Genomic DNA, 123,254 nt, shown 5'->3' with positions numbered 1-123,254 from the left:
TTTATTGAAATTTCAAACAAATCTTTCAAACCAGCGCCTTTGCTAGCTAAAAAACTTATCCCGCCAGTGCTATCACCAGTTTCGCTAAAGTGTTGATAAAGGAGTTTTGCCTTTTCACGAATGACGAGTGAACTTAACGGAATTTTATTTTGAGTTCGGTCTTCTATCCACAGATTTAAAGCCTTTTCCATTTTTTCTAATTTATCATGAGTTACAGAGCAAATTAGCGCGTTTTCACGGACACTACGGCGGATTTTTTCTTCTGATTTTTTGATGGATCATACCGTTGACTCATTGATTTTACGTTTTGCCACTTTCACCATTAGAAAGTTTGTCTAATAACTCAATTTTATTCCCTAATGTCATTACCTTCTTTTATATTTTCACATTTCCCTCGGTATTCATAGCCATATTTTTGTACGGGTTAGGAAGAACTTGTCCACAATAAAGTCACTTTCTTCCGTTAACACACTCGAAAAAGTCTGTTTTACACTGCGAAATGGTAGATTTATCACTTTTGTAAGCATATCAATTTATAAATTGATAAATTTATTCAATTTATAAGCACATAAATTAGAAGCAAACGACGAAACCTTCCATGACAAGTGCATAACACATACTGATTAGAAAGAAACATCCACGCCGCGATTTTGCCACAACTTTCCCCCCACCAAAGAGCACTGTTTTGACCGGGAAAGATAATTTTAGCCACGTCCATGTTTTTTATGGCGGAAAATGTTCACGGCTCTTTAGGTTTCATATTTATTAAATCAGCGACCACGAATATGTGAAACCGCGAATAGCGGAAGTTTACTGTACTGACAAAAAAATGTAACAAACATCCAATTAGGTACAAATTAATGTGACTTTTGCTGCTGAACTTCTTGAGCGAGTCTCTCAAAATCAGGTGAGTATGCTGTAATTTTCATTTGTAAAAATGCTGAGAGACTTGCATTGCTCAGACGGTTTCTTGATTTATTTTTAATATAGTTTGTGTTTGAAAATATTTGCCCGCAGAAATTCTTCAAACCAAAAACTGAGAGAAGTCGAAACGCAAATATTTTTGAATTTATATTCGTGTCTGGTAAGTTACTCCACGCATCGAACACAATTTGGTCTTGCTTTTTCAACTCATCTATCACCATCCATTTGCGTAAAATTGCAAGGGCAGCCTTTTGCCTCTCAAAATCCTCAATTTCAGTTTTATGGCATTTTAGTCTTGCACTCCACATGATTTGATTTTTAAGTCCTCTAACTCCATTTCAAATTGAGCTTTGTGTGGGCTAAAAGTTAGAGCCGCAGTTACATGCTCAAAGAGCCACATTCAGCTCACAAGCCGCAGGTTGCCGACCCCTGATGTACACCATAGTGTTCTGCTAGAAGAAGCAAAAGCAACCATCAGAGAATCCATAGACCACTGGCTGTATGGAAATATATAAGATTTCCATACAGCCATGATGAGTCCTACTTCCAGTTTGAAGACTCTGTCTACAAATAAAAATCAGGTCTTAGCATGGAAAACTCCCTGTCAACTCTGCTTGTCGAAATAGCCAACATCAAAACAAATTTTTTGAAATAATCAGACAAAGCCAAACCTTTGGATCCAATTATGTCAAAGACATTCTTGTAATATAGAGCTATGGAAAAGACACCATCCAAACCATCTTCAATAGCCTCTCAACTACTTCCACAGCAAATGTAACATCAAGATGGAAACTAAACAACCAGAAACTTTCTTTCTTGGACGTATTAAAACCTAGAAAAATCCATTTACAGAAAGCCAACAGACACTGGAGTTTTCTTTCCTATTTAGATGCTGTCACCTTCATTCAACAAAGGCAGGTGTCCTAGGACCTACATCTTAAAAGCCCTAAACACATCTGCCAAGGCCAAGCTCTTCAGAAAGAACTTGCTTACATCAAGAATTCAGCTATCAAGGATAATTATCCATTAAAAGATGTAATAAAATCACAAAAGAAACCACTAGAAAGTTCAACTAACAAAATCTACCAAATCTGAAACCTATATCATTATTCCATTCATTCCAGGAATCAGACAGAGCAAGACAACTAAGGAAATCAACATATTTTTCAAGAACTATTGTTCATTAAAAATATGGTTAGACACTAAGCCAAAACCTTTAACCTCAGAAGTCCAGTCTACCACACAGAATGTGGCTGTGGAAGCACCTACATCAGGGAGTCTCACAGAATTTGTAACAATTTGTAAGACTGAATAGATCAGAGCTGACCTTCCAATCTCTCTCTCTCTCTCTCTCTCTCTCTCTCTCTCCCCAATGCAATCTTCTGGAATTTTACCAGGTTTTTTTGTTCTTCACAAAAAAAAAACCTGGGTTTTTAAAATTCTACAAAGATGTCTCCATCAGAGGTATGCAATTCAACCAACAGTTCTTCAACTTCAAGGACAAAATTAAACCAAACATCAACAGGAGCCACATCCAAACCTAACAACTCACAAAAGAAAAAGAGCACAGTCTCAAAATATTATACAGAGCAGGACCTCTAAACCAAAGAAACACCAGAAGAAAAAGAGAACACAGAGACTCAAAAAATATTATACAGAGCAAAACCTCCAATCAGAAAAAAACACAGAACAGCAAGTTCAGAATCACAACTATAATCTCAGAACTGAGAAAATTTTTTTTTTTAACCAGTTAATCATTTTTTAAAACTGCTATATTTTTATTTATAAAAATAAAAAAGTAGATAGTTGTAAGTCAGTGTGGCACCACAGGTTCTCTCCAGTGTCATAGCTTGGAAACTCCTGCAGTACAGGTTGGTCAAGTTATAAAATTATCCTAAACCAAAGATCCAAACAATCCAAAACATAGCCAATTTATTTAGTTGATGGAACTATTTGGGTCTGTTGTCTATTGTAATAATTGTCCTCTAGTTCCAATAAACTAATTAAATAGTTTAAGTGGTAAAGTGTCTTAATTAAACCAACTCAGTAGTCATTTTACATATCCTTCAAGTTTAATTAGAAACTTTTTTATCATTATTTTTATAATTTATTGTGTTAAGGTCCCAACAGACCTTATTTTCATTACTTTATTTTGTATGGGATTTTGTTCCCCACTTTAAATGAATTCACTTTAAGTATTTTTTTTCTTGGTCTTAATTATCCTTGGATAATGAGGACTCCCTGTGGGTATGTGTATGCCACACACACACACACACACACACACACACACACACACACACACACACACACACACACACACACACACACACACACACACACACACACACACAGTAAATAATGCAATATATATATATATAAAACACTTACACATACAAAAAGCCAAAAATTATTAATTAATGCTCTTTACAATCACAGAAACTATTTGAAAACTGAAATACCAGAGTATCTGAATAACAACCAAATTCATCTCCACGTGAGAAAAATAACGTTTTTTTTTTTTTTTTATTGTTTTCTTAACAATGTTGAACACATTTTATACACTTAATATGATGAGAAATCAAATTTTTTCTGCAATGCATTATATTAATATCACATCAGCACAAAATGAAAAACATAATTCCTTTTTTTCTGACTTTAAAATACAGGGGACCATAAGCAATATGTGAATCCATAAACACCTAATGATAATGATTCTTAATTTTGTTATCCAACTGTTTGTTAGAAGTAAATAAGGCAATAACAACTTAATCTCACTATTCACAAGGACCAAAACACAAAATCATTGAAACTTTTATGCCCATAAATACATGTCAATCACAACTTCATTTTTCAGTAGGTTTCTATCAATGTGAAGCGCAGCACTGCAATGATATGAAAAACACACAGCAGACACATGAAAATTCAAAATATCAAATATCATATAAAGACAACCTTTTATACATATTCTATGAATAAATCATAAAAACTGGCAGGTATACCAAACAACTTTGATTAACAAAACTTATAAAAAAATTAAAAATCAGAGAATGAAAGATGAACTCATTTTGCAAAGAGGGCACAGCTCTGAAAAGCATTTAGAAAATGCTCTTAACTATAAATATGCAACAATGCCTATAAACTTTGAGTGAATTTTTTTAAAATCTAATCTACATATAACTCCTTTAAAATTTCAGGGCAGGAATTCTACATAAAATTTGAAAATTTTCTGAAATGAATATTATATTTAGAAAATACATACCTCACTTTTTGTTTATTTCAAATATATATTTAACGGTTTATAACATTCTTTTATAATTTTCTTCCCAAACATTTGCTTTAAAACTTACTAGTATACATAAATAGGTATACGCAACTGTCTAACAATTATAAAGGACTGGTTTTTCTTTCTTTGTCAATGGGTTTCTTTCCCAAAAAATATTAACAGTGGCATTATAGACTACACATTACAATGGGTCTGGTTTAGAAGCAGAGGATGGATCACACTCAATTCCTAGAATTTTCATTATTCATTTTATCATCAGGAAATTCTGAACAATTTGTCCTTTTGCCACTTCTCCTTTGAGCAGGGTAGGAGGCAAAAGGTGCTATTAACTCTTTCTGCAATAAAAACATTACATTACATAGCATCATTAAAGCTACATAACATTTACAATATCTAGTTATCACAAAAACTTTTATACATGTGGAAAAAAAAATCCCTTCTTCTAATGTAAATTATTATAAATAATGGCATTCAAATTAACTTATCTGTTGAGGCCAGAATCAGCTTGTGAAACATACTGAAATGTATACAATTCAAATGTATATATTCACAAATGACACACTTGTTTGATATGTTTGTTCATGAGTAATATTACACACATTTAAAACTCTAACAAATACAATAAAATATTTATGATGTATATATACAGAAGATGAACATGCACAGAAAAACAATTCTTGTAATAACACAGCAAATATTAGCTTACCTTTGAATTTACAGAAAAACAATTCTTGTAATAACACAGCAAATATTAGCTTACCTTTGAATTTACAGCCAGATAATTACACCAACTTAACACAATTATGGAATGCAATTTTTTTTTTTTATTTGTTCTGTAGAGTATACCTCCAATGTTTCTTCCCACTTTTACACTTCATAAAAAAAAAAAAAACTTTCTGTCACAAACGATTTAAATGTATATGACTCTGCTCACAACTTGGATGATGTAATTCCTGTACTACAAAGTAAGGGAATTATATCATGCTTCTTCTTCAGCAAGATTCACATAATATTTGGCCCTGAAATTTAGCACAAAAGTCCACTGTAAACAAAAATGTGAAGAACTTTAATCAAACTTCATAAGAAGCAAGATTCTCCAGGTTTCTTGGTGCATTCTGGCAAGGTAACATCCACAGCATGGGTGGTCCTAGAAAATAATAGAGAGGATAATAATACATTGTAAAAAACTATGAAAACATTTAATGATAAGCAAAAAAGCTTTATTTCATTACAGATCTATGTTATCCTGAAAATTATAATTCATTCAAGGTGAGATCAGTAAAAGATGTCATGGTATCATTGATTCATTCGAGGTGTTAAAGAACAAAATACTAAACTAGGAATTGCAGATAACATACATTAAGTGGTTATCCATTCTTTCTTTTAATGCATAACTTAGATTATTACATTAAATGGAAGATGGGAAACTAATTTAACAAGATTAAATTCGTTAAAATTTTATAGCAAAAGCTTATCTCTCAGTACTCACCTCTTAAAATCCATTTTATCGTTTATATTCCATAGGAAATAAAAGTGAATTGAAAAAATTAACTAAATGAGAAAAATTAAGATCATGCCCTGGAAAAAGAAGTGCACTGCTTTTCCTGGTTGTCATTTATTAAAAAAGAAGAAGAACCATTATTGCAATGCTTAGAATGATAATTTAAATAACAGTAGTTACAACAGCCCATAACAGTACAGTGGCCAGTAACATTATTATGACCACCTGCCTAGTATCCATAATTTTTTTTTTTTTTTTTTTATGTGAACCCCAAACACGAGAGATATTAGAACCTATAGTATTTAGTACCGTGCTTGGATTGGAGGTTGAGAAGACGAAAGAAGATATTTGTTGACATTGGACTTGAACATCTGTAGACTGTAATTTTCAGGAAATACGTATGAAGGAAAACTGCTAGCTTGGGGGGAGACAAAGACCAATAGATTGACAGTAGCCACTGGCAGAGGTGAAAGAGATTCTTGCACTGCTTCTATTAGAATGAGCAGAAGCCTGAAAAACAAGATGCATGGTATTTCAGAGACTGCTGGGAGCCATTGCGTACAAGTAAACACGTGGGTTGTGTTAGGGTAGCTAAGAATAGAAACAGGTGCAGGAATACTTGCGTGTACACCAATGCTAGGAGTTTAGTAAATAAATTTGATGAATTTGAGGTATTGCTCAAAACATCAAAGGCAGATATTGTTTGGGATATCAGAGACGTGGTGTCACACAGATATAAGGGATGCAGAACTGCAATTTGGGGAGTGCAACATCTACAGAAAGGATAGACAGGATAGGAAGGGGGGAGGGGTTATGCTATTAGTTAAGAAACACATAAAAACCAAGGAAGTGAAGCCAGTCGACATCGCTGGACAGTGCAGTGTTCAGTCAGTTTGGTGTGACAAGCATTGGGAGATCAAAATTGAGAGTAGGAGTGTGCTATAGGCCTAATGACTCTGATGAGTATAATAAGGAACTGTACAGGGAAATAGAGTGGGCCAGTAAATCAGAGAGTCTTATAATGGGAGATTTTAATTTCCCAGATATTGACTGGAATTTGGGGGCTGGTTACTCAAACACTAGCAGGGCTTTTGTGGATTTATTGGATGATTGTTTTCTACATCAGCATGTTCGGGAGGCAACTAGAGGGAGTAATACTCTTGATTTGATTATCAGCAGTGATTCTTCATGCATTAAGAATCTGCAGATAAATGAACCACTAGGTGGCAGTGATCACAGTGTGCTGAAGTGGGATTTACTCAAAGAGGTAACTACCATTAGGGGTAAAGGGAAGGGTTATTGCTTCCGTAAAGGCAACTACGATGGACTGAGACAGTATTTAAATTCTATACAGTGGGACCAACTGATGATGTTACCAACAGCAAATTCAAAATGAGAAACATTCAAAGAACTTATCTTGGAAGCTACTAGGCTTTACATACCAACTAAGAAATATTGTTCAAGGTTTAGGCCAAAATGGATGTCAGATGAACTAATGAGGCATATGGCAGAGAAGAAAAATGCATGGGATACTTACAAATTAACACATTATTTTGATATGATAGATACAAGATATGATAGATAGATAATTACGATAGATACAAGTTGATATGCAACCAAGTTACAAAGGAGGTTAGGCAGGCGAAGGCAGATTACGAGAAATCCTTGGCAAGGGATGCAAAGAAAAACAGCAAAGAGGTCTTTACTTATGTAAACTCTAGAAGGAAGGGGATGAATCAGATTGGTCCACTTGATATTGATGGGTCAACTGTTGATGATCCTGCTCAGGATCATCAACAGTTGACCCATTCAAACTAAATGAATATTTTGCATCGACATTCACACATGAGGAGTTATTCAGCAAGGGGAATGCCAGAGGTGTATTCAACTCTAGCAGTAAGCTACAGAATCTTGAAATAACTGGGAGTAAAGTGGAGGAGAAACTGTTGAAGATAAACACAAGAAAGGTACCCGGGGTGGATGGGATCTATCCAGTTATATTAAAGGAGGCAGCAAAGGAAGTAAGCAAACCCTTAGCCATAATTATGAGAGCTTCCTTGCACTCAGGGGAGGTACCCATAGACTGGAAATGTGCAAATGTGACCCCAATTCACAAAGGAGGATCAAAGGCTGACACAAGTAATTATAGACCTGTGAGCTTAACTTCTGTTCCAGGAAAATTAATGGAGGCACTGGTTAAAGAAGCACTGCAGGATCATTTAGACAAGACTTCAGTTATAGCTCAGAACACAGCATGGTTTTGTTAAGGGGAAGTCTTGCCTGACCAACTTGATTGGATACTATGATGCAGTCATAAAAGAACTGGATGCAGGGAATAACTTTGATATTATATATTTGGATCTCAGAAAGGCTTTTGATACCGTTGCACATGGAAGACTGCTACACAAATTGGAGCAGTGTGACATTGGAGGCAAATTGCTGCTATGGATAAAGGGGTGGTTGAGGGGGAGAAGACAGAGAGTGGTAATCAATGGACACTGCTCATCGTGGACTAATGTTATTAGTGGAGTCCCTCAGGGCTCAGTGTTGGGTCCATTATTGTTTTCTGTATTTATAAATGATATTGATGATGGTATATCAAGCTTAATGTCCAAGTTTGCAGACGATACAAAGGTTGGCAGGGTTGTCAAGGACACTACTGACACTATGCTGCTGCAACAGGATCTGGAAAGGTTGAGCAGATGGGCTGAGAGGTGGCAAATGAAGTTTAACATTGACAAATGTAAAGTACTACACATGGGAAACAGCAACCCCAGAGCAACGTATCAACTCTGTGGTACTACACTGACAGTGGTAGAGAATGAAAGGGACTTGGGGGTGGTTGTGCAGGCAGATATGAAGTTCTCTGAGCAGTGCAGACGGGCTGCAAGAGTAGCTCATGGAGTACTGTCAATGATATACAGGAATTTTTCCAGCAGGGATAAGGAGGTGATTATTCCATTGTATAAGGCAATGGTCAGGCCACACCTAGAGTACTGTATACAGGTCTGGAGGTCTCATTTCAAGAAGGATGTAGAGCTGCTGGAACGAGTACAGAGAAGGGCAACAAGATTAGTGAATGGAACAAAGGGGTGCTCTTACGAAGAAAGGCTTAAGTTTTGCAAATTACAGTGTCTGGAGACTAGGCACCAGCGAGGTGATCTGATAGAGGTGTATAAAGCCTTGAATGGTTTAAGCATGCTCAATGCTGATGGGATTCTTCCTCTAGCTCAGAAAAATCACCTGAGAGGGCATAAATTCAAATTGAGGAAAGACAGATGTAGGATAGACGTGCGGAAATTTGCCTTTAGCCAACGGGTGGTTGGTTGGTGGAACAGACTTCCATCCCTTGTGGTGGAGGTTGATAGCCTAAGTAAGTTTAAGGCTCAGCTGGACAGGTATTTTGAACGAACAGAGGGGTGAAGTGGAAGTGAGTTTTTTTTTTTTTTTTTTTTTTTTGGCTGATGCTGCATAAGCTTGCTTTCTTGCATCAAATGCCTCTACTAATGCTAATGGTAAAAAGGAAGGTTGTTCAAGAAAACGGCAGTTGAATGAATAAATGAGGAAGATGAAATGTTGGTTCTTGGGTTTGAAGTTGGACAGTAAATGGATGTTGGCTGGTGGCGGCACGTGTTCGAACTGTTTTGAAAGAGAGGCCAAGAATTATAGAAGCCAATTCAGAAGAACAGTGCCCATGGAAGTATCTGTAGAAGAGGCATGCAGCAGAAACAGCACGTCTATGAGAAAGTGAGTGGAGAGACTCTGTTAGAGATGAATCATTAATTAACCTAACTGCCCTCTTCTGAATGGAATCAAGAAGCCTGAGAGGGGTTTTGGGGGCACCACCCCAGATGTGGGAACAATATTCCATGGCAGGGTGGATTTGCGATTTATACAGAGTGAGCAGCTGTTTTGGAAGAAAAGTAATGCCGAGAGCGAAAGAGAAAACCAAGTTTTTTAGATACAGAGGAAGCAATATTTGTAATGTGCTTGTGCCAAGAGAGATTAGAAGTCAGGGTAATCCCCAAAAGAGATATATCATTTTGCCTAGAAATCGGAGTGTCACTAAAGATAAGCATAGGAGCAGAAAAATCCTTTTTGCGAGATATAAGACAAGACTGAGTTTTAGAAGGGTTGAAATCAATTAAGTTGTCTTTACCCCACTGGAGAATTACCTGAAGATCGACATTTAAGGAATTGGTAGCAGATTTTCGAGAAGTTGAAGCTGATTGAGCAGGACAAGGTTTCTCAAAATGGAAAGTGGAATGCAATGTGCTGTCATCGCAAAACTATGGATAGGATTTCCAGTCAATGGAAGAAGGTCATTAATATACAAGAGGAAAAGAGTGGGGGAAAGAACTGAACCTTGGGGGACACCGGCATTAGTGGAGAAATTAGAAGGCAGAGAGCCATCTACCATCACCCTCAGTGAGCGATCAGAGAGAAAACTGGATAACCAATTACTAAAAACAGTTGGCAAACCATAAGATGGAAGCTTGTTTAGAAGACCTTTATGCCAAACACGATCAAAAGCCTTTGAGATGTTAAGAGCAACTACTTGTGTTTCACCGAACCTTTCCATTGAATTAGTCCATAAATGGGTAACATAAGCCAGAATATCACCAGTGGATCGACACTGATGGAATCCATACTGGCGATCGTTGATCAGACTGAAGGTTTCTAGGTAGTTTAAGAGTTGGTGGTTAATTGATTTCTCCATTACTTTAGAAAGAGTAGAAGTAATTGCAATGGGACGATAATTGGATGGGAGGGATTTGTCACCCTTTTTAGGAACTGGCTGGATATGACAAATTTCCAAGCAGAAGGAAAAACACCTTTGGAATAAGAAAGTGAAAAAGGCGGCAAAGAATAGGGGTAAGTTCAGGAGCACAGGTTTTGAGAACAAGTGGAGAAATACCATCAGGACCTGGAGCTTTCTTAGCATCAAGATTCATCAAAATCCATCTCATATATCCTTTTGATGGCAGACCACAGGAGGCACTGAATGGAGCATGTTGGGAATGGTGGGAGGTGTTTTACCAAGATCATTAATACATCAGCTGGAAGAAAAATGGGATGCTAGCAGGTCAGCTTTATCCTTGGCTGAAGTGACAACAGAACCATCAGGTGTGGACAGAGGTGGGAGCAGAGATGGGAAAAAGTTGTGGCCAATAGCTTTGGCAAGAGACCAGAATGCTCGACTACCATTAGGGCAAGAAGCAAGTTTTATACTCTTAGCCTGTTCAAACTCTAGTTTGGACCGATTAATAACTCTTTACAATTGTTGCAAGCTTTGGTGTAGGCAGAAAATGAAACTGAAGAATTAGAAACAAGCAAATTATGATATGCAACATTCTTTTCCTGAACAGCCTTAGACATTTATTGGAAAACCAAGGTTTAGATAAAGAACGAGATTTTAAAGTGGAGTGTGGGATAAAGGATTCCATTCCTGCAAGAATAATTTCACTGACACGATCTGAGCAAACATTAACATCAGAAGTTTTTAAACAGTAATCCGACCAAGGAAAACAAGAAAAGAAGTCTCGCAGGTCATCCCATTTTGCATTCTTGTAATGCTGAACAACACGTGGTTAGGAATAGCCATGAGATAAAGGTTCCATCGGAGAAGACACAATCACCAAGTTGTGATCTGAAGTGCCTAAAGGACCTCTCACTTCGACCGTGTACTTAGAAGGGTTGTTTGTGAGAAAAAGATCAAGCGTATTGGCTGTGTGATTAGGATTGTCCGTTATTCTTGTAGGTAAATGAACAATCTGTGCTAGGTCATTAGTAATTGCAAAAGCCTCAGCATCTCGACCTGTGGGTCGGTGTGACTAGAAAACGGAAGCCAGCTGGAGTTGTGAACATCAAAATCGCCAAGGAAAATTATCTCACTGTTAGGAAAGTTGGACTGGAGAAAGCAAGTTGCAACGAGAGGAAGTCAAAGAGCTCCAAGTGATTAGTCGAGTTGGGAGAACGGTAGAGACAACAGATGAATTTGACACAATGAGGTAGAGAGATTTTAAGCCAGAGAAGATCAAAGCGAGGAGATTCGCAAATTGCCAAGTCTCTGACGGGGAATATCAGAACGGACATATGCACAAGTACCACCTTTGAGGCGAAAGGAATCACACAGCGAATAATTTGAGCATCTGAGATGAGCAGTAGTTGAATCAACTGATAATTGAGATTCTGTCAGAAAAAGTAGATGGGGTTTGGCAGACTGCAAATGGAAATGGACATCGTTGAGATTAGAATTGAGACCTCGTATATTTGTGAAATGAATTAGGAAGTGCTTGGGAGGTTTAGATCTTTTCGCAGATAAGCTTGCTCTATTAGTTCGACAATTCATGGTATATTCAATAGTAAAAAAAAGTGAGTGGGACATGCTGGATGAAGTAATGAAATTTTTGGATATGGTGTACACGTGATAAGAATATACCCAGATCCTTGACATAACGTGGCCTTGACAATGCTCCCCGCATACACACTACTCGGACTCCCTCCAGTCACGATCTGGCAGAGCAGAGGTAGCAAGATTATACACTAGCTGATCCGGAAGCCTCCAAGAGAGTTACTAATAGGTTCGGTCCGGTGTACTAACTAGTGGCCGGCCTGCAAACACCGTTTTAGAGCCGTACCCTCGAAATGTAAGGAATATTGGATCTCGTCACAACGTTCATCATAACCTCAAAAGTCAATCAATCATACTGCATGATGGAAGAGATTGGGAAGGGTTGGCCGGAACTTAGCTCTAGAGACTAAATATGGGTTCCACCACTTTAAGCCTCCAATAAGCAAAGTGGTGGTATTTCACCGGTTGATGAGAGTCATCTACCACCTAGTACTGCCTGGTAATATAGAGGGGTGGCGTTCCTCCATGTGGTGTGGGCACCACACCTCAACCCTTGCTGACGTTGGTTCACACCTGAGTGGTCACCCACCATGTACTTGTGTATGGAGGTTATACCCAGGATTACCAACAGTCCCACCATCGTGAAGGTGCAAGCAGAGGCTTTGGCTGTCACAGACCGTCCGGACTTCGCCGAAATTGGGTCCACTTGACTTGAATGTCACGCGAATATCAGTTCCATCAGCGTTTTAGACTCCCAGGTAGCTAGTACAGCTTGTCTGGCATATCTGAGAGAATGTCTGTGACAACCTTAAGGAGCAAAATATGCGCCTTTTGCAGCATGCACCACACCAGCCACTGTGAGAGGGACTCAATAAGTCCGCGGAAGGTTGCTACGGGTATCTGTGACCATTCAGACTGCAGTGCACTCTGGAGTTCCTGTAGGTTCCTTGGTGGAGGATCCATCCATCTGATGTGTCAATCGAGGTGGTCCCATAGATTTTCAACTGGGTTAAGATCCGGAGAATTCTGTGGCCAAGAGAGTAAGTTGAAGACTTCGTCATGCTCTTCAAACCACTCACGGACAATTCTGGTGACATGGCATGGGGCACTGTCTTGCTGATAGATACCATCACTCCCAGGGAACACAGTCAACATGTACAGGTGTACCTGACCAGCCACAACTGATAGGTAACCATTTGCATTCAGGGTGCCCTCCAGAAGTATCAGCAGACCCCAGCCATGCCATGAAAACATTCCCCAGACCATAACGGCGCTCCCACCAGCCTGCCTTCTGCCAATAATTGTGTCTGGGTGTCTGTTCTCTGAGGTTTCACGCCTAATACATCCCCATCCATCCACTTGGTGGAGCAGAAACCGTGACTCATCAGAAGGCCACCCATTGCCACTCGGCTGGGGTCCAGTGTTGGTATTGCTGTGCAAACTGATGGCATTGTTTGTGATGAACGGCCATCAGCATGGGTGCTGTCACCAAGCGTCTGCTCCGGAGCCCAATGTGCAACAGGATTTGCTGCACTGTCGTGTTTCTGGTGGCCCCACAGTTCATGCGAACAGCCAGTTGAGCAATAGCAGCGTGCCTATAGGTCCTGACCAACCATTTCAGCCGACGTTCACCTCTGGGACCAAAGGTGTGTGGGGCTCCACAACTGGCATGTCAGGTCATCAAAACTGTCCCATTTGTCCGGTCTTGATACACTTTCACCTCTGCAGCATGTGAGCATTTCAAGAAGTCCACTGTTTTGGAAATGCTGGCGCCCCTGGCCTGATAGTCAATGATCATGCCTTTTTCCAGGTCTGATAGATCGCATCCTTTGCCCATGACAGAGGCTGTTACTCTGTTCACAGATACCGAACATCAAGCCTTATATGCTGGTGGGGTGTGAACTTGACACGTGCACTGTATGATTCGTTAGGCATGTGTGATGTCTGCATTGGGGTGGTCATAATAATGTGACTGGACCCTGTATTATTGCCTGAATAAGCCAAAAATACATAAATAAATAGTAAAATAAGAAATAAGTAAAATAAATTACAGGAAAATGGAGAAGTGACTTGAGTATACTACATATATAGAACATTAAATGAGTGTACAAACCATTTGTTTCAAAATACATACTATACGGATATTCATTGAAGAGCATAATTATATACACAGATGATTGGATTAAGCATATACAGTTCTCAAGTTATAAGAGTAGCAGCCTTGGCCATCCCACTGAGTATTCTTTTCCTATATTGTCAAGCTTGACAGAACTCCTTGAAGTTGACATCTAAGTCCTGGACTCAATTGATTGATTTTTTATTTTTTATGGCGCATTGGCAGCTAAGGCCATAATGCGCCAAGTCAACCTGGACTCAAGATAGCATCTGCTGAGGAAGAAACCAGTCTGACAGGTGAAGGTGTCTTTGTAGAGGGCATAGCTGGGGAGTTGCGCGTAGAACCATGATGCATTGTGTTACACACGTAGAAATCTTAGGTGTGTTAGGCACCTCATTGATGAAAGATTGGTGGGTAATTTCGCATTTAGGATTCTGTGTAATGAGTTTTGTCAGAGCCATTCTATTGCGAAAGCTTCATACCAAAGTATTGTGATTAGAACTTAACTTAGAGTGGACATGTGTTTTTGTAATGGGCGGCACCTAGAACGTCAGTTCATCTCCACCTCATATCTCTGTGAAGAACAGTACCACTGTAGAAGGGCCAGAAATAAGTAGTGTATGTTTGTGTGTATTCTGTGTGTGTTCTGTTGTTGTGTCTGACCGCTTGGCTACCCAGAATCATCAGTCACCTGGACAGATGATTCTGGGTACTCGTCCACACCACGGGAAGGTGGGCCAGTCTCAATGGAGCTCGCACTGTCTCAATTCGAGACTCTGACCCACCTGATGTTGGCAAAAGATGGGCCAGATTCCTCTGGGGGCCCACTCCAGAGAAGAGGAAAGAAAAAAAAAAGAAAAAGAATTTCCCCGTGGTGTTAAAAAAAAAAAAAATATATATATATATATATATATATAAATAATAATAATAAATAAATAAATAAATAATAAATAAATAATAATAAATAAAATAATATAAAATAATAATAAAAAAATAAATAAATAAAAAATAAAAATAAAAATAAAATAAATAAAAAATAAAAATAAAAATTAAAAAAAAACAAATTTAGGCAATGTTGCTCCCTATTGAGCAGCTCTACCACACAAAGGAGTAGAATTATTCGTAGCCGTATAACTAATTCTTCTTGTGAAAACATCAGATGCAAACTGCTGAAGAGCAACATAAGAATTCTTGTCTCCCACTAGCAAAGTTTCATGCCCATGAGAGAGTGTAGAAACTGATGAACGAAGAACATCTCTAAAGTCATTATACAGCGGACATTCAAATAAAATGTGGCTCCAATTTTCATTTTCCCCGCATTGACAAGCTTCCGTTCTAGAAAGACCAAAACGATATAGTTTTTCGTTAAGAGATCCATGTCCCGTTAAGAGGAACGATGTATATAAGTCTAAAGAGAACCAAGCAGGTTTCTGCTTTACAGAAAAGGTCACCTCAGGGAAAAAAGTCCTAGTAACAGATCCGACAGATGACGTATCCCAGCGGGTCTGCCACAGATTTATCATTTCATTCCACAAACGATTACGTTCTTGCTTAATATCTGAATTAATATTCAGAACCAAACCCATAAATTCAGTTGATAGTTGGTTTTTTAACCTATAACAAAGACCTCTGTAAGCTACGTGAAGGTCCAATGGCAATACACCTGCAAGAACGTGCAGTGCAGAAGTTGAAACAGTTCGACAAGCTCTTAACATACATAATAATATTGTGCGTTGCACGGTAGCCAACTTCAATCGAAATAAGTAGCCATAGGAAGGAATACGGCGTTATAATAGATTCTCATGGTACGTCTAGAAAGTCCCCAGTCTGAACGAGAAATTTTTACAATAGCACCAGTGAATCTTCTGATCTTTGTTGTTACAGTATTTAAATGAGAGACAAAATTAAGCTTTGAGTCGATTGTAATCCCAAGTAATTTAGTTTCAGAGACAAGTGGAATCCTGTTATTATTAATCTTCACTAAAGGGGGTCGTTGAGGGTTTAAATGTGATCCAAAGATCATCATTTTAGTCTTGGACGAACTTATTGTCAATTTATTATCCACTGTCCTTTGGAATAAATTTTGTAAGACATCATTGGCATTACTTTCGATAGCAGATCTAGATGAACCATGAATTAAGATAGTAAGATCGTCGGCATAAGCGATGATTTTGGTACCACTGAAACTACGGGAAATCCAATCCTGCAATACCATATTCCATATAAGAGGCCCTAGGATAGACCCCTGGGGACACCCTCGTGAAACTTCTCTAGACACCTCCTGAAATTTAGATTTCACTAAAATGTGACGATTACTGAAATAGCTTGTAAATAGGTGGTATAGTTGCTGAGAGCATCCACTGATCGTAACCGTTCGAGAGCACTCTGCCACCATAGAGAGTCAAAAGCACCCTCGAAATCAACAAAGGTAGCTAACGTGTACTTTGATGTTGAACTCTCAATGCTGCCAGCAAATTCAACAAGTGCATCTTCACAGGACTTTCCTACACAGAACCCGTATTGATTAGAGGACACCATATTTTTTGCCTGAAGAAGATCAGTAACATGCAGAGTCATTAGACGTTCTAGAAACTTCCCAAGATTTGGCAAAAGTGCAATAGGCCTATAAGATCTGGGATTTAATGCTGGTTTATCTGGTTTTTTAACCAGTTTTAAAAGCGCAATTTTCCACATATCAGGAAAGAGACCTTCTTGGAGACATTTGTTAAAAAGTAAAAGCAGTACTTGTGGACGCAATTTGAAAAATCGCAAAATAAATGTATTTTCAACCAGGTCTATCCCTGGACATTTCTTAATATTAATCTTTTTAGCAACAGCGGTTAACTCATCGATGGTAAATTCTTCTGTCTGAATATTGGTGGTATAAAGCGAATTTGCAACTCGAATATTTGAATGTACAACAGAATTAGTAATTATTTCATCCACTGGGAATAGTCTGTCAAGAATAACATTAACTGTATTCATCCAATCAGTGGTCTCCAGAAAATCTTCTTTCACAGTGCCGTATACATCTAAAGAGTGAATCTTATTACGAGCTATCTTATAAATAAGACCCGAGCTATCTTATAAATAATTTATAAGATATCTTATAAATAAGGATTATCATTACCAGCAGTGTGAACAAACTCCTTCCATGTTTCCTGCTTACGTGTGGCAATAGCCTTTACATAACGTTGTTTGAGTGAAATATATTGAGAGTAAAAATAAGCTACTTCATCAGAGTGCCAATCCCTACGTCGACGCTGATATTTTCGACGGGCTTGATGTACCTTTTTCCTTAAAGAAGACAATTCTGAGGTCCACCAGGAACAGATCTTTAATCTAATCTTTTTCTTGCTGCCCGATTTGTATGAGGCCTTAAGTAATGACTAGCGTAATAAGGAAGCAATTCCAGCAGCCGTAAAAGAGTGAAGAGACAAAAAGTCTTGTTCAGGGAAATCTGCAGAAATGGAGGAGTCAAATAATTCCCAGTTTATATGATTTATGGAAAATCTAACTAAAGCTGGCTGTAGTAGAAATTGATCTCCAGGTTTAGAAAAATCAGTAACAACAAAAAATAGAACCCGATGATCACTTCTTGTCCAATCAGTAATCACCACCCAATCACGAACAACTGCTTTAAAATGAAAATTAGTTAATGTCACATCAATATTTGATTCTCCAACAGAGCTGGAAAAAGTTGTTACTACTTGAGGTAGGTTTATTACATTTAAGCTGTTATTAATAATAAATTCCTCCAACATTGTTGTTGTTTGGTTTTTTAAGGAGAATTAGCAACTAAGGCCATATTGCTCCGGGTTATGTGGTGGTCATTCCCTGACCTTTCTGCATCCTCCGTATTTGGTGGTGACGGGCTCAAACCCCGGTTTAATCAAGAAGCGTGTGCTACTCCTTCCCACCTGGCTACGGAGGCGCCTCCTCCAACATATGACCACGACGATCGCTTCCATTACTGAACCAGATTGGAGATTTAGCATTTACGTCAGAAGTTATTATGACATTCTGTGGACCCAAGAAATTTAAAGTTGTTTCTAGATAATTCAAGGATAAATTAAAATCTTCTGAGGGAGGACAATATAGAGAAATTAAATAAAAATTCAAATTCAAATATGTAACCAAAATACAAGTAGCTGTTCTATTGCATAAACCATTGATTATAGTGATATCGAGCTGATTATTTAACACCACAATACATGTTTTAAGTTCCTCAGAGACCGGTTGAATTATACGGGCAGTGAGTGGAAATCCCGTTACCTTTGGAGTATATCCAGGTTGCACTTTAACAGTATAAGGCTCTTGAATTGCAATAATATCAATAGCATTTTGCTCAGCAGACACTCGAATTTCGTCCAATACTGCTCTAGAATGCTGACCGTTAATCTGCATAATCCTAATACCAGTAAGCACTAATACACTTAACTTAGAGTGACTGCAGAGTCTATTAGTGGATTATGATTAAAGGATTGTGCATGCTGTGTGAGTTCAGTGCCAGATTGGTTCGATTTTAATCTGGCACTGAACTCAGACAGCATGCACAATCCTTTAATCATAATCCACTAATAGACTCTGCAATCACTCTAAGTTTTCTAATCACTGAATACTTCAGTATGAAGCTTTAGCAATAGAATGGTTCCAACAAAAATCGCATCACACAGAATCCTAAACATGAAATTACCCACCAATCTTTCGTCAATATGGTGCCTAACACACCTAAGATTTCCACGTGTGTAATGCAATGCATCATGGGGGTTAGAACTACTATAAAAGAATCCCCTTCACATGTACCTTATAACCAACTGATGATGAATGCATCGAAAAGTCCTAAGTTAGACTCTTGGTTATTGATTTTACATCATATTTCCTTTTATGCAGTTTTATAAATGACAACCAGGGAAAAAACAGTGCACTTCTTCCCCATGATCTTAATTTTACTTATTTAGTTAATTTTTTCACTTTCATTTCCTATGGAATTTAAATGATAAGGATTTTAAGAGGTGAGTACTGAGAGATAAGCTTTTGCTATAGAATTTTAATGAATTAAAAGACAGTACTTTAAGCCTTCAGCTATAAAATTATACAACAAGGTTAAATTATAAGTAACCATTCCTTAGTTGATGAATTCTCAAGAAAATAACCTTCACTAGATCAGTAGTAAGCAGCTTATGATCCTCTAGGCCAGTGGTTCCCAATCTTAAGTCACACTTGAAGTTAAACAATGAATATTCACAGCACATGTAAATAGTGACTGCCATTGAACTCAATGAAGTTTTTCCTACTCCCACAGCACATCAATGTGTTAGATCATGCTGAATGGAAACCACTGTCCTAGACTATTTGGAATACCTAAACACCTGGAGTACTGTAACATTAGCATGTTGCCTTTCAGGACTACGAACTTATGCAACAATTATGGTCATTGGGTACTTTCTGCATACAGCAGTGTCTCAGGTCCATAAACCATTATTATTATTAATAATATCTTAAAACATTAGTTCCTTTAAAACATGTTAACTACAAGTCATGTCTAGGTTTTGCTCACGCTACCTCGAATGACTTTCTATAAAATCCTTATACTTTCCATATGACAGGCAACAGAACTACACGTTGTAATTACGGTTTACATCTTTTTTCACACTTCTTTATATCGGTACCTTTGCCTTATTAGCCAATATTTCTTGCTTTATATTGGTATATTCGTCTTATTAGCTTATATTTCTCCTTCTTGAAACCTAATTTTTTACATTTCTTTCTTCATATCGGTAACTTTGCTTTATAAGCTTTTATTTCCTGAAGTGAAACTTAATTTTGAATTAATACTATGCTCAGGAATTTTATTTCCTCGTCCTTGTCTGAATTTATTTTCACCACGTTTATTGAACTTTTTGATTTATTAATTTATTATTATGTTCACTTCATCTACTGATTTATTATTTGCACTATGTATATTGAACTTGTATATGGATAGACAACATTTACCAAACATGCTACAAGTATAGCAACGGGGTATACCTCATCACTTGCCGTACTTGCAATGTAAAGTATGTTGGCCAAACCAGTAACAAACTGCATCTAAGACTTAACCTTCATAGATCCGACATCAGCAACTACAATAACGGTAAAAACCATGGCAAACAGGAAAATGAAATAGAATACACAAACATTTCCAGAAGCATTGCTTCTCTAATATTTACATCTCCATCTTAGCCCATACACTTGACCCTGCTTTAAGAAACAGACAGGAAGAAATGTTTATGCTGAAACTTAAGACACTGTATCCTTATGGCCTAAACAACAAATTTAGCCATAGTATCATTACCAGCTCTATAGAAAACCTCTGTATTTATTAGAAATTTCAAATGGGTAAGCAAACCAAGACGCCACAAAAAATGCTAACCAAGAAATAATAATTCAAATTATTACAAACTAGGTAGCTTTGCCCAGACTATAATCAATTGGGACAACAAGGACATAGAGGCGTAGCATAAACATAACCTGCCCTTCAGTATGAAACATAGTGTTCTAAAAGCACTATTTAAATTTGTCAACAGTTATGAATTCGAAACTAGGCACCTATTCCACCTGCTATTTGACATTTGTAAATTTAAACTAAACCCTATAAATAATAATATTAATAAGGAGTATTTTACCATTATATTAAAATTTCAGAACACCACTATAGATCGCATCAATATAAACCATTGCATTAACTTGCACGCCGACCTCCTTCCAGCCAACTGCCAAAACATCAGATATGATAAACCATTCAGCCTTCTTGCCTGCAATTACAAATCCCTTGCTACCAATATGGACAAAGTAGAATTAGACACCAACACATGCATTTGCCACAAGGCAGAACTACAGCCGTACATTAATCCCCATCAAGGGCATATTATAACCGGTAACCTGGAGATTACACCATACCAGGAACTGAGGAACATTCTTTCTTATGGATACAAATTCAGGTTGTTTAAAAAAACCAGACTAACCACATTCAAAAAGCAGTTACATCATGACCTCCTTAACTACTGCTTCATGCTTGCCGATAAATACAACACACCTATTGAAGTTTTCCGCATGTGGATAAATACTGTGTCATCAAATCTAATAAATAATTACAAAGCCTTAATGCCTCACGGGATCTCCACTAACCACTATCAACTGCAATATATCCATAAGTAAAAAACAATTATCAGAGCTACATGACCAATTTATTATTACCCCCGTGGACAAAGTCGCTAGTAATTATGCTTTCATATGTAAAGCTTTGTACTTTCATACATTAAATACTGAACTCAATTCTAGTGATACATATAAGCCAGTGACAAACAATAGCAATATCATAACAAAAAAGCTAATAGCCATCTACAAAAAACTAAAACTTAGTATTAATAATTATAGTTTTCCATAACAAAGTTCCATAAGAATCCAATAGGTTTCAGATTCACTGCTTCATGCAAGAGCAGTTATGCATACAAACCTGGCAAAACCTTAGAGCAACTACTGAAACCTATCATTAACACCTTGCCAGACAGCAAGATTATCAACAACACTATCCCTATTATAAATGCCTTACATAGGCACAATATATCCCATATACAAACCTTTGACTTCAATAGCCTATTTACAAGCATAGATCAAGCCAATTTGAAGCTTGTCCTAAACTGTATAATAAATACAAACGTATAATAGACTGCAAACCTATATATTGGAATAATCTGCTCAATTTGTGCATTTCCAACAACTACATTTTCGACAGTAAAACAGTTTACCAACAAACCATAGATACCCCTATGGGCAGCCCAGTGAGCTGTATCATCACCAATCTATACTTATATACAGAATCTTTATATACATCTCCAATCTATACAGAATATCTTTCAGTTGCACTATATACACTGATTTGTTTAACATTTGAAATGCAGTTCCACAGCCAATGTTGCCCTCTGACAAGAGGACTGTAACGAGGCTCAATAATTAGTATTTTACAATTTAAATTATTTTTGCTTCAGAGTATAGTCACACTGCTGTGGCAGTTTCTCATTTCCTTTCTGGAGCAGTGATATTCCACTTCAGAAAGTGGCCATATTTCAGTTGTTGACTTCTGTCCAAAAGTCAACAGAACTCCTTATATGATCCAAATACAGAATGAAAAAAGTATATAACAAACTAAATTCAAAAACATAATATATGCCTTGGCCACCACTCTATGGTTTAAACAAGAATGCCAGCCGTTTGAATTGCTTTTAGAGTTAACAAGATCTGATGTTCCTCTGAAGAAGTTGTGCTTGTGTGTTCCCTATCTTTATTTAATTTCATTTATTGTGGAAGTGGCACTTTTCCGGTGGTGGACATGACTAAAGGAAAGGACTTTTGCTTTCGTAAAGGTGACTACAGGGGGTCTCAGACAGTTTTTAAATTCTGTACAGTGGGATCAACTGATGATGTTACCAACGTTAAATTCTAAATGGTAAGCCATCAGGGACTTAATCTTGGAGGCTACTAGGCTTTTCATTACAACTAAGAAATACTGTTCAAGGTTTAGGCCTAAATGGATGTCAGATGAATTAATGAGGCTCGTGGCAGAAAATAAAAATGTATGGGATGCATATAAATTATGAGGTGACACAGAAGATTACAGCAGATATAAGCTAGTCTGTCTGTAATCAAGTCACAAAGGAGGTTAGGCAGGTGAAGGCAGATTACGAGAAATCTTTGGCAAAGGATCCAAAGAAAAACAGCGAAGAGTTCTTTACTTATATAAACTCTACAAGGAGAGGGATGAATCAGATTGGACCGCTTAACATAGATGGGATGACTATTGATGATCATGCTCAGTTAGCTGATAAACTGAATGAGTATTTTGCACGCACATGAGAAATTATTCAATGAGTGGGATGCCAGAAGTTTATCAAACTCTAACAGAGAGCTAAGTGATTTTGTAATAACTGAGGGTAAAGTGGAGGAGAAATTGTTGAATTTAAACATAAGAAAGGCAACTGGGGTGGACAGGATCTTTCCAGTTATATTAAAGGAAGCAGCAAAGGAAGTAAGCAAACTCTTAGCCATAATTATGAGAGCTTCCTTGGACTCAAGGGAGGTACCATGGACTGGAGGCATGCAAATATATCACCAATTCACAAAGGGGTTCAAAAGGTGACACAATAACTATACACCTGTTAGTTTAACTTGAGTTCCGGGGAAAATAATAGTGTCACTGGTTAAAGAAGCATTGTAGGATCATCTAGACAAAACTGCAGTAATAGTTAAGACACAGCATGGGTTTGTTAAAGGGAGGTCTTGTCTGACCAATCGATTGGATACTATGATGTGGTCACAAAGGAATTGGATGCCAAAAATAATTTTGATATCATATGCAGTGGATTCTGGTTATTTGAGCTACTGGTTAATCAGAGCAGCCGTTTATGTGGGGCAAATCTTAAAAAACAGAAACCAATCGAGAAAATAGTCAGGGTTTACTTCGCTTAATTGGGACAGAATGACGTTTAATCAGGGCAGGAGACCGCAGCACTGGAGATTACCCTACGATTGTCTCCAGCGGTACCACATGGTTCGGTTGAAATTCTGGAGGTCACAACCATAAAACAATTAGCAGTCACCTGTTTATTGGGCTTTTATAATAGTGAAATCTATCATAAATGGACAGTAAACTCGATCTTATTGAATTTGCGATAATACCAACAGCTGGAATTCTGTGGGTTATTATGGTGAAATGTGTTTACACTTCCATGAAATCTTCAATCATATAAAAAAATTAATTTTCAGATCTTCTCTTCATTCCTATTTTTAAAGCTTTGTAACTTGTTACTCCATTCTCACTTGCGCATATTGTGTTACTGGCAATTTGTGTGTGCCGTGTTCTTTGTTATTGATTGCTTATCTTTTTACTGTTTTAAATTTTAACCCCAACCCACAAATGTAGGTGAACAGAAATGTCAACTAGCTCGTATGTACATATTACAATACGTATTAATTATTCCGATTATCACGTATCATTTAATTAGTAGTAGTAGTAGTACTAGTGGCATGTGATGCAAGAAAGCAAGTGTATGAGCTTATGCAGCATCATCAAAAAAAAAAAAAAAAAAATCACACCATTCCCTCCAAATGCCTGTCCAGTTCCTCCTTAAATTTATTCAACCTATCAACTTCCACAACGACAGATGGAAGTTTGTTCCAGCAATTAACCACCCGCTGGCTAAAGGCAAATTTCCGCACATCTATTCTACATCTGTCCTTTCTTAATTTGAATTTATGGTCCCCTTAGGTTTGTAATCTGAACAAGTGGAAGGATCCCATCAGAATTCAGCGTGCTCAACCCATTCAAGGCCTTATACACCTCAATCAGATCACGGCGCAGGTGCCTAGTCTCCAGCCACTGCAATTTGCAGAACTTAAGCCTCTCTTAGTAAGCGGATCCCTTCATTCCCCTCACCAATCTTGTTGCCCTTCTCTGTACATGCTCAAGTAAATCTACATCCTTCCTAAAATGAGGCCTCCAGACCTGTATGCAGTACTCAAGGCGTGGCCGGACCATTGCCTTATACAGAGGGACAATCACCTCCTTCTCCCTGCTAAATTCCTATATATCATTGACAAAACTCCATGCCCTGGCAGCCTGTCTGCATTGCTCAGAAAACTTCATATCTGACTGCACAATTACTCCCAGGTCTTTTTCATTTTCTACCACCTTAAGTGTAGTACCGCACAGTTGGAACGTTTCTCTGGGGTTACTTCTATCCATATGTAGTACTTTGCATTTGTCAAGGTTAAACTTCAGTTGCCACTTCTTAGCCCATCTGCCCAAATTATCTAGATCCTGTTGCAGTAGCACACTGCCATTACTGTCATTAACAACCCTGCCAACCTTTGTATCATTTGCAAACTTCGACATTAAGCCTGATATACCTTCATCAATATCATTGATAAATATACAAAACAACAGAGGATCCAACACCGAACCCTGTGGGACTCCACTAATAACATTAGTCCACGAAGAGCAGCACCCATTGATTACCACCCTCTGTCTTCTCCCACTTAACCATCCTTTTATCCATTGTAGCAACTTACCCTTAATACCATTCTGCTCCAATTTGTACAATAGTCTTCCATGCGCAACAGTGTCAAAAGCTTTCCTGAAATCCAAATATATGATATCAAAATTATTTTTTGCATCCAGTTCCTTTGTAACCACATCATAATATCCTATCAAATTTGCCAGACTAGACTTTCCCTTAACAAACCCATGCTGTGTCTGAATTATTGCTGCAGTCTTGTCTAGATGATCCTGCAATGCATCTTTAACCAGTGACTCCATTATTTTACTCGGAACAGAAGTTAAACTAACTGGTCTGTAATTACTCGTGTCACCCTTCGATCCCCCTTTGTGAATTGGGGATACATTTTCACATCCCCAGTCCGTAGTCCAATGATGCTCTCATAATTATGGCTAAGGGTTTGCTTAGTTGCTTTGCCGTCTCCTTTAATATAACTGGATAGATCTCATCCACCCCAGGTGCTTTTCTTATGTTTAACTTCAATAATTTCTCTTCCACTTTGCTCTCAGTTATTACAAAATCATTAAATATCCTGCTAGTAACGAATGGGCTTGGTGTACTGGGGTCTATGGTTTTTTAATAACATACACGTATAAGTTATAATTCCAGTTTAATGTAAGAATACAAATATAAGAGCGCTGACTACAACAAGTCCAGACTGTTACAACATCTACAAGGTAAGGTCTCGCCTATCATATTTACGAACCTTATACATACCATCTGTCATCGGGCTAATCAGATCTCTGATACCTACCGTTTACGCAAACAACGCAAATTCATAAACTTAAGCATAGAAGCTAACTCCTTAAAGGCGAGCACACGTTCACGTGATACAACTTCCTTCGTCTTGAACTTAAGCAGCAAACAACTATCCATCGAACAGCTGAATGTCTTATCCAACGGCATGAAATTTGCCGTCATACCATCCAAACCTCCATTTACACAGCTCGCTATGGGTATAGAAGCCAGTATTACCAACCTTCCCGAAGAAACTGCCAACGAGATCAGTTTCAGGACTGCCGCAATCCTCCGCAGCACTCGGAAAACTTACTCAAACCTTAACCATCGTCAACATGCCACCCTATCATCTATAAGAAAAGACAACTCCATCGTTGTACTTCCTGCGGATAAAGGGCGCCGGACCGTTGTGTTAGACCGATCAACTTATCGAGAGAAAGCCCTGGCCCTACTACTAGACCCAAACGTATATGAACCTCTATCTGATCCACCCATTAAGGTCTTGAAACGTCTAGAGACACATGTCAATAAACTCGTCCACACATGGTTTAAAGATAAGATCTCAACTACAACTCAGCGTCTTCTACGTGCTACTGGCTGCCAACTACCGCAATTCTATGGATTACCAAAGATCCACAAACCGGGTATTCCCCTCAGACCAATAGTGTCATGCTGCAGTGCCCCAACGTATGAACTGTCCAAGCATATCGCGTGCCTCCTCTCACCTCTTATAGGTAATACCTCGCACACCGTTAAAAATAGCAGTGAATTCATCCACCTCATTAAGGACCTTTCAATCCCTGACAACACTGTCATGGCATCATTTGATGTGATTTCTTTATTCACTTCAATCCCATCCAACAGGCCATGCACTGCACCAGAAGGCTCCTCGAGAACGACTTAAGCCTCCAATCCAGGACATCACTATCCATTGATGACATCTGTACCGCTCTCAACCTATGCTTATCAAGCAGCATCTTCACTTTTGAGGATTCAGTCTACCAGCAGGTACATGGCACTGCTATGGATGTCCCTGTTAGTTCTGTAGTAGCCAACATCGCCATGGAAGATCTAGAGGAGCAGATACACCGGAACCCACCTACACCTATTACAACATGGTGTAGATATGTTGATGATATTTTTACTGTAATACCACGTGGCTCTGAAACAGCACTACTGGAATACCTCAACTCCCTATCTAATTTCATCAAGTTTACTATAGAGTCAGAGGTGAACGGTACGTTCCTGTTCCTGGATGTCCTAGTGCATTGCGTAGGCCCACATCTAGAAACTTCAGTATACCGCAAACCTATGTGGTGCGGTCAATTCACTAACTACAGATCCGGCTACGCACCAAGCCATCTCAATAGCACTGCCCGCACACTATTCTCCGGGGCTTGGAGCCATTCCAGCACTGATACAATTAGGCATAACGAGATCTCCCATGTGAAGATCTCGTTACCGTGTGAAGAACCTAACCAAATGTGGTTATCCATCCCATGTGCTAAGCAGATGCCTATTACTGGCAGAAGAACTCACATCCAACCCAAGACCACCGAACCAAGTCGGTATATCGTCCGCCTACATTCCCTATTAACCAGGCGTGTCAGGAAGGATCTCAAAGGTCCTTAGAAATTACAACATCAAATGCGTGTAGTTACCCTGCAGGAACCTACGTTCACTTGTCTCCAGTGTGAAGACCCCTGTCACACCTGTCTTACGCAGCAATGTAGTATATCACATCACTTGTAGAGACTGTAACAGTTGCTACATAGGAGAAACATCAAGGCGTCTCCAAGATCGCCTTACGGAACACGACAGAACAATCCGGCTTGCCGAAACTGACCAGTCCGCGGTCGCGGAACATTTTTGGGCCACCAACCACGATCTTGACCCCAAACGTGACTTTGAAATAGTAGACCACTCACGACACTTTCGCTACCGCCTATGGCTAGTCACTCAACATAGTAAACAATCCAAAGGCATACAGCAACAACAATGACGCATGATTAACGTGCCTCACTCAGCTCATTGCACTTATCCGTTGTATTTTGTATTTGAATGTCAGTTGATGAAGAGACACGCCAGTCTCGAAAGCTACTGTTAGTATATATATTTGTATTCTTACATTAAACTGGATTTATAACTTATACGTGTATGTTATTAAAAAAGTATCCTGCTACAATTTGATAACCTTCTGCCATTTTCAAACCTTAATAATTCCTCATGTGTGAATGTAGATGCAAAATACTCATTCAGTTTGTTTGCTATCTGAGCAGGATCATCAACAGTCGATCCATCGATGTCAAGTGAACCAATCAGATTCATCCCCTTCCTTTTAGAGTTTATATAAGTAAAGAAATCCTTGCTGTTTTTCTTAGCATCTTTTGCCAAGGATTTCTCGTAATCTGCCTTCGCCTGCCTAACCTCTTTTATGACCTGATTACAGACTAGCTTATATCTGCCATAGGCTTCTGAGTTGCTTGATAATTTATATGCATCCCATGCATTTTCTTCTCTGTAACAAGTCTCATTAGTTCCATTGGTAAGGTAATAAAGGGTAAATTTGTGCTTAATATATCTTTGCTTTTATAGCCTGTGGATAATATTCCTCCTATTTTCGGTAATTAGAATTGCTGTTTAATAGAATTAAAATTCAATTCACTAATGTGATCACAATGACCAGTGCTTACTGCACATCATATAGTGAACGGTACTTTACTATGTTGAGTTCATCGTAACATGATTTGATTGTACAGTGAACCAATTGTAAAGGATAGTGAACGGTACTTTACTATGTTGAGTTCATCGTAACATGATTTGATTGTACAGTGAACCAATTGTAAAGGGAGGGGGTACGTTGTATTTTTAACTATTTACGTGAAACTTCGAATAATTGGGGCAACTGCTTAATCGGGCCAAAATGCACTAGTCCCGATGTGTCCCAAATAACCGGAATGAACTGTACTTGGATTTCAGGAAAGCTTTTGATATCATTGCACATAGAAGACTGCTGTACAAACTGGAGAGGTATGGCATTAAGGGTAAGTTGCTACAATGGATAAAGGGATGGTTGAGTGAGAGACGACAGAGTGGCAATCAACGGACACTGCTCTTCGTGGACAAATGTTATTAGTGGAGTTCCCCAGGGTTTGGTGCTGGGCCAATTGTTGTTTTGTGTATTCATCAATGATATTGATGAAGGTATATCAGGATTAATGTCCAAGTTTGCAGTGATACAAAGGTTGGCAGGGTTGTTAACGACAGTATGCTACTCCAACTTTATCTAGATAAGTTGAGCAAATGGGCTGAGAAATGGCAATTGAAGTTTAACATTGATAAATGCAAAGTATTGCACATGGGTAGCAATAACCCAAGAGAAACATACCAACTGTGTGGTTCTACACTCAGGGAAGTGGAAAGTGAAAAATACTTAGGGGTAACTGTGCAGTCAAATATGAAATTCACTGAGCAGTGCAGATGGGCTGCCAGTGCAGGTCATGGAGTCTTGTCAATGATATATATAGGAGTTTTGCTAGTAGGGACAGGGAGGTGATTATCCCATTGTACAAGGCAAAGGTCAGGCCTTACCTAGAATACTGTGTGCAGGTCTGGAGGCCTCATTTTAGGAAGGATGTAGAGCTGCTAGAACAAGCACAAAGAAGGGCAACAAGATTGGTGAGGGGGAACAAAAGAGTGCTCTTACCAAGAAAGGTTTAAGTTCTGCAAATTGCAGGACCTGGAGGAGTAGACACCTGTGAGGTGATCTGACTGAGGTGTATAAGGCCTTGAATGGATTGAGCAAGCTGAATGCTGATGGGATTCTTCCTCATGCTCAGATTAAGAACCTGAAGGGAGTATAGATTCAGATTGAGGAAAGACAGTTGTAGAACAGATGTGCAGAAATTTGCCTTTAGCCAGCAGGCAGCTGGCTGATTGGTGGAACAGACTTCCATCTTTTGTTGTGGAAGTTGATAGCCTAAATAAATTTAAGGCTGAGCTGGACATTTGGAACGAATGAAGGGGTGAAGTGTGAGGGGTTTTTTTTGGGTGATGCTTTATAAGCTTGCTTTCTTGCATCGTATATCTCTATTAATGCTAATGAGGGTGCATCTTGGGCAGGGAATCGTGCATTTGAAATGCTGAGGGAGAGCGCTGCTTTTGTTTTTCTTATTTTATTTTTATTGTTAGGGTAACTTGGTATTCAGGTAACAGAAATAAAACTTGAAAGAAATTGTAGCATTAATTTTCCACATTACTTTCATGGAATAATCAGTGTTCCTTCTTCTAGAATAGCCACCATATCAATTTTCATATACATAAAACTCACCAGAAAGAAACAGAATTAGGATAAAATAACATATTTATGAAAGTCTGAAAACTATAAATAAGTTGTTTGTCAAAGAAGTATGTTGTCCTATATAAAAATGCTCGTACTAAATAAAAAGCAAAATTAAAAAATGGCATATTATTTCAACAGATCAACAGTATAAAGTTATCTAATGAGTAAATTACCTGTAGTATGCAGATTAAAACAGAGATGTATCAGTTTCTATAGGCATCTATTGCTAAAGCAGTATTAACAACTTTTATGTAGAGGTTTAGATATCAGTAAATACATACTTTATATATAACTTTTTCCTTCTTTTTCCCCCTCTTTCTTTCTTTTTTTTAAAAAATCTCAAATATTAAAGGTATATGCAGAGATGGGGGAAACCCCTGGTGCCATCAGACAACTAACACACATGAAAGGTATAAGAACCTATAGTATTCAGTACCATGAGTGTATTGAATGTTGAGAAGATGAAACAGGGAATAGTTGACATTATGCTTAAATTTCTGTAGATTGAAATTTTCAGGAAATACATGTGAAGGGAAGTTGTTATAGAAAATGGAAGTTGAACAGTAAAAGGATGCTGACTTGTTGCAGCTGTTCAAGAAATGGTTCAGGTTTGGAAGAGAAGGGGGTGGGGTGTTATAGAAGCCGATTCAGAAGAACAGTGCACAGGAAGTATCTATAGAAAAGGCATGCAGCAGAAACAGAAAGTCTACGGGACAGAGAGTGGAGAGACTTTGCAAAGAGGATCAAAAAGACCTAACGGTGAACATGTAATTATAATTACATATTCACCCAGTAGGAATATGTCATAAAAGCAATTATATTATGGATTCAACTCATTAATATGACAGGTGGGTGTAATAGACCGGGGTGGCAAACAGGTCGATCGCTGCTTAAATTTCGGTCGATCACGTTGAATTTAAATATATATAAAAATAGATTAGTCAAAATCTAAACATTGTTATTATTATGTGCCCCACTGCATATGCTTATTACATATCCATTGAACAACGTGACTACTCTTGTTGCCGCACAGCCAGCTAGGGGCTCTTGTGTAAATTCACGAAGTTACATCGTGAAGAGCATAGTTTGTGTCAAATTCATATTTAGCTTACTTAATATTAATAACTGGGCAGTACTTATACATTAATTTAATACCCTTTGATTTAAAATGAATACTACGAAAAAGAGTAAAACGTATAATTTTCATCAAGAGTGGGAACCAGAATACTTTTTTGTAATGATAAAAGAAAAATGTTATTGTTTGATTTGCAATGCTCCCGTGGCTATACCCAAAATAGGAAATTTAGAAAGGCACCTCAACACTCCATGGTAAATACCAATCGGATTTTCCATCTAATAGTGACCATAGAAAAAATAAATTAAAAGAACTTAAATCCAGATTCACACACAAAATTCCTTCACGACACCTAATTTACAATCTAAAGCAGTAACTGTAGCATCATTTAAAGTGAGTCATCTTCTTGCAAAAAAATGCATTTTTAGGAATAGCAGGTTCTCTTTTCGAAAATGTTAAGAACAAAAATGAAATTAAAAGTGCTCTTCAAGATCTGCAATTATCTTGAAATACTGTGATGGGACACATCGAAAAAAATTAGTAAAAATGTGGGCAAACAATTGCATGCTCATATTGCTAATTGTGTTATCCTTTTCTTTACAACTGGATGAATGTACAGACGTCAGTGATACACCTCAATTGCTCATTTTTCTTTCTACGGTTTCGATGATTCTGCCACTAGAGAAAAACTGCTGGGTATGGTATCATCAAAAGAAAGAACTAGAGGTTTTGATATATTTAACGCATTTAAAAATTTTATTGAAATTAAATTACTACTATTTACGCTTGTATCAATAACAACAGGTGGAGTTAAAGCAATAATGGGGCATCTTAATGTATTCATTGCATTGTGCCAAAAGGATGATAAATTCCCAGATTTTTTCAGTTACCACTGTATCATCCACCAACAAGTGTTAGCCAGCAAAAGATTAAATACTAAAAGTGTTATGGACATAGCTTTCAAAATTGTGAATTCCATCAGAGTACAATCAAAAAATAGGGGCCGGCGCTGATATTTCAACCGTTATCGCGCTTAAATTCCTCTCTTCAAAGGAGACTTTTCAAAATGCAAATCGATATAAATGAACCAGATCTGATATTACACACAGATGTGAGGTGGCTGAGTCAGAGTAAGTTTCTACAGAGATTTCAAAATTTGCTGAATGAAATTTAAAAAGTTGTTCGTCAAAGGGGAGCTGATTATCAGCAGCTACAAGGTATGGAGTGGTTGTATGATCTGGCTTTTTTGGCAAATTTTAGCGATGAAGTGAATTTGGAATTACAAGGAAAAAATAAAAATGTAGTGACATGATTAGTAGTATTTTTGAAAATAAATATCGATTTTTGGCAATGGCTAAGGATCTCAAAGGAAAAAAATTCAATCATTTTGCAAATAATCAAGATAAGCTACATTGTTCAATATATTTTTTATCCATTTAATGTTGACTTGGATACGAAACAAATTGCAGAAAAAAAAAATCATTGAGATTTTTTATATGGAGAAAATATTACTTGAAAATGAAATTATTACATTGCAAAATGATTTCCTAGAAGCCAGATCATCAGAAAAAGACTTGGAAATACACCGATGATCCAAAACATTATGACCAGCAAGTCGTTATGCAAATCGAAGCAACTGCAGGTGAACTACGGCGGGTGCGCAGGTAGGGACACAGTATAAAAAACACCTGATACCGAGCTCCGATAATTAGTGTTACTCTTGTTCTTCAGATGGGAAAGGCAGCAGACTTAAGATAGTTTGACAAAGGCCAAATTGTAATGGCCGACAACTGGGTCAGAGCATATCCAAAACAGCATGGCTGGTGGGGGTGCTCACGGTCAGTCATGGTTAGTACCTACTGAAAGTGGTTCGAGGAAGGGGAACCCATGAACCACCGGAGAGGTGTTGGATGACCATGGCTCATCAATGCTCAAGGCGAGCGGAAGTTCTCCCAGATGGCACATGACAACAGAAGGTGACTGTGGCACAACACGCCATGGTAATTGGAATGCTGGAGACAGGAGTAATGTGTCACAACACACAGTACATCGAACCTTGCTGAAAATGGGGCGGCATAGCTGTAGGCCACTCCAAGTGTCCATGTTAATCACGGTTCACCGGCAACAGCGCCTACAAGGGGCACGCGAGCATTGAAACTGGACCTTAAGTGATTGGAAGGTCATCTGGTCCGATGAATCACATTTCTTGTTGCACAACATAGACAGCCAGGTATGCGTGCATCATTTACCTGGGGAAGTTATGGAGCCCGGATGCACCGTGGGATGAAAACAAGCCGGTGGCAGTGGTGTCATGCTTCGGGTGATATTCTGCTGGGATACCCTGGGTCCAGTCATCCATGTGCCGAGCACTCTGACATCTACCACCTACCTAAACATCACTGCTTACCAGGTACATCCTTTCATGGCAATGGTCTTCCTCTCTGGTGGCGCCATCTTTCAGCAGGATAATGCAGCATGCCACACCACCCAGATTGTTCAAGACTGGTTCGTGGAACACAAGGAAGACTTCCAGGTATTGCGCTGGTCTCCAAATTCCTCAGACATCAATCCCATTGAGCATCTGTGGTTTGTGCTGGAACAGCAACTCCGACCAGCAGTGTCTCAAAAACAGCCCTTACAGGAGTTAAGGATCTGCTGATTATGTGTTGGTACCAAATACCGCAAGATGTTCGTAGCCGAGTTGGTCAGAAGCAGGAGTGCAGCAGCACACGCTCTTTGAGTAGACCGGGGTTCAAGCCCCTGACTGCTGAATACAGTCAATCTGCCAATCCGCACTGGACCAGCGTGGCAGATTATGGTCCATTTTCTCTCAGCATGAATTGTTGAGGAGACTTCCATCCTGCAGTGGGTTGATAATGGCTGCACTTTACCTTTTACCACAAGACACATTTACAAATCTCATAGCATCCACGCCTCGCCAGGTACAAGCTGTTTTGGCTGCACGTGGCAGACCAATATCATATTAGGTAGGTGGTCATAATGTTTTGGCTGATCGGTGTATGTTTGCCGAGAAAAGTATCCAAATGTAAAAAAAATGCAGACAACTTTTAAATTTCTGTTTTGGTTCCACATGTTGTTGTTATTTGGTTTTTAGGAGCATTAGCAACTAAGGCCATATTGCTCTGGGATATGCGGTGGTCATTCCCTGACCTTTCCGCACCCTCCGTATTTGGTGGTGACGGGCTCGAACCCCGGTCTAATCAAGAAGCGTGTGCTACGCACTGCTGCTCCTTCCCACCTGGCTACGGAGGCGCCGTTCCACATGTCTATGTGAACCTGCCTTTTCGTATTTTAAACAAACAACGACGAAGAATCGCTCTACTCTTACTGGACTTGCATACAGAAGATTCTTTATGGTTGGCCTTATCAAATTATATCCCCAATTTTGAAAGCATGGCAATGACATGAAGACACAAACTTCACATAAGTTAAAAATTTAAATATGTATGAATTTAAAATAAGAATTCTGAATTGTATTTAATTTTAAAATTTATAAACATTTTTCAATATGTGTTGATTAACTTTTTTAACCATGTGCAATGAAATTCTTGAGATGGTAGACCATGGCACATTTTGGAGAAAAAAAGTAGATCGCATCACAAATTCAGTTGGTCACCCATGTCATCATCAGCCATTTTCAATCCACTGCAGGATGAAGGCCTCTCCAGCAACTTTCCAGTTCCTTCTGTTTTGAGCACTGGCCATCCATTTACTACCCACAAACTCATAAATTTCATCTATCCATCTCCGCCTTTGTCTTCCAGGTTTTCTTCTAGCTCCTCTTGGATCATTCTGTTATTGTCATCGAAGACATGATGACAGATGGACATCTGTCATCATGTCTTCGAGCTATGTGTCCTGCCAGAGACCATTTTAGTTCTTTAGTTTTGGTAAGAATGTCCTTTACTTGAGTTTGTTGCCTAATCCATGTGTTTCTCTTCTTATCTAACAGTCTGATTCCCAATATGATTCGTTCCATTCTTCGCTGTGTAGTTCTCAGCTTCTCTTCCATTCTTTTGGTGAGTGCCCAAGTTTCACTTCCATAAGTCATGGTGGGGAGTATACATTGGTTCATTATTTTACGTTTCAGACAAACTGGGACATTGCTCTTCAGTATGTGACTATATTTCCTGAATGCTATCCATCCAAAATTTATTCTTCTCTTGACTTCCAGCCATTTATCATTATTACAGCTAATGACTTGTCCCAGATAAGTATATGACTCCACCTTTTCAATTACTGCTCCTTCAATCATTATTTCCCTTTCTGTGGCATACTTATTCATCATTACTTTTGTTTTAGCCATATTCATCTTTAGTCCAAAATCCTTACTAGCTGTGCATAACTGATTAAGATTTTCCTCTAATTCGTTGGGATCTGCACAATGTCATCTGCAAATCGTAAATGGTTTAGGTACTCTCCGTTCACATTGACTCCTTTCTGCGACCAGTCTAATCTTCTGAAAGCTTCCTCAAGGGCAGCAGTAAACAGCTTCAGAGATATTGTGTCTCCTTGTTGAACTCCTTTCTCAATTTTAAATTTCCTACTGTCTTTGTCTAGTCTAATAAAGGAGGTAGCACTCTCATATATTTTCTTCAAAATCATAATATATGGGGTATCAATGCCTTGTCTTTCCAGTGTCCGAAACATTGCCTTATGCTGTATGGAGTCAAATGCCTTTTCATAATCCACAAATGCCAGGCATAATGGTGTTTTATATTCATTTCCTTTCTCCATTAGCTGTGATATTACATGAAGGTGAATCATAGTTGAGAATCCTGTCCTAAAGCCAGCTTGCTCTTTCGGTTGATTCTCATCAAGTATTCTTTCTAATCTGTTAGTAATGACCCTTGTGAACAACTTGTAGATGTGGAATAACAAGCTAATTGGTCTATAATTTCCAATTTCTGATTTATCTCCTTTCTTATGCAGCAAAACTATGATTGCATTATTCCACTGCTTAGGTGTCACACCTTTTCTAATGCACTTTGTGAAGAGCCCTGCCAGTTTTTGTGTTATGTCTCTTCCTCCCAATTTTAACAACTCTACAGTAACTTCATCTTCCCCCGGAGCTTTCTGATTCTTCATTTTCTTCAATGCATGTTCTACCTCATCAGGAAGAATATTGGGGTATGTTGTATGTGTTGCTTCTTTGCAATCCATCTTCCCCACTGCTGGCATCATTCCCCTGCTCCTTATATAATTCTCTATAGTAGTCTTCTGCTATTTGAATTATGCCTTCTCTGCTGTTTATAAGTACACCATCGCTATTCTTCAGTTTCGGTATCATTTGTCTTTCTGTATTACTGCTCATGGCTGCTGATTTAATTCCTTTGTTTTCCCTTAATGCTTGTTCTACTTTTCTTGTGTTAAATCTTCTTATGTCCTCTCTGAGTCTCTTTCTAATGGCTTTGTGTCACCCATGTAATAGACTATAAAACCATATGTTAAACTGATTAACAGAGTGATTCAGACCAATGAGTACGTCGTGGGAAAGCAGGCTACCAACAGAATTTTCACCCTTATTTTCAAATATGCATTTTCTTATTGAACAAAGAAATTATGCTTCTTGGACTGGACAGTAATTCACATACAGTAAACCCTCACTAATTCAGGTTAATTTGGGGGAGAGGTCATCCAGATTAAGCAATATCCGAATTAGTGAAGCAAAAGATATCCTTAAAAGGCAAAAAAAAAAACTAACACATAAATAGAAAATTTAATGATAGAGGTAGTGCTGATAGTTATTTAAAAACTATAAAAAGACAATACATTTAACCATCGATAGAAGACTCAGAAGTTGTAACAGCAGACTCTCGATTTACTGGGACTGGATTAACCGGGACACTTCAAGACTCCAAAGTAAAAAAATATATATATCCACTGGAAATCATAAAATTCAAGTAATAAACAGATGTTTTGCAAGTGGTAAATAAGTGATAAGAAGTGGCGTTATAAAGTCCTGATTTGCAGATAAATGTACCTATTATCCCGCAACCCCTGCTGTCTTCACACCCACCGCTCAAAAAAAATACAATGGATAGGGAACAAATGTTTAGTTTATTTCCTTATGTCAGGAGTATTGAAATTTTTTTTTTTTAGTAAATTTTTTTTGTTTATAAATCATGAAAATGATGGGTAAATGCAAAAGAGTTGTGCTTTCAATTGAACAAAAACTTGAAATTATTCAAAAGTTTGAAAACTGTGCATCGATTAAATCTTTAATGAACCAGTATAATGTTAGTAACCAAACCATACGCGACATCATAAAAAAAAAAAAAAAGAAACTATTACATTTTGCAGGAACATCTGATAGCGTTAAAGGCATGACTATCAGAAAAACAATGAAACAGTCTACACACAAGGACCATGACAAGGCAATGGTGTTGTGGTTTAGCCAACAATTATATAAACCCATAACATACAAAATATGTTAACTTATGTACACATATACGTATAAAGAAGCAAGCAAATGAAACAATATAAGCAATAACTTGTCTGACTTGGAGTCAACAACAAGACTGAACAACATACAAGACAATGTAATGTATTTTCCATCTCACTCTGCAGTCAGAGTGACTCATCTGTCTTCCATTCAGTGTGTCTTTCAAAGTATAGACCCACCTGTGAACAGAATTTTTCGTATTTCGATTCGGATTAGCCAACATCCAGATTAACTGTAACCAGATTAGCAAGTGTCTACTGTACTTATCTGCTGCAATAAGAAAATCCTGAACAAAGCTCACAGCCAAAATTTTGTTACAGGGAGATATTGTTTCAATATACAAAGTTTATCAGAAGATTTTTACAGGAAACCTTATAATGAACTATTAACCATCAAACTTGTATAGCATACTAATGCAAAATAAACTGGTGCATTAGTATATTATATTAGCTTGTGGGTTAAGTGTTTTTTTTTATTTTTTTTTATTATTATTTGTATTCCTGTTTATTTGTTTTCCTAATAATGGCCTTAACTGTAATTAAGTCATTATAGGAACATACATTATAGACAGTTCAGACTATATTTTAGTATTTTTCAAAAACGTCAGACTGTCAAATTATATTAACTGAATTTTATTTCGGTAAAAATTATTTCAATGAAGTGAGATATGTCTTTAAAATATTACCTCGTCCACACACTTCACTCAAAAGTGCTATTTTTGGTTTCCTAGGTCTGTGAGGACCTTTTTTCTGTAGCTGTTCTATGGCTGTTTCATCTGTTAAAATTGCCTGAATCTGCAAAAGAAATAAAATTATCAGTTGTTTTAAAATGCTGCATCAATAGATCGGATGATATTACCATCAACATCTTTATTGTCATAATTAATAAAGGTCTTGTTATTAATGCCATATTGGTGTGCCATCTTTTAGTAATGTGACTAATGCTATGCTTATACAGTTAAAAAACATAATATGCAAAATATAATATCACATATTACTATATTTTTATATAACATTTGTAAAGAATACCTGTATGCTGTATAATACATTGTAAGGTATTCTATGCTGATTTGTTGATATTTTGGTTTACTTTTTATTCCTCAGTTTAAAATGTTCTTCAACTGGGTTTGTCTATTTGTAGAGAACGCAGAAAGTTGATATTCACTATTATTATTTAACATGGTGGGGTAAAAAAAAAAAAAAAAAAAAAAAAAAGATTGTATTTCTAATATTTCTATTTTTTTCTTATATTTTAATTTAAATAAAAAAAATTATATTCTGATACAGTCCAAAAGGTGGCCAGAGGCATTTACAGCTTCACTAATTGTTTTTGGCAGCCAATATACTAATCTCTGTAGTTATCAATGGTCTGTGCACTTTTTGAAGAAAGTGCAAAGGTACTTAATCTCTTTTAAATACTTTTTGCTTGTAAAATTAATTTTATAGAAATGGAAAGCACTTACTCTGCATTAAAGAAAACAATTTAATCTGATAAAAGTTATAAAAAAATGCTACTCGCATTAATGAATTTTTTATGTTTGTAATGTGAGCAATTTTTGTAAACTTTAATTGCATTAAATTGTTTTGGACTATATAACAATCTACAAAACTTATATTGCTAAAATTATTTTTAATATACAAACAGAAAAATATTGCATTAAAAACTGATAGGGTAAGAAAGTTAAATTAATAACTGTTCATGAATAAGTTGTGTGCAATATGTAAATATAAATAAAATAGTGGTAGATATTTTTAACTTCAATGTGAAATTGTTCCACAAAGTAAAAATTCCGAGGTCACAAGCTACTCCAGCACACTGGACGTTTTATAAACAACTGCCTATAGCTTATCACCTTGTTTTGTATTCTCAAAAGGACTGCTCTATTCAGTAACAATGACACTCTATTAGTGAGAAAAATTTCATTTTTACCTATGAAATTGGCTCCTAGCATTATGTAGAAATGCAAGTGAGGATGATCCTTTAACTGTTCAAAACTGTTTGAGGTAGTAATACATCCTAGAATGAATCAGAGGACCTTGACCTGCTGCTGCTGCTACAAGAAAATGTGGATAGAATGTGCTAGTAATCTTCAAAGATTTCTCAACTCAATTTCCAAACAGAGAGATCTGCTGAGCTGATTAGAAATTTTGTAGAATTCAAAAATGTACAAGAAGAATGAAGAGCAGTTGGCCACAAAACTGGATGGAGCAGACAGTGAAGTTCCAATCAAATTTTGTAAACAAGAAGGTCGACCATTATCCTTTCAATAGCTCTTCTTTGATGTCAAAGGAAATATTTTGGCAAATATCTATACTATTATACAATAACAGACAGAAGCAATAAATGAAATGTTATGTCAAATGCATTCAAATATGTTTAGAGATCTTTACTGCAGTAACAAGATGCTGCTATAACATGGCAATCCTGACCAAATGTTATGTCATAAAACATTTGAACACTGAATACTAGATCAGGAAATGGCTGAAATGAGGCAGTGGTTCTGAATAATCCACAGTGATTTTCCAATCCAGCATTGAAACCATCTCATAGATTCAACTTCTTGTAGAGAATAATCTAACTATTCTTTTGAAACACACAAAAAAAAACTTGATATTCTTGACCTAACAGCAATATTGTTGTTGTTGTAGGGTTTTAGATGCATCAGCAACTAAGACAACAATGTCTTAGTTGCTGATGCACCTAATGACTTTTTATAGACATTATATATAATGTCTATAAAAAGTGTGTGTTCTGTGGTCAATATGCTTAACAACAATATGTGACAATCTAGAAATTGTTAGGAAAATGAAATAATCCTCAACTTCAATTCGTGGGACTTTTCATTTTGAATACTCCTTTTTTAAATAGTCAGCATCTCAAACATTAAAGATTAACCTAGACAAATTATGCAGAAAGGGATATGGCAAAGAAAATTCAAGAATTACATCTACATGTTCAAGTGTAAAGCTTTGCGTGATATTGTCATTGAGGATATCTACTAAATGAGGATACCAGATAGATGTTCTCAAACACTGATGATAATCTATTAATCACTGATCTGGTCCTTAGTCTTCTTTTTAGCCAGTTAAAAAAATGCAAAAAAAAAGTGACCTTGGGTTATTCACTTCATAATTCCAAATGAATAGATCAGCATTTTGCATGAAAATCAGACACCAATTAGGAATTACTTAGCATGCTAAATGCCATGTAGCATAATGCATATCTGCTGCTTTTTTTTTATAGCACACTATTAAAAAGCATGCCACACAACAGGACTTATTATGTAGATTACAGGACTTGAAAAGTTTTGAGGAAACTATTGTTACATGATGATTCATCAGAATTCCTGAAACTGTTTATAAAAAATTATTGCAATTTTCATTACATTTCATTCAATAAATTGTAAATAAAGAAAGTGAAGTTTTTAAATTTGAGGATACCAGCTACCTAGCTGTCACACGATTGGGAGTTGAATTATTTTATAATAACTGAAAAGTTACCAGAAGTGAAATTATTACAAGTTAAAGTGAACAAGGCACAGGAGCTGATAGCATCTATCCAATTACATTGGAGGTTATCAAACCTTCAGATATTACAATGATGGCATTGTTGGATTCAAGCAAAGCCATTACAGATTGGAGATGTATTAATATCTCTCCTCTTCAACAAAGATAGCTGAAATGAGTGAAATAACTACAGACCTACAAGTTTGAATAAATCCCACATAACAGACTACAACTGACCTCTGTGCTAATTAAGTTATGGAGTTTTTTAGTTAAGGTTGCAATACAGGATTGTTGTTATTTGGTTTTTAGGAGCATTAGCAACTAAGGCCATATTGCTCTGGGATATGCAGTGGTCATTCTCTGACCTTTCCGCATCCTCTGTATTTGGTGGTCACGGGCTCAAACCCTGGTATAATCAAGAAGCGTGTGCTACGCACTGCCGCTCCTAACCAAGGAGGCGCCCTACAGGATTGTCTGGACAAGAACAAAATCTTGCTTTATTAAGGGATGAACATATCTAACTAATGTAATCAGTTATTATAAGGTGGTCACCAAAGAACTGAATAGCATAAATAATTCTGACATATTTAACACATGGACAAACGGTTATGTCTCCAAGCCTATTTTTGAAAAAAAAATAATAATAACATGATTATGTCATAAAACTGATGCAGCATATTAATGCAACAATTAGAGTCATAGCTGGCAAGGTACAGTTCTGTTACCTGAGTGCCAAGATACCCTAACTATCAAATTAAAATAAAAATATAAACAAAAGTAACAGTCACCTCTAGCAGTGCATATAGGTGACTACCCACCCAAGAAGATACAGCTTCACACCCACCAAAGAAAGAGTGCCACAACCACAATAAATGAAACAAATACCTGGAACACACAAGAACCACTTCATCAGGGAACATCGGCCCTTGAAAATTCCAAAAGGATTGTATTTCAGTCTGCTACCCATTGACTGCTGCCCAAAAAATGTCCCTATACAATCAGTTACAGAATGGAAAGTAACAAATGAACTAAACTCAAGAATATAACATAAAAGCTGTGGCATATGTAATGTTTACCTTGACTATTGGTGGTGACACCCACCAACTGACAGTTTTAACCAAATGCCAATATGCAAATTAACCTTGAAAGTCAAATTGTAATAAAGAATTAACATAAATTAATGAATTTTATTATAACTGATTAGCATAAACCAAATGACAAAAAAAAGTTAAAACAATGAATAGAACAAGGAGTGGTCATGAGCATACAAAATAAAAATATACAAATCATTGGGGAAAAGGTCAAAAGAAAATGCAACACATTAAATCAGTAATCAACTATAAATGTGGTTAAGTCTCCAAAATTATTGTTTAAAAAAAAAAAAAAAGAATACTACAATATCTAGGAAATTAATGCAACGATCAGGTGCAAATCAGCTACTTGAATAAAAGACATTCCGGTGATCTCCTAACAAAATTTCTCTGCCACAAATTAAACTTGTTGTGATGGCACCCCAAACTGTAACAAAAACGGTGGGACTAGACCCGACAGGTGTATTGTATATAATTTTTTAATAAAAAAATTACAATTTTTAAAGGGTGGTTTTAACTCCTTTTATTAATTTACATGTAAAACAAACAAAACTAAGCATCTCCCATTTTCCAGTTTAAAAAAAAAAAAAAACTGTTAAGTATGCAAAATTCCAAACTTCTGAAAGCATACATATTTTAAGTATTTTTTAAATATTATAACAGAGAGAGAAGTTCAAATGAAAACTGTAAAAATTAAGTAAAATGTATTTCACAAACAAAGAAACTACATCAAACTTAAACACAGTTCACATTATGTTCACACACTTCTTCTATTGCTGCATTACTACAGCCTGAATTCTTGAGAAGTTTTGTGGTATATGTTTAAGCTATTCATGCCCTATCATCTGGATGTGAAGTGGCATCCTCTTAGTGCCTTTTAGTGGTCAGAAAAGGTGAAGATCACATGGGGCTGAATCTGAATAATATGCAGGATGGGGTAATACCTCAAACTTCACATTCTGTGGTATCTGATTCTCTGTACAACAGGTGGTGTGGAAACAGGTGCTACACGTACATATCTGCGGACAGCAAACCACAATGTTTCTTTTGAATTGTTCTAATATTAATTAGTTCAGAAGCACATAACAGTATTTTTTACTCATCACTGTTTCTTTTCTCTCCAGACAATGTTCTGGAATCACTCCTTTATGATCCCAGAATACAATGAATAACACTATCCTGGTTGATTTTTGGGTACAAACTTTCTGCGGCAGAGGAGAGCCTATAGTGCAAATCTGAACTTGCATTTTTTCCCCCCTTTTTGTTAAGTTAATACACATTAGAAGGCAAACATGCAGTGCATCCAGGATTTATCTCCAGTCACTACATGTTCTAAGAAGGTCTCTCCTACAGAAGCACAGAACATAAGTCATCATTCTTTCAGCTCTCGTTTAAACATTGAGGAATCCATCAAGCACACACTTTTTGAACTCCCTGGTAACCAGAAATTGGAGGGGGAGAATCAGAATTCATCTTTGTAGTTTCACTACTGTTAACAAATAGCATGCACTGCATTGTATCAATGCTTATCATGCACACCATAACAGACTTAAATAGTTTCCTTGTATTTCCTCATATTCCACTGCCAACTTCTAGTATGACATCATGTGCTTGCCCCAGTCAAAGAATCTCAATGCTTTCAATGCTGTTCTTAAACTTATTCACCCATTTGTAGACTTGCTGCTGACCCATGCAAGCTTCAGAATATTGTGTTAACATTCTAAAATAAATTTCAGCAGTTTTCATTCCTTTATGCATTCAGAAATCAGATTACAGATCGTATCTCTACCTTAGTGCATGACTGAAAGAGTGCCATGATCTTGAAAATTAACTGTTTCCAAATAATAGCAGCAGATGGTGACAAGATGGTGACAGATGGTGCTCTGTGTTGCTAAAAGAATAATCTTCTTTTCATTTCAGTCAATCAGTAAACTATTGATCAATGACACAAGATTAGCACTTTTTTCACATAATATGCATTTTATGTTGGTTTTGTGATTTTCATTTGAATGACTGTGTTGTGTATCAGATACTATTACTCACTTCCATTTCCAAATTTATTTCAAAATTGTAAATTTGGCATGCCATGAAATGTGTAAAATTTTAAAATTATACATGTTGCTACCTGTTGTTTAAGAGTGAATATTATATTTCCTCTTTTCATTATTATGTGAAAATAACAAATCCTTCAAAAAAAAAAAAAAAACTCATGTAAGACTAACTGTTTACAGAACTAATGGGAGAGTAAAGGCAAGTAACCTTGAACTAGAAACAAACACAAAATTTGAAATATCATAGAACTGGCACACATCGTCTCATGCCACTCTATCAGAAAAATAGTTTCAAGAACAGTGATGCAACACCTAACAGGTTCTTATACACAATTACTCTATGTAAATCATAAATAATCCCTTGAAGTAAAACTATCTATATTTAGGAAGGTAGAAAATTTTCATATTTTAATCTTCTACCAACAGTTAAAGCAGGATTGTTATTTTCAAAAGAAATCTCACAGGTCCAGTGGCAGTATGCACTGACACAGCAGAACAATTTAAAGATTTAGAAGAAAACACTAGTGCCAAAATGTTCTACTGTCTCTAAAAGAATAATTGAAGCAAATCAGTTGTTAAAAAAACTGGGGGTAACACTATGATTATATCAATGAAAATATACCTTACTAAGCAACTATATTTTAAATTAGTGTTTTAACTTCAAAGTAGCTAGAGTACCATAAAAACTTTTATGAACTGTAATTTTTAGGTGACTTGCCAAATTATCCCATTTTCCAAAAAACAGAAGGTAAATGAATTGCCAGAGTTCACTGCTTCAACAGTAGTAAATGCTCAAATTGTGCAGGACTGACCTACACAATTTGAGCACACCTGAGTTATGGGCAGTCATGCAGTTGCAATTATGATTTGCAGAAACAGAGGGATACTTCTTTTGAAACTCAATATAATTGCATCTTATAATATTCTTCCATAAAAGATTTGATGCAATTCAGTCAAATGCATATTTTTCTTGATATCTCAGATTTTATTGTTGTAACTTTGGACACCAATGTAAAAGAGTCAGTTATTATAATTTCTATACATTATAATTATTAATTTTTATAACATACCTGATCACACATTATTGCTATCACAAAAATTCCAAATAAGATACTTTCAATCAGAAGAATTACAGAATGAATCCTGCATAAAAAAAAAGGTATTCATTATTAACTATTCGCTAGAAATATTACAGAAGCATCAAATGATTAAACTGGCCTAATTATATGTAATTCAACAGAACCAAAAAATTAAAAATAAAACAAAGACCATTAAAATAATTGCATTTCATGACAACATTTATAATTTATCTACAATTAGTATAAAACAGAGCTACGATGCTCAATACATTCTACTTTGTATTTCAATATTTAAAGAAGAATAAGAGAAATCCTGCATAAATCCTGCATAAAAAAAAAAAAAAAAGTTTTTTTTTTTTTAAAAAAGGGGGCTTAGAGGGGTACAGGCATTCTGTGTGTTATCAGACACAGTCTAAAACACTGATCGATCCAATATCTTTCTATTTCAGAAGATTTAGGAGAGAAATCCAGTTGGCCTGCCTCCATAAAATCCACTCGTGCACACCTCGGCGGTAAGCCCTGTTACATCAGTTAGGTGGCAATGAACATGTAGAGTGGTTCTCTTCAAGACACCCTGTCAGCATGAAGAGGAAAACCCTCCAGCACATGGCAGCACAATGAAGCAAATGGCCCTCAGTCCCCAGCAGCTTCCGCTCCCCCCCTTATGGCAGCGAGAGGATTAGAGAGGAAACAGAGGGTACTAAGAATCTCTGGGTATGATCAGGCTGCCATACACAGAAACTGAACTTGGCCTGTTACAACGTAAGATCGCTTGTCGGTGAAGACAGGATATTAGAGCTGGAAAAGGAATTAGAAAATGTGAATTGGAATATCATCGGTTTGACTGAAACAAGAAGAAGAAATTAATCACTTATAAGTTTATCAAGTGGAAATCTGTTGTACACCAATGGAAACAGTGAAAGGAGTGAAGGTGGAGTTGATTCTGGTCCATAAAGATATAAAAAACAACATTTTGGAATTCAAAGTACATCACCAAGGGTGTCAAGACTACTACTCAGGATTTCTAAGAGATATAAGTTAAAGGTTATAATGATTTATGCACCAACATCAAGCCATGATGAAGAAGAGGTTGAAGAAATGTACACCGAAATTGAGTCTTCTAGATGAACAGAAAACTCACTACACTATCATTATGGGGGAATTCAATGCTTAGGTTGGAAAGAGATTATAGGAAATTCTGGAATTCGTGAAAGAAATGAAAGAGGTGAAAGACTTGTGGAATTTGCAGAATCTCAAGGAATGTCAGTAATGAACACTTTTTTCAAGAAAAGGGTGAACAGAAAGTGGACATGGAAGAGCCCAAATGGATTAACAACTAATCAAATAAACTTCATTCTCACTAACAGAAGATATATAGTGAATGACGTTACTGTCCTGAACAAGGTAAACATTGGAAGTGATCACAGAATGGTAAGATTCACAATTGATATAGATGTAAGAAAAGAAGGGAAAAAAAAAACGACTTGAGTAATTAATACGAAGATCTTTGAGATAACAGAAGAGGAGAAAAAGCAGTAAGTACTGGAACTTAAGAACAAGTTTGAGCTTCTGCAAACTGTTCAGGACCAAGATATGGACGAGGAATACTACACCTTTCTGAAAGGTGATAAAGTCCAAGAAACCTATAGGTAAAAGGAATTCCAAAGAAAAAATTAGTCAAAAACACTTTGTCGTGATGAATCGAAGACGACAAATGAAGAGCAAGATAAACACTGACAACCATAAAATTGAGTATACTGAGTTATGCAAAGCCATTAGAAAGAGACTCAGTGAGGACACAAGAAGACTTAACACAAGAAAAGTAGAACAAGCATTAAGGGAAAACAAAGGACTTAAATCAACAGCCATGAGCAGTAATACAGAAAGACAAATGATACTGAAACTGAAGAATAGCGATGGTGTACTTATAAATAGCAGAAGACTACTATAGAGAATTATACAAGGAGCGAGGGAATGACGCCAGCAGTGGGGAGGATGGATCACGTGTTAGTAACACATACGACATACCCAATATCCTTCCTGATGAGGTAGAACACGTGTTGAAGAAAAGGAAGAATCAGAAAGCCCTCAGGGAAGATGAAGTTATTGTAGAGTTGTTAAAATTGAGAGGAAGAGACATAACACAAAAACTGGCAAGGCTCTTCACAAAATGCATTAGAAAAGGTGTGACGCCTAAGGAGTAGAATAATGCAATCATAGTTTTGATGCATAAGAAAGGAGATAAATCAGAAATTGGAAATTATAGACCAATTTGTTTGTTATCCCACATCTACATGTTGTTCACAAGGGTCATTATTAACAGATTAGAAAGAATACTTGAGAATCAACCAAAAGAGCAAGCTGGCTTTAGGACAGGATTCTCAACTATGGATCACCTTCACGTAATATCACAGCTAATGTAGAAAGCAAATGAATATAAAACACCAATATGCCTGGTATTTGTGGATTATGAAAAGGCATTTGACTCCATACAGCATAACGCAGGGGTGGCCAATGAGTCGATCGCGACAAATTTTAAATATACATCCCTCGATTTGTGCACCTTGTGCAATGTAATTTTTGAGATGGTAGATCGCAGCACATTTTGAAGGAAAAAAGTAGATCGCATCACAAATTAAGTAGGCCACTCCTGGCATAAGGCAATGTTTCGGGCACTGGAAAGACAAGGCATAGATACCTCATATATTATGATTTTGAAGAAAATATATGACAATGCTCCTTTATTAAACTAGACAAAGACAGTATTAAATTTAAAATTGAGAAAGAAGTTCAACAAGGAGAGACAATATCTGTGAAGTTGTTTACTGCTGTCCTTGAAGTTGTTGGTATAGGGCTTAATGACACAAGTGTCATTAAGATTGTGTCTGTTCACTGTTTATTTACAGGCAACATATAGCTATAAATGTTAAATTATATGCTCCTGTACAGGTCAGTATATTTTAGGTACATCAAAAGTTCTTCTAGGTTTGCTTCATTTCCCATGAAGTGAGATAAGTCATGGGAGATGTTCAATGTGGAGAAAGAGATTTAAAAATGTTAAGAGCAGATGGTTGAATGTAAGGGACAATCAACCAGAAAATGACGCTTTGTAAGTTGCATCAGACAGGATGAACATAGAGGTGAGTTTTCTCCCAACAGTAGGAAGAGATGTGTGTGTGTCCAATTCTGAGTCTTGCCAATATCACTTCCTCTCTTCTATTTCATCGAAAGCTAGAGAGCCACAGCTTTGGATCTGGTAAAGTTTACTGTTGGTGTTACTTTTCCAGATATTTGTCCTTGAAGAAGCTTTCAGAAGATTAGACTGGTCACAGAAAGGAGTCAATGTGAATGGAGAGTACCTAAATCATTTACAATTTCCAGATGACATTGTGATCATAAGCCATGATCTCAAAGAATTAGAGGAAAATCTTAATCAGTTATGCAAAGTTAGTAAGGATTTTGGACTAAAGATGAATATGGCTAAAACAAAAATAATGATGAACAAGTATGCCACAGAAAGGGATATAATGATTGAAGAAGCAGTAATTGAAAAGGGAGTCATATACTTATCTGGGACAAGTCGTTAGCTGTAATAATGATAAATGGCTGGAAGTCAAGAAAAGAATAAATTTTGGATGGATAGCATTCAGGAAATATAGTCACATTCTAAGGAGCAATATCCCAATTTGTCTGAAATGTAAAATAATGAACCAATGTATACTCCCCACCATGACTTATGGAAGTGAAACTTGGGCACTCACCAAAAGGATGGAAGAGAAGCTGAGAACTACACTGTGAAGAATGGAACAAATTATATTAGGAATCAGACTGTTAGATAAGAAAAGAAACACATGGATTAGACAGCAAATTCAAGTAAAGGACATTCTTATCAAACCTAAAGAATTAAAATGGTCTTGGGCAGGACACATAGCTCGAAGACTATGGCAGAACAGAATGGTACCCAAGAGGAGCTAGAAGAAAACCTGGAAGACAACGACAGGGATGGAAAGTGAAATTCACAAGTTCGTGGGTAGTAAACGGAAGGCCATTGCACAAAAAAGAAGGAACTAGAAAGTTGATAGAGAGGCTTTCATATTGCAGTGGATTGAAAATGGCTGATGATGATGAAGAGAATTTTTTTTTTATGAAAACCCCAAACACGAGAGGTATCAGAACCTATAGTACTTAATACCGTGCTTGGGTTGGAGGTTGAGAAGACAAGGGAAGATATTTGTTGACATTAGACTTGAACTCCTGTAGACTAATTTTCGAGAACAACATAAGAAGGAAGGTTATTCCAGAAAATGGCAGTTGAATGATAAACAAGGAAGATGAAAAGTTGGTTCTGTGAGTTTGAAGTTGGACAGTAAATGGATGTGGTCTGGTGGCAACACATGTTCGGACTGTTTTGAAAGAGAGAGCGGGAATTATAGAAGCCAATTCAGAAGAACAGTGCCCATGAAAGTATCTGTAGAAAAGGCATATAACAGAAACTGCTGCATGCCTTTTCTAAAGCTATTTCTGGAGGTCACGACCATAAAACAATAAAAACAATCTGCACTTTCCGGTTTATTGGGCTTTTCTGTTAGTGCAATCTAATTATAAATGGGGAGTAACCACAATCTTATTGCATTTGCAATAATACCGACAGATGGAATTCTGTGGAATTTTACTTTATTATGGTGAAATGTTTTTTTCCTTCAATGAAATCTTCAATCATGCAAAAAAAAAAAATAAATAAATAAATTTTCAAAATCTGATCTTCATTCCTATTTTTGAAGCTTCGTAAAAAAAAAAAAAAAAAATAAATAAATAAAAATAACACGCAGGTAGCGAAACCCGCTATGCAATATAAAATTTTGGCGGTATACCTGACCATGCAAATCGAGGAATGACTGTATATTTAAAATTTGTCGTGATTGACCGAAATTAAAGCCACGATTGACTCGTTGGCCATCCGATATATACAAATGGTGAAAATCTTCACACTCACTACAAAATGCGATAATTCTTTTTTTCACAAAAACCCCATGTATGAGAGGTATTATAACCTAAAGTACTTAGTACCATGCATGAGTTTAAGGTTGAGAAGATAAAAGAAAACACTTGTCGAGATTAGACTTCAATTTCTGTGGAATTTCAAGGAATATTTATCTTGTTATCTAGAAAGATGACAAGATAAATGAGGAAGAAGAAAAGTTGGTTCTGTGAGTTTGATGTTTGACAGTAAAAGGATGCTGACTGGTTGCAACATTGTGTTCAGACCAGTTTAGAAGAGAGAGCAGAAATTACAGAAGCCAATTCTGAAGAACAGTACCCATGGAAGTATCTAGAGAAAAGGCATGTAGCAGAAACAGGTTATTTATGAGGAAGAGTGGAGAGACTTTGTTAGAGTTAGCATTAGCAAAGGCACATGATGCAAGAAGGCAAACTTATATGCATCAGCCCAAAAAAAAAAAAAAAAAAACCTTCTCACTTCACCATCCATTTGTTCCAAATGTTTGTCTAGTTCTGCCTTGAATCTATTTAAGCTATCAACTTCTGTACAAATTAGTGCAAATGCATCATGTCAGTACATAGCCAATTCTAGATTAGCAAATTATTTGCAAAAGCGGCATCGTTTAAGTCATATCTCATATTGTGAATACCTTCACGACGAGTTGCCATGACATTGCACTACTTCGAATAAGTAACACTTCACCTAAAGGAGAAGACTACTGTTACTTATTCTCAGTGGATACCACCCAGACGGCAAAACAGTTATGAAATATAACTCCACAATATGAGAGATGCCTGATGGTGTATAAGATGAATTAAGACTATAATGCATTAGGGCAGTGGTCTCAAACTCAAATTGCATGCAGGCCGAATGCACGATCTGAAAGCAGCTGACGGGCCGGAATTTTTTTTTTAACAAAATGAGAGTGAATATAAGCATTGTATTTACAACAAATACATAATTGAAATGTATTCGCATGCCGTGTAAAATTGCTTTGGGGGCCATATGCGATCACTGCATTAGGGTGTTCTTTCTTGCAGCTTGAGGCATACACCCTAATGCATAGGGTGTATGCCTCAAGTTCTTGTTGTTGTAGAAGTTGATAGCTATCAACTTCTACAACAACAAGAAAGTTTGCTACACAATCAACCACCCACAGGCTAAAGGCAAACTTCCACACATCTATCCTACAAATGTCTTTCCTCAATTTGAATTTAAGCCCTCTCAGGCAATTATTCTGAGCAAGAGGAAGAATCTCATCAGCATTGAGCATGCTCAAACTATTCAAAGCTTTATAAACCTCAATCAGATCACCTCACAAGTTGAGTCATTAATTAACCTAACTGCACTCTTTTGAATGGAATCTAGAAACATTACGGATTTTGGGATCACAACCCCAGAACAGCAAAAGCAGAAATGCTTTTGCTGTTGGATCATATAAAATAGAATATCACCAGTGGAGTGACACTGATGGAATCCATAATGGCAATAGTTGATCAGGTGGAAGGTTTCTAGATAGTTTAAGAGTTGGCACTTAATTGATTTCTCCATTGCTTTAAAAATAGTTGAAGCGTAATGGGATGATAATTAGATAGGAGGAATTTGTCACCCTTTTTAGGAACTGGCTGGATATGAACAAATTTCCACGCAGATGGGAAAACAACTGTGGAATTAGAAAGTGAAAAAAAGATGACAGAACATAGGTCAAAACCTATGCTCAGGAGCATAGGTTTTGAGAATGAGTGGAGAAATGCCATTAGGACCTGGCACTTTCTTGGCATCAAGACTTAAAAATTCTTCCTTTCGATGGAATGCCACAGGAGGCATTAAATGAAGTGTACTGCAACTGGCAGGAGGTGGTTTACCAAGATCATTAATACACGAGTTAGAAGAAATGTAGGATGCCAGCAGGTCAGCTTTATCTTTGGCTGAAGTGGCAAAAGAACCATCTGTTTTGACAGGTGGGAACAGAGAAGTGCAAAAGTTATGGCTAATAGCTTTGGCAAGAGTACCATAATGCTCAACTTTCATTTGGACAAGAAACAAGTTTTCTACTCTTAGCCTGGTCGAAATCTAGTTTGGACTAATTAATATATGCTTTACAATTGTTGTGAGCTTTGGTGTAAACAGAAAATGAACCTTGAGATTTGGATACAAGCAATGGCAATATGCAACATTTTTATCTTTAACAGCTTTAGCACATTTATTTGAAAACCAAGGTGTAGATAAAAGACAGTATTTTAAGATGGAGTGTGGAATAAAAGATTTCATCCCTACAAGAATACTTTCAATGACACGATGTGAGCAAATGTTGACATCAGAAAATTTAAAATAGTAATCCAACCAAGGAAAAGAAGAAAAGAAATCTAACAAATAATCCCATTTTGCATTCTTGTAATGCCAAACATCACGAGTTGAGAACGGCCACAAGAGAAAGGCTCCATTGAAGACAGAGAAGAGACCATCACCAAGTTGTGATCTAGAGCACCAGTCACGTCTACCATATACTTGGAAGAGTTCTTCGTGATAAAAACATCAAGTGTGTTGCCTGTGTGGTTAGGATTGTCGTGTATTATGGTAGGTAGGTGAACAATCTGTTAGAGGTCATGCGTAACTGCAAAAACCTCAGCATCTCGACCAACTAGGTCTGAATGACTAGGAAACAGAAGCCAGCTGGCAGTTGTGAACATTAAAACCACCAAGGAAAATTACCTCGCTGTTAAGAAAGTTGGACTGGCGAAGTCCAATTTTCAACGAGAGGAAGTCAAAGAGTTCCAAGTGATCAGTGGAGCTGGGAGAATGGTAGAGGTAATAGATGAATTTGACAGAATGTGGTAGAGATATTTTAAGCCAGAGAAAATCGAAAAGAGGAGATTTCAAATTATTAAATCTCTGAAAGGAAATATCAAAGTGTACATATGCACTAGTACCACCTTTGAAGAGAAAGCAATCAATACAGCTAATAGGACAACTGAAATGAGCAGTGGTTGAATCAGCCAATAATCGAGATTCTGTCAGAAAAAGTACACTGGGTTTGGCAGACTATAAGTGGAAATCGACATGATTCAGATTGGAACTGAAACCACGTATATTTTTGAAATGAACGAGGATGTGTTTGGGAGGTTTAAATCTTTTTGCGGGTAGGTTCGTTCTGTTAGCCTGACAAATCATGATGTATTCAGTAGTAGAAAAAAAGGTGGAGAGGACATGTTGTATGAATTAATGAAATTTTTGGATATGGTGTACACACACACACACAGCAAGAATATACCCGACACCTTGACATAATGTAGCCTTGACAATGTTCCCACATTCACACTACTCAGACGAGACTAGCTGATCTGGAATCCTCCTAGAGTTACCAATAAGTTTAGTCCAGTGGGCGATCTAGCGGCTGGCCTGCAAATGCAGTTTTAGAAATCTACTCTCGAAATGTAAGGAAAGGTTGGATCTTGCCATGATGTCCATCATAACCTCAAAAGTCATCAGTCATACTGAATAGCAGAAGAAATGGGGTGGGGGTTGCGGGAGCTTTGCTCTGGAGACTGAATGTGGGTTCCACTACTTCCAGCATTAATAAGCAAAGGGTGGTATTGTGCCCGTTAATGAGAGTCATCTATCACTGCCGGCAGAATAATGCTTTTTCATTTACAAGCTGCCAACGACCCATTCTAACAAAATTATTTTCATGATGAATAAATATATAGCTAGAAGGCAACCTTTCTGTCCGGATCTTCTTCAATATAAAATTAACACATTTGCTGCTTCTGATGCATATAAGCATCAAACAGCATTACAAGTGATGTGCATTATGCATATAAACATTATAAGAGTGCCCAAGTACCTGTAATGCATATGGGAAGTCAATATATGAATGGTATAAAAGTAAAGCCACATGAAATTAACAACTGCTCAATTCTGCCAGCATACTGGTTTGACTATGGGGTATCTCAATACGATACGTAGAACACTTCCATATGATACTCTCCAGCAATTAAAATGAATACAAAATTAACACAAAATGATTACAGTAACAAAATTAAAATAATTGTAATGTAAATTTAGGAAAGGGTAAATTTGAAAAATAACATTTAGAATGTTATTTTTCAAAATTTACATTACAATTATTTTAATTTCGTTACTGTAATCATTTTGCGTTAATTTTATATCTTTTGCAGTAATTTAATATTCATTTTAGTTTCTTTTGCATTAATTTTATATTCTTTTTAAATGCTGGGGAGTATCATACGGAAGTGTTCTACATATCATATTGAGGTAAATCTCTCTTATTCTTCTACAAATAATTTATCTACAGCAGCATGTGACATATATTAATTAGTTATCATTAATTTTGGAAAAAAAAAATAAGCCTGGAATGCTGTTCAGAGTGATGAAACGCAGCTCCAGAGCATTCTGGCCAATAAAAAGTACTATTTTCTGCTTTCTTCATACTCATGAAGAACAGAATATCAGGAGTATGAGAAAGTCAATGCAATTGCAATTAGTAAATTGAATGGCACGAATCAAGAGCTGGTGTGTACAAGGTTAGAATAGCTAGGTTACTGACTTGTAGTAGTAGCAGTGGCATGTGATGCAAGAAAGCAAGTGTATGAGCTTATGCAGCATCAGACCAAAAAAAAAAAAAAAAAAAAAAAATTTACAAAACAATCCCCTCTAAATATTTGTCTAGTTGCTCCTTAAATTTATTCAACCTATCAACTTCCACAACGACAGATGGAAGTTTGTTCCAGCAATTAACCACCCGATGGCTAAAGGCAAATTTCCACACATCTATTCTACATCTGTCCTTCATCAATTTCAATTTATGCCCCCTACATTTGTAATCTAAACAAGTGGAAGAATCCGATCAGAATTCAGTGTGCTCAACCCATTCAAGGCCTTATACACTTCAATCAGATCACCTTGCAGGTGCCCAGCTGCTGCAATTTGCAGAACTTAAGCCTCTCTTGGTAAGAGGATCCCTTCATTTCCCGCACAAATCTTGTTGCCCTTCTCTGTACACGCTCGAGCAAATCTACATCCTTCCTAAAATGAGGCCTCCAGACCTGCACGCAGTACTCAATGCAGGGCCTGACCATTGCTTATACATAGGGGCAATCACCTCCTTTTCCCTGCTAACAAAATTCCTGTATATCATTGACAACTTCCCATGACCTGCCCTGGCAGCCTGTCTGCATTGCTCAGAAAACTTCATATCTGACTGCACAATTACTCCCAGGTCTTTTTCATTTTCTACCTCCTTAAGTGTAGTACCACACAGTTGGTATGTTCCTCTGGGTTTACTTCTACCCATATGCAGTACTTTGCATTTTTCAATGTTAAAATTCAGTTGCCACTTCTCAGCCCATCTGCTCAAATTTTCTAGATCCTGTTGCAGTAACACACTGCCATTACTGTCATTAACAAACTCAGCTAACCTTTGTATCATCTGCAAACTTCGACATTAAGCCTGATATACCTTCATCAAAATCATTGATAAATATACAAAACAACAGTGGACCCAACACCGAACCCTGTGGGACTCCACTAATAACATTAGTCCATGAAGTGCAGTAGCCATTGATTACCACCCTCTGTCTTCTCCCACTCAACCATCCTTTTATCCATTGTAGGAACTTACCCTTAATACCATTCTGCTCCAGTAGTCTTCCATGCACAACAGTGTCAAAAGCTTTCCTGAAATCCAAGTATATGATATCAAAATTATTTTTTGCATCCAGTTTCTTTGTAACCACATGATAATAACCAATCGAATTTGTCAGACAAGACTTTCCCTTAACAAACCCATGCTGTGTCTGAATTATTGCTGCAGTCTTGTCTAGATGATCCTGCAATGCATCTTTAACCAGTGACTCCATTATTTTACCAGGAACAGAAGTTAAAATAACTGGTCTGTAATTATTTGAGTCACCCTTCAATCCCCCTTTGTGAATTAGGGACACATTTACACATCTCCGGTCCATGGGGACCTCTCCTGAGTCCAAGGATGCTCTCATAATTATGGTTAAGGGTTTGCTTACTTCCTTTGCCGCCTCCTTTAATATAATTGGATAGATCCCATCCACTCTAGGTGCCTTTCTTATGTTTAACTTCAACAATTTCTCCTCCACTTTGTTCTCAGTCATTACAAAATCATTAAGCACCCTGTTACAATTTGATAACCTTGTTTCATTTTCAAACTTTAATAACTCCTCATATGTGAATGTAGATGCAAAATACTCATTCAATTTGCTATCTGAGCAGAATCAACAACAGTCGAACCATCGATATCAAGTGAACCAATCAGATTCATCTCCTTCCTTTTAAAGTTTATATAAGTAAAGAAATCCTTGCTGTTTTTCTAAGCATCCTTTGCCAAAGATTTCTCGTAATCTGCCTTCGCCTGCCTAAGCTCCTTTGTGACTTGATTACAGACTAGCTTATATATATCATAGGCTTCTGTGTCACCTAATAATTTATATGCATCGAATGCATTTTTCTTCTCTGCCACGAGTCTCATTAGTTCATTTGACAACTACTTAGGCGAAAACTTTAAACAATATTTCTTAATAGGTATGAAACGTTTAGTAGCTTCCACTATTAATTCCTTGAATGCTTCCCACTTAGAATTTGCTGTTGGCAACATCATCAGTTGGTCCCACTGTACAGAATTTAAAAACTGTCTAAGACCACTATAGTCACCTTTACGGAAGCAAAAACCCCTTCCTTTACCTCTGATGGTAATTATATCTTTAAGTAAATCCCACATCGGTACACTGTGATCATTGCCACCTAATGGTTCCTTTATCTGCAAATTCTTAATACACAAATGATCACTGCTGATAACCAGTTCAAGAGTATTACCCTCTCTGGTTGCCTCTCAAACATGTTGCTGCAGAAAACAATCATCCAATAAATCCAACTTATCCACTTATCAAGAACACAATATCCACCACCAACATATTGCAAACCCAGTATTACTCTTACCAGCCCTATCCATTGTTTTTAAGCAGACATTTAAGTGTATCTGAGCTTCTGGTCCAAGTACTGGGGGCTGCAGATTTTCGGCACTGATGATTCTGATTTCACTGAAATTAGGTGGTTGCAGCAAAAATTTAAGAACTACCCTTGTATTATCACTGGGATTGCAGTGATACAAGAGGAGTTCTTAAATTTCTGCTCCAACCACCTAATTTCAGTGAAAGCAGAATAATCAGAGTGTTGAAAATCTGCAGAAACCAATACTTGGACCAGAAGCTCAGACACAATAAATTTCTACTTAAAAAATATAGATCACTCTTACAATTCATTGAAAGAATTAAAAAAAGACTGGCTATTTAGGACTGAGCCAAACATCCAACAGACACACAACATTACCCTACCATCCTGTGTAGGGCAATTTACAAGGCCAACCAACAAGTACAAGATACAGTTTCAAAGAAATAGGCCAGCTGAAACAGCTCAGTGCCATTTCCCTTCACCCCTAACCCATATCCACAGTTATACATCATGTAATACATCAAGAAAAATATTGAAAGAGGAGAGATCACTGAAGCTTTCAAAATTCTTTTCAACATTGAAAAGGCCTTCTCTGTTCTTTTCATGAACAGAGAAGGCCTTCCATCCTCCACTGACTACATCTCTTTCCCAGCCTGCCCTTTCATCCACTGCTCTGATTCCCTCCCTTCCCAGATATTCTGATTCTAATCCTGACCTTTCACTTCCCTATCCTTACTACCTTCCTCTATACCAAAATCTAACCCCAACAATCTTGATTCTAGAACCAGAAACAAAAGAACTCCCCCACCAGAATTTGCCTGCCAGTTAGAATAACAGAAAAAGGCAAGTCCCAGAGACAGAAAACAGCAGGCTGGCTCTCTCTTTCTATCTTGTGACTCCAAACTATCAGCTTCCCAATAATTCTCTCCCAGTCCCCTCTAATGAAAAGCCAATGCCTCCTCCAATGAACACTCAATGTATACACCACGTTTTTTGTGTTCACTATGATTTTACATGCTCCAACATGGTAAATTATCATGAAAGTAACAGAGTTGCTTCTATGCAGGTCTATAAAATTCACGTCTGCTTTGTGAAAAGCCACATTTGACTTTTTATGTTAGTGGTTTTTAGACTGCTGCATCACATCTTTTCTTCTCTAGCTTCAGCAAAAATAAATTAATTCACATTCCTAGTTAAAAATAATGCCAATGGCACAAGACATCTTAATACAGCTGTCTGTGGCACAGCAATACCCAACTTTGGACTGCTAATTTAATTAGTTCACAAAGCTAATTTAATTAGTTCTCAAGTAAAGCAATACCATAATCATTTGGAGCAATTTACTATTAGAACTAATAAACTTATCATATAAAGAAAAGATTTTAATTACAAAATGGAGAATTTTGTAATTAAATTTTTTGTTATGCAATTTTTTTGAATTTTTTTGTTATGCAATTTTTTTGAATTTTTTTGTTATGCAATTTTTTTGAATTTTTTTGTTATGCAATTTTTTTGAATTTTTTTGTTATGCATTACACAAAATATTTGGAATTAAACTTACACTCTGTGTTGCTTAAAGGTAATTTCGTGATTGCATTCCATGCAATCTTTCATCCAAGAAATCACCACCATGGCAATTGTATACATGCTAGCCAACCCTGTGAGAATAAAACTATAATGTAGACATTGAAAAATAAGAAAAACAGCAAAATGCAAGTTTCTTCTAATGAGAAAGATACAAATATAACAACAACAAGAACAAAAATTAAGTCACAAAAATTTAAGAATGCAATTACTCTATAAACAGTGAATAATGATGCAATATTGAACATTAGTATTTCATAAATATTGAGTAATTATTCTGGTCAAAATATTACAAAGATCAACTTCAGTATAAGACTGGATGACCTCGCATACCTGTCTAATAAAAAAAAAAAAAAAAAAATTTCAGGAGCATCATCCACTATGCATTAAATTGTTTATATGTCATGCAGAACAGCATTTTACTTTCAGAACATTCTGTTTATGTTACTTGTATGTGTAAGAAATTACCTACAATTCCGATATTATATTTGCCTTAATTAATTTGTCTCTTGCCAGGTTCAAGTTATGTTGATTTTCAATTACAGTACAAAAGTACACCTTCCAATTTTTAGAAAGTGTAATTTAATGGGAATAACTTAGGTTTGTTCATCAGATTGCTTAATTATATCAATAGAGAAACTTAAAACCATTCGATATTACAGATAAAATTTAACGGCTACTACTACATACCTGTAGTATTCAATGATAAAATTAATCAATCTTAAAAATTGAAAATCCCAACAAACTAGGAGGGAGATATTACTTCAATTTAATACAGACACATATGAAAAGCAATATTCTTCAGTGAAAACATTTTGGAATTTAAACTTCAAAGAAATAATTTTACAAGTGTCCCAATGGTTTATATAAAAGATACAATTAAAACATTCCAAGACTGAATTTTTAGTTAAATAAATGTAAACTTAGCATATAATTAAACATTGAATTTATAAAAATAATGACACTGGAAAATGGTATTTACACGTTTCTGGCACATTCACATACATATATGCGCATGTGCCTATTATCTCTGTGCATGGAAGGATGCCCAGTGGATGGATTTTCATGAAATTTTATATTTGGGCCTTTTAAAACTATTTGTCTAGCCATTCCATTCTAAAGCCACTCTATTAGCATTAGTAGAGGCATTTAATGCAAGAAAGCAAGCTTATGCAGAATCAGCCAAAAAAAAAAAAATACACTTCCACTTCACCCCTCTGTTCGTTCGAAATACCTGTCCAGCTGAGCCTTAAACTCATTTAGGCTATCAACTTCCATGACAAGGGATGGACATCTGTTCCACCAACCAACCACCTGCTGGCTAAAGGCAAATTTCCACAAGTCTATCCTACATCTGTCTTTCCTCAATTTGAATTTATGCCCTCTCAGGTGATTATTCTGAGCAAGAGGAAGAATCCCATCAGCATTGAGCATGCTCAAACCATTCAAGGCTTTATACACCTCTATCAGATCACCTCGCTGGTGCCTGGTCTCCAGACACTGTAATTTGCAAAACATAAGCCTTTCTTCATAAGAGCACCCCTTTGTTCCATTCACTAATCTGTTGCCCTGCTCTGTACTCGTTCCAGCAGCTGTACATCCTTCTTGAAATGAGGCCTCCAGACCTGTATACAGTACTCTAGGTGTGGCATGACCATTGCCTTATACAAAGGAATAATCACCTCCTTATCTCTGCTAGAAACGTTCCTATATATCAATGACAATACATCATGAGCTACTCTTGCAACCCATCTGCACTGCTCAGAGAACTTCATATCTGCCTGCACAACCAACCCCAGGTCCCTTTCATTCTCTACCACTGTCAGTGTAGTACCACAGAGTTGATACGTTGCTCTGCGGTTGCTGTTTCCCATATGTAGTACTTTACATTTGTTAATGTTAAACTTCATTTGCCACCTCTCAACCTTACCAGATCCTGTTGCAGCAGCATAGTGTCAGTAGTGTCCTTGACAACCCTGCCAACCTTTGTATCGTCTGCAAACTTGGACATTAAGCTTGATATACCACCATCAATATCATTTATAAATACAGAAAACAATAATGGACCAAACACTGAACCCTGAGGGACTCCACTAATAACATTAGTCCACGATGAGCAGTGTCCATTGATTACCACTCTCTGTCTTCTCCCCCTCAACCACCCTTTATCAATAGCAGCAATTTGCCTCCAATGCCACACTGCTCCAATTTGTGCAGCAGTCTTCCATGTGCAACAGTATCAAAAGGCTTTCTAAGATCCAAGTATATATAATATCAAAGTTATTGCCTGCATCCAGTTCTTTTGTGACTGCATCATAGTATCCAATCAAATTGGTCAGGCAAGACTTCCCCTTAACAAAATCATGCTGTGTCCGAGCTATAACTGAAGTCTTCTCTAGATGATCCTGCAGTGCTTCTTTAACCAGTGTCTCCATTAATTTTCCTGTAACAGAAGTTAAACTCACAGGTCTATAATTACTTGTGTCAGCCTTTGATCCTCCTTTGTGAATTGGGGTCACATTTGCACATCTCCAGTCTGCGGGTACCTCCCCTGAGTGCAAGGAAGCTCTCATAATTATGGCTAAGGGTTTGCTTACTTCCTTTGCTGCCTCCTTTAATATAACTGGATAGATCCCATCCACCCCCAAGTGCCTTTCTTGTGTTTATCTTCAACAATTTCTCCTCCACTTTACTCTCAGTTATTACAAGATTCTCTAGCTTACTGTCAGAGTTGAATACACCTCTGGCATTCCCCTCGCTGAATAACTCCTCATGTGTGAATGTCGATGCAAAATATTCATTTAGTTTGTTAGCTACCTGAGCAGGATCATCAACAGTTGACCCATCAATATCAAGTGGACCAATCTGATTCATCCCTTCCTTCTAGAGTTTACATAAGTAAAGAACTCTTTGCTGTTTTTCTTTGCATCCCTTTCCAAAGATTTCTCGTAATCTGCCTTCGCCTGCCTAACCTCCTTTGTAACTTGGTTAAAGATCAACTTGTATCTATCATAGGCTTCTGTGTCATGTGTTAATTTGTAAGTATCCCATGCATTTTTCTTCTCTGCCATATGCCTCATTAGTTTATCTGACACCCATTTTGGCCTAAACCTTGAACAATATTTCTTAGTTGGTATGTAAAGCCTAGTAGCTTCCAAGATAAGTTCTTTGAATGCTTCCCATTTTGAATTTGCTGTTGGTAACATCATCAGTTGGTCCCACTGTATAGAATTTAAATACTGTCTCAGTCCATCGTAGTCGCCTTTACGGAAGCAATAACCCTTCCCTTTAGTTACTTTAATTCATCACCTTTTACTTCAAGTCATTCAGTTTGTTTTCAGGACAAACCACAATGCCAGAAGCTAGTGTATCTTTAATTAGTAAATTCCAAGAAAAAGCACTTAGTTTTTCAATATTTCCAATATTTCCAAACTTCTAAACAAAGCAGTCTACAGCTCCAATCTCAATTTTCATCTGATTTATATCAAGCTTTGCTGATTCTGTCTTTCCTCTATAAAAACTGTAAAAACCTCTTTCAAATTTTTTCACCCCTTCCTTTTTTTTGTTTTTGGAAAATTACACAAAAATACATTCCAAATGAGTTTACATTTTAAAAAAATGTCTCTAAAAATCATTACTTATTGTGCTTGTGCTTTACAGATAATTAGGAAAGAGAAATGCTGATGGTAAAAATCTACTGACAGGCATAATGTTTTGGGAAGCCATATTGCCAACATAATCATTGGAATCATGGAAGCCAATAACATCTTAAAACCATATTTACTTAAACCTGAATTACTTGTTAAAAGGCAAATAGCTAAACTGTCACTCAACTCTTTACATATGCTTTTTCCATGCTTTGGCTGGATATAATTAATCATTGATACCATCCTGCTGTTCCTGATTGACATAGCATCTGACATGAAGAAATTTTCCATTCATTGTTTCAGATGACTAATATAGCACATGAACTTCAGAATTGCAAACAAAGTACAGGAATGTAACTCCTGTTATTCGCGGGGGTTACATTCCTGAGAAATGTCATGAATACCGTAAACGCGAATAGTGAGTTATGGCTCCCATAGTAATAAAGGGGTTCCATTCCAAAGTATGAAATTTATAAGAAAAACTAGTCCAAAATTTTGTCTATGTATGTATTATATGTACCTTCATAATATGACTATGTACATAGACAGTACATAGTGAAATGCAAGCATATGGCATCAAAATGAAAATAAGAAACAATTTATTAAATGTAATATTTATTAGAAATTTCAAACAAATCTTTCAAACCAGCGCCTTTGATAGCTAAAAAACTTATCCCGCCAGTGCTATCACCAGGTTCGCTAAAGTGTTGATAAAGGAGTTTTGCCTTTTCACAAATGATGAATGAACTTAACGGAATTTTATTTTGAGTTCGGTCTTCTATCCACAGATTTAAAGCCTTTTCCATTTTGTCTAATTTAACATCACGAGTTACAGAGCAGATTTTTGAAGCAATTAGCGCGTTTTCACGGACACTACGGCGGATTTTTTCTTCCTATTTTTTGATCGTACCGTTGGCTCATTGATTTTATAATGTTTTGCCACTGAGGAGACAGCTTCACCATTAGAAATTTTGTCCAATAACTCAATTTTATTCGCTAATGTCATCACCTTCTTTGATATTTTCACATTTCCCTTCTTATTCGTAGCCATATTTTTTTTACGGGTTAGAAAGAACTTGTCCACAATAAAGTCACTTTCTTCCGTTAACACACTCGAAAAAGTCTGTTTTACACTGCAAAACAGTAGATTTATCACTTTTGTAAGCATATCAATTTATAAATAGATAAATTTATTCAATTTTTAAGCATATATAAATTAAAAGCAAACGACCAAACCTTCCATAACAAGCGCATAGCACATACTGAACAAGGATTAGCAAGAAACATCCATGCTCGCGATTTTGTCACCCCCCCCCACACTCACTGAGCGCTGTTTTGACCGGGAAAGATAATTTTAGCCACGCCCATGTTTTTTTTTGGCGGAAAATATTCACGGTGCTTTAAAATTCACATTTTTTTAGGTTTCATTTTAAATTAAATCAGCGATCGCGAATACAGATACCACGAATAGCGGGGATTTACTGTATATAATTAGTCTGTCCTGATGTAGGCCTACTGATGTCCAGTGGCAAACAGAGTAAGACACCTGGCACCTGTCAAAGAAATTACCTGAATTGCCCTACCTCTTCAACTCATTTTTACTATGTGGTTTATAGGAAGATACTGCCAACATTTTGGATAAAAAGGATGATCTTCAATATGCATCATAAAACAACTGCTGCTGCTGAAGAAGTCAATCTGCAAAGATTGACTTCTTCATTCAATTTCATTATTTTGCTCACTTTGCAAATGTAATAGATATTATCACACCGCTCAAGTAAAGGAATGAGATTTTCGTAAAAATGTAGTATTAGTCACAATTCCTTCACATGCATTGCCAGAACCAATGATCTTTTAACAACCATACCAAAACATTCTTTTGGCCTCCTTAGTCCTTGCACCCCCCAACTTCTCTCCAGTGATTATATAGCTGTATGGTAGTTTCACCACAACTTGCAGGTGAAACAATAGCAACCAACAAGATTTCAATGAAAAACAGAGGGAGAAAAAAAAAAAATCCAATTTTCATTGCATTAGTGGCGGCATATGATGCAGCGCCTCCATAGCCAGGTGGGCAGGAGCAGCAGTGCGTAGCACACGCTTCTTGATTAGACCGGGATTCTAGCCCATACCTACCAAATACTGAGGACGCAGAAAGGTCAGGGAATGACCACCGCATATCCCCGGAACAATATGGCCTTAGTTGCTAATGCTCCTAAAAACCAAATAACAAACAAACAAGCATATGATGCAAGAAAGTAAGTCAGCATTAACAAAAAAAAAAAAAAAAAAAAAAAAACATCCCATTTCACCTATCCATTCACTCCAAAAATCTGTCCAGCTCATCCTTGAATCTATTTAAGCTATCAACTTTCAGATGGAAGTTTCTCCCAGCAATCAACCACTCGCTGATTAAAGTCAAATTTCCACACAACTATTTTATAACTGTCTTTCCTCAATTTCAATTTATGTCCTCTCAAATTCATAATCTGAGCAAGAAGAAGAATTCCATCAGCACTGAGCTTGCTCAAACCACACAATATCAGATCACCTCGCAGGTGCCTACTCTCCAGATGCTGCAATTTTCAGAACTTAAGTCTTTCTTGGTAAGAGCACCCCTTTGTTCCCCACACCAATATCATTGCCCTTCTCAGTACCCATTCCAGCAGCTCTACATCCATCCTAAAATGAGGCTTCCAGACCTATATGCAGTACTCAAGATGTGGCCTGACCATTGCCTTGTACAAGGGGATAATCACCTTTTCCCTGCTAGCAAAATTCCTGTATATCACTGAGAAAACTTGGCACCTGTCTGCAATGCTCTGGAAACTTCATATCTGAGTGTACAATTACCCCCAGATCTTTATCATTCTCCTCTACCCTAAGTGTAGTACTGCACAGTTGGTACATCACACTGGGGTTACTGCTACCCATATGGAGTATTTTGCATTTGTCAATGTTAAACTTCAGTTGTCACCACTCAGCCCATCTGCCCAACTTTTCTAGATCCTGTAGCAGCATTGTACCATCATTACTGCCATTAACAACCCTACCAACTTTTGTATCACCTGCAAACTTGGACATTAAGACTGATCAATTACTTTCATCAATATCATCGATAAATACAGAAAACAGCAATGGTCCCAACACACAATGCTGGGTGACTCTACTAATAACATTAGTTCACGAAGAGCAGCGTCCACTGATCACCACTCTCAGTCTTCTCCCACTCAACCATCCCTTTATCCATAGCAGCAACTTGCCCTTAATGCCATACTGCTCCAACTTGTACAGCAGTCTTTTATGTGCAATAGAATCAAAAGCTTTCCTGAAATCAAGTATATATAAAAATTATTTTTTTGCATCTAGTTCACATTGTAGTATCCAATCAAACTGTTCAGACAAGATTTCCCCTTAACAAGCCCATGCTGTGTCTGAACTATAACTGTAGTCTTGTCTAGATGGTCCTCCATTGCTTCTTTAACCAGGACTCCATTATTTTCCCCAGAAAATACGTTAAACTAACAGGTCTGTAATGACTCGTGTCACCCTTTTAGCATTAGTAGAGGCATATGATACAAGAAAGCAAGCTTATGCAGCATCAGTCAAAAAAAAAAAAAAAACCCACTCCCATTTCACCCATCCATTTGTTCGAAATACCTTTCCAGCTGAGCCTTAAATTTATTTAGGCTACCAACTTCCACAACAAGGGATGGAAGTCTGTTCCACTAACCAACTACCCGCTGGCTAAAGGCAAATTTCGGCACATCTATCCTACATCCGTTTTTCCTCAATTTGAATTTATGCCCTCTCAGGTGATTATTCTGAGCAAGAGAAAGAATCCCATCAGCACTGAGCATGCTCAAACCATTCAAGGCTTTATACACCTCAATCAGATCAACTTGCAGGTGTCTAGTCTCCAGAAACCGTAATCTGTAAAACTTAAGCCTTTCTTTGTAAGAGCAACCCTTTGTTCCATTCACTAATCTTGTTCCAACAGCTCTACATCCACCTTAAAATTAAGCCTCCAGACCTGTATACAGTACTCAAGGTGTGGCCTGACCATTGCCTTATACAAGGGAATAATCACCTCTTTATCCCTGCTAGAAAAATTCCTGTATAGGAATAAAATTTCTTTTATTCCCCTCTGTAAATTGGGGATACGTTTGCACATCACCAGTCCATGAAGACCTCCCATGAATCCAAAGATGCTCTCATAATAACGGCTAAGGGTTTGCTTATTTCCTTGCTGCCTCCCTTAATATAAATGGATAGCTCCCATCCACCCCAGGTGCCTTTCTTATGTGTAATTTTGACAATTTCTCCACTGCTTTCTTCTCAGTTATTATAAAATCATTTAGCTTCCTGTTAGAGTTTGATGAACTTCTGGCCTCCACTTCCCTACAGAATTCCTGATGTGTGAATGCAGATGCAAAATACTCATTCAGTTTTTCAGCTACCTGAGCAGGATCACCAACATTCAAACCACTGATATCGAGTGGACCAATCTAATTCATCCCCTTCCTTCTAGAATTTACATATGTAAATTCTTTGCTGTTTTTCTTTGCATCCTTTGTCAAAGATTTCTCATAATCTGCCTTCGCTTGCCTAACCTCCTCTGTGACTTGATTACAGACTAGCTTATATCTATCATAGTCTTCTGTGTCACCTGATAATATATATATATATGCATCCCATGCATTTTTCTTCTCTGCCACAAGTTCATTTTTCTTCTCTGTTATCAGTTCATCTGACATCCATTTAGGCCTTAACCTAAAATATTATTTCTTTAGTTGATATGAAAAGCTTAGTAGCTTCCAAGATTAATTCCTTGAATGCACCCCATTTAGAATTTGCTGTTGGCAACATCATCAATTGGTCCCACTGTATAGAATTTAAAAATTGTCTGAGACCACAGTAGTCACCTTTACGAAAGCAAAAACTCTTCCCTTCACTCCTGATGGTAGTTGATAGTTACATCTTTGAGTAAATCCCACATCAGTACAATGTGATCACTGCCACTTAGTGGTTTCTTTATCTGCAGATCCTTAATGCATGAATTAGTCATTAGTCACCACTGCCTTAAATTCACTGTGGGTAAAGCAACAGTGAATAACAAGTCAAACAAAAATATAAACTGAGTAGGGGGAGAAAATGCAAGTGAAGCAAAGGTGACAATACTGCACCAAACAAATTCATGTGGAGCTAACTTAACATTCTGATGACAAAAAGAACCAATCAAAGGACAAAGTTCAATAGCATTCAACTCTGCCTGCTATGTGGGTGAAGCAACGGTAACTGATAATGCACCAGTATCCAAGTATCCACTTTATGATCTGCTTTCCAATTTCTGCAATTGGGTAGCCAAGTTTTCTCTCTGGCATCTTAATGAGCATTTCATTTGTGCCTCCCAACTTCTTTATTAATCCCCAAGGTTCTCTGGTCTTTCACTTACATTTTTTTACTGTAAAAATGAGCTTCTACCATTGGCTGGAAATGCTATCCATCATTCTATTGATAACCGTACACTACAATCAACTTTTCATTCTAGTAAACCCACTCTGACCACCAGTTCTAACCACCAGTTCCTTAAACATTATTTTCCAGTGGGGAGAAGAAAAATTAGTTAACTGCAATCCCTTAAAACTGATTTCTGTAATAATTCTCATTAAAAAGAGGTTGCTGCTCTCCTGCTCATTTTAACAACATGCACATTTCTAGATTAGATCACTTATTATTAGTGGAAATAACCTTGATTTTTAACCTTTCTGGGCATAAAGCATATGGCAAATATTGCTTCCTCTGCATTGAAAAATCTAGGCTTTTTTTTTTTTTTTTTCGCCCTCAGCTACTGTTCTTCTAAACAGCTCCTTACTCTGTGTAAATCACAGATCTGCTCTAGCATGAACTATTATTCACAGACCTGGGGTAGTACCCTTAAAAACTTCTTTCAAACACCTACACAATCCAAAAAAAGGGCAGTCACATTACTTAATGATTTCTCATAAACTCACCTGTCACACAGACATTCAGTTTCTGTTACATGCCTTTCTACAGATATTTCCAAATTGTCTTCTTCCTGTTATAAATTAGGAGCTGTAATTCTATCTCTTTCTTCCAAATTCATCTGAGCATATGCATCAGCCAGTAAATATCCATTCAATTCAAATCCCAACTCACTAAACTGACTTTTCTGTTCATTTATCTCTTCTACTGCTGTTCTTTTAAATTGTATCTGAGAAAGAATGATGCAGCAGAATGAAACTTTAAATCTTATGATTATTATGGAATATACACAAAATTCAAGAATACTTACCAACATAAACTAGGAACTGAATAAAATACTTCTGATTAAATTCTCCAACACAATTATTGATCCTAAAAAAATTTAAATACACAATTTCAACACACATTTTAGTGTTGCTCAATAAAGATTTCATATTAGCTATATGAAGAAACATTAGCTTAAATATTAAAAAAATTATCCAAGTTAAAAATTAATTCAAAAAGCAATAAATATACATGTATATACTTTTTTTTTTATGAAATAGATAGAAGCAAACCAAAGTTAGCTGCTGGAAAAAAAAAGAACTTTTCAGCAACAAAGTACAACTTTCTATAGTCTATTTTTATAAAATAGCAAGCGCAGGAGCTACTGTTTGAATATAATTAATATCTTTTTTTTTTTTCAAAAAAGGATGCTATAGGTCATCTATTAAGAATGTTAACTATTAGCAATTATCCATTATAAATCCTGTCTCTTGCTAACCACATTACAAATTATAGACCAAAGACTGGTATAAAACTTTTACTTAAAATATACCACACAATAAAATAAGACTATAATTCAAATACTATTCATATATGAGTAAACTCTGAAGTATATTAAATGTAAAAACACAACACAATTCCATTGTAATTTTCAATGATTAAATCCCATATTTCTCAACATTTTACAGTTGTTCTGTGTTAGTCTTAAATAAAGATACTGATCAAGGCATGTCAAACTTATTGTCTAAGGTTTGCAGAAGATACATAGGTTGGTATCATAGTTAATGACAGGAACCAAGACATACAAATAAAGCAACACCTAGATAAATTATGCAGATGGGCTGAGAAGTGGAAATTAAAGTTTAACACTGGTAAATGCAAGGTACTGCATATGAGCAGCAGTAATCTCAGAATAACATACCAATTAGGTGGTAACACATTTAAGGTGGCGAAGAAAAAGGAGACCTACGGGTAATTGTCCAACATGAACAATTACCCGTAGCTAGAACAATTCTCGGGGTTCTATCCGATGATACACAGGAACTTTGCCATCAGGTAGAAGGAGGTGATTATTTCATTGTATAGGACAATGGTTAGGCCACATTTTGAGCAGTGCATACAGGTCTGAAAGCCTCATTATAAGAAAGATGTGAAAATCTTGGAATGGGTGCAAATAATAGCAACCAGCTTAGTCAAGAACACAAAGGGGTACTCTTACTACAAAAGACTTCAGTTTTGCAAATTGCAATGCTTGGAAACTAGGCAATTGCAAAACCTGACTGAAATGTTTAAAGCTTTAAATGGATCAAGTAAACTTAATGACGAATGGTATTCTAACTCTTTCTCAGACAATGCACACAAGGGGACATAAATTGAAAAAAAGATGGCTCCTGGATAGAAGTGTAAAAATTTTCCTTCCACTAGAGAGTAACTGATTGTTGGAACAAATACCATTATGTTGTAAAAATGGGTAGTTTGAATAAATTTAAAGAATTTGGCATATTATTAGATTGATTGATTTTGATTTGGTAGTTGTTGGTGCATCAGCTTCTGTGGCCATATTGCACCTCACAAGGTTTTTTTGCAGTACTTTGATCCAAGCCCGAGGCGGGAATCGAACCCGCGACCTTTGGGTTGCCGGGCAGGTACTTTACCCACTCGGCTAGCCTGGTCGGCTCATATTATTAGAAAGGATGGGCAGATGACGTGGTACACAATATGAATATTCTTTATAACAAAATGGAATGCTTTTTACATGATTCCCACCAAGCACATCTGATTATTCTTTATTTTATTTAGTGCATTTAAAATTTTTTTTTTATACTTTATTTTTGTCTTATTTTATATTATAGCACATTTTAAATAAAGAGCAGTTTTACACCAGTGTTTGATCTATTTACATTCAGGTCAGTAAGTAACAGAACTCATGCATTCCTCCATTCCTGATTGCAGAGAATTCTTTCAGTATTTACAATTACATTTCAAAGTATTACTTCTGGGTTAACAACTATGGCCTAATGTCAAAAGCACAGCTCTCCATGGTATTACTACTATTAAAACTTGATTATAACCGTGCAGAAGTTAGTGGTCCAAATTCTAAATAATGACTATGCTTTTGCACAGCATAATGTGTCACTAACAGTACAATTAAGCTCTGAGATTGCAAACTGTACACATAGAAGCATAGTTCTGTGGAATTTTTCACTGATCACTGCCAGTGTAATCTGTAGATGACGTCCTAGGAAACTTAAAGCAAACAGACCACCTCAATAGGTAAAAGAGTGAGTAATCTGATGTAGTGGAAATTGACATCCGTTATTTTGCAACTAAAGAAGCCAAAAACAGTACAAAAATAAGTAACCAAGCTGTCAGCAGACAAGTGAATTCAACAGTTTTGGGTACAGACAGTGCTTTTAATTTTTTAAATAATTTTATTTAAACTTAGTTGGTTGACTGGTCAGAGGTGCATCACCTATTTGTTGATGCACAAACTATTTGTTAAATTCAGTCTTTTTGCAGCTTTTTATTTATTTTTTTTAGCGTACATCAAATATTTTATGGTTATGAATTAATCAGCAAATAAACAGCATTTAGAGAGGTTTCCAGTGAAGTGAAAAGAAAAATACTACATTTTAAGCAGTCTTTATTTAATGTATGTATTACTTCTTATTTTACCTACAGAGCATTAGAGAAGTCCAGTACCACATAAAATTTATTTAGAGTTTAATACTTACAATATTTATGTTAAATGTTCGAATTACATTCCTGGTAATCTTTTGCACATCTAAGCTTAGTTAGTTTAGTTTTTAATTTTTAGTCTTTAACTTAATCTTTTGCATATCTCTAAACTTAATTTCCCTTAATTTTTCTTCAATCTGTTGTAATTTTATCTTGCAAGTTGGTCAAGCTTTTTTTTCCACGGTTTATTTCTGTAAGCAGTTGCCATTAAATATTTCTATAGAAAACAACTAAGAGGTGAGAGCTCCTTGATTACTTTCTAAGAAGATATTCTTGCCTTCTACACTCTTTCTAAATAGCAAGCCTAACAAAAATTTTAGGGCATAAGGCCTCACACTACATAAAATTCAAACTATAACACTGTTTTGTGCAAATGCATCATTACTGCACAGTTGAATTTTAAGACAAATCAAAATATGTATCATTATGGCTAACATCTCACATTATAGCCAGACTAATTGCCCAATTCTTACAAACTCATCCCAGTCTTAAAGCACAGAGATTCAATTTCCATTGCAAGCCTTTTCAACAGTTATTTCTATGAGCACTGTTCTGAAATAGTATCAATAATTCTACCTCTGATTTCTAAAACTGTCCAAACACATGCCTCAACTAGTCAACATCCATTCATAGTTCAGCTCCAAACTCAAACTAATTTTTTTCTTCTTCCTCATTAATCCCTTCTACTTTTATTCTTTGAAAAAATGTCCTTGGCATGAATTTCCTAAAGAAATTGAAATCCCGTGTCAACACGCATCTTCTGTTTTCCCAACCTTCAATCCATACACAATATTTGTAATACTATATGTAGTTACTATACCTTTAATGTTTAAGGTAACCAAAAAATATAAATAAATAAGTAATAATAATGTAAAATGTGTGAGTTCATTTGCTCATAATATTGTGTAAAGTTAAGTACCGTATTTCCCCATGTATAAGACGCACCTTAATTTTGGGGCCCGAAATTTGAAAAAAAAAATGTATTACATAAAGTTATTGAACTCAAGTTTTATTCATCATAAAATTCATACACCTCATCACTGTCAAAACTCCCATCTATTAGCTTGTCCTCATCTGTGTCTGATGACAAATCACTGTCTTCATATATTGCCTGGTCCTCAGTTCCATCTATGGCATTTGAAATGCCACACTTCTTAAATGACTTGACAACAATCTCAATCTTGATATTATCCCAAGATCTTTTCACCCAGGTACAAACTTCTCCTATAGTTGGTTTCTTCACTCTTCCTGCTGGTGTCAAATTGTCCCCAGAAGACTTCATCCATTGGTTCCAATCGTCTCTCATGGCAGCTTTGAAGGGTTTGTTAATGCTGACATCAAGTGGTTGGAACTGGGATGTCAAGCCTCCAGGTATGATGGCAAGTTTTGTTTTTGCTCTGCAGCAATCTTCTTTGTAACGAATGGGCCTGGAGTACTGGGGTCCATAGTTTCAAATACAGATATATACAGTTATACCCAGTTATTTATTAACAAATAAAGTACAAATAAAATAAAATAAAAGTACAAAAACCAGTAGCTTTCGGAACACGTGTCCCTTTATCAACTGATAAGTTAATATAAAATTTGAATACATTACAAGCAAAGTGTGGCACGTTAATCATGCGTCATTGTTGTAGCATGGACGTGTGCTGCTTTATGCCAGTGATCATCCATCAATAAAACGGTTGTCTCTAGGATGGGATGTAGACGCATGCCTTTCTGGCGATTTAATGCCTTAGGATTGTTTATTATGTTTAGTGACTCTAGCCATAGGCGGTGGCGAAAGTGTCGTGCGTGGTCCACTATCTCAAAGTCGCGCTTGGGGTCAAGATCGTGGTTGGTAGCCCAAAAATGTTCTGCGACTGCGGACTGGTCAGTTTCGGCAAGCCGGATTGCTCTGTCGTGTTCCGTGAGGCGATCCTGGAGACGTCTCGATGTCTCACCTACGTAGCAACTGTTACAGGCCCTACAGGTGATACGGTACACTACATTGCTGCGTAAGACAGGTGTGACAGGGGTCTTCACACTGGAGACAAGTGAACGTAGGTTCCTACCGGGTAATTGTCACACCTGTCTTACGCAGCAATGTAGTGTACCGTATCACCTGTAACAGTTGCTATGTAGGTGAGACATCGAGACGTCTCCAGGATCGCCTCACGGAACACGACAGAGCAATCCGGCTTGCCGAAACTGACCAGTCCGCGGTCGCAGAACATTTTTGGGCTACCAACCACGATCTTGACCCCAAGCGCGACTTTGAGATAGTGGACCACGCACGACACTTTCGCCACCGCCTATGGCTAGAGTCACTAAACATAATAAACAATCCTAAGGCATTAAATCGCCAGAAAGGCATGCGTCTACATCCCATCCTAGAGACAACCGTTTTATTGATGGATGATCACTGGCATAAAGCAGCACACGTCCATGCTACAACAATGACGCATGATTAACGTGCCACACTTTGCTTGTAATGTATTCAAATTTTATATTAACTTATCAGTTGATAAAGGGACACGTGTTCCGAAAGCTACTGGTTTTTGTACTTTTATTTTATTTTATTTGTACTTTATTTGTTAATAAATAACTGGGTATAACTGTATATATCTGTATTTGAATCTTCTTTGTGTTTTTTGTTATGTGTGCCCTGAACTGATCAAGCGCCAATAGGGCAGGTTTACGCAAGGGCCCACCTGGTCTCCTGCTCCAAACTTTCTCAAACCAGATCTTCATCCCATCCTGATCCATCCAACCCTTGTCATGAACGTGGACAATCGCTCCTCGAGGAATGTCTTCTTTTGGCATTATTTTGTGTTTGAAAATCAGCATAGAAGGCAGCATGGTTCCGTAGAACAACTGTATAATGGCTCTTTTCATGTCCACTTGTCTTCACAGTTAGTTTTCATCCCTTTCTTATCAACAGTTCTGTTACTTGGGACATAAAATTGAAGGGGGACTGTCCATATTTGCAATCTGTCCCAACTCAAACTGATGTGTCTTCTGACATTGAATGACAAAACGATGAAATTCAAAGACCTTCTGCTCATAGCTTTCAGGCATCTTTTGGGCAAGTCTGGTGCGTGTACGCCTGCTTAGTCCATTCCATTTCATGAACCTGAAGCACCAATTGTGTCCTCCTTTGAAATCAGTACCTTCTTTTTCATCAGCAATTCTTCTTGCCTCACACTGAACCATCTTTGTGGACACAGGAATTCCAATTGCCCTTTGCTCCTCAATCCATATCTTCAATTCCCTCTATAAATCAGGCCATTTTGCTGACTTGCCTCTAACGGCCTTCTTCTGCCGTGGTGTTTTCAGTACGGTTTCTTCTTCCCGTAGCCAGTCTCGGATTGTTTTCTCAGTTGGAGGAGGATCAAACTTATGTTCAGCAGCACGATTTCCATTCACTTTTGTAAATTAGATCACTTTTAACTTGAATTCAGCACTGTACGAAAATCTTTTCTGAGCCATTTCTGGGCAGAATGTAGCAAAACGTAACCCAATATACCGGTAACAAGTGCGAAACAACGAACACAAAGACAACAAGTGCGAAAAGCGGGAAATGCAAGTAAAAAAAATCTACAACCACTGCATAAGACGCACTCAGTTTTTAGACCCAAAATTTTTCAAAAAAAAAAAGTGTGCCTTATACATGGGGAAATACGGTAGTTCATAAAAAAATAATAAAATTCTTTTGTGCAAGTAGAGTAGATATATATAATTATATATTTTTATACCATATAACTATACAGAGCAGCATTTCCCAAACTGGGGTCCATGGACCACTGAAGGTCCATAGACCAGTTCCTGGGGGGTTCGTGAAACTGGACCCTCTGGAACTGGTCAAATTATTCATTCTATGTATAGCAAATTGATGATAAAGTTATTATTATATATTTATGTAAAAATAAGAATAAAGTTGAGTTGTTTTAAACATAAAACTTTGAATGTTCTTTTCAGAAAACCCAGTGCTCATACATATATACACACGTATATGGGGGTCTGCAAACTCTTTTTGATTTTTGAAAGGGTTCATAGATCTCAGTAGTTTGGGAACCACTGCTATAGAGTATTCCTATTTAGGGCCACCACTGAACTCTCTGGGCATTATCATCAATGGATTGAAGATGAACTTATTTTAAAATAAAAATTCAATCCTCAAAGATGTGGAGATTGGCACAGCCATTCATCATAATACCTCATAAGACTATCAAAAATAGTTGTTCCTTTCTGTGACATCAGAGAATGGGGGAGTTTTCCACATACTTGACAAATGAGAACATGTCAAGAATAAGTTTCAAAAATGAGTTTTAACTTATCTGTAAAAAGAACATTAGCCACAGGAACAACAGTTTCAAAACAATGTATATGGAGAGTCTCAGGAAAGGAGACTGTATGTGAGATGACACGTGGTTTGTATTTTCCTTATCTTTTCTCATAGGAAAGCCAGTCTAACTTGTTACAGACAACACCTTCAGAGTCAAGTCCAATAGGCCGATGCTCTCTTTACAGACAAGTCAAGACTCACTTTTGAAACTTATTCTTGACATGTTCTGATCTGGCAGTAATGTGGAATACTTTCCAATTTCTCTAACATCAGGGAAAGAGACCACCATTGGGGTGGCCTTATGAGGTACTGCAACTCTTTGCTGACCTTCCCTTCTAGACATATAAATGTGCAACTATTGGTCACTTTCAATTTCAAGATCATGAATTAAGACTGCATAAAATAAATGATATAAATCTCAGACAAGCAGAGGATGATGGTATATATTCAGTTATAATTAAAAAAACTGAATACGAGTATATTAAACCGTTTGGAATGTTAATGAGAGCATTATCGAACTCTGGGAAGATTACCTTGGATCTGCTAATGCCTCTTGGATGTGTCAATAAGAAATAATGTCTTCACCATTCCACAAAAGTAGTGTCAAAGAGGAGGTAGGTAACTACAGACCAGATCTGTGGTGGGTAAGATCACACAGTCTATGGTTGAGGATGCCATTCAGGATCATCTTGGCAAGAATGGCATCATGAATAGATCCCAATATGGATTTGTTAACAAATCCTAATATGGATTTGTTCCTGACCAATCTGGTATATTACTATGATATAGTCATTAAACAGTTGGATGCAGATAATAATTTTTACATTATATATCTAGACTTTAGTAAAGCTTCTGATACAGTCCCTGATGGAGCGTCTGTATTTATGTTGTTACATAAATCAGAAGAAGTTGGAGCTACTAGTAACAGCCAGTTAAAACTCACTTTTTATAACCCACCCGATTCACAGTTTCCAGGGCTTAAAATCATATTTTGATTTCACATCAGATTTATCATTTTAAGTTATATCAAGCCATCGGGATTTCATGTAAAATGTTTAAAAAATTGAACAAAAAACTGCAGTTGCAACTTTTGGGTTGTTGTTGTTGTTTGGTTTTTAGGAGCATTAGCAACTAAGGCCATATTGCTCTGGGGATATGTGGTGGTCATTCCCTGACCTTTCTGCATCCTCTGTGAGTATTTGGTGGGTATGGGCTCAAACCCCGGTCTAATCAAGAAGCGTGTGCTACGCACTGCTGCTCCTTCCCACCTGGCTACGGAGGCGCCACAACTTTTGGGAATCAGTGTACAGAAGTTATCATATACAATTTCAAACAATACATTAAAATCTGAAAACCATTCATACAGAAATAAGATACTTGCCAAGGGCAATGATGGTCCATTCTCCTAATGCAACGTTGGCAAATGCGACAGTGATGTGCTCTTGGGGGTCTGTATGTTTCACACCGAGAGCATACTGTCCAATCCTCCTTTAAAAAAAAAAAAAAAATAAGTGTGAAGTGTAAACAGAAACATTTCAATTAGAATCAAATGGAACACCATTTCATAAATCATATCACCACCTTTATCTCATTTTAAAAATATCCATTTCATATCCAAACCACAGTGATAAAAATGGCAGATATCATTTACAAGTATTTGCAATATACAGGGTAGTCCATAGAAGTTTCTTTGTTGAAAAACAGAAAGGGTCGCTATAAAATTAACTAAAGACAAAATGGAGTTAGTTAATATAATAAATGCCACTGGATACTTCACAAAAAAAAGAAAAAAAACACACTTTTGAAAAACCAGAGAGAAATCACTGCCTAAAACATTACGTAAAAATAAGTTTTCTTAGGAAAAGTTGTAGAAGAAAACTCATTCTGTCAGGTGATCAACTCATAGCATCCACTCAACAAATAATGACACTCATCCTGACAAAGTTCAATCTCCTCTATGCCAGTTTACTGATTTAGCACCTTATCACTCATTTGAAAGAATGTGGATTTAAATCCCAGCAGAGACTGAGGGAGCAACCTTTTCAGGTACAAGTCACCTGAATGTGTGTGTGTATGTGGGTCTAGCGTAGCGTTTCCCAAACTTTTTTAGTCACAGAACACTTTATCTCAAAATAATCACGGAACACTTACGAACCAAGTTTAGTGGGAGCCAAAAGAACTGTTTGCTAATATTTTTACATATGATGCACTGTGCATCGGAAGCATCTTTATTTCCAACACGTGTAAAGCCAAAATTCAAATAACTGTCATTATACTTTCGTTTTGGTCTTTTATTAGTTGGTTCCTGTTTTTTCACTTCGGTTTTTGGGGGAACAAAAGGCTGCGATTGTTCATTCTTACTTTGAAGTGTGACAATATTATGTTCATTTTCACCAACCACAGTTGCACCACTAGGACTATTTGCTTCTCATTTTAAAGTTCCTTTTTTCAACTACAAATTCATGGTCATTTATTTTAATAATAATATTTCAAAATACTGATAATTATCAAAAAAATTTATACAAGGAAGAGAGTTTAGTTATGATATCGGTTCGCTTCCAATTCTTCTTCAACCCAAGTACTCCAGGCTAAATTGCATACGAATGGCATATTAGACCACAACATTGCTACTTTTTTGTAGATGCATTACCTTTATGCATACTTCTCTAAGCAAAGCCCGCCAAAATAAAGTGTTCTATGGTCTATTTGATTATTAGTCAATGCCAGTATATTAATAACCAAAAAAAAAAAAAAAATAATAATAATGTTAAAAATTATAATGATACAAAAGTGGTGTACACAACAAATATGCAAAATTCATTTTTTTTATTTTATTTTTCTAATCATTAATTAGGATTTTTCATGGAACACTTGTTCACATCTCACAGAACACTAGTGTTCCACGGAACACAGTTCGGGAAACGCTGGTCTAGCAGATGAACGGCTACGGAATTATAAATTTTAAAAATTTATAAAAATGAAAACTTTGTACATAAATGCAGTGAAATATTAATATCTAATTAATTAATAAATATTTTTTTTAATTAATAAATTTTATTTTGTTGCCCACCATTAGAGCAAAAATAGTCAAAAATCAAATCAATATTTTAAAAGGTCAAAAAAAATTTGTCATTACATCTTTATTTCTAACAACATACTATCTTCTACATCCACTTATGTATCACAACTCAATTTCATCAACTTCTGGATCTGAATTCCAGCTTTCATAAAGCAAAAAATCAGCCAATAACCAACAGCCACAATCTTCTCTGAATTTAAATCTATTTTTATGCTACCATCTCTTATAACCTGCAATTACTTAGAAAGAATTGTGATGTCAAAAGATTAAAACAATTTGTATATAAATGGACACATTATATGAAAGATAATCAATATGACCTTGAAAAACTTGTATATACCTATTGTGGAAAACATTAATAAGCGCCACCTAGCACAATCAACTGCTGTGAGAAGTGAAATAGATGCATGATAGAAACCATGTCAAAGGAGACCACACTATATAAGCTGAGAGCCACTATAATTTATACTGTTAGTATGAGGGATAAAAACCACAGAACAGTTCAGCAAACTTCAAGAGTTTGATAGAAAAATATGCTATATCCTACGATTTTCTGTATTCAGATATCTGGAATAGTTTTCAATGAATTAAAGCCTATTCCTACTCCCACACACATTTCCCAGGTTTTAATGTGTTGGTCTTCCCAAATTAGTTTTTCCACAGTCACTACAGCGCAAGGATGACCTGACCTTGATGTATCCTACAAACCTCTACCAGCATCACTGACTTGCCTAACTCACTACCTAACTGTGCTCACATTAATTTTAATGTCCCTACAAATGTCCTTCAAAAATTTGTGAAATTCGATAGATGCAATAGTCTCTAAATTCAGAAACTCAATAATATACTGCCAAAACTAGCAAAAAAACTAATGAAACTAAATGTTATTAATATTTTAAATAGGAATTACAAAAATTCTGTACAGTGTTAATAAGAGTATCTGATTAACACTTCTCTTGATTATTTAATAATGAATGCTCTGATCTTTTACCAATGCTTCAAACCCATTCAAATCAAAATAAACATATTTTGGTCCTTTGAACTTTGAATTAACTGAGTTCTACTGTACAAGGGACATTTGAAAAGTGTGTTAAAACCCCCTTTGAAATCAATATGCTTTTGCCAGGGATGCTTCAATGCACTGATTCCACTGCAAAGAAAGTTTTCTCTTCGGCCTACAGGAACGCATCCACTACAGCAATGACATCACTGTCGATGGTAAAATGGATGCCAACCAGGTATTTTTTCAAATTAGGAAATGGGCGAAAGTCCAATGGTGATAGATCTGATGAATATGGGAGACAGTCCAAGGTTTCAAAGCCACACTCACATACCAGCAGCTGTGGTTGTGACAGATTTGTGAGCAGGTGCATTATCCTGATGGAACAAGACTCCTTTGCTGAGTTTTCCTCAGCATTTGTCCTTGATGCTTATGTGCAAATGCTTCAAGGTCTGCATAATGCCTCTGTGACTGTCTGGCCTTTTGAAAGTAATCCATTAACAAGCTTTCCAAAAAAAACAATGCCTTCACCTTACAAGCAGAAGGAATTGACTTTACTTTTTTTGGAAGGGGGGAGAATACTTTGTTTCCACTGTTTGGACTGCTCCTTTATCTCTATCTGAAAGTGATTTCATCCCACTTTTCATCCATGGTTGCAAACTTTGCAAGGAAATTTTTGGATCTACTTGAAAACAATGCAAATGTTCATTTGACTTGACAACTCTTGAGCATTTTTGATCTACTGTCAAAAAATTTGGGACCCATTGTGCTGACACCTTTCTCATAGCAAGAACCTATATTAAGTGGTACAAATGTATGAGATACCTAAGATACTGGTAATGTATTGAATTGATTATTCAACACCAGATCATGCACTGTCAACAACTTCTGGAGTGACGGATGTTGCAAGGTTTCCACAGCATGGGTAATCTTCCAGGCAAGTAAGAAATCATTTGCTTCCCTCCTCACATAGGTAACTCTCCAGTTGACCTTTGAATTTATGCCCACAAGTTCTGGAATCCTCTATAACAGTGAAAATTCCATCTTCATTCATTTTACTAACCCCTTATAAACTTCAATAAGGTCACCCCTGAGGTGTCTGGTTGCCAAGCTCCGTAGCCCACATATTCGGAGTCTTAAACTATATGGTCACCCATTTTCCAATCTCACCATGTAAGCTGCCCATCTTTAGATCCTTTCAAGAAGCTCAGTCTTTTTTCAGATGAGGTCTCCACACTTGAACACCTTATTCAAATGTGGTCTTACAATTGCTTTATACAGTGGGACCATGACCTCCATATCTCTACATGATAATGTTTGAAAAATCATCAATAGAACACCATGGCTATCCTTGCTGCTTGTTTACACAGCTCAGAAAACTTCATATCCACTGAAATTATAATTCCCAGATCCCTTTCTTCTTTCTCTTTTTAATTCAAACCCACCAAGAGTATAATTTATTTTGGGGTTGCTATTCCCAAGTATAAGACTTTGCATTTTGCTACATTAAAAGATAGCTGCCACTTTTCTGACCGTTCTTGCAGCCTGTTCAAGCCACCCTGAAGGAGCACTACTTAGTACTGATCATTAGCAACTCTACTTCATCTGCGACATCAGCTGGGTTGTCTAAGACTTTCGCACACCCAGTGCAGAAGGGTTCAATCTGATTTGCTTTTTTCTTCCTTGTATTCACATACATGAAAAATTCCTTGTCCCCATTCTTTGCTCTCTTGGCCAGTGCTTTCTCATATGCAGCCTTGGCCTTTCTAACTTTATCTGTGGTACTATTACAAATCAACTTGTAGCTGTTGTAGGCTTCAGTACTATTCGTTGCTCTGTAATTGTAATTGTCCCACACTCTTTTTCTGCTCTATTTGACTGGTCAGATCTGCATTCGTCCATTTGCTTTAATAGTGTTCCATAATTCAAATATATTTGCCATCCTTCGGCAATCTGCCCAGTTCAAAGATGCCATATAGAGTCTTAAACTGTCAAAGTCCCTTCTTCTGAAATTAAAATCCATGCCTTTACCTTAACTACTGCAACATCTTTCTTCATCTTCCAACTGACAACTGTGTGATCACTACCTGGCAATGGTTCTTGTATTTTAAGCCCTGTGATGTCATCTGATTTGTTATTAATAATGAGGTCGAGAATATTCTCACCCCTGGTATTATCTCTAACATGCTGGTACAAATAATAATCATCTAATTTATTTAGAAAAATTTTTCCCCAAGGTGAGTTTCCCTCCCACTTATTCCAATCAATCTGAGGCAGATTAAAGTCACCCATAATAAGTCATTCACACTTGCTTGCCCATTCCATTTGCAAGTAAAGACTCTCCTGTTATTCTTCACAATTTTCTGGTCTGTAGATCACTCCCACTTTCATTATACCTTTGCTTCCAACTAACTCACACGACACAGATTCTATGCTAGCAGACCTAACTTCAGACTCAACAAAAGCTCTTTTTGCACTCAGGTTGCTTTTGGGGATGATGAGTGGAACTCATCATCCCCAATTTCTGGGTGTACACCACGTTTCTGTTAGCCCTATTATGTCAGCATTAGATGTCCTAAATAGGAGTTCAAATTCAGTCATTTTATTGGCAACACTCCAGACATTACTACAGACACAGTTAAAACTTTAAGTATTCTTCTACAGTTTACTATCCTGATACACCCCTTGAAGTTATTTAGGCTTGTTTCTCTATCTTTCACATCCCACTCATTCGAAACATTGCTACACTCAGAACATCTTGCAAACATCAGCCATTGTGGTAACAAACAATTCTTGAGGAGAGTGCAAGCAAAGGTAATATAGATCAGACAAACGCTGATCTATATTACCTTTCTCCCCCCCTCCCAATCTAGCAGTTTCTTTGAACCCTTAAGGTATTCTCATATATACTGGCAAAAATCCTTGCACCACCTTTGTTCAAATGAACACCATCTTTACAAAATACAGTAAAATCTCGTTAATACAAACTCGGTTTATACAAAGTACTCATTTTAAAAAAAGTAATTTACAAAGTAATTTAAAGTTTACAAAGTACAGTCAGTCCTCGTATAACACATGTTTACACTACACAAATTCGATCATACACAATTTATAAATAAGGGAACGATATCTTATATAACACGAACCGAATTCGCTTATGCACGATTCGCCTTAGTGTTTACAAGAAATGGCAGTCAAACACGGAATCACCCCCAACTGAACGCAACACGGTAGGAATGAAGAGAAGATTCTGAAAATGTATTTATGTGTTTTATATCAGTGAAGGGGAAACACATTTCACCATAATAACGCAAAAACCAACACAATTCCAGCTATCGGTATAATCGCAAATGCAATTAGATTGAGTTTACTACCAGTTTATAACAGATTCCACTAGCAGAAATGTAAATGGAAATTGTTTTTATTGTTTTATGGTAGTAACCCCTAGAAATGTGCTTGAGTAAAATGTGAGGTGTTAATAGTGTATCTCTGCCTTTACGGTGTTGTTTATTCACGTGCTCAGCTTTGTTTATGTGTATCAAGCAAGCCTCCTTTTGTAATTGTGCTTTATTCTCTAAAAATGAGTAAAATACTTAAAAAGTGTGAAAAGGAAGCGTCCTGGTGAAGACACTGCAGATTCAGAGAGAAAGAGAAAAGCAATATCAATAAACAGAGGCGGACTGGATCAAAAATTCTTACCCGGGAAAATTTATAGTGGCCTCATACTATGGTTTATGGCCAAAATCACACCGGCCTCCGGCACACCGGGGTTTCCCTGGTAAGACTTATGGCCAGTCCACCTCTGTCGATAGAGAAAAAATATGAAATTGTGAAACGCTTTGAGCGAAATGAAAGACTATGTGATATTGCACGTGCTACAGATCTAAATGAGGCAACACCAAGAATTACAAAGAACGCAGAGAAAATAAAAACAACTTTCATAGCAGGAACAACTCAAAGTGTAATTAAAATCCATTAGATTAAGACACAAAGAATTGGAAGAGATGGAACGGCTGTTATCTGTTTGGATAGAAAATCAAACAAAAAACAAGTTTGCTTACGATAGAAGCAAAAGCATTAGCAATATTTTATTACAATTATTTATTGTGTTTGGTTACAAATGTGTGTTCAATCTTGGGTGGCCGGCACCTAACCCTGTTTTTCCAATAGGGCCTGTTGTTTATATTGCACAATTTTGCATTGCACAAGGGTTTCTAGAAACACAACTATCGTGCCATACGAGGACAGACTGTACTCATTTCTAGGTAAATATATACCATTCCCCTGTGAAAGGATAGGCTTTTTTCTATGTAAATATATTCATTACAAAATTCGGTTAATATGTATTACAAAGTTCTTTTTCACCCCATGAGAAATAAATATTGTCATTTCATATATTTAATACAAATCTTGGCAGAGCAATCTGATTATTGCCCCCGGCCACCTGGCTCCCTACTTCCCGAAGGATGGCACTGACTTGTTAGAAACAAAAGCAGTTTATGGTAGCTACAATGTCAAGTGCACTCTGAAAAACATCTTTCTGAGGATGAGTTGTTAAATAAGTTGCAATTGTTACCCCAGTTCAAAGAGTCTTTTGCTATCGTATATAGCAATCTATTTTTTATGCCATTTTATCTGAGCTGATGTCTTTTTCGGAACTTGTCTTTAAATTAATTTAAAATTTGTTTATATTAAATCTTATCTAGCAGTGTTATGGCGACAAAATGTAGACGGGCAGAATTAAGCCTGGAAATTAAACTAAAAATTATACAAGAGGCTGACAGAATGGAAAGAAGCAAAATGGACATTGCAAAGGAATACAACATCCTTTTACCTACTTTATCTACAATACTGAAAAACCGAAAAAGACTTGAAGAAGTGCGTGACACTGGAGCAGCGATGAGAAACAGGAAACAAATTCGTGGTACAAAACACGAGGAGCTTGAAACAAAACTTTTCGAGTAGTACCAACAAATGCGTGCATCTAATTTGCCAATATCAGGTCCGATTTTGCAAGAAAAGGCAAATTATCTAGCAGTAACATGGGATTGGCGACTTCAAATGCAGCGGTGACTGACTCCAAAGATTTAAGGACAGGAATAACTTGGTTTCACAAAATGTTTGCAGTGAGTCTGGATTAGTCGACAAAGAAAAGGCTACAGACTGGTTGTGTTCTGTACGGTCCATCCTTAAAAAACATGAGATAAAGGATATTTTTAATCTTGACGAGACAGGTTTATTTTATAATTTGCTGCCAAACAAAACATTTGCTGTTCGAGGAGAGTCTTTTCATGGTGGAAAATTAAGTAAACAAAGACTGACTCACTGTTCTGCTATGCTGCAATTCAGATGGCAGTACAAAACTACATCCACTTGTGATTGGTAAGTTTTCCAAGCCAAGATGTTTTAAAGCAGTTAACCAACTTCTCTGTGATTATGAGGCCAATACAAGTGCTTAGCTTACGGTCAAAATATTTCAGTCTTGGTTGTCAAAATTGGATGGAAGAATGGCTTCAGAAAAAAGGAACATTTTGATGATTCTAGACCGTTGTACAGCACAGAGACACTTAAGTTGGCAAATATACAGCTGTTGTTTTTACCCCCAATACCACCAGTTTAATGGAACCACTGGATCAAAGCATTATTTATAACCACAAAACAGCATATAGAGCCCACCTGATAAGGTACTTGATCTGCAACATAGGAGGGAACAATTTGCAGCCAAATTGGAATGTCTTGGATGCTATCCATAATCTTGTTATGGATAGCATCCAGATTATTGCTTGGGAAAGTATTACATCAAGTGTAATAATCAATCGCTTCAGAAAGAGTGGCTTTGGAGAGAATATCATCAAAAAACATGGTCCAGCACACGAATGTGATAGCAAGTGAGGAATGGAGGAATTTGAAGGAGCATGTGGATTTTGTTGGCAAATTTGAAGAGTTTGTGAAGGTGAATGATGAAGTTGCTACCACTGCAATGCCAACACCAGAAGAACTGCTGGGTCCAAACAAAATGATGTTTTTGTTACCAGCGACAGCAAAAGTGAAGAAATGCACACATTGGCATTTAAAAAAGATGCCCAAAATGCATTGAACATAACAGAGAATGTGTTGGCCTGCAGTAATGTTGATAAAGAAACAACTATTGCATTTGAAAACGTCTGTGCTGTAGTTAAAAATGCATATAGGACAAAAACTGTGCAAACAACATTGGATTCGTTCTTTAAATTAGATTAATTTATTAAAAAGTTAATGGTTTGTATGTCTCCTTTTATATTAAGATTGTAATTCTTTTTACTATGATACTAAAATATTGTATATATCAAAATATATACTGTACGATATTTTAATTTCCGTTAATATTGCTTTTCTCTTAGCTTATCTTACAAATAAAATAAAATCTTTAAAAAAATATGTTATTCCCATTACTGTATTGTTAGACAAGGCATTTGTTTTTATTTTATTTTATTTTATTAATTTATTTTTGATATTATTATTCTTAGATATACAGTATGTACCAAAAAAAAAAAAACTAAAATTTTGACACTTTTGGGGGATCTCGTTACTACAAACCTCGTTATCACAAAAAGTGAAAATTTTGGTCCCTTGAACTTTGTTTTAACAAGATTCCACTGTAGATTCCTTCTAACTACAAGTGCAGACTATGCTGATAAAAATTTCCCCCACAGAGTCTTGCAGATTCCCTCAAGTCCAGTTAATCCACAAGGCTTTCAGCATATAAACCCTCCTATCATGTCTGAGTAGAACTGCTGCTGATGCATACACATTCAGACCTAACCTGTGACATTTTTTCAGCATGGTCCTATATTTACCCAACAAATGGTCAGGTTATTGTATTTATTTAATATCGTTAGTCCCCAGATGAATAATAATGCTCTCTTTATCCCCCCTTAAAATCTAATAATCTGTCGGTAACATAATCAATTGTTGCTCCCAGCAAACACACCCTGGTTCTGGTCCACCTATCTTTATTAGAAAAACTATTACCCATTTCCCTGACAATAGTCTCCCAATAAAACTAGTCTACCTTCAACCAGTGTTATGCACTTGACTGTTCTTATCTGGGACCCGAATTAGTGGTGCACTACTTGAGAGGTCATGAGATACTTGAGCCCCTAACAAGTTCCAGTTACATTTGTTTCCAGGGCGAGCACTCATTTCTTCAGTAACTCGAATTCTTCTCATAACACACCAAGTTCTAATTTGAGATAGGTACACTCTTTACATCGGTGCAAAGAAGAAAAGAATCTTCAGTTGAGCTACATTTGTCCACTACATGCCAGAGGCAATAAAAATGACAAACTCACGACACACCAGAAATGCCCGCAGGCATTTCTGTATGGGTCATGATATCCTTGAACTTCGTATATTAAGTGAATCTTGTAGCAACCATTAATAAGGTAAAATTTGAACTTTAGAAACGTTACAAAATTTAAATTTACAATATATTAGCAAATTTAAATTACCAAAAAATTACAAAAATGAAACTATTGACAAAACTTTAACCACTAGAGAAGTTAAATTTAAGCTACTGAACGAAAGTTAAAGTTGCCACCAAAATATCGATAACAAGGGCTATCTGAAGAATAAGATGTAGCTTTTTGAATACTTAACTAAATACAAAAGTAAACTAACCCAAGTGACTACATGAATTCAAAATACATATTCGCTACAATTTATTTTATTAAACAAAAAAAAAAAAAAAAAAACCTCAAAATTATTCCAAAAAGCTAACCTTCTATGAAGTTCCAAAATGCACAGCCACTGTATATAACCAAGTGCAGCAATCTGTTACATGTGTGCACTGGTTATGTCCAACTAATGATTGTATTATTTATTTTCCAATACATTATTTATATAGAAAATAAATAATTTATTTTCCAATATATCTTCAGCTAGTGTTAAAAATAAAAATTTAGTTTGAGAACCAAAAAAAAAAAAAAAAAATCTTAATTCATCCAAATGCCATTTATAAATTTTCCAACCGTGGTAATAAATAAAACTTCGTCATGACAAAAAATATAATTTAATATGAAAAATATGTTGTTATATTCTAATTACTTACTTTCTGAAGAGGAGATTTAATGCCAGAATGCATATCAGAAAAATCCAAATTATTATGTGGAAGAGGAACAATTCCAGGATCTGAAAACACTGCTCTTATATGAGCCATGATCAGAAGAAATATAATTATATTAAAACACATTACATTAAAAGCACCCCATAAGCTGCAAAAAATAAAACAGAAGGAAAGTATATTAGTATACAGAGAAAGAAATGAAAAAAACTATAGCTTTGTGAGTTTTTACAAATTTAGAGAAATTTCTTGGGAATAATAAGTATTCACATAATCATCTAAAATCAGACACATTAATATATAAATCAGTGAGAATCTTTTAAAATTTTAAAAATTATATCAACAGAACTAAAACTTTATTAAGTATTTTGAGCCTTCTACTGTGACACATTAGAGGTAAATTTCACAGAGCAACTTAAATTTTAAAATAAAAATATCTATTAAAGTGGCATCAAGATGAATATTAGCATTTCTTCATTAATGGTTCATATCATTAATTCCTTTGTTATTCAAGAAATTGGGCAATAAAAAAAATAGAAGAAAATGGTATTTTGGGCTTTGTTAAGGCTCTTATTATAATTATTAAGCATTTTAAAACACAAATTTAAGATTAGTGGGTTTTTTATTATCCAATCAGAGTACACTGGCTCCATATCTAATCATCGAATATCACACTGCTGATGCTTTGCATGCATTAGATCAGTGGTTTTCAACCGGGGTGCTGCGTAATTTGGGTTTAAGTTACTTAAACTTATTATTATTTTTTTAATTTATATGTTTATTTCATTATAAAAAGGTGTATGGTATCTTTTTAATTTTGTGGTGATCTATAATTGATGTTTATTTAGTATCTCTATATAAAGAATAAAATTATTATATACTGTTTATATACATAATTTGTACTATGAATTGTAATTCTGTTTATAGTTATATTATTGAAATAACTATCATGTAACATTTTTCAGAGAGAGAGAGAGAGAGAAAATCAGATCTAACAGGCAGAAAATATAGTAGCGGTGCCACAAAATAAAATAAATTACCTAGGGGTGTCATTATTAAAAATGGATCATAAACCATTGCATTAGATGTTTTTCACATTTACTGTCATCCAACAGCTGGAGTGACAGATTTTTTGATTTTTGTTTCTTTAAAGTTGCACTCGCCAATAGCAAATATAACACTCACAACATGTAAGCATTAATAAACAAGTTATAAAAACATGTTTAAAGCATGTTAGGGGAGAAGGTACTTTAAAAATATAATTAAAAACATGTTTTCAGTGTAAAAAATCCACCAACATGCCTGATAATGTTATATTTTTATCAAGCTTGATAAAAGGTTAAGAAAGTTTTTAAGGAACGATCCCAAATGTGGAAACATTTCATTTTAGAGACAGTTTCTTCTGGTCATTCGCCTGAATGTGATGGCTGATTTCACTGTCTTGTAGTGGTAGAATATCTCAGAGTTCCGTATTTTCGCTGTTTTTTTTTTTTTTTTTTCTTGTACATCAATGACTTTCAATTGGCCTGTTTGGGGCTTTTTTTTTTTTTTTTTTTTTTTTTTTTATGTAAACCCCAAACACGAGAGGTATATCAGAATCTATAGTACTTAGTACCATGCTTGGGTTGGAAGTTGAGAAGACGAAAGAAGATATTTGTTGATACTGGATTTAAACTTCTGTAGACTGTAATTTTCAGGAAATACGTATGAAGGAAGGTTGTTCCAGAAAACGGCAATTGAATGAATAAATGAGGAAGATGAAAAGTTGGTTCTGTGAGTTTGGAGTTGGACAGTAAATGGATGTTGGCTGGTGGTGGCACGTGTTCGGACTGTTTTGAAAGAGAGAGCGGAAATTATAGAAGCCAATTCAGAAGAATAGTGGCCATTGAAATATCTATAGAAGAGGAATGCAGCAGAAACAGTATGTCTATAAGACAATGAGTGGACAGAGTCTGCCAAAACCTCTCAGACTTCTCGATTCCTCTTCTGAACGGAATCAAGAAGTCTGAGAGGTTTTGGGAGCACCACCAAGTTGTGGGAACAATATTCCACGGTAGGACGGATTTGCGATTTGTACAGAGTGAACAGCTGTTTGGAAGAAAAGTAATGCCGCGAGCGAAAGAGAAAACCAAGTTTTTTTAGATGCAGAGGAAGCAATATTTGTAATGTGCTTGTGCCAAGAGAGATTAGAAGTCAGGGTAATCCCCAAAAGAGATATATCATTTTGCCTAGAAATCGGAGTGTCACCAAAGATAAGCATAGGAGCAGAAAAATCCTTTTTGCGAGATATAAGACAAGACAGTTTTAGAAGGATTAAATCAACTAAGTTGTCTTTGCCCCACTGGAGAATTACCTGGAGATCGGCATTTAAGGAATTGGTAGCAGATTTTTGAGAAGTTGAAGCTGATTGAGCAGGACAAGGTTTCTCAAAATGGAAAGTGGAATGCAATGTGCTATCATTGGCAAAACTATGGATAGGATTTCCAGTCAATGGAAGAAGGTCATTAATATACAAGAGGAAAAGAGTGGGGGAAAGAACTGAACCTTGGGTGACACTGGCATTAGTGGACAAGTTAGAAGACAGAGAGCCATCTACCATCACCCTCAGTGAGCGATCAGAGAGAAAACTGGATAACCAATTACAAAAAACAGTTGGCAAACTATAAGATGGAAGCTTGTTTAGAAGACCTTTATGCCAAACACGATCGAAAGACTTTGAGATGTCAAGAGCAACTGTTTGTGTTTCACCAAACTTTTCCATTGAATTAGTCCATAAATGGGTAACATAAGCCAGAATATCACAAGTGGATAGGCACTGACGAAATCCATACTGGAGATTGTTGATCAGACGGAAGATTTCTAGGTAGTTTAAAAGTTGCCGGTTAATTGATTTCTCCATTACTTTAGAAAGAATAGAAGTAATTGCAATGGGACGATAATTGGATGGGAGCGATTTGTCACCCTTTTTAGGAACTGGCTGGATATGAGCAAATTTCCAAGCAGAAGGAAAAACACCTTTGGAATAAGAAAGTGAAAAAAGGCAGCAAAGAACAGGAGTAAGTTCAGGAGCACAGGTTTTGAGAACAAGTGGAGAAATACCATCGGGACCTGGAGCTTTCTTGGCAACAAGATTCGTCAAAATCCTTCTGACATCCTATTGACGGAAAACCACAGGAGGCATTGAATGGAAAGTGTTGGGAATGGTGGTAGGTGTTTTACCAAGATCATTAATACAGGAGTTGGAGGAAAAATGGGATGCTAGCAAGTCAGCTTTATCCTTGGCTGAAGTGACAACAGAACCATCTGGTTTGGACAGAGGTGGGAGCAGAGATGGGCAAAAGTTGCGGCGAATAGCTTTGGCAAAAGACCAGAATGCTCGGCTACCATTAGGGCAAGAAGCAAGTTTTCTACTCTTAGCCTGTTCAAACTCTAGTTTGGACTGGTTAATAACTGCTTTACAACTGTTGCGAGCTTTGGTGTAGGCAGAAAATGAAACTGAAGAATTAGAAACAAGCCAATTACGATATGCAACATTCTTCTCTTGGACAGCCTTAGCACATTTATTGGAAAACCAAGGTTTAGATAAAGGACGAGATTTTAAAGTGGAGTGTGGGATAAAGGATTCCATTCCTACAAGAATAATTTCACTGACACGATCTGAGCAAACGTTGACATCAGAAGTTTTGAAACAGTAATCTGACCAAGGAAAAGAAGAAAAGAAATCTTGCAGGTCATCCCATTTTGCATTCTTGTAATGTCAAACAATACAAGGTTGGGAAAAGCCATGAGATAAAGGCTCCATTGGAGAAGAGACAATCACCAAGTTGTGATCTGAGGTGCCTAAAGGACCTCTCACTTCGACCATGTACTTAGAAGGGTTGTTTGTGAGAAAAAGATCAAGCGTGTTGGCTGTATGGTTAGGATTGTCTGGTATTCTTGTAGGTAAATGAACAATCTGGGCAAGGTCATTAATAATTGCAAAAGCCTCAGCATCTCGACCAGCTGGATCAGTATGACTAATGGAAGCAAGCTGGAGTTGTGAACATTAAAATCACCAAGGAAAATTTCCTCACTGTTAGGAAAGTTGGACTGGAGAAAGTCAAGTTGCAAAGAGAGGAAGTCAAGGAGCTCCGAGTGATTAGTGGGGTTGAGAGAACGGTAGAGACAACAGATGAATTTGACACAAAAGAGGTAGAGAGATTTTAAGCCAGGTAACATCGAAGAGAGGAGATTCCAAATTACCAAGTCTCTGACAGGGAATATTGGAACGGACATATGCACAAGTACCACCTTTGAGGCGAAAGGAATCGTATAGCAAATAATTTGGGCAACTGAGATGAGCAGTAGTTGAATCAACTGATAACTGAGATTTTGTCAGAAAAAGTACATGAGCTTTGGCAGATTGCAAGTGGAAATGGACATCATTGAGATTAGAATTCAGACCACGTATATTTGTGAAATGAATAAGGAAGTGTTTGGGAGGTTTAGGTCTTTTTGCAGATAAATTTACTCTATTAGTTTGACAATTCAGGGTGTACTCAATAGTAAGAAAAAGTGGGTGGAACATGCTGTTTGAAGTAATGAAATTTTTGGATATGGCATACATGAGGTAAGAATATACCCAGATCCTTGACATAACATGGCCTCGACAATGCTCCCCACATACACACTACTCGGACTACCTCAGTCACTATCTGGCAGAGTAGAGGTAGCAAGATTATATACTAGCTGATCCGGAAGCCTCCTAGAGAGTTACCAATAGGTTCGGTCCAGTGTACTAACTAGTGGCCGGCCAGCGAACACCGTTTTAGAGCTATACCCTCGAAATGTAAGGAAGATTGGATCTCACCACGATGTTCATCATAACCTCAAAAGTCATCAATCATACTGCATGATGGAAGAGATGAGGAAGGGTTGACCGGAACTTGCCTCTGGCAACTAAACATGGGTTCCCCCACTTCATGCCTCCAATAAGCAAAGTGGTGGTATTACATGAGAGTCATCTACCACCTAGTACTGCCTGGTAACACAAGGGGGGGGGGGCGCATTCCTCCATGTGGTGTGGGCACCACACATCGACCCCTGCTTACGTCGGTTCACACCTGGGTGGTCACCCACCATGTGCTTGAGCAGAGGTTATACCCAGAATTACTAACAGTCCCACCATTGTGAAGGTGCAACCAGAGGATTTGGCTGTCAAGTCCTGACTTCGCCAAAATTGGGTCCACTTGAACTGAGTGTCACCCGAATATCAGTTCCATCAGCGTTTTAGACTCACAGGTAGCAAGTACAGCTTGTCTGGCATATCTGTGACAACCTCAAGGATCTCAAGCTTTATTGGCATATTGGCAACTAAGCATGTTAAGCATTATACATAAGGCTATAATGTGCCAAAACCAGGTCATAAGAGATAATAGCTAAAATTTCAGTGATGTAATGAATTAGGTCACCATAACAAAAGAAATAACAATAAAGGTATAAAACATATAATAGAAGTATAACAATAAAAAGGTAAATTTTAAATATGAGTAAAAAGGTTTAATGATTTCAAATAGCTAAAAACAGCAGACACATGGTCACTGTCAGATAAATTTTGACTGGCTGTATATGTCTCGGCGAGATGACTACAAATGGTAAAATATTCTCACACATACGAGTTATCTGCCCTCAGCAAGAATGCATGTGTAAGATGACTATATCCCATGCAGAGGCATAGGACATAAGTTACCTTAGAACAACGACTTCTCTACAGGTCCTGCACAGACCAGACTGTCAGTGTTGGATTATAGGCTTCATTTCGTACAGTTTAGCATTAGTAAAGGCACATGATGCAAGAAAGCAAGCTTATATAGCATCAGCCAAAAAAAAAGAAAAAAAAAAAAAAACATTATTTCACCCATCCACTTGATCCAAATGTTTGTCTAGTTCTGCCTTGAATCTATTTAAGCTAACAACTTCTGCAATGACAGATGGAAGTTTGTTCCAGAAATCAACCACCCACTGGCTAAAGGCAATCTTCCACATATCTATCCTACAACTGTCTTTCCTCAATTTGAATTTATGCCATCTCAGGTGATTATTCTGAGCAAGAGAAAGAATCTCATCAGGATTGAGTATGCTCAAACCATTCAAGGCTTTATACACCTCAATCAGATCACCTCACAGGTGCCTAGTCTCCAGACGTTGTAATATGCAAAACTTAAACCTTTCTTAGTAAGAGCAACCCTTTTGTTCCATTCACTAATCTTGCTGCCCTTCTCTGTACTCGTTCCAGTAGCTCCCATTGCCTCACAACTCATTGCTCTCAGCTATGTGCAAGGTCGCTGTTCCCCTAGTATTTACTGTCTCGTGGGACTATAATATCTTCAGATAACCTGCTCCACTACCAGAACTTACATTTAGAAAGGACTCAGGAGCAATTTGACTTTACAAGTAATTTACCTCTGTGCTTGCTAACATATGGTTATTGTCTTCTCCTTCTTCTAAAAACTATCTTAGTTAATTAAAAAAAAAAAAATTATTACTTATCTAATTCTGCTATGTACCTATAAGCTTTATTAAATTTACAAATGTCAGACGAAAGCTCTTCGTCCTCTGATGGAATGCTTGGTGCTCTGACTATTGCACCCGAGCTTGTAGAAGCTAGTCTGAAAGGGTTTCAGGAGCCATTTGTACAACTTGTTAATATCACGGAGGATGAATTTCCATCTATACACCAGTCCCAGGGTGGAGCCACTGCTGATGACATGCAGTCTGATGAAGAACTAGAGCAGTCAAGAAACACTGAAAATTTAGATTTTGTTCTAGCACTTAAGAATAATCTACTAGATACGCTTAAACCTGGTTCTAAGGTTACTCCAACAATGGTAACAGAAGTGAGTAAAACATGGAATACCATGGAGAGAATATTAATTGATTTCATAATGGAAAATGAAAAACTGAAAGCAAAATTAGAAGCTCATGCTGTGCCTATGTCTTCAAATGCAGGTAGCTATGTTAGCGAAGCTGCTTCAAACATGGACAGAAAGTTAGATCAGGGTGAGGTTCCCTCAGGAAAGCAAACAAAACATGTGCAATTATATGTGCTAACGATGAGTGTGATCTTAAAACGAGTGAGGAGATCTAACAGGCAGTATCTAAAAACTTTAAAATAAAATTGAGGTAGGTAAAAATTAAATTCGTACAGAAAGTACATGAAAAATGCATAGTTATAGAAACTGCATCCAGTAATGATTTAGAAAAGCTTAAAGTAAATACACTAAATTTAAAGAACACAACCTTAATGTTGAATCACCAAGAAAATTAAACCCAACCCTTATAGCTTATGACATAAATAAAGAAGTTTCAGACCAAGAATTTATAGAAGACCGAAAAAAATCTCACCAGAGCGTTTGATGTAAATGAGAAAAAGATTTTAAAAAACTAGTTAAGATAAGATTTAAGATTAAATTGAAAAATAAGAATAATTCACACTGGGTTTTCGAGGTTCCTGTCGATATTAGAAAAATTTTATTAAGATCTGATAGTTGTCTATACTTGGGTTTTCCAGTGCATAGTCTTAAGGATTTTATTATAGGCTCCTGATGCTTAGGCTACGGTCACTCAGCCCAGAACTGCCATCAAACTGACTGTACATGTTGGCACTGTGGACAGCAAGGGCATGAAATTGAAGAATGTAAAAATAAAGAATCTCTGAATTGTTTGCCCCAATTGCAAAATTAGGAAGAAAAAGTCAGATCATTCATACCACGACTTAAAATGTACGGAGTATTTACATGCCCAGGATCAAACAAAAGCTCAAACCAATTATACATAATTGGTTTGACACAAACAAACAAAATAAATAATAATATTAGAGGAATGGTTAAAATAATTCAACTAAATTGTCAAATCGGCTTCAGCCTTGCACATCTTTCTAAAATTATAGTAGAGCAAAATATTGGAATTCTTGGTCTACAAGAATTATGCTTACAAAGGTGCAGTCAAAGGTTTACCCAATGACTGCAAAATCGTAGTCTGTCACTCAATCCACGCGGATCTGAGTAATGCTGTGGCTGTTTGGGCGGCCCTGGTCATAGCAGATCCAAACATCACTGTTACCAGGATTAATGACGTGCATGTTTGGAGAGCATCCTTGGTAAAATTTACTGTGCAGTGAAGCCAAACTGGTCAATCCTAGAACCATTCTTGAACTATTTAGAAATGGCCTTAAACAAATTAGTTGGGAAGAAAGTGTTGATACTCATGGATGCAAATGCATCGTCGACACTTTGGAACAGTCCCGTTTCGGATTCTAAAGGCGAGCAATTAGAGGAAATTATTCAAACAAAGAACTTAACTATTTGGAATTCCCCGGGACACCCACCAACATTTGTCTCTGCCTCCAGGCAATCCTTTATTGATGTCACATTATCTAACAGAATATTTGGTCACTGTGTCAGGGACTAGAGGATTCATACCTCCTGGACTGGCAGTGACCACAATGTTATTGCATTCAACATTGTAAAGTCTTCAGACCCCAGAAACCTTAATTTTAATTATGATTTTCCTCGTTACAAAACACAAAGTGCAATTGGGAACTCTTTGACACCAAGTTAAGAGAAATTTTCACTTATGACAATGTTGAACGTTTGGGAGAATTGGATTTAAACTTCCAGTTGCAAGAGGTAATGAAACTCATTACTGAGATTTGTGATAGAACTCTCCACAAAAAAAGCAACAAAGGAATTTGGTTCTGCGGTGGACTGCTGGGCGAGATTATCAAAGCACAAAACGTAATAACAGACAAAATGAGGAGAATGAGCAGTTGCAAGAAATTTATAAGGAGACCAAAAGAACATATTTTAATCTTATTTATAAAGAAAAGTTTGGCATAGGAATGATTAGTTAAAACAACTCTTGATGAAAACCATGGGGTCTCCATTACAAACTGGTTGTTGAAAAGATATATCCGGCAGAGATCTCATCCATATTAAAGTAAAATAATACTGAAATGGTTTCATGGTCAGCAGGTCACAGGGTACTGTCAATGATATACAGGAATTTTGCTAGTAGGGAAAAGGAGGTGATTATCCCTTTGTATAAGGCAATGGTCGGGCCATGCCTTGAGTACTGTGTACAGGTCTTGAGGCCTCATTTTAGGAAGGATGTAGAGTTACTTGAGTGTGTACAGAGAAGGGCAACAAGATTGGTGAGGAGAACGAGGTGCCCTCTTACCAAGAAAAGAACTAGACAGCTTATAAATTTATATATACAGCATTTTCTCCACACAAAATTTAAACAGAGAAATGCATACACAGTTGGAGAAAGCAAGGTGGGAAAAAAGGGAGAAAAAAAGGGAAAGAAAAAAAAACTACATGCAGCTGCATTTATGAATACTTAGTCACAGCTGAATGACTGCATCTGTCATTTGAAGATCAGTAGTACCCATACTTAAGGGGTGAGCACCTGTGAGGTGATCTGATTGAGGTGTATAAGGTCTTGAATGGGTTGAGCACGTGGAAATAGTAGTAGTGATGATGGGATTCTTCTGCTTGCTCAGATTACAAGGATCAGTTCCAAACCTGATGGGGCATAAATTTTTGCCCCATGAAAATTTTGCAGAAATTTTCCTTTAGCCAGCAGGTGGTTAATTGCTGGAACAAACTCTCATCTGTCGTTGTGGAAGTTGATAGATTCAATAAATTCAAGGAGGAACTGGACAAACTTTTAGAGGTAATGGATGTGTGAAATTAGTTTTTTTTTTTGGCTGATGCTACATAAGCTCATGCTTTCTTGCATCACATGCCTCCATTACTACTACTATTACTTAGATCAGCGTTTCCCAAACTGGGGTCCATGGACCCCTGGGGGGTTCTATATATATATATATGGGTCCACAAACTTTTTTGATTTTTGAAGCGATCCATACTTTTTTTGATTTTTGAAAGGGTCCACAGATCTCAGTAATTTGGGAACAACTGACTTACAAATATTGACTAATAAATACGAGGAGAATGACCTATCCAGATTTCTTGACAGTAAAGAAAATTACCTTGGTTTGGTGCAGTTCGCAGATAAGATCTTAGGCGAAGGAAAAGACTGATTGGAACTGATGCTTAGCAAAAACACTGGTATCCCTTGAGAACAATATAATGTTCTCTGTTATGTTTGTACTGAGACTGATTGGATCTGATCCTTAGCATTAACACTTGTGTACCTTGAGAATGATATAACGTTCTCTATTATTTTTGTGGAAGCACAAGCACAGAGAGCTTGTGCTTGTTATTTTGATTCCTCAAAAGACTTGGGGAAAATTGTGTATAATTTAAAAATTGAGTCTGTCTTAATTAGAAATTAATGGTAAAAATTTTCAATGCTGAGGTGTGTAGCAAATTAAAGATTGGTGATAGTAAAATATATGGGGAAAAAAATATATATATAGCATTAGCATTAGTAGAGGCATATGATGCAAGAAAGCAAGCTTATTCAGCATCAGGCAAAAAAAAAAAAAAAAAAACCACTCCCATTTCACCCCTCCGTTCGTTCGAAATACCTGTCCAGTTGAGCTTTAAATTTGTTTAGGCTATCAACTTCAACAACAAGTGATGGAAGTCGGTTCCACCAACCAACCACCCGCTGGCCAAAGGCAAATTTCCGCACATCTATCAGCCATCCGTCCTTCCTCAATTTGTATTTATGCCCTCTGAGGTGATTATTCTGAGCAAGATGAAGAATCCCATTGGCATTGAGCATGCTCAAACCATTCAAAGCCTTATACACCTCTATCAGATCACCTCGCCGGTGCCTAGTCTCCAAACTCTTTAATTTGCAAAACTTAAGCCTTTCTTCGTAAGAGCAACCCTTTGTTCCATTTACTAATCTTGTTGCCCTTCTCTGTACCCGTTCCAGCAGCTCTACATCCTTCTTGAAATGAGGCCTCCAGACCTGTATACAGTATTCAAGATGTGGCCTAACCATTGCCTTATACAAGGGAATCATCACCTCCTTATCCCTGGTAGAAAAATTCCTGTATATCATTGACAAGACACCATGAGCTACTCTTGCAGCTCGTCTGCACTGCTCAGAGAACTTCATATCTGCCTGCACAATTACCCCCAGGTCCTTTTCATTCTCCACCACTGTCAGTGTAGTACCGCAGAGTTGATACGTTGCTCTGGGGTTACTGTTTCCCATATGTAGTACTTTACATTTGTCAATGTTAAACTTCATTTGCCACCTCTCAGCCCATCTGTTCAACCTTTCTAGATCCTGTTGCAGCAGCATAGCGTCAGTAGTGTCCTTAACGACCCTGCCAACCTTTGTATCATCTGCAAACTTGGACATTAAACTTGATATCCAATCATCAATATCATTCATAAACACCGAAAACAACAACGGACCCAACACTGAACCTTGAGGAACTCCACTAATAACATTAGTCCACGATGAGCAGTGTCCATTGATTACCACTCTCTGTCTTCTGCCACTTAACCATCCCCTTATCCATAGCAGCAATTTGCCTCCAATGCCACACTGCTCCAATTTGTGCAGCAGTCTTCCATGTGCAACAGTATCGAAAGCCTTTCTAAGATCCAAATATATAATATCAAAGTTATTCCCTGCATCCAGTTCTTTTGTGACTACATCATAGTATCCAATCAAATTGGTCAGGCAAGACCTGCCCTTAACAAAACCATGCTGCGTCTGAGCTATAACAGAATTCTTGTCTAGATGATCCTGCAGTGCTTCTTTAACCAGTGCCTCCATTAATTTACCTGGAACAGAAGTTAAACTAACAGGTCTATAATTACTTGTGTCAGCCTTTGATCCTCCTTTGTGAATTGGGGTTACATTTGCACATCTCCAGTCTATGGGTACCTCCCCTGAGTCCAAAGAAGCTCTCATAATTATGGCTAGGGGTTTGCATACTTCCTTTGCTGCCTCCTTTAAAATAACTGGATAGATCCCATCCACCCCAGGTGCCTTTTTTATGTTTATCCTCAACAATCTCTCCTCCACTTTCCTCTCAGTTATTACAAAATCATCCAGCTCACTGCCAATGTTTACTTTACCTACATCATTCTCCTTCCTGAATAACTCCTCATGCGTGAATATAGATGCAAAATACTCGTTTAGATTGTTAGCCACCTGAGCAGGATCCTCAACTGTTGAACCATCAATATCCAGTGGACCAATCTGATTCATCCCTTTCCTTCTCAAGTTCAAGTATGTAAAGAACTCTTTTCTGTTTTTCTTTGCATCCTTTGCCAAGGATTTTTCGTAGTCTGCCTTTGCCTGCCTAATCTCCTTTGTGACTTGGTTACAGACCAACTTATATCTATCATAGGCTTCCATGTCACCCATTAATTTGTATGTATCCCATGCATTTTTCTTCTTTGCCACATGTCTCATTGTTCATCTGACAACCATTTAGGCCTAAACCTTGAACAATATTTCTTAGTTGGTATGTAAAGCCTGGTAGCCTCCAAGATTAGTTCCTTGAATGCTTCCCATTTTGAGTTTGCTGTTGGTAACATCATCAGTTGGTCCCACTGTACAGAATTTAAATACTGTCTCAGACCATCATAGTCTCCTTTACGAAAACAAAAACCCTTCCTCTGATGGTAGTTACCTCCTTGAGTAAATCCCACTTCAACACACTGTGATCACTGCCACCTAGTGGTTCATTTATCTGCAGGTTCTTAATGCATGAAGAATCACTACTGATAATCAGATCAAGAGTATTGCTCCCTCTTGTTGCCTCACGAACATGCTGATATAGAAAACAATCATCCAATAAATCCACAAAAGCCTTGCTAGTGTGCGAGTGACCAACCCACAAATTCCAGTCAATATCTGGGAAATTAAAATCCCCCATTATAAGACTCTCTGATTTACTGGCCCACTCTATTTCCCTGTACAATATCTTATTATACTCATCAGAGTCATTAGGCCTATAGCACACTCCTACTCTCAATTTTGATTTCCCTATGTTTATGTCACACCAAACTGACTCGACACTGCCCTGTCCATCGATGTCGACTAGCTTCACTTCCTTGGACTTTATGTGTTTCTTAATTAATAGCATAACCCCTCCTCCCCTCCTGTCCTGTCTATCCTTCCTATACACATTGTATTCCCCAAATTCCAGTTCCGCATTACATATATCTGTGTGACACCACGTCTCTGATATCCCAACAATATCTGCCTTTGATGTTTTGAGCAATACCTCAAATTCATCAAATTTATTTACCAAACTCCTAGCATTGGTGTACCTGCATGTTCACCTAGCATTGGTGTACATGCAGGTATACATGCACCTGTTTCTATTCTTAGCTACTCTAACACAACCCATGTGTTTACTTGTACCGCAATGACTACCAGCAGTCTCTGAAATATCCTGCACCTTGTTTTTCAGACTTCTGCTCATTTCAATAGAAGCAGTGCAAGAATCACTTCCACCTCTGCCAGTGGCTACTGTTAATCTATTAGTATCCCCCCCAACTAGCAGTTTTCCGACCCACCTAACACTGCCTCGACAGCATCAGCAAAAATTCTTGCACCCTTTCTATTTAAGTGTATCCCATCCCTGTAGAAGCAATCTCTCCTGTTAACAAGTACAGTCCAGGCTGAAAAAAATTCTACCCCTTGAGCCTTGCACAATCCCTCCAGGGCCGAATTGATTGACAAGGCTCTCATCATATACTCCCTCCTATCGTGTCTGGGCAGAATTGCAGACACTTTCAAGTTCAACCCTAATTCACGGCTTTTTTTCAACAGTGACCTGTACTTGCTAAGTAATTCCGCCGGTCTCCTACTCTTAATATCATTGGTGCCAACGTGCACAACTATATCACCTTTTGTGCCCTTAAAAGATAATATCCGCTCTACAACGTCATCAACCTTTGCCCCTGGCAGACATACCCTGGTCCTATTCCACCTATCCTTTTTACAAAGCATGTTCCCCGTTTCCCTGACAATAGAGTCACCAACAACTACTAGTTCCTGTGGGACCAGCGCATTCTGCCTAGGGGGTTGCTTCTGTATATGAAGATTTCAAAATAAGTACCTTTTCTGCTCAGGCAGTTGGCCTTTTGTAAATGGTTACTCTTGTGTTCTGGGTAACTCTGGACATAATTGTTGAACTGACTGCCCACATGGGATGACAGGTTTTGGAAGGGTAATTTTGCCTTACAGCTTCAAAACGTTACAATCAATCACAGATTGGTTGTAATATTTTGCATTTAGTCTATTATCTGACTTACTTGTTGTGAGCTCAGGTTTTCTGACTTGCTAAATTGAAATCACTATAAAATTTTGTTAGACTTAGATATTGAGCTGTTGGTTGACGTATTTTTATCTTAGGTCAAGATCAGGTTTCAATAGTTGGCCTGTAGTGATAGGGATAAAGAGGTTGTCCGATTATCACAAGACAGTGATTATTCGTTTAACGTAGTTTTTGATGGGTGTTTGTTATAATAATTGGATGTTTTGAATTGTGTAAATTGCTTTCTTACTGGCTGTGGCTCCATTAGCTAGTATTTTAACCTCCTTGTCTTTTCTTCACTGCAGGGTCTTGTGTTAATATTAAGACTAGGGTGTCTTCTAGTTTTAATCAAGTCAATTCATGTTGTTGTATCTGATTGTTGTATTTGTGACATGTTAATTTTTTTGATACTACTGCCAGGTTGACAGTTATTGTTCTAAAATTAAGATTAATTATCTTAGTTTAATAATTGATTGTCTTTTCCACTTATACCTTTTCTATTTTCTACCTACTCTGCTTCTTTTTTCAGGGATGCCTTTTTTTCTCTTGCTTTCTGTCCACTTTCTTTTCCCTCCATTTCCCATACTTCTCCCTCTATATCCCATTTCCTTTCTTTAAACACCTTGGGGCTCCCCGGCTTTCCTGATAGTCCCAGTAAGTCTCACAGCTAGAAAGTGATCCCTGGTGCACCTCCAAGTGGCCAAGGTTGGGAGTCAGGGGGCATGGGCCCAGGTGTCCCCTGACTCCCAACCTTGGGAAATCCTGGAGACCGCAATTAAAACAAACACACTTTGACCTTGTAGTATGCTTAACTTGCCTTGTTAACTATGTCAAGAGTATGCAGAACAAGTTCTACCGTGGCCCTCCAGATTCTGCTGGGCAAACTACCAGTGCAATATGAAGTGCAGTTTCAGTACTTCAAATATCACTTGAAGAAAAATAATCCTGCAGTGCTTGACGACGTTCAATTGGACCTAAATAATTCTATGTTGGTGTAAAAAAGAAGACTGCATTCGGTCTTTGTCTCAAAGTGGCAGTGGAGACTGGTCATCAACTAGTCTGGAAGGTACAACTCGAGATTTCTTTCCTGTGGTTAAGGAATTTGTAAAAAAGGATTTACTGTGGGTCTCTCCAAGCTAGTATTCCATGTTTTTATTAACTGGACATGGTAGCATAAATAGCAAATTATATAAGCTTGGTCTTTCTACAACTACTGCATGTCTCTGTGTGTTCCAAGGAAACCGTTGACCACATTATATTTAGATGTCATCTCTATTGTGATCTTTGTCATGAATTGGAATTGGTGGTGGATAGTTTGATCCTGGCAATAAAATGGAATTTGTTCAATCAAAGAATAACTTCACAGTGTTTGGCAGTTTTGCCACCCAGGTGTTCAAGAGAAGACTAGAACTGGGCTCACATCTGGTGAGTATGGGCTTGGCACACCCAGGGTCCTGAGTTGGATATCATCATTCTTCTCTTTCTTAGTGATTCCTTTCTACTTCTCTCTCAGGGTAACTCAGGATTTTTTTTTGGCTGGTGCAGCATAAGCCTCAGGCTTCCTTGCACCATATGGCTAATAATACTAATACTAACTGAGGCAAATCAACCAATTCTAACCTTTTCTGGAATTCTTGTAAAGTTTTAAGCCTTTGTGTGGGGAGGTATGATCTGCACCTCAAGTTTGTGCAGATAAAGCTCTGAGTATGTTTATCTTTTTTTAAGCAGGCAGTACGTACTTTTTTAATGTACTCTAAGAAATTTAGCTTGTTGTACATGATTAAACCTAGAAATCTAAAGTTACTAGTGACTGGAAGGGAGATATTAGAGATGTGAAGTTCAGGATCCAGATGAAGTTGCTATCCATTTTTGTCTACAAAAATGGATAGCAACTGTTTTCTGCTGCAAAAGCCTATAGCCGTTAAGGCTAGCCCATTGCTGTATTTTATTTAATGATATCTGAAGCTGTCGTTCAATAGATCTCATATTTTGGGAATGACAGGAGATGGAAAGGTCATCTGCATAAAGGTAAGTTTCTACGGTATTTGGAAGTTGTTTAGTGATAGAATCTATTCTAAGGGCGAAAAGAGTGGCACTCAGTACTGATCCCTGTGGAACACCTTCTTCCTGAATGAAAGTTGCAGAGAGGGCATGTTGGTATCGAACTTGAAACGATCTAGTGTGTAGAAAATGCTTTACAAAAATAGGAAGGTTGCCCCGCAGACCAAGAGAGTAAAGATCTCTTAGTATGCCATGCCGCCAGGTGGTATCAAAAGCCTTCTCTATATCTATGGAAACCATTACTAGATGTTCATGCTTAACAAAGGCATTACGAATGGCAAATTCAGCCTTAACCATAAGGTCCAAGCATGACCTGTTTTGACGAAAGCCATACTGACTATTGCTCATTAACTGTTCTGACTCAATGATCCAGACGAGTCTACAGTGGACAATTTTTTCTAGAATTTTGCTGAGGCAGCTTGAGAGGGATATTGGTCTATAGCTATGATGGTTGTTTGGATCTTTTCCAGGTTTTAGGAATGCCAAAACAGTAGAATGATGCCAAGAAGTTGGATAGACATTTTCTAGAAAAATACGATTGTAATAGAGCAGAAGGAGACACAGAGCTTTGTTATCAAGATGTTGTAGCATGACGTAACAGATTCCATCTGGTCCAGCAGCACCATTGTGGGCTGTTCCGATAGCATGCAAGAGTTCAGAATATTGTAGAGGTTTGTTATATGGCAGAGGAAGTTAATAGAGTGCTGGAAGTTAATAGGAGGGCAGTTTGGAAGTTAATAGAGTGCTGTTCTGCAGTGTTTTTAACTCTCTGGAAAGGTGGAGTATACGCTGCTGCCGCTGAGATTTCAGCAAATGTGTTGCCCAAAGCATTTGCGATATCTAAAGAACTAGATAGATCTTGCCCATTACAGGACAGAATTGGTGAAGGTACGGTAGGAAACTTACCAGAAAGCTGTCTAATTTTTTTCCATATTATTTTGGTGTCAGTGTTTTTGTTAATGCTTGATGCAAAACGGATCCAGGATTCTTTCTTGGCTTGCCTTTGTATGAAACGTGCTTTTGCCTTCTTATAATTTATTAGATTGGGTGTATTGCCGAAACAAATTCCAAGCTTTATTTTTTGCTTTTTTGGCTTTTGTGCATTGCTCATTCCGCCAATAATTATAATGCTTACGAACCGAGGGATTTGATAGTGGTATTGTATCATTAGCCACATTTAGGAGATGTGACGTGATGTATTCTGTCGCATCATTGATAGGCTGGAGTCGGATTTTTTCATCATCAAAAGATATTGATAATTGGAATTTTGCCCAGTTTGCTCGGGCAAATTTCCATTTTCTGCAGGGTTGAGCTGGAGGAGCCTGTGCTATTAATAGGTAGCATTAGCATTAGTAGAGGCATATGACGCAAGAAAGCAAGCTTATGCAGCATCAGCCAAAAAAAAAAAAAAACCCTTCCACTTCACCCCTCCGTTCGTTCAAAATACCTGTCCATCTGAGCCTTAAATTTATTTATTTTTTTTATTTATTATTTTTTTTTTATGAAAACACCAAACACGAAAGGTATCAAAACCTATAGTACTTAGTACCGTGCATGGGTTGGAGGAGAAGTAGGGGGGGAGGGGGATGCCGGAAACTTTGCTCTAGAGACTAAACATGGCTTTCACCACTTCAAGCCTCCAATAAGCAAAGCGGTGGTATTTCACCGGTTGATGAAAGTCATCTACCACCTACTTCCACAACAAGGGATGGAAGTCTGTTCCACCAACCAACTACCCGCTGGCTAAATGCAAATTTCCGCACATCTACCTACATCCGTCTTTCCTCAATTTGAATTTATGTCCTCTCAGGTGATTGATTATTCTGAGCAAGAGGCAGTATCCCATCAGCATTGAGCATGCTCAAACCATTCAAGGCTTTGTACACCTCTATCAGATCACCTTGCCGGTGCCTAGTCTCCAGACACTGTAATTTGCAAAAGTTAAGCCTTTCTTCGTAAGAGCAACCTTTCGTTCCGTTCACTAACCTTGTTGCCCTTCTCTGTACTCGTTCCAGCAGCTCTACATCATTCTTGAAATGAGGCCTCCAGACCTGTATACAGTACTCAAGGTGCAGCCTGACCATTGTCTTATACAAGGGAATAATCACCTCCCTATCCCTGCTAAAAAAATTCCTGTATATCATTGATAAGACACCATGAGCTACTCTTGCAGCCCGTCTGCACTGCTCAGAGAACTTCGTATCTGCCTGCACAATTACCCCCAGATCCTTTTCATTCTCTACCACTGTCAATGTAGTACCACAGAGTTGATACGTTGCTCTGGGGGTTGCTGTTTCCCATATGTAGTACTTTACATTTGTCAATGTTAAACTTCATTTGCCACCTCTCAGCCCATCTGCTCAACGTTTCCAGATCCTGTTGCAGCAGCATAGCATCAGTAGTGTCCTTAACAACCCTGCCAACCTTTGTATCACCTGCAAACTTGGACATTAAGCTTGATATACCATCATCAATATTATTTATAAATACAGAAAACAACAATGGACCCAACACTGAACCCTGAGGGACTCCACTAATAATATTAGTCCACGATGAGCAGTGTCCATTAATTACCACTCTGTCTTCTGCCACTCAAGCATCCCTTTATCCATAGCAACTATTTGCCAATAATGCCACACTACTCCAATTTGTGCAGCAGTCTTCCATGCACAACAGTATCAAAAGCCTTCCTAAGATCCAAATATATAATATCAAAGTTATTGCCTGCATCCAATTCTTTTGTGACTACATCACAGTATCCAATCAAATTGGTCAGGCAAGACCTTCCCTTAACAAAACCATGCTGTGTCTACAATTGGGAAATGATCACTACCCATTAGATCATTTAAAACATACCAGTAATACCAGGTCGGGACCAGTAATGAGAGCAAATGGAGAGATCTATGGCTGAGGTATGTCCATTTGGGAGCTGAATGTGAGTGTGTGTGTGTGCCAGTATTGAGTATGGTGAGGTTTACGGCCTCTATTAGGCTCTCAATGAGTCGACCTCGCCTATCTAATTTAAGATCGCCCCATAACGGGTGGTGTCCATTGAAGTCCCCCTAACATACAGAGAAGTGGAGGTAACTGTATAAGGAGATCTTCGAGATCTTTTAAACAGTAGGTACGGTTTGGCTGTAAGTAGATTAATACTAATGTTATTTCAATATGGAGCATTATACGCACAGCAACAGCTTCTATTTCAGTTGAAGTACAATATGTTTAGTTGGGATCTTTGAATTTATCAGGATTGTGACACCACCACGGGCAGCATTTGTTGTATTACGATTCCTTTGATAAAGGCAATAGTTCTTTATCGAAGGAGAAATTTGCAAAGTTAAGTAAGTTTCCTGAAGACAAAGGGCAAATGGAGAAAATCAATTAATTAGATCTTGGATATCGTCTGTATTGCAACGAAAGCCTCTGCAGTTCCATTGTAAAATACAAGGCATTATTTGTGTTTAGTTGATGGAGCTGATTCTGACTGCTTTTTGAAAGTGACTGGTTTATGGCATTCCAATTTCTGTTTCTGTCTTTTTTTAGGAAGACTGGCCGACCAGTGTCGATTTCTTCTTCTTCAGCATGGATTTCTAAAATAGGATCTTCCTGTATAGATGTGCCATCTGTGTCCATGGTTGTGTCCTGAATATTTTTTGTGTTTGTAATACAAGATGTGGTAGCAATCACTGGTGGAGGAGTTATCGCTGGTATTGTCAGAGGTGTATTATTTGCTTGGTCTGTGGTCTTGGATTGTTGCTTGCGTACAGTTGGTTGCATCTCAGAGAGGACATTTCTAGCCCAATCAGAAATTGATTTATTAGTAGGGACTGTGACATCGGTTTGAATGGAGACTGCTTGATATTTTTTTACAGCATTTGCATAGGTAATATTCTGGTTTATAGTTGGTGCAACTAGTTTTCTTGCTTCTTGGTAACTGACTTTGTTTTCAACCTTGTATTTTACTATTTTTTTTCTCGGTTTTTCCACTTTTCACATGTCTTCGAATATGCAGGATGGTCGCCTTTGCAATTTGTACATGTCATTTTTGTAGCAGTACAGTCATTTTGTATATGGTCTGAGGACCCACAGTTGGGGCAGACAGGAATTCCTCTACATACAGTTTGAGAATGCCCATACTTTTGGCATTTATAAACATCTTAAAGGGTTGGGAATATATGGGTGAATGCGACAAAATAAATAACCTGCTTTTACAGAGGAGGGTAAGTTTGGCGTATTGAAGGTGAGAATAATATTTCTTGTAGGTGTCAGTTGATTATCTTTTTTAATCATTATTCTTTTTGCTTCATTTACGTTCTGTTCCTGCAGTTCTTGGGTTATTTCTTCCTCAGTGACATTTAATAAATCCCAACTCGATATGACACCCTTAGATGAATTTAGGGTTGCGCGAGGAGATATTTTTACAAGAATTCCAGCAAAGCTTGTTAGTTGTAGAAGCTTTTCAGAATATCTTTGATTCATGGTTTCTATAAGTAAGTCTCCTGACTGCAGTCTCTTCACGGTCTTGGGAGATCCTGCTATACCCTCCAGATGTTTCTGTATAACAAAGGGAGACAATTTACTCATAGACTGGTTACTGAGAGAGAGAGAGAGAGAGAAAGTGAAAGATTAAGAAAGATGGGCAGGGTTGCTCCATCCGATCTGTCTTCAATCTCTTTGGGTTGTCATTATTCATGTCATTTTGGTCTGTATTTGCCATTTTTGCTCCTTTTCGCCCTAGGCAAGAGGACTTTTCTGCCAAGGTTTCTGGCCCCGCCACGGGGAGGCAGGAGCAGTGCCGCAAGGAGGCCAAGCGGTTAGAAAGGTTAGTTGTTAGTAAAGAATATAATATATATAACAAAAAGAAAGGTGAATTTCCTTTCTCTGTCCTTACTTGATACTTTACGAGTGTAGAACTTATTTGATAAATAAACTGCTGATAGAAAACGATATAAATAAAGAGAACTTTTATCTCTCAGAAAGATCACTCTTTGATTTGCACTAGATACGCTTGACTTTGGATTCACTTTGCACCCGGGGCCAATGACTGTTATGAGTAAAATCGAGGGTTTAGTGTCAAACAACATTAACTACAAAACTGAATTTGTTTTGAGACAACTTTAGTTTTACTTTATACAAATAACAATGCATATCATGCCATAGAACTGTATCTCTCTAATACTTTACAAGTTAGCTTAGGCTATAAGCACATTTCCAGTAAACCAATAAAATGTCAAATGGCTTTTTCTTGGTTAATTACAAAATGATTTTGTAATTAATGTTGTTTGACACTAAACCCCCAAATGAACAACTATACAGACAAAATCAGAATGCCCATTAAATTAAAATGTCTTATGGAGAATTTCAAATTTTCAGACAACTGGAACTTGTGGGTTATTCATTCAATTAACAAAACATTTTTGGATTTACTGGATGACTGTTTACAATACCAAAACAGAAGCAACAAGAGAAATAAATATTCTTCATGTAATTATCAGCAGCGACTGATAATCATTCTTGCTTTCATAAAATACACGTAAAGGAACCACTAGGATAAGGAGATAGAGTATTCATCATAGAGTATTCGTGTAAAATTTATTTACAGATATAACTACTGCCAGGGGTAAAGGGAAAGAAATTTACTTTTATAAAAGTGATTACAAGAATCTTAGTTTTTAAATTCCTTTGAATAGGACTAACTGATGCTGATAACAAATACAAATGCTAAATGGGAAGTGTTCAGAGAAGTAACTGTAGAAGCTACTAAGCTTTTTATAGTAAAAGATAACATTCAACTGATGAGACTAATGGCAGAGAAGAAAAATGCATGGAATTATTATAAATTATCAGAACACAGATACTTTACAATAAGTATAAACTAGTTTATACTTATGCCTACAATAAGTATAAACTAGTCTGTAATCAAGTTACTAATGAGATTATTCATACTAAGGCAAATTAAAAGAAGAGTGGCTAAGGATTCTTTATTTATGACCTTAAAGCAGACAGCTTGGGCAAATTCAAAAGTCAAATGGATCAGTACCTTTGTGAGAAAAGAAACACATTGCTAGTTGTTTAATTAATTTATTTATCTATTTATTATTTTATTTAGTTTTTTTTTGTCAGAAGCATTAGGCAGATGTCTAATACTTCCTTATGCCAAACAGCTAATACTGACAGTTGATGATGTTTGGCTTGAATTTCTAAAGCATACAGAAAATACAAGTTGATTATTTAATTTACTGAGGTGCCAGTGCTCTCTCACCTTTTCAAAATCGCCTTCAAAATATATACATCTGTGAGACTGATGAACCTACTAGAAACAGTTCCAGAAGCCATAAGCCATTTCTTGATGAACCTTTGAGAGTGGTCATTGTGGCAACTGATTCTCAACCTTCTTTAATGTGCCTGTGCCACTGGAAAACTGCAGTTTACTTCAAACATTTGTATCTGTATATCTCTCCCAATCTCTCTAGTAACTGAGAGCAAAGTGGAGGAGAAATTGTTGAAGTTAAACATAAGAAAAGCACCTGGGGTGGATGGGATCTATCCAGTTATATTAAAGGAGGCAGCAAAGCAACTAAGCAAACCCTTAGCCATAATTATGAGAGCATCCTTGGACTCAGGGGAGATTCCCACGGACTGGAGATGTGCAAATGTATCGCCAATTCACAAAGGGTGATCGAAGGGTGACACGAGTAATTAGAGACCAGTTAGTTTAACTTCTATTCCGGGTAAAATAATGGAGTCACCGGTTAAAGATGCATTGCAGGATCATTTAGACAAGACTGCAACAATAATTCAGACACAGCATGGGTTTGTTAAGGAAAGTCTTGCCTGACAAATTTGATAGGATATTATGATGTGGTTACAAAGGAACTGGATGCAAAAAATAATTTTGATATCATATATTCGAATTTCAGGAAAGCTTTTGACACTGTTGCGCATGAAAGACTATTGTACAAATTGGAGCAGAATGGTATTAAGGGTAAGTTGCTACAATGGATAAAAGGATGGTTAAGTGGGAGAAGACAGAGGGTGGTAATCAATGGGTTCTGCTCTTCTTGGACTAATGTTATTAGTGGAGTCCCACAGGGTTCGATGTTGGGTCCACTGTTATTTTGTATATTTATCAATGATATTGATGAAGGTATATCAGGCTTAATGTCGCAGTTTGCAGATGATACAAAGGCTAGCAGGGTTGTTAATGACAGTAATGGAAGTGTGCTACTGCAACAGGATCTAGATAATTTGGGCAGATGGGCTAAGAAGTGGCCACTGAAGGATTAACCTTGACAAATGCAAAGTACTGCATATGGGTAGAAGTAACCCCAGAGAAACATACCAACTGTGTGGTACTACACTTAAGGTGGTAGAAAATGAAAAAGATCTGGGAGTAATTGTGCAGGCAGATATGAAGTTTTCTGAGCAATGCAGACAGGCTGCCAGGGCAGGTCATGGGATTTTGTCAATGATATATAGGAATTTTGCTAGCAGGGAAAAGGAGGTAATTATCCCTCTGTATAAGGCAATGGTCAGGCCAAGCCTTGAGTACTGCGTACAGGTCTGGAGGCCTCATTTTAGGAAGGATGTAGATTTACTAGAGCATGTACAGAGAAGGGCAACAAGATTTGTGCGGGAAATGAAGGGATCCTCTTACCAAGAGAGGCTTAAGTTCTGCAAATTGCAGCAGCTGGGCACCTGCAAGGTGATCTGATTGAAGTGTATAAGGCCTTGAATGGGTTGAGCACACTGAATTCTGATCGGATTCTTCCACTTGTTTAGATTACAAATGTAGGGGGCATAAATTCAAATTAAGAAAGGACAGATGTAGAATAGATGTGCGGAAATTTGCCTTTAGCCAGCGGGTGGTTAATTGCTAGAACAAACTTCCATCTGTTGTTGTCGAAGTTGATAGGTTAAATAAATTTAAGGAGGAACTGGACAGGCATTTGGAGGGAATGGTGTGATTTTTTTTTTTTTTTTTTTTGGCTGATGCTGCATAAGCTCATTCACTTGTTTTCTTCCATCACATGCCACTACTACTATGTGCAGCCAAAACAGCTCGTACCCGGCGAGGCATAGATGCTGCAAGATTTCTAAATGTGTCTTGTGGTATCTGGTACCAACACGTAACCAGCAGATCCTTTTAACTTCTGTAAGGTCTGTGGTTGAGACGCCGCAGATCGGAGTTCCTGTTCCAACACAAACCACAGATGCTCAATGGGATCGATGTCTGGGGAATTTCGGGACCAGGGCAATACCTGGCAGTCTTCCTCGTGTTCCATGAACCAGTCTTGAACAATCCGGACAGTGTGGCATGGCGCATTATCCTGCTGAAAGATGGCACCACCAGAATGGAAGACCATTGCCGTGAAAAGGTGTACCTGGTCAGCAATGATATTTAGGTAGCTGGTAGATGTCAGAGCGCCCAGCACATGGATGACAGGACCCAGGGCATCCCAGCAGAACATTGCCCAAAGCATGACACTGCTGCCACTGGCTTGTTTTCATCCCACGGTGCATTCAGGCGCTCACATTTTTACTCATTTTTTCAATGCATTGCATCACAGTATTTCAAGATAATTGCACATCTTGAAGGGCACTTTTAATTTCAATTTTGTTCTTAAAATTTTCAAAAAGAGAATCTGTTATTTCTAAAAATGCATCTTTGATGAATTGACCATTAGAAAATGATTTGCATTTTTTTGCATGAAGATGACTCATGTTAAACAATGCTACAGTTACTGCTTTAGATTGTAAATTAGGTGTCATGAAGAAATTTTGCTGCACGAATAATCTGGATTTAATTCTTCTAATTTATTTTTTCTAAGGTCACTATTCAGCGGAAAATCCGATTGGTATTTACCATGGAGAGCGTTGAAGTGATTTCAAAATTTCCTTTTTTGGTTATAGCCATGGAAGCATTGAAAATAAAACAGCAACATTTTTCTTTCACCATTATAAAAAGTATACTAGTTCCCACTCTTGATGAAAATAATACGTTTTACTCTTTTTCGTAGTATTCATTTTAAATCAAAAGCTATTAAATCAACATATAAGTACTGTCCAGTTATTAATCAGCAAAAGCAATGCTTACCAATTAAAACACCTAAGTTGTATGAACCAGAGAAATATTCTGTCTGAACAGCTAACGTAGGATAATTGATGAAGAGGATTCCCAAATGAGGAAGTTGTTTCCAAAATAACAGGACAAATACACCACCGTTTATTGCTCTGTTCGGTTATATCGTTATAAGAATCAGTTTTAAATGCCTTTGTGATATTTCTCTTTTTTTTTTTTTTTTTTTAAATGAAAACCCCAATCACGAGAGGTATCAGAACCTATAGTACTTAGTACCTTGCTTGGGTTGGAGGTTGAGAAGACAAGAGAAGATATTTGTTGACACTAGACTTGAACTCCTGCAGACTAATTTTCGGGAAAGACATAAGAAGGAAGGTTATTCCAGAAAACGGCAATTGAATGAATAAACGAGGAAGATGAAAAGTTGGTTCTGTGAGTTTGAAGTTGGACAGTAAATGTATGTTGTCTGGTGGCAGCACGTGTTCAGACTGTTTCGAAAGAGAGAGCGGGAATTATAGAAGCCAATTCAGAAGAACAGTGGCCATGGAAGTATCTGTAGAAAAGGCATACAACAGAAACTGCTGCATGCCTTTTCCAAAGCTATTTCTGGAGGTCACAACCAGAAAACAGTAAAAACAATTTGCACTTTCCGGTTTATTGGGCTTTTCTGTTAGTGCAATCTAATTATAAATGGAGAGTGAACTCAATCTTATCGCATTTGCAATAATACCAACAGCTGGAATTCTGTGGGATTTTATTTTATTATGGTGAAATTTTTCTTCTTCAATGAAATTTTCAATCATGCAAAAAAAAACAAAAATAAATTTTCAAAATCTGATCTTCATTCCTATTTTTGAAGCTTCATAAAAAAAAATAAATAAATAAATAACACGCAGGTAGCGAAACCCGCTATGCAATATAAAATTTTGGCGGTATACCTGACCGCGCAAATCGAGGGATGACTGTATATTTAAAATTTGCCGGGATTGACCGAAATTAAAGCCCCGATTGACTCGTTGGCCATCCGATATATACAAATGGTGAAAATCTTCACACATTCGACAAAATACTGTGATATTTCTTTTTTTCACAAAAGCCCAAGCATGAGAGGTATTATAACCTATAGTACTTAGTATCATGAATGAGTTTAAGGTTGAGAAGATAAAAGAAAACACGTTGAGATTAGACTTCAATTTCAGTGGAACTTCAGAAAATTGTAATTTTCCATTTCCAGAAAACAGAAGTTGAAGGAATGTTGAAGGAATATTTATCTTGTTATCTAGAAAGATGACAAGATAAATGAGGAAAAAGAAAAGTTGGATCTGTGAGTTTGATATTTGACAGTAAAAGAATGCTGACTGGTTGCAACATTATGTTCAGACCAGTTTAGAAAAGAGAGCAGAAATTATAGAAGCCAATTCTGAAGAACAGTACCCATGGAAGTATCTAGAGCAAAGGCATGCAGCAGAAACAGGTTATTTATGAGGAAGAGTGGAGAGACTTTGTTAGAGTTAGCATTAGCAAAGGCACATGATGGAAGAAGGCAAGCTTATATGCATCAGCCCAAAAAAAAAAAAAACCTCCTCATTTCACAATCCATTTGCCCCAAATGTTTGTCTCGTTCTTCCTTGAATCTATTTAAGCTATCAACTTCTGTACAAATGCATCATGTCAATACACAGCCAATTCTAGATTAGCAAATTATTTGCAAAAGCGGCATCGTTTAAGTCATATCTCATATTGTGAATACCTTCACGACGAGTTGCCATGACATTGCACTACTTCGAATAAGTAACTTTTCAACTAAAGGAGAAGACTATTGTTACTTATTCTAAGTGGATACCATCACCATCCAGACGGCACCTAGCCCGTTTCAGTGCTATTCGGCCCTTCGTGGTGGGTGGGTAGGCACCCAAGTGATGCAATGATGGCAAAACAGTTATGAAATATAACTCCAAAATATGAGAGATGCCTGATGGTGTATAAGATGAATTAAGACTATAATGCATTAGGGCGTTCTTTCTCGCAGCTCGAGGCATACGCCCTAATGCATTATAGCTATCAACTTCTACAACGACATGAAAGTTTGCTTCACAATCAAGCACCCACAGGCTAAAGGCAAACTTCCACACATCTATCCTACAAATGTCTTTCCTCAATTTGAATTTAAGCCCTCTCAGGCGATTATTCTGAGCAAGAGGAAGAATCTCATCAGCATTGAGCATGCTCAAACTATTCAAAGCTTTATACACCTCAATCAGATCACCTCACAAGTTGAGTCATTAACTAACTGCCCTCTTTTGAATGGAATCTAGAAACCTGAGGGGATTTGGGATCACAACCCCAGATGTGGGAACGATATTCCACAGTAGGGTGGATTTGTTATTTGTAAAAAGTGAAGACTGTTTGGAAGAAAAGTAACAGCAAAAGCAAAAACGCTTTTGCTGTTGGTTCATATAAACCAGAATATCACCAGTGGAGTGACACATGGAATCCATAATGGCGATAGTTGATCAGGTGGAAGGTTTCTAGATAGTTTAAGTGTTGGCACTTAATTGGTTTCTCTATTGCTTTAAAAATAGTCGAAGTACAATGGGATGATAATTGGATAGGAGGAATTTGTCACCCTTTTTAGGAACTGGCTGGATATGAACAAATTTCCAAGCAGAAGGGAAAACACCTGTGGAATTAGAAAGTGAAAAAAACATGACAGAACATAGGTCAAAACCTATGCTCAGGAGCATAGGTTTTGAGAATGAGTGGAGAAATGCCATTAGGACCTGGCACTTTCTTGGCATCAAGACTGTTAAAAATTCTTCCTTTCGATGGAATGCCACAGGAGGCATTAAATGAAGTGTACTGCGACTGGCAGGAGGTGGTTTACCAAGATCATTAATACACGAGTTAGAAGAAATGTAGGATGCCAGCAGGTCAGCTTTATCTTTGGCTGAAGTGGCAAAAGAACCATCTGTTTTGACAGGTGGGAACAGAGATGTACAAAAGTTATGGCTAATAGCTTTGGCAAGAGTACCATAACGGTCAACTATCATTTGGACAATAAACAAGTTTTCTACTCTTAGCCTGGTCGAAATCTAGTTTGGACTAATTAATACATGCTTTACAATTGTGTGAGCTTTGGCGTAAACAGAAAATGAACCTTGAGATTTGGAGACAAGCAATGGCAATATGCAACATTCTTATCTTGAACAGCCTTAGCACATTTATTTGAAAACCAAGGTTTAGATAAAAGACAGTATTTTAAGATGGAGTGTGGAATAAAAGATTTCATCCCTACATCCCTGATTTCATCAAAGAGTTCCAAGTGATCAGTGGAGCTGGGAGAATGGTAGAGGCAATAGATGAATTTGACAGAATGTGGTAGAGAGATTTTAAGCCAGAGAAAATCGAAAAGAGGAGATTTCAAATTATTAAATCTCTGAAAGGAAATATCAAAGTGTACATATGCACTAGTACCACCTTTGAAGAGAAAGCAATCAATACAGCTAATAGTTAGGACAACTGAGATGAGCAGTGGTTGAATCAGCCAATAATCGAGATTCTGTCAGAAAAAGTACACTGGGTTTGGCAGACTATAAGTGGAAATCGACATGATTCAGATTGGAACTGAAACCATGTATATTTGTGAAATGAATGAGGATGTGTTTGGGAGGCTTAGATCTTTTCGCGGGTAGGTTCGTTCTGTTAGCCTGACAAATCATGATGTATTCAGTAGTAAAAAAAAAGGTGGAGAGAACGTGTATGAATTAATGAAATTTTTGGATATGGTGTACACACACGGAGCAAGAATATATCTGGCTCCTTGACATAATGTAGTGTTGACGATGTTCCCACATTCACACTACTCGGACTCCCTCCAGTCACTATCTGGCAGAGTAGAGGCACCGATGAGACTAGCTGATCTGGAATCCTCCTAGAGTTACCAATAAGTTTAGTCCAGTGGGCTATCTAGCGGCTGGCCTGCAAATGCAGTTTTAGAAATGTACTCTCGTAATGTAAGGAATTTTGGATCTCGCCATGATGTCTATCATAACCTCAAAAGTCATCAGTCATACTGAATAGCAGAAGAAATGGGGTGGGGGTTGCTGGAGCTTTGCTCTGGAGACTGAACATGGGTTCCACTACTTCCAGCATTAATAAGCAAAGGGTGGTATTGTGCCCGTTAATGAGAGTCATCTATCACTGCCGGAAGAATAACGCCTTTTCATTTACAAGCTGCCAATGACCCATTCTAACAAAATTATTTTCATGATGAACAAATATATAGCTAGAAAGTAACCTTTCTGTCCTGATCTTCTTCAATATAAAATTAACACATTTGCTGCTTCTGATGCATATAAGCATCAGACAGCATTACAAGTGATGTGCATTATGCATATAAACATTCTAACAGCACCCAAGTACCTGTAATGCATATGGGAAGTCAATATATGAATGGTGTAAAAGTAAAGCCACATGAAATTAACAACTGCTCAATTCTTCCAGAATACTGGTTGGACTATGGGGTATTAGCAGCAATGCTTTGTTTATAGCTTGGTACATGATGTATTTGTTTTTTGCTTGTGTTGAAGTTAGTTTATGTACATGGAATAAACTTTTGGGATATGTTCTCATTTACAGCTCAGAACATACCTCATACTGGTTGTTAAAGTAAGTGTTCACTTTTAGCTAATAAATTCCAAACTTTTACATTGCAACCATTATTTACAAATTTTTGGAATTGTTGTTACTTCTGAACATTCCAAAAATTATGGCACACTGAATGCACTCTCTCAAATATAGGTGGAAGAGAATGTGTTAAACTGTGCCTGTCTTCTCTTAGATGAACAAACAAAAACAAAATTAAATTAATTCTTAACTATTCTGTATTTAATTGAACTTGGTCAACACTTCCAATACCCCTTAACTATTCTGTATTTAATTGAACTTGGTCAACACTTCCAATATTCACGAGTTCCTATCTAAATATATCCACATCAAATGATTTTATATTTGTCATTTAAAGAAATATGATGAGATTATCTGTTACATGAGCATTCTGTGTTAATTGTTGTTTTTAATTTTTGTTAACTACTGATCCTAACAGTTAACTATAGAACTCTATTTATCCGTTTATTGAACTAATTTTGAATCTTTTTTGTTCTTTTTATTAATTGCTATTGTTTTGTTGATGTCATTAAATTTTAGCATTAGCATTAGTAAAGGCACATGATGCAAGAAAGCAAACATATTGCATCAGCCAAAAAAAAAAAAAAAAAAAAAAAAAAAACCTTCTAATTTCACCCATCCACTTGCTCTAAATGTTTGTCTAGTTCTGCCTTGAATCTATTTAAATTATCAACTTCTACAGCGACAGATGGAAATTTGTTCCAGCAATCAACTACACACTAAATAAATAAATAAAGGAATCCCATCAGCATCGAGCATGCTCAAAACCATTCAAGGCTTTATACACCTCAATTTTATTTTATTATGATCTAACTGGCTAATTGTGATTAATTTTGTTAATTTCTATAGAATTACAATGATTACTTATTTAATACATGACCTAGTATTAAGGGCATGGAGATAAAATAATCACCTTTTATTTGCAAATACAATTTACATAAAATATATATAATATACATAAAAACTGATCCTCAGTCCAAAAAACAAAAAAAAAAAAACTTTCTGATTCTGTCACTATTTACTATCTTTGCAAGGACATATTGAAGGATGGGGCAATAGAAATAACTTGATTTAAACTTCAGCAACTGTACAGTCGCTAAAATGCTCTTTTATTTGCCCTCCTTCTATATGTTATTACCGATGTCACTTTTCTGAAATGGTCTTATTAATACTTCATACCATGAATGGATGTGCTTGTAAACCACAGGAGTTTCACAAGTACCACTGAAGTAGTACTAAAACTTGGCTAACGGCAAGGCGTATTTATGCTTTTGATTTTATTTTTGCTTTCCTATACTTCGACTTACCCCCCAATTAAACTAATAACACTCTGGTTATATCTTCCGCCACAAAAAAAAAAAAAAAAAAAAAAATTACGTTTTAAACTGCGCCTTCCATTAAGTGCTGTGGTATTTAAAAATAAACTCGTGTTTAAGCTAGGTACAATATATCCTTTCCTTGAGCAACCTGCGTACGCGAACAGGTGCGTGCGTTATTCTTTTTCATTCGGGAGTAACTGTGCGGATGAGCGGTTGGGTGTGATAGTAAGGAAGCGATACGTTTTCTTAAAAATATTTACATTATATGACAGCTTACCTTCTTGACATCGTTGGAATTACCATCCACTGTACGACTGCATAATCTGCATACAACACTGCCACATAAGTTAAAACTATACACACGACTCCACAGGGATCTCTTCTACAAACAACCATCATCTAATAATTATACTTTACAATGGATGGACCATTTGGTAAAGTCAGGTTGCGGCATTTCCAGTGACAATGTTTAACATACTAAGGCCAATGGTACACATGGCAAAAACAGTTAACAGAGAAGAAATGTTTAAAAATGCAAATGACTTATTAACAACATATACATCTTAATAATCTTAAAAGCTATAAATTCTACTAAGTACAAAGGGTAAATCTTACTTCCTACGCAAGAAATAATTATTAAACTAACATGACAGAAACCATGCACCGCCTGCAAATTTCGACCCCACTGTTTATTGATATAGTATAATTATAAAATATATTCATAATATATTTTATAATTATCGAAGTCTTTCTTCAACCATATCAGAAAATTTAAATTAGCATCTAATAGTTTACTGCAGCTATTAACAAATGGTAGATTTATCTACCATTTGTGAAATTTAAAATTTAAATTTGCTCTTTGGAAAAATTGTGGGGATAAATTTTAATTTATCCCTACAATTTTTTCAAAGAGCAAAGCATTTCTCAAATGTCCTTCACTAAAATCACTCTCAAAACAAATATTTACTATATTAATATCCAATACGGTAATTAGCACTTTAAATTCTGTCAATAGCATTATAACAATTTAAAATAAATACATAAACATCATGAAACAGATAAAAATAATTTAAAATAAGCTGAATATATTGTCAGATATAATTAGCATAAAAGACGTTGTTAGGTACAGAACAGGTATAGCAGTAAGTGCAAAGAAGACGGGGCACTTGCTCAGAGCACAAACTACACTACCCTCCAAGTATTATTATTATTATTATTATTATTATTATTTTAGGGTTACCCGTAATTAAATACATTAACCTGTATTTGTGTCTGTAAATTGCGTATGTTCTATGGTTGATTTGCCAGTTTTGCTGGACCAAGAAACCCCAGTTACTGGGGAGAAAAACCTTGCTATCTACGCCTGAGACCAACTAACTCAGCCACGGAGTTAAAAAAGCCCATTAAAGTTCCTCGCGTCATCGACGGGATTCGAACCCGGGCCTTTTCCATCCGGTGTGGGGAGGACGGTGACAATACCACTGTGCTACACGCGCAGACACCCTCCAAGTATGAGAATACACATCGGTTTAATATTAACGTCACTGCCGACACTCACTTCAGTAGCGTCGGTCCCTCTTCGATCGCTATGACACACGCCAACCTTTTGCATAGGCTTTCCATGGTGGTGCAGGTCTAATGTGAAAAGGCATTTCCAAATAAAACAGTGACATTGCTGGATTAGTTCTCTCGCACTCTATAATTATAATTGCCAGGATTAAAAACGTACTCCACCCACTTCGCTGACAATAATATGCATTACCGTTTATTTTTAAAAAGAATTAGCGTACTAGTAATAACGTAAAATTTAAGTATTTACTAACAACTGTTGTGCTCGATGGTACATGTACCAGACTAGAAGCAGACGGGGTCCTTGGCTACATTATAGTTAAGGACCACGGCTAGGACGTTGGCATAAGAAACAGCCCCACACCATAAACTAACTTTCACTAAACTTCATTTTTGGCACAACGTATACATACACTTCAGCAGCATGCGTTCTCCAGGCATAATCCACACCCATTCCTGTGATCGGAACAGAATGCAGACACATTCGTGATTTCAAAAAACTGATATCCATTTCTCTACAGACCAATTTTACGGAGTTTATGTATCATGAAAGACTAGAACGCTGATTACAGTTGTTGATGGCTTATGTGCCGACACTTCATGAAATCCAAGACTGGGGAGCTCCGTATGTAGCGTTCATACAGACCTCAACCCCCGTTGATGCCTGAAAATATTGACTGATGTTTTTCAAGGTTGATCAACATAATTATCATAGTACACTAGTGAGTACCTTCTTTGTGACATGGGCAGAGCTTCCATGATTTTCTTGTGCATTACTGGACGGTGGGGATGGTGACACAACATCTTTCATGATAACGTCATATCAGTGGTACAACTGTATATGCTGACATTCGACATCCAACAATTGCAGCACAACAATGTGACATCCGAAATAACAACCCTCCCAGAATTACCGACCCTGCCAGTAGGGAGGCAGGTCTCTACTATATAATTTCAGCGTTTCATTATCTATGGTTTCATTTACAATCTCAACATATTTACACCTGTTTACATAGAGTGGCAGACAAAAAAACCGCATCACCTTAAAAAAAATAACATTTGTAGTGAAACGTATAACATATTGTGTGATTAAATAACATTTGTAGTGAAATGTATAACATATTGTGTGATTACAGTCATTTTGTTGTCGCAAAGCAAAGGAGGTATTGCGGCAGGTAACGCTTCTATTGCTTCCGACAGTAATTACGGTGTTGGGAGGGTATACACGCTCATTAGTATCCTGTTTTGCGGAAGTGTAAGCATGACTCCATATGTTCAGTTGAAACCAGGAAAAAAACAGTGTAGCTGTTGTGCTTGCCTACGAAAGGCTTTCTTCGCGTGCTACCGCTGAAAAAAATAGGCTGCCACCAGTCAACAGTATCCCGGGTGCTGAAATTAAAGCATGGAACCAGTGATGTGAAGAGAAGACCTGGATAAGGCCGTAAGAGAGTGACCACACCTTCCTAAGATCGATATTTGAAACGGCTATGCCTTCGTAATCGCCATACTAGCGCTCCTGATCTAAAACTAGACTTTGGGATGGCCTCTGGTGTTGAAACAAGTGCACGAACTATCCAAAGACGACTTTCGAAATGTGGTCTGCATGAATTGGCCAAAGAAGGAGCCTTTGTTGACCCAACAAATGAGAAAGAAGCGACTTGCTTGGGCTAAAACACATGTTTCATGGACAAAAGGGCAATGGGACACCGTTATCTTTTCTGACGAATCGAAATTCGACCTGAATGGCAAAGATGGGAAGTGATATAGTGACATAGTGTTTTTTGACAAGCGGCACCGGTGCTTTCGCACAACTCCGCATTTGAATCTCTTGTGAAGTAAGACAGTACAGTACTGTCAAGGCCAGATATCATATGTTAGTGTATGTTCATGTTTGCTTAGTGCGGGTTATGTTGTTCATCTG

The 123,254-nt window shown here is 37.1% G+C and overlaps 1 protein-coding gene across 1 annotated transcript; it reads right to left on the bottom strand.

Annotated features, from left to right (window-relative positions):
• Positions 1-5,229: 5,229 nt before the first annotated feature.
• Positions 5,230-120,282, bottom strand: Dnz1 (DNZDHHC/NEW1 zinc finger protein 11). Its single transcript, XM_090381350.1, has 8 exons — positions 120,042-120,282; positions 88,357-88,519; positions 77,570-77,676; positions 69,169-69,230; positions 59,183-59,279; positions 45,615-45,687; positions 38,582-38,690; positions 5,230-5,354 (listed from the first exon to the last, which is right to left on the bottom strand). The coding sequence occupies exons 1-8, from the start codon at positions 120,161-120,163 to the stop codon at positions 5,278-5,280; spliced, it is 810 nt and encodes a 269-aa protein (XP_090237476.1). The 5' UTR covers positions 120,164-120,282; the 3' UTR covers positions 5,230-5,277.
• Positions 120,283-123,254: the final 2,972 nt, after the last annotated feature.

This window comes from Mastigoproctus giganteus, chromosome 9, assembly GCF_048544385.1.
Source record: "Mastigoproctus giganteus isolate SK-2022 chromosome 9, ASM4854438v1, whole genome shotgun sequence".
In the NCBI taxonomy this organism is placed as follows: domain Eukaryota; kingdom Metazoa; phylum Arthropoda; class Arachnida; order Uropygi; family Thelyphonidae; genus Mastigoproctus; species Mastigoproctus giganteus.
This window is presented reverse-complemented; position numbering and strand designations above follow the sequence as displayed.

What these genes read in the sequence shown, in the direction of transcription:
- Dnz1 (XM_090381350.1), bottom strand. Translation starts at nt 120,163, where the DNA reads ATGATGGTTGTTTGTAGAAGAGATCCCTGTGGAGTCGTGTGTATAGTT. An exon ending in TTAAATCTCCTCTTCAGAAA is followed by an intron (nt 77,677 to 88,356) that starts GTAAGTAATTAG and finishes TTTTTTTTAAAG; the next exon opens with GAGGATTGGACAGTATGCTC. An exon ending in ATGGACCATCATTGCCCTTG is followed by an intron (nt 69,231 to 77,569) that starts GCAAGTATCTTA and finishes AAATTTTTTTAG; the next exon opens with GATCAATAATTGTGTTGGAG.